Raw genomic sequence first — 118,924 nt, 5'->3', positions numbered from 1 at the left:
TCAGACACAGTCACATCTGAGAGCTCCTGAGCAGCTCAGCGGAGTAGCTGGGGTCAGCGGGTTCGCTCAGTGGTGGAAATCTTTCTTTCACCACGCAGATTTATTCAGGGTCTGGGGGATCAGACCAGTGAGCTTCCCCTCGCAGGCCTGCTTCCCCATCCTCTCTCGCCTTCAGGCCTTTGTTTTGAAGTGTTCAGGTGAATGCTCTCGTTATAGGTGGTGTGAATCATACCGGCTGTGTGTGTGTGTGTTTGTCAGAGGACAGTGAATCACATGACCGGATCCTCCATCAAATCTCCCTGACACAGAGTCATTGTTTGGTCAGCTGCTGTTCCCATTCATGAAAACTCAGCATCAGTCAGACTGTGTGGGTTCATTTCGGATCAATGAGTAAATCCACCTCTCCTTCATGAAAAACAACCACTGTTTATTGGATGTATGCAAAAACGCTTTATTTCCATTTTTTTTTCTTCCTTTTTCATACATTTCTTGTGTAATAAATAGACATGAGAAACAGGCTGATGCTTCAATCCTCTTCCCATGCCGATTCTGCACCTTTTTGTTTTTTTTTCTCCACACCGCAAACAACTTTTCATAGAATTTACAACAGAAAATAAAAAAACAAAGCTTGACACAAGCTGAATTTCCTGCTACCAGCTCATCGCTCGCCTCATATGTTACATAGACCTCTGAGCTGTGTTCATGTAGCAAATCCCAGGGAACAAAAATATATATATATTTATATAGTTATTCACAGTTACAGTATTTACATATTCTAGGATTACAAAGCAAATGGGCAGAAAATGAAGACGTTTCTACAAGAAACAATCTTTCAAAAAGGGAGGTGGAGACTTTTCCTGTACACAGTGGACCTTTCTTTAAATAAACAACCTCTGAAACCCTCAGATTCCTTTTACAGATCCCTGAAAATATCTTTAAATACTCAGTCTTTTGTTAAAAAAAAGAGAGAATTTCATCTTAAAAGTGTTACCCCTGTGAAGATAAAAAAGCTTTAGATCTTCTGTACAAGTAATCATATACAATATAAACATCACTGGTGAGAAAAAGAAAATCTCCACAATCAATCCAACTGAATGAAAAGCAATGACTGACTTGGTCTTGAGGGGGCAACTGATTGGCTAAGAGAGGGCGACCAGCTGAAGTGCAAGCCTCGAGTGCATTCTTTTTTTTTTTTTCTTTTTCTTTTTTATCTTAATGAATTTAGAAAGAAAGGGCGACCCCGGCGGACTCCAGTGAGGCCCGCCGGGGTCGCAAAAACACTTCTGTCTTGCAGGAAACACTGAACGCTGGTTGACAAATAACTGCTGCAGCTGAAGAGGAACCTGTGAGCACACAAACATGAGACGGTCACCCCTGGCACTGCTGAAGGAAGCCGAAACATCGCCATCAAACACCCACAGCGGTGACAAAAAAAAAAGAGAGAAAAAGGCAGCAGTTCTTTGCACATGCATGTGAACACAGCTCCAGGTGACAGCTCTCTGAAAAAACCAGATGTTTGCACCTGTCACCTGCCCGCTCAGGTAATAAACAGTTACACATTCATATGGCACTTAAAATGGGAAGTCAATATTTCTTCCAATGGTGGAAACTTTTCCAAACGCTGCCCAGCGGATGTAGTCAGGAATTTGTTACTTTTTCATTTGCTTTCTGCACGATCGGTCGGCCTTCTGCGCCGCGGCCTACAGGGGGCAGTGCACTCACGTTTACATACACTGAGATATGTTGATAAGTTCTCTCAATCAGAAGCCTGACACACACTCTCTCTCTCTCTCTCTCTCTCTCACACTCACACACTCACACACACACACACACACACACAAGTATAGTGTCTTTGAAGAAACAAGCAAGAGGAGATCTACCTAAACCAAACTGGAAAACACTGGAATATTAATACAAATTTTGCACGTCATCTTTAACTTTTTGCATAAACTAATAGGAAGCAGCATGATCCGTCATTGGCTGGTGAGAGCAGGTGTGATATCCAAATATTCCAGATTTTTTTTTTTTTTTTTTGAGGCAGGATTTAATCATTTTTGTTGCTTGAATTCTCTTTTTAATCAGTTTGATTGGTTTCCAAGAAAACTGGTGCAGAGGAGGTAGGAGCGAGAAAGCAGGGTTGCAGTCCGTGGCGGGCCGCGACACGCCGCCGCCGCTGCCGCCGTCCCGCCTGCTGCCGGATGGAAACAGCGCCGCCTGCCATCTGCTTAGGTGCCGACCACGACTTCCCCCACAGAGAGGCGTTTTCCTGGTGGGCTTGTGCGTCTCAACAGCGTTAGTAAGCAGCTGAACATGTGAGTCTGTGTTGATTTTTGTACCACGTGTGGTGTACGTAAAGCTTATGAGACTTAATGAGGGAAAAACTGTACAAAACCAGGACTGGACATAGGAGGGAACCGTGCTGAAATACTGTCCGACGTTGAGAGGAGGGGGAGAAAATGCTGCACCAGCAAGTCAAGTGTTGAGTAAATTCTGGGTCACTGGCATAAAAAACTATGCGTTTTTCATTTCAAGAGCACCATAAATCGTAAACGATCTAGAGTTAAACGTGTGAAGAGTGCCTTACAGGTAGCTGAACTCCATCCGGACGACTCGCAGGTTTCTGCTCCCAAACAAAACCTTCACTCTTCAGCTTCCTCCTCGTCCGGGGTCTCGACGTGCGCGCGTCTGGGGAAGTTTGAGGACAGCACTTGGCGAGGATGGACCTCGGATGGACGTTAATTGAGCGTTCCCCGACAGTTCTCTGCCCCACACAAACAGGGGATCTTCTCGTCCTCGATGGGGAACTTGTAGTCGTACGTGATCTCCTCGTTGACGTTAATGGGCTGCCTGGAGTAGATCACGATCTTCTTCTGGGACTCCACTGTGATGACCTTCGCATAACAGTTCGGCTGAAAGAAAACAATTAGAATATTAATATAATCAGAATGCTGTTGTTTTCCAGCTCTCTGTTTCATGCTTTTATAAAAAAAAAAAAAAAAAGGGACACCGTGCGGATGTTGTCTTACGTTGCAGCTGTGGTTGATGAAACGGGCGAAGTTGCCGCACTTCGTAGCATCTATGATGGTGTCGTGGTCGACACGGAACATGTAGCTGCTGCCGATGCCCTCCTCCTCGTAGCGCTTCTCCCGCATGTCCGCGATCACCTGCCAGTGGAAGATGGTCACTGCGTTACTCGTCGGTTCTGGCGCTTTCATAAACGATTCACATTCTGACCCTTGACCCCCATTAAGTGAGAAAAGTTTGTGACCTCGTTTAATTGGAGTGAAACCTGAGCGAAAGTTTAAGCTTTTTTTGTTGCAAACTGAAATGCATTTTGTAGCCCTCATGCACACAGTATAATCCATCATAAAGTGTGAATTATTCATATCAAATATTTCTTCATTATCAAATCCTGGAAAAGAAAATGTGAAACATATATCTATATTTTGGGTGAATAAGAAACTGTGACAGAAACTGTGTGTGTGTGTCAGATGAATGGAAGTCGACTGGTATGTAGTAATTGTTTCCATGGCTGCAGAAAACCTGCTTCAAACGAAGCAATCGACGGCCCCTCACCTGTCTGATGTTCTGCCCCACGTACTCGATCACCATTTCGTCCGCAGCAATGGGCTCCATAGCAAACAGACCCCAGTCGTGGATGTGCGACTTGCAGAATCTGATCTTTTTCTTACGGAACTGAGAAGAGAAAAGTGGAGCCAAGTGTCAGGAACGCTGTGGGCCAACTGTCTGCCTGTGCTGTGCCTGTCTGTCTGCTCACTGGACCAAAGTTCTGAGGGACTGTGTTTACCTTCAGCTGGTTGAACTTCAGCAGGTCACTGTCGCACGCGAACGAGGACAGCAAACGCCGCTGCTCCGACCGCCGCTCCGAGCCGGCTCTGGTGGAGGCGTGGACCTGTGCGGGAATACTCATACCCTGCAGAGGGAAGGTGGAGTCAGATGTGTTCGCTCACAGCACGTTCACATACATCTCATGTACAGACTGTTCTCTGCAGCCCACCTGTGTGTCGACCGGCGGCTCCTCTGACTGCAGCCTCGTGCTCTGGAGGTACTTGATCTTGTCCTTCTTGTCGATCTTGTAGTATCCCTCACTTCGCGCACAGCCGGTCATGTGATCCCTCATGCCGTCATCTCTCCTCTTTTTCTTCACCCAAGGGATGTTGGTAGGTGCAGGGGAGTCAAGGAAGACACTGAAAGGGCCTTGAACCGAAACACTTCTGAAGCTCAACAGATATTCAATACCAGCCAAAAAGTTCCTCACTTTCACCACCAGAGGGGGCTGCTATTTGATACACAGTACAAAACAACTATTCAAAAAAGAAGAGTGTTATTTCACTGGGCTGATCACCTAAAATGATTTGTGGAGCACTTTTTAACTTTGTTTTGGAAAGTGACACATACATTAATATTATTGATTGTGATTGCTGTATATCAGCCGATGTTAAGCAGTAAAGGATATGAGGATGGTTGACCCACAGTGTGTCGTTGAGCCAGTCGTTGCCGTTATCCTGCTGCAGCATCTTGTCATACGTGATCTGCAGAAGCCGCACGTCCTCCTCGTCTATACCTTCGTTCCAGATGTCATACAGGATGGTCATCTCCTCAAACTCAGTGCGCGGGGCGAAATATGGCCGGGGAGGCGAGGTGACGGGGGACAGGCTGTCCAGCAGCAGCTCCTCCCAGCCTCGCCGCGGCCTCCGTGCAGGCTTCACGACCACAGGCGCCTCTTCTTCGTAGGACTGGAAGCCGTCTTCCGCAGGCAAGACCGTCTGAGGCTCCACCTCTCGTTCCCGGAAGTCCAGGCTTGGGTGGTCGGGGGACTTAGCAGACATCCTTTGCATGGATAGATCGGCGAGATGTGCGTCGTGAGGCAGAGGGGTGGACTCAAATGAGAGCTCTGAAGACTCGTCAGCTGCAGAGGCAGCTGGGGTCTTCTTGCCTTTGGGACGTCCAGGTTTCCTCTTTGATGGGACAGTATCTGATGGCACAGGGATATCTACAGTGAGACCAGCAGGCAGATCTTCAGGGACACTGGCTGAATGCTCTGTCCCAGCCGACAGGGCCTGGTTAGGAAGGGCGCTGATGGGCGGCTCCTTAAAAACCGGTCTATCGTCCAGGCTCTCAGAGGATATTTTTCTATTAAGAGTCAGTGCTGTGGGGTCGGGGAAGACGGGGGTGAAGGTTAAGTCTCTTCCTGGAGTGCGGGGGACTCCGGCACTAAGGACAGGGGACTGCGCAGGGTAGGAAAAGGGGCTGCCAGGGATGTGAGGGGAGCTAAGCATCAGGCTGCTGCCCGTCAGCGGGGCATCGCTGCCGGGTGTGATGGGCACCGTGTCCGTGCTCTGGGACTTGCCCAGACTTCGGGCACGCTCCATCAGGTCCCTGCCCGGGGTGCGGGGGATATCCTCGTCTGTGGGGAGCCTGGCCCGCTGAGGGAGGTCAGGCAGGGGACCAGGGGGTGGATGAAGGAGGGAACGGCCTTCTACTGCCGGGTGAGGAGGGAGAGGGAGGTGCATTAAAGAAGCGGAGGCAGATTTGGGGACAGGCGTATTTGCATCTAGGTGGGATGGGGCTAGTGGACCGGGGGTGCAGGGAACTTCCTCAGGCTCTCTTTTACCTTTGGCTTTTGTCTCCTGGTAGCTGTCGGGCAGGGCGCCTGTGGGAGTGGGTGGCCGAATGTTTGCTACATGCTCCCGAGGTTCAGACTTCAGCACATGAACGCTGCCGTCCACGCTGATGTCTGGCTCTTTGACTACAAGACGAGAAAAAGGATTCATTTCATTCAAGCTGTGAAAACGATACTTCAAAATCATGAAGAGCTCTGGAGAAATTCTACACGTTTGACCTGAATAATACAGATTTAGGAGCAGACGCTCACCTGAGATGCCTTTAGGTGACGGCGGCTTCGAGTCCTTCATCACCTCCTCCTCGGGACTAGGAGGTCTGCGTTTGAGCTTGCTGCTTTGCACCTCCCTGCTCCTCTGGTCCTCCTTATCCTCCAGGACTGGTCCCGGAGAAGGGCTTTGTGCCATCATCTCTGCCTCCCTCTCCTCTTCATCAGAGGAGGAAGATGAAGAGGATGAAGAGGACGAGGAGGTCTTGGCCTCTTTGCCTTCAGCCTCCACATCGTGTGCCGTCGCCGCCTCTTGTTCCTCCTCATCCTCGTCCTCTTCTGAGCTTAACTCGTACTCAGAGGAGCTGTCTCCTGAGGAGTCTGAGCTGGTCTTGGAGGAACTTGAACTCTCGGCTTCTGCAGATACGAAGCAAAGAAAAGTTAAATTACACACAACAGACTCAAGAAAAACAAAAAAAACTGTCTGTTGCTGTCTGATATTTTAAATACCGTCATCCGACGAATCTGAGGAGGTGCTCTCACTGGATGAGTCTCCCTCGTCTTCATCATCACCCTCCTCATCGCCACTTTCCTAAGAGATGATTACAAATCATAAGATTTTGTTAAAAATGCACAAATATTCAATGCAGACTGTGACACACAGATACACAATTAACAGTCATTTCTGAGAGGACTTACATGGCCTAACAGCCTATCAGAAGCTTTCGCTTCATCGGGCTCCTCCTCCCTGTCAGATAATGACTCCTCCTCTTTCCCCGAGGTGTCCAGCTCCTCCTCTCCCTCACTGTCCAGTTCAAGTGGCCGCGAGTGCCGTCGCTTTGATGCCATACCGTCGGCGTCCATTTTGGAATCATCTGAGGGGAGCTCAGCCGGGTCTCGATCGCGGTCTGACAGATTAACCACGAGATACATGAGTTGTTAGCAAATTTCATAACAGCAGTAGAACTACGAGTGTAAACGTGTGGCCCAAAGAGAATTTGCTCTGTTGTATTGACAGCGGAGAGGTTACCTTCATCCTCCAGCTCGTCATCGACTGGCGTTGAAGGCCGGGCTCGTTTGCTGTCCCCTGCTGATGCAGCCTCAGGTGGGTCCTTTCTCTTCACCTGAACACAACACACAACCGTTGACCACTGACAGGAAACTCAACCGGTGGAAAACATAAGAGACTCCCTCTGTGTCCGTGTGCACCAGAAGACAAATTTCAATGCTCACCTTGAAGGAGGGCAAGCGGATGGCTCCTCGCAGACCGATTCCCAGGCCCATTCCCTCGTAGCCCAGTCCCTCGCCCTTGTTCCAGTTCTCCAGCAGACTTGAACCCATCGTCTCTTTGGGTTTTGGTCTTTCTTCTTCCTTCCCCTCTGTACCCTTCACTGGTGTCAAAGATGCCTGGGAGATAAAGAGCAGGATCCTTAATGCACTATACAACACTATAATAAACAATACAAACGTGCAAGAGTCAATTTTTGTGACTGGATTAAGTTGACAGATCAATTTTCATGAAGCACATGTTGCTCCCACTTGAGAATCTGGAACCGGTGTATATTTGCCATTTAACCTTGATAAGACAATTAAACAATCAATTGAGTCATCTTCTCACCCACTGTTTGCTTCACAGCAACAACCACAATCGAAACAACTGTCAGAATTACATAGAGAGGTTGTTTTAATTCCTCTTTAAATAATCTGCAACTCACCTTTGCAGAGCGTTCCTTCTTATCCCACCAGTCATCAAAGGCTCTAAAAGCCACCACCTCCACCATTTTGCGGTTGAGGTCCCTCTTCATGATGGCCTTCAGCTCTTTGACAATGACCAGGAGCACACCGTCAACAGTGGCCTTGTGGGGATCCTCCTTTTTGGTCTCATATCCAGGAGGAGGAACAGTAGGGTTGAACTTTGGTATACTCGGATGCTGCCACTGTTGTCCGGGTGCTCCTGCGCCACTAGCAGGTGTGGCGCCCATAGACAGAGGAGGGTATGGTCCCCCAAATGGCCCAGATGCACCACCGTCCATAAAATGTGGATAAGGATAGGGCCCTCTCGTCTGAGCCATGCGACTCAACATCTGCTGCTGCATCTGGAAGGACATGGGAACGGTGCTCCACTGTTCCCACCGCAAGCAGTTCATCAGCTCCATCTGCATCAGAGGCATCATGCTATGAGGGTAGGGGCCCATGTGTGGCAGCATGTGGGGAGGCACTCCGGGATGACCGGCCAGGTGAGCAGGATGCCCCGGGACGGCAGAGTGAGGGGCCAGGTGGTGGTGTGGGATCGGGAAGCCGGCCTGGTGTGGGAGAGGGGGGAAGCCGGGAGGAGGGATGGAGATGGTCTGCATCGGTGACACTGCTGAGTTTACAACAATGCCCTTTCCACAGTCTCCGCTGCTGATCGGAGTCCCTGGCATCTCATCGTCAGAGATTTCCATGTCTTCTCCTGACGACTGGTGACCCTGAGAGAAAAGGGGACAGCCTGTCAGGACTCCGCAAGGTCGACATCTCTTTTTCACAGGTTACACAAGTGCAATTATCTGCCCCTTTTTATCTCTATGATAACGGAGCAAACACCATCTACTTCTGAAGACCTTACGATAAGGTCAGAAAGCTCAGGAAAAGGCGAGCAATGTCTTCGTCTGCATTAACATGAATTCTGCGTCGAATTTGACATTTTTTCAATAAAAGGTCTGATACAATAGAGCTTTAGTAAAGATACAAAACAGTGATTGTCTTTGGATACCTTACTTTAAGAAAAAATAAACGTTTACTTAACAAAACAAGCAGAAGTTCTCAAATGTTTAATGTCCAGAAACAAGCAGCCATGAGTTAACTTTGCATGAGTGAAACTGGCAGATTTAAAAAATAAATAAATCAGGAAATATCTGATCAAAGAATAAATAAACAAGATTGCGAATCTGACCGGGCTGCAGCACTCAGTGCTGTAGGTCGGACAGTTTGGTCAATGCAAAAAAAAAAAAAAAAAAAAGCACTGAGGTCTGTGAGTTACTCAAAATAAGGGCACCAAATGATGAAAGGGCTGATGTGGGTTCAAAGTTTAGCATTCGTGCGAGCACAGTCAAACACACCTGCCCGTGTCGGTGGTCAGCATGTTTCCAAACAGAGTTGTTTGCTCAAGTTCACACTATTTATTCCTCAGACCAGACTGGATAATATGAATGCGACACTTGCACCATTAAACATATCAGCTCTGAATTCTCTTCCCAGCTGTTTGTTATTCTAAACGGATCTCTGTTACAAGTTCTGCAGAGACTATGTAGAGTAAACTCAGCATGGGAGTGGCGTCGTTACCCAAATGACCTGTTTGCAGTGCTCGCTTTGTGATAACTTGAAATGTGAGACACGAGACGCTGCGGCCAATCCTGACTGTCAGGCTCAGCAAAACCAGGAAGTGTGGTGCTGAATGGGGCCAACAGCCAAACTGTTGTCGTCCATGTGAGCGTGTGTTGGAGTGTTAGAAAGAGGAAACAAGAGTGTTCAATTCCCCAACAGCGCAACAGCTCTTATTTCTCCTTTCAAAGCGCAGCACAGAGTGTAGAAATACAACAACACAGGCCAGATGGTGTTACTGTGACTTCAAGCAGGGAGATCAGCTTCATATGAATGTGAAGGTATTTGTGAGGCTGCAAGTTATTCATTGAAAACTTTTCATTCAGAACTTTTTCCCACTGTTCTACCTGCTTTTACATGCATATTCAGAGACTACTGCGCTAACAAACACACCTTTTTAAAGGTATTTCTGAGACAAATGTCGTTTTAAAGACGTTGCTTCTGTTCACACACCAAACAGCATCAGTTAACTGAAACAGCAGACATCTTTTTCTGCGGTAGCTTCATACATGGATTGTTGTGAAACCGGAACTTCCTTTTCAAGGCAGAATGAAACAAAAGAGAAAGTTTACTACTACCAACGTGCACTGAAACGAGACCTCACTTCCTGTGTCCTCTGCGTAACTGTCATTCAACACTGTGAGTGCACAGCAGCACCATGCTGTTATCAACTCATAAAAACTATCAATGCCAGCTCATCTCAGCGACATGTTAAAGTGCCCTTTAATGTCACACGCAGTTACCTGTTTCATGCAAATGTGAGAAAACAGTCTTTGTCTTACCGTGTCCATTTTATCAGTGGGAGTGTGGCCTCGGAAATGTCCATCTTTGAGGTCACTGTTGCTCGTCTTCTCCTGGACAGGAGAGCTGACTCTCTTGAGCAGGGAGGCAGTTCCAGGAATCGGCTCTTCATCTTCCGAGTCTGGCAGTGGGGTCGGGCTGATGTCCTCCAAGCCTGTGCTCGAGGGACGGGAATTTTGCTGGCCCCCTTGGGAGCTGCTCGTGTAAGGGGGAATGGGGGATAGCTGAGAGGACGAGGAGGAAATAGGACTTCCCTCCATTCGCACCTCAGTGTCCGAGTCTCGCTCCTCCAGGAACGGCAATAGTTTTGTCCTTTTCTCCTTGAGGAGCATCTCGATGCGGGAGTCCAGGCTATTGCGCTCTGGATCCAGTGTGGGGGAGCCAGGTGAGGGGCAGTGCTCTGGCGTTTGTGGAGGAGGGGTGGTTGGATGGGGCACAGGCTCCGGTGGGGGCTCTGGGATCGGAGGAGTTTCTGGTCTCTCCTTGACGGGCAAAAAGTCAGTGGCGGCGGCCAGAGGTGGCTGCGGCGGTCGGAGGTACTCACCCTCCCTTTGGGCCGGGTGATGGAAAGCTGGCTCTGACGGGGGGAACGCAGGGGGCAAAGGAGCCTGGTAGGGCGAGAAGGCGGACTTGAAGTTGGGCGTAGCGGGGGGAGGCGCTGTGTAGGTGAAGGAGGGGGTGGAGGGTGGAGGTTCTGGTGGGGTGAGTTGGTGCTGTTTGAAGGGAGCCTGTTCGGACGTCGTACTTCGGTACATGTTGCTGCGATACTGAGGCCTCTCCGGTCTGCGGTTGTACGCATCCTGGAACTTGCTCTCATGTCTGCGAGACTTGTAACCTCCGGAGCTCTCGGGCCGGCTGGCCTGGTACGCAGGTGTGGACTGCCGACTGGAGTAATTGGAGTCTTGAGAAAAGGGCGTACCTGTCTGGCGTGGGGTATGAGGGGTTCCCTGGGACTGCGGCGTGTCCTGCCTTAGGCTGGAGTAGCCCGTCTCCAGGGACAGGGGAGTGGTGGAGCTGCTGGGTGGCAATGTTCCTCCAACAGCAGACATGCTGCTCTCTGACAACCTGCGGATGGGCTCGCAGGCCTGCGGGGAGACAAACAGGATGGGGATGAGTCGAGGTGTCACAGAAAAACATGCACACTGTTAAAATCACAGCTAAAAAAGTTAAACACTCCCGACACTTTCTTGAGAATGTTTTTAAGTTCTAACTTGTGCTGTCATGCTAAAGAGCTGGATGATTGCCTGGGCGATCTCATGCCACAAGGCCAAAGTGCAGGTTTCAATGGCATTTTTGATTTCAGTCCACAGGCAGGGGTCTGGATCACATTTCCTCTGCTCTACTCCACCACCTGCTGCGCTGATAAAATGGATCGTACATAAGGCTTAGATTGGCAAGTTGGTTTACTTCGATAAAGTAACGCTACAGTTCAGTAATCACATCTGCACGACAGAATGCAACTGCTCTCCAGGCTGACCTTGCAAAAACCAGCAGAGGCTGTACTAAATCATATCATTATCTAACTCCCACTGTCAGAGTTAAGGGAGTGATTTCACAAAAACAACAATCCTGCATAACAAATGAATAAAAAAATCTATTTTGCATATAGTTAGAAGACTCTTTACCAGTAAGGCTTCTGCCAGGCTGCGAGGGGAAACTTCCCTGGCCTCCTCTCCACCGACAGGCAGGGTCCGCGGAGTGTAGCTGCCATTCATCAGGAGCTGGAAGTACCTGAGGCGATTCTCACCTGCAGAATGGTAAACATGTGTGGGTCTGATGCCAAGTTTATGAAGCAGGCTAAATGCCAGGGAGCTTTATTGAAGCTCGTCTAACCCAAACCCAAAAGTAAACACTTGTCGGAACACAGTAGGAGCCTTACAAACTAATATTCTGCACTGTTTATAAATATTGTTAATATATCGTAATCCAAAACATGTGATGCACACAGCAGATGCAGTAATAACATGGCCTGATCATGCCTTCAAAGAATTAACATATCCTACACAATATGCAACACTTGCCAACTCCAATTCTTATTTAGATTCTTTAAAACAATAAATGCCAGTAAGAACTGCACAACACTGTAATTAAATCACACAGAAATGAGCACAGATGCCAAACTGTTGCCAGTCAAATAAGAAATACTCAACAATGCCCTGAGAGGAACTTAAGTTTCTGTTCTGCATCAGTAGTCGTGGAATAAAAACTAAGGGGAAAAAAAGGGAAAAAACGACTAAAATTCAAGCGTATTTCGTTTCAATGTGACTCAACAGGGACGATGTGAAGGGGAGAGGACTCTGACAGATCGCGTCTGTTTGTTTACAGGTCTGAAATTATGCACAGTGGGAGTACATGGCACCCTCAGCTCTGGGCTTGTGGGAGCAGGATAACATTCAATGAAATTCAATTATCCCACGTTACCAGGCAACGCACGTAAATTCACACACGTGACCCCTGTCCTCCGAATGATTCAAAAAAACAAGGCAACGTTTCCACGTACAGCATCGCTTCGCTCCTGCAGCGGAGTGCCGGCTGATCGTGCTTAAATGTAGGTTACTCGTCTTTTCCTCGAACAGCTGAATCTCTGTTTACCTTTCGGGTCCAGCTCCACGTGGATGATGTTTCCCATAACAGACGTGTCGTGGAGCGACTGCACGGCCACTTTGGCGGCTTTCACGCTCTCAAAAACAACTTTGGCAATCCCCAGGTGCTTCTTGTTCTTCGGATTGTACAAGATCTCCACCTCCTCGATTTCTCCAAATTTCTTGCACATGTCGGTAAGAAATCCTTCCCTGATGTTGTCGTTCAGCCTGGCGAACGTCACCTCCTTTGGAGGCACGGGGCCGATGTAACACTCATCGATCTGAAGGAGGAATGAGGAGAGTTAATGTCGTGAGTGCTTTGGGGTCAATGTTGCGCCATGTGGGGTCATTTCTGACAGCTGAGATAAGAACAGCAGTGCCAGAGAGGGAACGATGAACATGCAAATCCAATCAGCCCTCTGCACACATCAGATTGTGCTAATTTTGGATTTTACAGCCCTGCGACAATCATACTTTCACTCCACATCCCAAAGATGACTGAAGGGGGGTGTGTCTGCAACTTTTGACAGCCCCCGTTTTCCACATGGAAAAAGCGGGCATCGTGCTTTCTGTCAGAGTAGATACCTTAAACTTCGGCACCGGAAGGTCCGTCTCTTTGTACTTCGTCCAGAGACGACCGATCCTCGGGTCTCGGACGATGTCCACTGGTGAAATCCCGGGGTTCTGTGGGAGAGGAGGAGAGGGGGAGACACAATACTGTTATCCATCCCATTCAGAACTTCACACAGCTCGAACTTGTTGCAAAGTACTTTTGCGCAATCCGGACGCGACGTTTGATCAAAACGAGCGCCTCCGACACGCCGCTCGAGATGCTGGAACATGCCCGTGGCCGGCCACGGCAACACGGCCGCATTGTAACCTATCATGGAGGTCGGCTACTCGGTTACTATTGTAGCCGCGTCAAATGCGGTCCACTTACGGGCATGCTGAAAGTCTGCCCATCGTAGCGATACAGCTTGTGGGATCCCTTCTTCAGCGCCGGGTCGATGATCAACTTGTAACTTCTCCAGTGGTGACTCCGCTTCTCCGCCGAGCCGCAGACGGGATGACTGTCCATGCCGTTCGCCAAACCTGAAACGACAGGCAGCGACAGGGAGAGAGGAGCTACCGTGAGACAACGCTTACCACGGTCCCGTTAGCAGCCCCCAACACTTTGTAGCAGCCAAACGTTACAGATGGGTGACTTCGGTGGAAGGGGGTAGCCCAAGTGAGAGCGAAAACGGGATCTAGCGTATATCCCAGTTACGGAAAACAGGCATTAGGAGGGCTGGAGAAAGAGGAAAAAAAAGAACAAGCTTACTTGAACTCTGCTTTCTGCCATGGTCTTCGTTCAGTCTGTTTCTTTCGCCTGGCTTGGACATGGTTCGTCCGATCGAGTAATTTCTCTTTGATTGATGAAACGACGGAAATCGCTTTCCTTTCGCCGCTTACATTACATGATTTAGCTTGAAGAATACTGCCTCCTTTTCGGCGAGAGCCAACACATATTGTGTGCCTCTGGTCTCTAGCTTCTGTCTCTCCCACAATACACCGCTAGGCTTGCCCACCTCCGATGCTAGCCGCACATTCGCTACGAACTTATTTCTATTTCCACCGCTCGTTTAACGCTCATATCATCTCGTATAAAGTGCTTATATTTTTAAACCACGTTCGTGTGCATAAGTGAGTTTATTCCGGGACTGGCAAACAGTTTTGTGTCGCCAAACCTCGGAATTGTTTTTTTTGTGTCGAATCTGCCGGTTGCATTTACTCAAAATGGCAAACACAAGATAGACACAGGGGGCAATATCTTCTTAACTGCCACCACAGGCAATAAAAATGATTCGCTCGCAGGTGTTCTGTGTACAGACCAGCGGCCGTTCACAAATTCAAACATGTTAGGCCTTATTTGAAAACGCAGACAAGTCAATGGGGATCCCGCAGCTGTTGTTGTTGAGCAGGGAGATAGAATTTTAATACGAAACTCGGTTGGTAAGGAGTCGAATTTAACAGTCAAGCTAACGTTTGTAACCGTTGGAATGCGACGGTTTATTACGTCTTTCTGTCAGTTAATCCGGACCAACAAACTAACCGATGTGCGAGTCCTCGCTTTTACAAGTACAAAACAACTGTGGAGCTTTAATTTTTCTATAACCTCAAACCCGTGTGGATTTCTCGTGTTGAATTCTTTTTTTGGTGAACTGTTTGTGTCGAACAAACTGGATTTTGGTTGACATTGCCTGGTGTTTTGCAGTGCTCGGGCAATTGGCTGGTTAACAGCGGCAGCTCGGCGGGCCAATCAGAGCGCAGCAGCAGAGGAGCTGTCTGCTATTAGAAGCACGGCTCAGGAGTCCTTCAACAGAGAGCAGAGAGAGGGGGCCGCGCGCTCCCGGCAGCCATTTTCCTAAAACAGGACTCAATGGCCTATATGGGTTTCCTTTGTTCCAAAAGGGATCTTACACTTGATTTCCTCATCTCTCACGGACTATGATAATACTATGATTCCTCCTTTTAAAGGATTGAGAAGAAGGAAGAGAATGTACTGGATGTGATACCCTGTGACATTTTGAGCCTTTTTTCCTCTGCCTGGAATCCATCTTTGTCTTAACTAGGTCATGGCACACCCATTAAAATAGTATTTATATTTCTTAAGTGAAAAGAAACCAAATGTTGTGAATAAACAGCTTTATGATTTTGGAGATGTGGCATTAGAAAAAAAAAACACAGTTAAAGTGACAGTGTGATGGCTGATTGTTGGCATTGCACTTATGGCCTTACAGTATATGAGTAGCAATGAGTAAGTTAAAACTCTTTTCAAATAATTGAACCGTTTTTGGTAATTTAATACTGTAAAATGTGAGGCATGCAGCTACTGTTATTAAAAGTGTTTTCTGTCAGTTAAACTATAGATCATTAATTTTAATCACATAAATGGCAAATGTTGATTCAATATGTTCACTGGCATGCTGACATATAAATCTACAGCCTACAGTCCACGTTGTATACCACTGCTCCTCAGATGACAGAAAGCAGGCCACAGGTAACTAATGGCCTTTTGCTAAATAGCATTTTTGACTGTTGATTGATAACTCCTTTGCTTTGATGAATGACTTTAAAACACTTTCTTCTCACAGCAGCATCGCTAAACACCCTGGTGGCTTGTGTTGTGCACTTCCTACAACTGTGAAGACAACTGCAAGCACGATTAGGTTTGTGCTGTCCATTTGCCATTTAAGAGCCAAACGCGTCCAAAGTGTAAACGTCGGCTTGACCTTGCTTCAAGGGCGTATTTACATTTCTAAATAAGCCCAGCCAGGTAGTCGTTTTTTATTTTATTTTTTTTACAGTTTCTACAACGGTTAAAAAAATAGCCTGTCAAACCTAAGAGGAAACAGATGGAGGGAAAACTCTTATGGTGAAAATATTTACCTCAGCACTTTGGTGAAATGCAGTTAACAGGCCTAAACGCAGGGGCAGGAGGAATGCTTTCAGCTCCATCTTCGGATCCTCTAATAATGGCATTAATAAGGGGTGGGAAAGCGTCTCCTGAGAAGGAAGGAATCCATTAGCACGACAGAAAGATCTCTTTTGACAACTTTTTGATCAGTGGTAGGCATTGCCTCTCAGCCAGCGAATATGCATCTTCAAGCATCATCTGTGTGGGCAATATGCAAAACCATCTCCTCTCTCTCCTTGAAGACAGGATTGCAGTCAAGTATAACCTGCTTCCATTTCGACATTTCTAACAGAGCCACATCATATTAAACCACAAGGAAGTGTTGTTTTGAAAGGTAATGGATTTTGAGCTATTTCACTGAATTTGCCAGTTTATATGTTTAAGTGTTAATATGATAGAGGACAGACAACATGAACATTAACTGTGGTTAAAACGTTATCATCAAATATATTGACTTTTGTAAAATGTAAGCCATATTTTTGATGGATATTGCACACTTACAGTTAGTATTCAAAACATGTAATCCAAGTCTTAAACGAGCAAAGGAGTCTTATGGGGAGAAATCTCGTATATTTCACTGCTTCCCCTTGTCCAGAGACCCTGTGGTGAAATGTAGGCTACATTTGTTCAATGGTTTCTCTGCTGTCCTCTTGTCTCAAAATGGCTTCTTTACAGACAAAGGAGAGCACTGTGCTGTGAATTGTTGCTGCGCCATAACTGGGTGAGGCTCGTTCACACGGGGAAGAGTCAAGTTTTTCTCGGTGATTCAACAGGAAGTCTTTACAGCGCCCGACACATGGGTGATTTTACTCGAATGGGTGCACGTTTATGAAGAAATACGAAGAAAAATAGTCGACAGTGCGTGTAGAGAAGGAAACGTTAATAAGGCGGCGTGTGCAGGCAGCCGGTTGCTGGGCTGACTCGCCCTGGCAACGGCAGTAATCCGAGAGCTCTGGACGGTTGCCATGGGAGCTCGAGCGTGTTGCTGCACCCCCACACTGCCATATAAGGTCATCGGGAATCGTCTGCATTAGCCCTGCTGTTTTTGTATCTGGGTGAAAATAACACTGTGGCTGCTTCGGGCTTCCGCGCGTGCTCTCTGGCTCGAGACAAAGCCCGGCGAATCACCAGCATCGAGTGCTCGAAGCGCCGTAGATCAGATAGTATAAAATAACACGATGCGATTTTATCTGTTGTTCGGTAAAGGAGTTGAAAATAGAGGGAGGGTCTGTATTCGCGTGCAGTTAAGTGGTATGTAAGTGCGCCACTTTGGTAGTGTGAGACGCTCTCTTTTTTTGGTGTGTGTAGAGTGTATGAGGACACACAATTCGTAGTCGGTGTGTCAGCGGCCTGTTTTTCTTGTTATCCACTCCTATATCCGGCTGCCAAGTGCGCACGTACCACCATTTGCAGGTCACGAGGCTGTAAACGCCATTCCTGTCGATCCAACCCTGCTTTCTAGACTCCCCCACCCCCAGTGCAAAGGAGACAAAATAGTGAAGAAGGTTTTAAGTGTAACAAAGGTGAAAATTTTGCGTTCAAATCCGCCAGTGAGGTTATTTCTAGGCCTTTGTTTGGAAGGGAGAGAGAGAGAGGGGAAAAAAAAAAAAAAAAAAAACCTCCCCGGTGGGTTGCGCCATTCAGCCCCGCGCGCCGCTGACAGACTGGAATATTCCACACAGAGGACTGGCCTCTCTTCTGCTGGACAGCTGTCTCTGTGCTCGGCGAAAAACTCTTTTTGACAATTATTGCTCTTTGTTTATTAATTGATGAAAAGGGGCTGTACACGTATGGATATTTTGTACACCTACAGGACAATTTAACATCCTTCATAGGCTACGTTATTCATATGTTAGGCTGCCAGTTTCACCTTGTAAGTCAAACAAGCACTCTTTTTATTATTATTATTATTATTATTATTATTATTATTATGATACAGGCATTTTTCATAGATTGTGCTACACCATACTGTATTGTAGAAGGAAATGGGGCATATGAACGGTGTGTGGCTACTTGTGTGGAGTCAGAAAAAGCAGGCAGCCAGACAAACTGCTAGATGTCCTCTCTGTCTTTGTGTGTTCAGCCTTTTATTCTGACGGACTGTTCACTGAATTATTGTGAATCCAATCAGGTATCCTGCCGCTTTGTGTTTCTTCTTCTTTCTTTATTATTTGTAGATTCACTGCTTGGATTTTCCATGCAGATTGGTGCTACTGTGCTTACTTTAAACACTGGCTTTTCTTCTTTCTAGCTGTTAAGAATTTGCATGTCTTTTGTATTACTGGTGTAATATTCCACAGTTTGGTTTGTGATTTCATCTCTTTTACTTGGCAGTATTATCACTTTGTCTGTGTGTGTCAGATGTTTGAATAAATAGATCATACACTCATTTTTATGTTTTATTATTGTGGAATCTGAAGCAGATTGTTTTTTTTAATGCATTGCCATTTTTAACTTTAAATGATTTTTAGGCCCATGTTTAAAGCAGTTTTTTAAGCCTGCCATTACATATTAGACACAGTACACTAAAATACACAATGAACACAATTCATGCTGCAGGGTGACATGGCTGTAGGAGCATTTTAGATTTTTGTTTTTTAGCTGAAATTCCCTTTGAGTTATTGCAGGAAATGTCTGTGTTGAGGCGAAATGTTTTGTGAAAACGGCCAAAGTAAAGGGCAGTGTCAGCTCATCCTCTTAAAGGGACAGCTTGCTCAAATTTTCAGCACTGACTGCATATTTTCCAACCGGTGACCACTGAAATCTAACCTTTAGATTTGACTTGAAGCCCGATCTGAATTCAACTGCCTTTTTGACAGAGAAAATGTTCCAGACCAGACACTAAATGAATTTGAGGATTCTCAAATACATTTTTGTGTGTTCTGCCTCATTCTCTATGATCCACTGTACACCCCCTGTAACAGATCTAATTGCTGTCATTATTATCTATCATCGACATGGATGAAACATATTCCCAAACCTAATGTTAAAATATTGCATTGCATGCACATCCTGGTCATTTGACGTGAAAATGGAGTGAATTTATAAGACTACAGTGCATGTCCAATGTCTTTTGATACATCTGCCTCTCTAACTCTAATTTAAACACTACGAAGCTGTCCCTCATGCCCTAAAGCAGCCCGTCTGCCTCACACACACAGCCTCCCATATAAAACCAGCACATACATGTTTTCACCTTAAAGTAAGGTAACACGCTGTACCTCCAGATGTTATCTCCAAACCAATCGCTTTATTTTCCTCATTTAGTTAGTTTGTTGCTGAATAAGATGTCCGTACCCTGGGACAAGACAGAATAGTTTGTCCTGACGCCCAATCTGTGATGTCACTGCCATGTTCAGCCATACAGACTGCACATGGATGTATGACTGACATCTTACTTGTGAAAATATGGGTCCAAAATGCTCACATTAAAAGGGAAAATGCAAGAATAAACAATAGGCCACTATTTCTATCAAATGCATGTGTGACATGATTGGATCCAGCATACAGACTGACTGCTGAAGGTTAATTTAAAGACTTGAATTTATACAATCATAGATAAATGCATTAATCATCAATAAAATACATAAATATTAGTTTCTCATGAAATAGAGTGAGTATTTTTAGTCAGTTAATGGAATATTCCAGACTGATTCAAGCATCCATGCCTGATGATGAAGGGTGGACAACCCAAAATAAAACACACACAGTATATAACAGTATATTTAAAGAATCTGGGAAGAGTGGGGCATCTGGTTTATTACGAGTTATAATTTGTTTTTCATTGAAGGAAACAGGGTTGACCAGTGTGAGTTTGTGAGAGAGCAAGTTCACCAAAGCAAAAAGGTCTAATGAGGGTACAAGATTAAATGCACATTCAGCCCATTTGTTATCATCGGAGCGTCTCCTGGTCACGCGTTTATGACTTCACTGATAAGAATCCAGGAATCCTGTTGTGATAACTTCATTCATGGTGAACATTTTCAGTGTTTTCTCACACGCACAGTGCTGTCGATGGAGGCAGTGCTTCAGATTGAGTACCCACCCTGAAAATGCAATGGGCATGCACATGCAATAGAGGAAGTGGGAGCAGCCGGACGCAACTGCTGCACATGTGCAACTCAGCTGCGGCAGTGTTCTTACCCAGAGATGCTTTCAGTGAGCAGGCTGATAATAGGACAGGAGAGAAGTGTAGGGGGTCAATTGGAAACAGATTCAATGTGACAGGAACAGGAAGTGGTGAACAGAAAATGCTACCTGGTACAACATGCGCCGGCTCTGTTCCTCTCTCTCGACGCTGCCTGTAAATCATCTCAGCCTTTCCAAATATAGATCCATCAGACTTTGCCATGAACTCAGCTTAAATCTGGAGGAAGTATCATCGGCCCCATCCTGTCTGGCACCTGTTTGATTATTTGGAGGCGAAATGACGCAAAATCATGCTGGGACTGGTAATGGCACCGCAAAAAAAGGAGAAGAACTTAAGATTGTCATAGTGGGAGATGGAGGCTGCGGGAAAACATCACTTCTGATGGTTTACGCCAAAGGTGATTTTCCAGAGGTAAGAACATCTTTCATACAGACATGTTTTTCTGACCAGAACCAGTAACAAGTAATGTTGAAATGTCAACTTACCTCAGCCCTTTTCTGCATCCAAATTTAGTCAAATACATGTCAGCTGCATTTCCTAATATTATCACAAAACTGTTAAAACTTATAAAAAGGCAGAAATATGAAAGAATGTACGCTCACCAGCCACTTCACAAGGTAGGCTTGTACAATCTTATGTGATCCAATACAGCAGCTCTGCATTATTTCTGTCTTTACAGAGCTCATAATGTTCTGTTTTGAGAAAGGTATTGAGTTAACTACATGTTTATTTTTGAGGTTGTAGTTGCAGCGGTGTTGAACATAATATTGAGAGGCGTTTCTAATATTTTGTCTGCCACATTTACATCCATAAGAGGCGTAAGATATAATATAATGCACTTTAGTACAACATCACCGCCCACTTTGACCTCAACAATAACGATAAAGTAGAATTATTACATTTCACTGTCAATAAAAACTGAAATAAGCTTCGTAAAAGTAGAATTAATGGCATTGGGTTGGACCTTGAAGTGGCCGGCGAGTGTGTGAATACACAGTATAAGTCGTATCATAAAATCTTTCTCTTGTGTGTCAAAAACAGAAATATGCACCATCAGTGTTCGAAAAATACGTCACCACTATCTCTCTTGGAGGAAAAGAGATAAAGCTCAACCTGTATGACACAGCTGGTAAGACTCTCTCTGAAAAAATCCCTCCATGTTGAAACATCTATGATTAATTTTCTCATACCAGCAGAATACATTTCACATTATGTAGAAAGACGGTGGGCGTTTGGAGCATGCTGAGCTCACACAGTGACCATTGGATGGAATATAATAGACAAACAATCGTACATTAGTAGCGATTTAATTATTTTTTATCCTTTAAGATGTGTAAAGTTCAGACCTCCTCCCAATGTGTGTTCAGCCTGTATCTGCATGTTCTGACACTGACAGACACAGAGGAAGTGGTAAAGGTCGATGCTGACGTGGGAGCATCATCAGCCTAATCTTTCAGCTGTTTGCATGTTAGTAACGACTAACAAGCTGTTATTGAATCAGTTTAGGAGGCAAATTTAGTCCAAGAGACTGGCAGATGTATTGAAAGTAGTGTCCCAGTTAATGGGTCTCTTTCCTCATACAGGCGGATAATTATATTGATATTTGCTGAATGTTATTTAGATAGAAAATGAAAGATTTTTTAAGAAAAATGTTTATATTTTTCACATGAGGGCATTGAAAACTGTACCACTTTGTGTCAGTGGTACTTTAACTGAAGTATTGGTATGACATGGCATGTATTTCAGAAACTGCTGTGTTTCTGTGAGGCTTGACGCTCCAATGTGAACTATTTTAAAAAGTCATTTTTGGGAAAACTCCAGACAGACTGTACAGGCAGCTTATCTTCTGTAGAGCTGCAGCAGGGTGCCTTACATCAGCGGAAAGGGAAGCTGAAGCCAGGATGTGGTTTTATGCATCTGCCTTAACTTTGTACCATATATCATATCATGCTGCTCAGGCTGTTGCATCCAACGCAGACCAGTTTCTGTCTTGTCCTGCTGTTGCTTTACACAGTTATTTCTGGTTGTGTGCATACTTTTACATTATCAGCGAACATGTCTTGCATGCCTTCATTCTTTTAGGACAGGACGACTATGACAGACTACGGCCGCTCTCATACCAGGAAGCCAATCTGGTTTTAGTCTGCTTTGATGTGACCAACCCCACCAGCTTTGAGAACGTCCTGATAAAGGTAATAATTTATATTAACAACATGCTGCCTTACACAAGCAGGTACAATGAAAGAGGAACGTCAACCCTTAACTGGAGTTCATATACGGGCAGTAAATGATTGATGCTTTGTTGTGTTAGCTGCATTCTTTTGGCTATGATTCACTCATGCGACTGAGCCTGCATGTGGACATTGACCCCCCCATGCATGCAAATGGGACTCTGTGTTGTGCTGGGACTTTCTCTCCTCAGCCCTGTGCACAAATAGTCAAAGCGAGTGATGCTAAAAAGCACACGTCTGATGGTAAAAAGACCAAACATGCAATGACTGAGATCCTTAAATTCCTTAAATTTACCCAGTGGTTCCCAGAGGTGAGGCACTTCTGTCAGGACACTCCCATCATCCTGATTGGCTGCAAGACTGACCTCAGGAAGGACAAAGAGTGCGCAAGGAAGCTCAAGGCCATGAACCAGGCTCCCATCACTTACACACAGGTAAGGCACACAGGTGCAGACATCTAAGTATATGCACTCAATGCAATAACAAATGTCATCCAAATGTACATTTTTCTTTGATTATCACCTGGACAGCACAGCCAGACAGTCTAATTCTGAGTGTTGTGTTGGTTTGGGATGTAGGGTGAGGAGACCCGGCAGCAGATGAATGCAGAGCTCTACCTCGAGTGTTCGGCAAAGTATCAGGAGAACGTGGAAGACATTTTCAGAGAGGCCACCAAGAGAACTTTGGCCTTCAATCGAAAGCAAAGGAACTGTAAGAGGAGGAAGAAATGTGTTGTTTTGTGAAGAAACAGGACAAAGGTTCGAGGACAGCGACACTGGAGATGGCCTCAGTTTTTTTTAAAAGGAACCGCTCACTCACACAGAGAGTGGCCGGACATTCAGAGACCAAAGATGCAGCTTGAGCGCTCAGAAAGTTTGGGCCCCACTGAATCATCCTTTACTGTCACAAGAAAAGGCCTAATGATGTAACAGGAAAGACAATTTAGCAAGAAGCCGCAGCAGTTTGGAGATTTTCCAAAGTGGAAAACAACTTGAAATGCCTTCTTTTTTTTTACTGTAAGATTTTTTTTGGTTTGTTTTTCTGTATAAAATCTTTGTATGCTGTCAAACCAGTATATATATATATATATATTTTTTAATCTGAACATATATTGTACAGTTAGTTCTTTTATCATGTAACTTTTTTCTCCTGATCTGGTTTAAAAACTGCTGACAGGTAAGAAATTCTCAGACAAAATGGTTGTTGAGGTGCAGCATATCACAGTACTGTAGCTCTCAGTAATGAGGAACAAAGAACCTCAATGAACGCCCAATAATGTACCCGTTCATTTCCAGGAAAGCAAAAACACTGAACTAGAGTTTGTTTTGGAGCAGCTTCAACTGGAAGATCTCTTAGCTTTACCAACAGCGCCCACTAGTGTTGGAAAAACTGAACGTGTGCAATGGCTGCACAATTTAGGCATTATGGCCACAATTGCCACACAATGAATTAAAGGCACAAGATTGAAATATATTCTGTCTCACTGCACAAGAAACACAGAGATGGAGACAGTTTTAAATGAGGTGTTTAATTATTAATATATTTTCTTTTACAACTCTGTACACAGATTGAGAAACTGTCGACCGACTCTCGCTACTGATCACACTCAGGCACCAGTTACAGTCTTTTCATGAAGGATGAAGACATTATTTAACACCAGCTACATCATAAAAATGAGGGTTTAATCATTCTGGCAGCTCTCGCAGCAAATGTAACGTTTTTGGTCTGTGACGTCAATTTTTCCCATCAATAAAAAAAAGGTACATATAAACACTGTGATTGCTTTGTGGGAAATGACCAATGTCATGCTACCGTCTTGATTTTCAAAATAAATGGAGACTGACTTTTTTTTTTTTTTTTGTGGCGACAGGCCGGAGGGAGGATAAGGCATTAGGGACCTGACACTACTACAGCTGTTGGTTTGAGCCCATCTGAACCTTAGCTGAACAAACAAAAATACCCTCGTGTAACACTTTCAAACAAGCATGAAACATGAACCAGACAACACCGCAGAGAGCTAGAGCAGAAGCTCCAGGCTTGGCCGTAAGTGAATTCATACAAAGATTTTATTTAGTTTGTTGATTGGAATTAGAAAAACAATAATCCAGCACATTTCTAGTCATCCCTCTTTAGTCTTACAGTACCAGCGCTAATAGCAGCATTTGATCATAACACAGTTCAGCAACATCACATAATAAGATAGGACTGACAGCATGTTTTTTTTTTTTCCAATAATGATCAATTGAAACTACGAGGACTTCAAGTGTTAAATTGAACTGGAAGTTTAAAAAGCTTGAAACTAAATTTAGATCATTAGTGAAACATAATAAACCTACACATGTATTACAGTCTGTCAGCATTACATTAATGAGAACTGTGGGTGTTGACTGTGTGGAGGAGTTCACACGTTTTTCTGTGTTTGTTCTTGTAACTCAGCCACATCACCAGGTTTAGGCGTTATATCATACAAAAACAGTTATGGCTTTTGTAACCGCTGTCTGAAGGAAGAAACCGCGTTGTATTCCCTTGCAGTCCCTCGCACAACAACAACAAAAAAAAAAAACAGCTGCCACTGACTCCAGACAGACAAAACACACCTGAAGCAGATTCTTCTTTCTGAAAGCTGAGGGTCATTTTGGGCAGTCAAATATCAAGTTTACCCCCTTTTTTTTTTGGACAAAAACTAGTAAAATAAATACTGGTTAGCAGTGAAATAGCGCAGCAGGGAGTTGAGACCTACACATAAAAGGTGAAGCGCAGTGCCACGTTGAACAACTGTGTTCAAGCAGTTTGACCTTTACTACTTCACAGAAGTATGAAGCATGTACGTGACAGACGTTGGGTCTTCAAAGGCAAAACTATAAGTCGGGTCGGTTGATCGAGGCTACCCTCTTTTAGTTGCATATGATTTGAACAGAGGCTCTCTGACAGATTCATGCACTGACTGACACAAACACCCAAACACGACACATTCTTTCCACTCGCTGTTTTTCTATGTACAGGATAAAGCGACAAACGGTTGTTCTATCAGGCGAACGCCACTTTGTGTTGTGACCGACTGTGCGGCAACATCGACGACGAGTCACTGAAAAGCAGAAGCCTGTTGGCCAGGTGCTTTGGCTGGACGCTGCTGCTGCAGCCTGAGAGAAGCAGCGGTTTCAGCTTCGCCGTCTCCCGGCCTGATCGCACTGTGGTCAGTCTATCAAGCGATTGTGCGTGTTGCTTCAAAATTACTGGCCGCTGTAAGAATCTGAGGTGTCTGGCTGAGTTTCTGTCTCAGTTGGTCTTTTGCACCTTTTCCTGGTTTTTCTGAATCTTTTGGTGGACGACTTTTAACGTGGTGAGGAAGTTTCCCAGGAACAGGACGAGGAAGGTCAGCGCCAGCATAAATACCTGAAAGAAATATTGAAGGATTAGGACACATTAAGGAGGTAGGGATAAAATGAATTCACTGACGCTACACAAGACTTTATCACAGGTAACTTTGAGTGAAATCGAGGTAAACACATGTGCTGCATGAGTCCGATGCAGATGAACTTTCCCTGCACCTCCTTTGACTTAACCTCAGAAGCACTGAAGATAAAATGCACAAATGACTAAAAAAAAAAAAAAAAAAAAAAAGGATCAAACTTCTTCCTTCTGTCTAATCTGTCTCGACATGTCTTTTGACATTTAAGCCGATGCCAATGCGATCCTTACCTGCCACTCCTTACAGTCCTCATGTCCTGCCAAGCGAAACAGGGTCACTGAGTTGTACAGCTGCCAAAACTGTGAAGGAAGAGGACACATTATCTTTCACAACGCCATTGCACACTCTGTTGCACAAGCAGATTTCGCTTTGATCCACATCTTTCTCCACTGATCATCCAGTTTCTGAAAAATGCCCAAAAATATTGTGCAATTGCGTGCTCTTTTGATGCAGATCAAACAATGAACGCTGGTGTAAAATGGCCCCGTGAGCTTGCATGATCTTGTCCAACGTCCTGCTGACATTAAAGTATTTGGAAAAAAGCGTTAAAGCTGTAGTTTCACATTAAACAAAAGTATGTTTTTACTTACATGGCCAAAAAAGAGGAACGGCAAAAGAAAAGTGAGGCCTCTCCACATCCAGGACTGAAATCCCTCTGCAGAGACACAAAACTGTAACGGTGACCTTGGGACAACATGACACAGAATACCACACAGTTGTCGTCTCCGCACAACAATTCAACATTAGAGATGGTTCGGGAAGCAAATTCATCAAAGTCACACTGAAATTACTCCCAGACATCTGCGTGGTAGCATGCTGATGTTTACAACTGTCTCCATCTCTAACCTTTACCCTATTTTTTCCAGACATGGTGTTGCAGATGGCCCAAGAGTTCAAACGATTGAAATCACTACCACCAAAAATAGCTTACAACGCACCCACTGTGAGGTCCAGCTGATTTCTCTCCCCCAAAGCTCGCAGCCTGTATAAGCAGCCGCTCTGGTAGTAATACTGGAGGAACTGAACAAAGCCTGGAGGACAAACAGAAGGAAAAATGGCAGATTACAGCACAGTCAGCGATTAACAGATCAATTAGATTCATGAGGTATCTCAGGGCTGGAAAGGAAAACAGCTTTTGATGACTAGCATCAGCTTATCAGCAGCCCCCAACCCATTTAATGGAAAGGAAAAAAGTCAATAGCTGCGTGTGATGTGAAGCTTTATACACTGAAAAGAGGTCATTCTGTCCTAAAACAAAACCAAAATAAAGCTGTATTTCTTCGAGGCTTAAAAAAGACCTTTTGCCTGTTTAAACATTTGACTTATCACCCAAAAGCCCAACCACACAGCCCCATCACACCTCCATGTGCGATATACCAGTCAATGACTCTGACACCCATGTGTGAACTGACGTTGCCTCTCTATTCTGGTGAGAAGAAATGTTTACAGAGGAAGTGCTTTATCAGCAGGCGAGCAGTGAAGCATCCGCAGTCTAACATCTTTGACTGATAGAAGTCTGGTTCAATTCATGCTAAAATTCAACAGTTCCACACATGTTTACATTGTGTGTAATCACAGTGTGTCGCAGGTGATCCTGGGCATTGACCTGCTATGACTTTGGTCTACTATCATACGAGGCACAGCAGAACGACGGCATCTGAAACGGCAGACGATCTGTCTGCCTACCAACACGCTCATCTGGAGGATTTGTGTGGAAGCTGTTTCATCATCTTTTATTTGTTCTCTTATCTCCTCTTTTTTTTTTTTTTATATTAGCAAACAGCAACATGTTAGAACTGAAACGATAAGTCCTTTAATCAGTTATCAGCTAATCGAAAGAAAATTAATCAGTAACTATTTTGATTAAAAGTTAATCATTTCGGTCAGTTCTCCCAGCAAAAACACCAAACTTTCCATGGTTGCAGCTTTTGTTGCTCCTGTCACAACTTGTTTGAAATGTGTTGCTGGCAGCACATTCAGGATAAGCATACATTTGCAAAAATCAATGAAGTTAACGAGGCCATATATTGAATATGTTGTCTTTGCATCATTTCTGCTCATGACCCAAACGTTATCCTTTGACGTCTATCACTCAGAGAGCCCACAATATGCTGTGCATATACAACAATGTAATAAATACACATATTTTGTTCCAAGTCTAAACAGATGAAATTCTTACTCTGATATATGGAGAAAGCAAGGAACTGGCTCCTGAACATCTGATACATGGGGCCCTCTGGCCTGTGAAAAGACACAAGGTTAAAACTGTAGCCCGTCTCGCCTGAAACGTGTCACTTTGAAATCAGAGAGGAGAACTCACCAGGTGAGCATCACACCTGACAGGAAGGTCGATACGTAATGGTGAGACACCCACCAACCTTTGATCCTGAGAAGCACAAGAAGAGCACAGGAGGAGATGATGACTGTGTAACACAGTAGATCAGGAAGCACATTTTCAAAACACAAAGGAAAATGAGCGCACACCTGGAGCCGTTGCTCATGAGGATGCTTTCCCTTATGGTCAGTGTGCAGTAGTACCACACCAGCAAAAAGTTGAAGATTTCATCAGTGACTCTAAAGACAAAACAAAACAGTGAGCCGCCCTTTTAGGTTTTAATAAATCAACAATAACAATGGGGGGGGGGGGGGGGGGGGGGGGGGGGGTGTTCTCTCACCGACAGTTGAGAAAGAAGAGGCAGGTTATTGCTCCAAACATCAGGATTATTGTCATATAAAGCTTGAACTTCTCATACTCGTCTTTGTAGGCAAATCTATGGGAAGGAATGGAGGACGAGAAGATGAGCAGCTGACAACAAACACACACACACAAGTCAAGAGTCATTTCACAATGTCCCCCAGGCTGAATACTTGACATACTTTGCCTGGTTACTGAGAAGTGTTACGTTCACATTGCCCAGGACCAAATTCAGGTACAGCCTGAAAACAGACACACAAAGAACACATAAAGATCTAAAGCTCGCTGTCTGTAATGTCGAGTGAATTGCCAGCACGAACAAAAGGTGCCCACCCGTTTTTCTTTGGCAAATATGCTTCCATGTCAAAGAACACATTTTCTTTATCTTTGATTTGTGTCTTGATGTCCGTTATTAGTTCCAGTTCCTTCTCGCTGCATGTTTGTGCACACCTGTGAAGAAAAGAGCAAAAGATCATGAGTGGAGAAGAAGAGGAGGAGAGATATCTTAAAGCTCGCCATGATCTAAGACAGCATCTTTTCTGTCATGTCTCAGACTGATAGAGATAATCACTGAACCATTAAATCTGCCTCGACTACTTGTCATTTCCAGAAATTACTCATTTTGAGCAGCTGTTGACAGTTTCCTGTCTTTGCTGACTTGGCTGCACCATTTCCTTGAGTTCTGACAAAATACCAACTTTCATGTCTGCTCAGTTGCAGGGATGCTGCAAAATGTACCCATGAGTGAGTCAAACTGGCCAGTGAGCCAGACTGTGATGAACTACTGTACTGACTGCAGTGTAAGCAAACAATGTGTAAAATAAACATGCGGTCTCTCCTGATTGGAGAATACTTACTTGGCCAGGCTGTACCGCAGGTCTTTCAGACATTTTCTCTGTTTACTGATGGCGCTGCTGCATGTTGTCTGAAGGTTGGTGAGCTCCTCGAGTTTTTGTCTGTATATTTTGTGAGTTTCCTAGTGATCAAACAAACAGAAAAAGTGAGCGTGGAGAATGTGCAGGGGTGAAAAAAGTCTGCTGACTCCTGCCTTTCAGAGAAATTCAGTCACAAATATGAAAAGATGAAAAAAAAAAAGCACGGCTGATGGGCGTTTACAACCAATACAGAATGCACCGAAAGCACTTATTTGAAAGAGTGAAACTGGATCCTAATCTCAGCCAAATCTTTGTCCAAATCTCAGAGGACAATGCTGAAGAGCTCTGGGTGAACAGAGTCTCTATTCAGGAAGAGATGGAAATGCTTTACCCTGTGAAATCTTGTTTGACCCTTCTGTTTGTACACAAGCAACCCATGACACCCTGTTATGTGGTGAAATAAATATTCCAGTTTATATGCAATCTACACTGGCAGACCAGAGCACCCCCGCCCCCCATCAGCACTGATGTCTGGGGGTGAGACAGTCCTGTGGTTTCATGTTAGGGACTTCCCATCCACCCTAAATACAATTTGCAAATCCATGAGATTACCTCTTACATCTTTATTAGCACGTTATGTGGAATATACAGGATCAGGTAATGTCTCGCTGTTGAGGATCAAAGACCAAAAAAGGTCAATCCTAGTCCAAAGTTTCATTTCAACATAATAAAAGGAGAAGTGGCCCAAACAAAGGTGTTTTGTCAGCTGCCGTACCTTTCTTTTCATCGTAAGTCTGCTTGATAATGTGTTTAAATGTACACAAAGTACATCATCCAAACTGAGTTTAATGTGGCTTGACCCTGGGAAAATGTGATGGAGGCAATGAACTCAATACATGATCTATTGTTGTGTGCTTGTGCAATCGGTGCTTTCAGATACAGGACATCCTGAAAAGCAGTAAGAGATCGTGACCTTTCAGAGGAGATAAGCAAACAGACCGCTAATCACACTGCGTTTCCTATGTATGTAGCTCACATGACAGTTTTCTCAAATCAATGTCATATCAATAATATTGAGCCTGAAATGGCACAGATGTAAAAATACACGCTCTGGAAGGAAGCAGCTAAATATGAGAAGGTTGATTATTAAACAGAACATGTAAGCTTCATTTCAGAAAATCCCCGAACGTTTGACAGTCACCTTCATCTTCTTTCCCTACGGAGCAGCTCCAGATTTTATATTTTGATGGCATCACAGCTCCACGTCTCAGTTGGCTGATACCGGCATGAGGAGAAGGCTGGTCGTACCACGAGACCATAGACCACATGATGCTTTATTATACCTCAAAGTGATCGGTATTCTTTACTATTACCTATTTTACTACTACTTACATTGTTGTTTCAAGTTAGCCAGCTAGCGAACGTGAGCTAGCGTGGTAGTGATGTCTGATGATGCATTCAGTGACTCCTAAAGTATTCACTCAGGCAGAGCAGTGAGCGTAACAAACACGTGGAGTTGCCTTCTCGACCTCTATGTAACTTTTAGCAGCAATTATTACACATTAATTAATCACAAAAGAGTACAATGTGTGGTTAGCTAAGTAAATGAAACGTTAGCTGCTCATTAGCCGCACAACACGCTAGCAGCAAGACAAGCAACCTGCTGCTAACCTTAGCAGCTGTAACATACGGATGTTACAGAGAAGTCAAAGATGATGAACGTCCACTGAAACATATTCCATCCCTTAGGTATTGCTACCAGCAGCGTAGTTATTGGCTCAATGCTGCGTTTACGACTGGGCTGAGAATGAATGGCGAATAGGAAGCAGCTATCCAAACTAACGTAGCCACTGGAGTATCGGCTGTCAGTGCCATCCACGACAAGCTACAGCCAACAATCTAATATAGATAATGTGCTCGTTGTAATGTTTTCTGTCACCTGTAATTGTTGATATTCCTCGTCAATTTCCTCCCACTCCGTCTGAAACTTCGGTTTGGACATTATGGTACGGCAACTGATGTAGCAAAGAGGACGGCTCCGTTAGGTTCCACCCCGAACCTCTCCTCACACTGACTGTCCACTCAGACGCTTCTTTAACTGGGCTGCACGGAACATGCGCACATCGTACAGCACGAGTGGCTGTGGCTCAACCAAGCATGAAAGAGAATTCACAAGTAAATAAAAATTCTGACAAGTAAATAAAAATCACGCAGGCAGCATTTGGGCCCCCCAAACGCATTTAAATAAAAGTTATAAACGAGTTTTAATTTAATTTAAACCGCATTGACTACAGTGCACAGTTGTGTTGCTAGGATACCACGAATGCTGTTTTCTCTTGGCTGTGAACACAAGACAAGTAGACGGTTAAGTTTATACTGCTAGCTAGCTGTCTTAACGCATTAATTTATTCAGTAGCTAGATGGCCTGAGTTTATAAACGGATTGGGTTTAAGTGATCTGCTTGGACACATCGCTAAGGTACAAGTATTTTGCTTTGAATGTGTTTGGCATCCTACTGTGGCCGATATTAAGTGACTATAGTAATGTTAACTAGCTAGCATGGAATGGGTAGCATTTGATGGCTAACGTGGCTAATTTAAGCAAATATAACTTTATGCTCATTGTGGCTTCATGTGCTTTAGTTTGCACCGTATTTAAAGACATGCTCTATTGATATTTACAGACGAAAAACAGGTTATGAGATGTTTTGTCCAAAATATTTGGAATTTACTAAAACTTGTCATTGTGCACACATTCTTCTGCTCTGGTAGAATACAGAGTCTATGTATCTGAGTTTTTCTCCTTCTGAAATGGGATTGTTAATATAGGGGAAACCTGCACAGCTCCAAAGATATTCATATAACTTGTTATTTATGTTATAGGGTTTTCATTAAGCTATCCACAGCCATGCCATATATTAAAGCATCTCCAAAAAATCAGCCCTCCTCAACATTGTTGGATATTAAGTCACAGAAATGTGGACTGCGGTGCACAGTGTTTTCGGTCAGTGGAAATGAATACACCGGGGAGTGGCAGGACGACAAAAAACATGGTGAGATACAGTTCAGTGTGAGCTTCCACTAAACTGGTGAGAAATTTGTGAAGGCCTTGTTGTGATAGGCAACACACTTGAACTACATTATAACTTAAAGGTTTGCTTATTATTTTTCAAGGGAAGGGAACTCAGGTTTGGAAGAAATCCGGTGCCATTTATATTGGAGACTGGAAATTTGGAAAACGTGATGGATATGGTGCCTACAGTGTGCTCCTCCCAAAGACAAAGAAGTATGCAAGGAAGTACTGTGGTGGATGGAAAGATGGAAAGAAGCATGTATGTATTTGATATGTTGTTAAGTACCTGCACTCTATAACACATGTATGTGCACTCTACTAAATTTTGAGTCATTTTCGATCTCTTTAGGGCTATGGGACGTACTTCTACAATAGCTCAGCAGTTTATGAGGGAGAGTGGAGTGAGGACCAGCGGAGTGGCTGGGGAAGGATGTACTATGACAATGGAGATATCTATGAGGGAGAGTGGATGAAGGATAAGAATCATGGACAGGGCATCATTCGATTTGGTAAGAGAACTAAAAAAAAATCTGAAGTAGATCATAGTTTAGTGGGGTAAAATGCTAAATTTTTAAAATTTGACTTTGCACCTTGTGTCCAAGCTAATGGCAACTGGTATGAAGGCACCTGGCGAGATGGCAAGAAGAACGGTAGTGGAAAGCTCTACTATTCTGACAAAGGCCAGCTTTATGAAGGCTTTTGGGTGGATGGAGTCGCAAAGTGCGGGACCCTGTCGGATTTTGGAAGGGATGAAGCACCAACACCGACACAGCATCCAATTCCAGAGGTACAACATTTTGACCGTGGATCCTTCTACAGCCATGTATCTGAGTTTAGACGCGGTCACAATCAAATAATTATGCACACCAAAGTAATTTTGTGTAGTATTGTGGATTATAATATGCATGTATCTTTTTTCAAGGTACACCTTGTAGATATGCAGTTGGTTTTAAGGGAAGCCCAGGCAGCCTACCTTGAACAGTGTTGAAGAAAAACAAGAGGATCGACAGCAAGTTTCCATTCCACTAAATGGCACAGTGGCATTCAGCATGTTGAGTTTTGCTTTGAATTTTTACACCCACGTCAGTTGTTCTTGTCTGTGGAAAGTTCTGATGCTGTGTTTTTCATGATGCAACCATTAACAATTTAACTTATCATTCAGAAAAATACTAGCTCCCACAAGCCTGAAAGAAACGGAATGTCTGCACCTACATATGACAAGAACATCACCTATCGACACCCAGCTACCATAACTTTCACTTTTACATGCACCTCCAACCACATTTGGACTTCTACCTCCTCTAAAACACACTGCCAGACTGGTCAGGGTCTCTGCATTACTGAGAATAAAACTCAAGCTAAATTATGTTCGAATCGAACATCAGTTTGGTAGAAAAGTACTCATGCATATTCTGAAATTGAATTATGTAAGCAACATGCTAATTTCAGGACACTTAAGAGAAATGCTCAGGCATTACTTGCAAGTACTCCATAAAGGTCGCAATGTGCTTTTGCAGTATGTGTAATCAGTCAGAATCCACCATCAAGGAGTTGCTTGCTTGTATCAGCAATTGCAAGTAAGTTCCATAGCTAACATTACAGCAATGTTTTGAAATAGTAGACCCAAATTATCTTTGAAATTAGGAAAACTTTGAATGCCACTTTATTTTAACACCACAGCCTGTGCTACAGATGCCAGAAAATATTTTCTAATAATACTGTAGTCGGGCAGCTGTTGAGTCAGTCTATGCGAACACCAGGCTTTACAATTGCAAACGGTGAACATTACACAAAATCATGTACACAGTGAATAAAGGAGGGTTAAATACTTGTGGTTTACAAAACATAACAATGTAATATATATTAACAATGCTCATTGACAAATGGCTAACTCAATGCAGCAGGCCTAAGACAGGATTCCAAGTTATTGTTCACATGTCTGTGCCAAAATGTAAGAGAGAAGCTACTAGCACAGTTAAGACTTTCCAATTTCAAGTTACATGCATTGTGGCAGATTTGTGAGTTCACAGTTGATCAGACATGTTTACTAAAAAATACAAACTCATTTCACAAAAGTAAAATTTCACAACACAGAAGTGAGACATCATTCCTGTAAAAAAAGAAGCCAATCATGTAGCTTCTGGCTTGGACAAATCCCAAGGAGTCAAAGTTCCACCACCTTATCTATGGGAAATGTGAGCTTGGAGATTGCAAGATGGAAGACTCCCCTCTGTTGTCCAGCTCATTCTGTAGCCGGGTGAGATTGGAAAGCTCCTCCAGCTCCTGAAACTGTCTGTCAGTCTTGTGGCTGACCAAGGAGCGGTAGAAATGCACAGCAAAGACTATGAAGACTAAACCAAAGGGGACCATAATAGAGGTGGATGTAATAGCAGCAGCCACACCAGATGAAACTGTATTGTTGCTGGACTTGTTGGGCTTTACAGGCAAGAATTTGACCCAGCAGAGTAGAACTACCTCAGCTAGGAAGAGCAGAGTACCAATGACTGTAGAAAAAGCCCATGCCAGTTCAATGTGCCGGTGCATTCGCTCATGTGGAGACTCCTTCACAGAGTTGAGGTTGTGGACATTGCTGACAGCCTCTATATTGGGCAAAATGCAGGTACTGACCATCAGAGCAAACAGGTGAACAGCCACAAGCACAGTGGTGCAGGCACTGAAGGCAATGAGCAGAGCCGGTGGGTAAGGGTAGCTGTTGTCCAGCTGCACTTCCACCATAGCCACCTGGAAAACCGGATCAGAAAGAAAGTCAATAAAATCAAACTAGCAAGATCAGAGAAAGTGGTTGACTCGAAGACAACGTTACCATAGCGAATCCAGAAAGCAGCGCTGATGTCCGGCTGGAAGCCTTCAGCTTCGCTCGGCTCAGGTAGAGCTTCCTCCAAGACAGAGCTTGCAGTGAATGCTCGTTCAGACTCATGTTGCACTGGCGTAGCGGCGCGAACGCAGTTACCTCGTTACTCTAACGGAACACGACAGAAACGAGCCTTCAACATGCCAGCCACAGCCTGTAGTGTACACTTACAAAACATTTAGCCTCGCCAGCTGACGGTACTGCGGAAGCTATTTTTTCACCGCCGCTCTCCAGCGTGTTAAGCTGCCTGCACCTTACATTACCCAGAAGTCTGCGCGCCCTGAAGGGAACATCCGCTCGCTGTCGGTTGCGTTTGCTCACTTTCGTGCTTATTAATGAGCCCGGAGGTAACAGTGGTGTGAACTACCATGTTCAGTGTGTAGTACTTGTCAGAAAATGTAGATATTTGCCAACTTCAAGGTTTGAACGCCCTGTCACAACAGTCCACGCGACTCACGTCACGTCCAGCGTATAGAAACAGAATTATTACTAGAATGAATGAAAGTGGATAAAGAGCTGCTTTTTTGATATGGACAAACTGTTTTATTGCGCGTTTTTCTTTAACGGGGTGGGCTGAACCATTCGGTAATAATGGTTTGAAAATAGCGTTTTTTTAAAATCTAGCTGACCACAAACAACAGTGATTGATCCGATGGGATTAACGCGTCCTCTTTGTAAAAGCAGCTGGAAAGCAGTGAACTAACATGCCGTGACGTTGCCCAACAATGTTTTGGTTCCTGGCGATGACGTAATACACAAAAACATGGTTCCCTTGTTTTGAACCTGAAAAGCGTGCTAAGTGTTGTCTTTAACTTCGCCACGCATGAAGATGCTTTCCCGAAACTGAATGACTGGAGAACATTCAGAAGAAACGATGGCTCAGGCCGTGGAAACGTGTGCTGAATCCGGACGCAGGCTGGTGTGTAACGTTGCCATCTGCCGTGTTAACGTTAGCTTATGAAGCGAGATTGGCAGCGAGCTAATTAGTTAGCTAAGCTAACGCTCGCAGCTGTAAACGTTGGGATATTTGTCAAGTCACTTAAGCTGTTCGAGTCAGACGCCACGAGGAAAAACGATAAATCTCGCTTTGTGGATTTCATAACTTCTCCTATATTCGTTATAGTTCAGCGAGCGTACAGTAGTGAAAGCAAAATAAACCTGCACCTAACTTAGATCAGTGAATTCCTGCGAACATTTTCCATTTATCGTAATGGAGTAACGTTATAACAGCTGCCTTTTCCCTGGACAGGACAGTTTAACGGTTATTGTTCTTGACGTCACATTTAAGAAAAAAATACGCTACTTAAATAACGTACCGTCGAAACTGAATATGACCGTAGTACAGTTGTAAAGTTAGGACTGAAACAAATGTCGAATCACTTCTCATCAGCCACACGGGCTGTCTGCGGAGGGAGAGGGGCCGTTATGACAGAAAGAGTTTGCTTTCCTCGCATGTTGCAGTTTTGTCATGTAAATCATGTCGTCTTCAATGGCAGCGCTCCATCTGCCGGAGGATGTACGACGAGAACGAGGATCTGTCTGATGTGGAAGAAATTGCAAACATCAGAGGCTTCAGTGTGGAGGAAAAGCTTATCAGTGACAGTTACAGCGCACAGTTTGTGCACTTGCTGGAGGGAAAAGGTAAAGTAACACACAGCACATCCTGTTTCCTTTGGAGTAGTTGGTGGTTGATGCTGTTTTGGTGTTATATATTTGGATTTGTTTTTGATTGCAAGATGCATGCCTGCACCACAGTAAATGTGTTTTTCCCATAAATGCTTTTGCCAACTGTTTTGCAGACTTCTCTTATGAATATGTGCAAAGGGAGGCTCTCAGGATCCCACTCATTTTTAAAGAGAAGGATGGACTTGGCATCAGGTGAGAAGCCATTTCTGTGTTTTTTCCCAGTGTTCATGGTGACGATTGACCCCACGTTGTATTTGTTGCATATTTATGTTTTTAACCATTTGGCAACACATGTAATAGATTAACTGAGTAAATCCCCCTGTCTGTAATTTACACAGAATGCCTGATCCAGAATTTACAATTAGTGAAATTAAAGGCTTAGTTGGTAAGTACAATGCTACACGCACACACATGCACACAAATAAAACTAAAAGCATATGTGCATCCAGAGGGAGGGAAAGTATACCAGCTGCTAATTCAGAGAATAAAAGCTGGTGGAGTCAAAACTTGGAAAGTCAGTGAATTTCAGCTTTTGGGAAATTCTTAATAATGTGCCACAGTGATTGGAGCAACACTGCAGAGAAACAAACTCTCTCAGCTATGATGGATTCTGTAGTGTGGTTCAGATAGTGAGATCAGCAAAGTCTACTATCAGCTTGAAAAGGCCCAGTTTCGTCAGAAATTGTCAAGAACCACTCTTGTGGAATAAAGTTTAGAAATGAAAAATAATAGTTTTTGAAAAAGATTACACCCAGCAGAAGAAGGACCAAAACTGTTAAGTATTGCCTAAAATAATCAGGCAGATGGACAGAATTTACAAAGAGGTAAAAAGTAGTATTCACTGTATGTTCAAAATGACATAAATAATGTGTCTCACTCTTACAATGATGTTATTGTGTTTGGTTCATCTAGTTGTCTGCTTGTCATTTAATGTGTTTATATGTTTGATCGATGTTTATAGTTGAGTTTCTCATGCGATGAGGTAGCTAAATATGATTCCATCTGTTAGTCAGCACATTTATATCTATTATTGTTATGTCAAAACAATCAGATCAAACAATTTTACAGTTGCATTTTGTATTGCATTTAAAATACAATGGTGTCACTAAAGTGATTGTGAAAGAAACAGTGATTGGGGTGCAGTTGCTCCATCTAGTGGCGAAGATGGTGAATTAAAGGCATTAGTTGTGAGCTGCTTCAAATACCAACAATACACGTCTTCTCTCACATTAGCATGCAAGATTGTTTTTAGACCAGTTTACAGACAGATTGTGTTAACTGTTAATGACAGCGGAAGCACTCATGGGTGTAACTTCAACTTGTGTCCCGGTTGTGCCTTGCAGGCAGCCGTCGGTCTGTGGATGTTATGGATGTGAGCACTCAGAAAGGCACTGAAATGAGCATGGCTCAGTTTGTCCGTTATTATGAGACACCGGAGGCAGAGCGGGACAAACTCTTCAATGTCATCAGCTTAGAGTTCAGCCACACTAAGCTGGAGAACCTCATCAAACGGCCCACAGTGGTAATATCACATGACACTCTCTGTACGATGTTATGATTCTTGAAGGTCACAAATCTGCCACCATATGGAAAGAAAGTATGAGGAACAACACTGTGACTGGTGGCTAAATGAATAAAAAGCAGTTTTGGTCACAGGTGGATCAAGTGGACTGGGTGGACAACATGTGGCCTCCTGATCTGAAACACAGCCAAACAGAAGCCACTAATGTAATCTCAGAGATGAAGTACCCGAAGGTGCAAAGGTAGGACTTTACTGAACTGTGCTTCTGCTGTCGTAAGAAATCTCTCTTCAGCTGTATATCAGTGTAAGAGCAAAAACAAAAAAAAAAAGTCTAGCGCAAGATATGGAAAATATTTGGAGAAAATTGCTGCTTCCTTGGCAGTAAATACAATTTCTCCTCCCATCTGAATGTCTTGTGTGTGGCTCAGTCATTGCAGAGCGCTGCATACCATCGGTGTTATCCATCTCCTGTAAGTGCACTTGATTGTTGCTAGGCAGCAGAGTTTTCCACGGTGGAGGATGGTTTCATAACAGCTGTAGCCTGACTGCACAGACACCCCTCAGCCAATCAGCTGTCAGCATTTGTACATACCATAAGAGTCAAAACCAATTGTGGCTTTCCTTTCAACCTCAGTTGCCTGCTGACCCCACTTTCTACCCTTTTGTGTTTCTGTTGAGTTCTACTTATTAATTTAATTACATTTGATTGAAAGCCCCCTTTTTTCCATGAGCAGGTTGATCTTTGGTGGCTTTCCTGGAAATTTTCTACCTTTTTAAGCAAAAATGACAAATATTCTGTAGTTCCAGCTTCCCATGGTTGGCATTTTTTTCAATACTTTCTGAATAATTATGAAATATAAACAAATATATAATGTTCCAAACAGGTCTTAACCTTTGCTGGTAGACTTTGCACAGCTGGCTCACCTGCTCTCCATTTGTTTCATGGAACTGTCACATCATCTTACTGTGGGGGACACAACATAATACCATTCATTAATTTCATTTGTAGTGTGTTTTTTTTTCTCCTGTCTTACGGCTTGTTGGCTCCATATTTTCGGAAAAATAGAGCTGCTCCCATCTAACTAAATTACCGAACCATTTATGTCTAGGGGTGCTAATCACTCTTCAATTAATTTCCAGAGGAGAGATGTCCTATTGTGAGCAATTTTCTGCGCTGTAGTGCTCTTCTGAGTGATGTTGAGTGATATTGTCTATTGGTAGCTGTTGTTTTCGGTAAAACACAACAGAGATTACTGCTGTGTTCTCATCTGGTTGAGCTGTGTTTTTCCTTTTTACGTTGTTCTACGGATGCCACTCTGTTATACTTGAAAATCCTCACTATGTACAAAGCATGATTATTTGAATTATTTCGAATTATCCTGTCTGCTGTAGGTACTGTCTCATGAGCGTGAAGGGCTGCTACACAGACTTCCACATCGACTTCGGGGGAACTTCAGTTTGGTATCACGTATTCAAGGGACGGAAAGTGAGTTTTATCCTTGTCTTTTATAACATAACAGTTTCAGAGTTGATAATTCACGTACCCTTGCTTTGACCGTAAGGCACAACCTCTAAATAAAAAGTCTGTGCTTCTCCTCAGGTGTTTTGGCTCGTGCCTCCAACCCCTCATAACCTTGCCCTTTATGAGGACTGGGTCCTGTCAGGCAAGCAGAGTGATATCTTTCTGGGAGACCGAGCTGATGGATGCCAGAGAGTGGAGCTTAAGCAAGGATACACCTTCTTCATCCCATCTGGTGTGTTGGCATGGTTGTGTTAAACTAACCAGCAGGAAAAGATTAGCTGCCTCTTCAATGAACAGTAATGCTAAGCTTCATCTGACTATTATGCAGTACATTCAGGTCTGTGAGTTAGCGTGAATCCTCTTTATGTTCCCTTATCTCTTTATTTCTTTTGTGATTAAGGGTGGATCCACGCTGTCTACACTCCCGAGGACACGCTGGTGTTTGGAGGGAACATCCTGCACAGCTTCAACATTCCTATGCAGCTTACCATCCATGAGATAGAGAACAGGACTAAGGTATGTGTGGCTGACCTCTGACCTGCAGCACTATACACTAAACACTATCTGGGATTCATTGAAATCCCTATCATCTGCAAGAGACAGGACAATGAGAGATGTGGTGCAGGAGGATATAAGTTAAGGGAAATAGTCAAACGGCAAAATATTTGATACATAAATGTATGGTAATATAATATGACAGAAATGGGAATAGATATAATTGTCAAATCAAGAGCAGTACGTATTTGTGTGTTGAAAGATGTTTGCAGCTTGAGAAGGAAAGAAAACACCACCTTCACACTGACAAAGTCAATATCCCTTTATATGTAGACTCTGGATTTGATTTGTTTTCCTTCCCCTTTAAGACATCACTACTTTGTGGTACACTAAAGCCCGTATTAAAAATGCTCATATGTTCACTTCTCGCAAAAATACGACCTATTCATTCTAGCAGGCTTTCATGGATCATGTTTACGGTTGTATTTGTGTTCTACGTTCGCTTCTTCGTGGCTGTTTTTAAAGCAGCATTATTCCAAAAGAAGAAGAATCCCATCTTGAGGAAGTTAAGCCTGCCTGTCGAGAGTGCAGCCTGTTCCTGCAGAAGCCTGCGTGTTTGTTTGTGTGCATGGGAGCACAGTGTCTGGAGCGATAGAGCACAACATGTTGCTAGGAGTAATAATCTCCTAGCCTTGTCATCTCTTCACACTGCTGGTGCTGTCAGCGATACAAACACAGACAGAACTCTGGTTACGTGGGCAAGAAATCAGGCTTTGCTCACAGAACTCAAGCTGTGTTAACTCTCCGATAAAGAGAACTGGTGCATGTAAATATCAGGTGTTTTTCAAGCTTACACTGATGCTAATTTTGTCCCCGTTTCCAGGTTCACTCCAAGTTCCGTTTCCCTTTTTACTATGAGATATGCTGGTATGTCCTGGAGAGGTACCTGCACTGCCTGACCAAACGCTCCTACCTGTCCATCCGCAAAGAGCCCGTTGTAACGGGTGAGTGTAATTACGAAATGCAGCTGTTGTGTAATATCTCTTGTGTGTCCCTGGATGTTGTGGCACATCTTGAACTGCACTTGTAATGAGCTCTCTCAAGCTATTAAATCTCTTATTAAATGCATTAATCTTTTCTGCTCTTCGTCTGTCCTCGTGTATTCGAGCAGCCTCTGCAGCAACGCCTTACACACTCCTACTTATTCCTAAGACTGGCATGGTCTAATTCTGTTTGTGGACATTGTGAACATTGCTGTATTCCACTTGTGAAGTCCTTCAGATTAGATTTGAAGGGTTGGTGTGCACACCCTGCAGTCGTCTTTGCCCAGTTACAGTGTAGTATTTTAATCCAGCTACATACACCAAAAGGTGGCATGTAGATGTCCTGCTTTGTTTGCAAACATGTCATGCATGCTGTTTCAGTGCCATGCTCGATGATATGTTATTATTGTTACACTCTTATATGATTAGTCATTTTTTCTCATTTTGTCTCTACAGACAATGAGACAAAGACAAACACAGAGAGCCCCTCCTCTGACTCAAGGAGCCAGGACATGAACGAGGACTCCTGTGAGACTCAGGTCAGGGACGACCAGGGTGAAAAACCAGAGAGAGTCGCCCAGGATGGCCCCTGCTCTCCAGACAACCGGAGGGGCCAGCACCTCAAAGCCGTTTTGTCTGTTGACTCGGAGGACAGCTGTAATCCCGGATCCACCTCTCTGGATTTCCCCCACACACCGTCTGACTCTCCAGCCTCAGAGTCTCAGAGCAAATGGACGCATTTGACGGAGTTTGAGCTGAGCGGACTCAGGACTCTGGTGGAGAAGCTGGAGTCGCTCCCTGAAAATAAGAAATGTGTTCCAGAGGGAATAGAGAACCCGCAGGCCCTGCTGGAAGACATGAAGGTAAGACACAAAAAGACGAGACAGTCACGAGTGCACACACACAATATGCACCATTCAGTAGAGATCACAGAGTTCTCTTTTACATTTATTTCCTGTGGTTGTCCAGCTCGTCTTGAAAGAACATGCCGATGACGACCCCAGATTAGCCATCAGTGGAGTTCCTGTGGTGTGCTGGCCGAAGAAAACTATAAAGGTAAGAATACTTCAGCTGCAGTGCGAGACCTTCTTCTTGCTTTTGCAAACAAACATTGTTCTTTATCTTTGTTTGGTGCTTGTAAATTAAGTTGATGTGCACTTGATTCTGAGTTGATCACTTAATACAACAGAAAAAGCAGTGGAATTATAGAAAGTGAGCACAAGTGAACAAACTTTGATCCATCTGTCGCTTGACTTTGCTGTGCAAGTCCGCAACATAAATGGAGCCATTTTAAGGATTTTTACTTTTATGGATTACAATCCTTGTTCCCAAAAAAAGTTGTGACACTGTGTAAAACTTAAATAAGAAAGAGTGATAGTTTGCTAAACTTTTTTGACGAACACTCAGTTGAAACAGTGCAAAGACAATATATTTAAAGTTGAAGTTCACTTATTTTTGTAAATATATGCTTGTTCTGAATTTGATGCCAGTAACAAAAGACTGGGAAAGTTGTGGAGTGCTCCAAAAACACCTGTTTGGAACATTCCACAGGTAATCAGGCTCATTGGTAACAGGTGATCGTATCATGGTTGGGTATAAAAGGGGCATCCATGAAAGGCTCAGTTGCTCAAAAGCAAGGATGGAGGGAGGTTCACCGCTTTGTGAGCACATGATTGTATAAAGGACATTACTATATGGGCTCAGGAGCACTGTGTGAAACTTTTTTGGAATCAGGGTTGTATACTGAGAAGATGGCACTTGTCATCCAGTGTAAGAGAGCAGTTTATTTTTTGAGGGAATTACAATAAGTGAGTGGTGATGATACAGCAGCAAGCCACAAATGACTGTCGTTAGTGACAGCTGAAAACCAGTATTTTAATGACATTAGGTTCAGAGCTGTGTTATTCGTAACAGAGAAAGGACATTTTGTATTGGAAGTGTCGTTGACCCAGTTTATTTCTCACTGGTCCCTGAACACTTCCATGCTTGACGTGATTCCTCATTTACCTTTGAAGGGAGGAGCTTTTTCTAATCTTACTCTTACATTTTCCTCAGTCTCCTCTTGTCCTCTCGTCTCTTGCTCCAAACACTCACTACACTCCTTCCCCAGAGCAGTAGATGTACTTATTTACATAATTTGGACTTAACTAGCTGTAGTATTGCCTAATGAAGTAAATAATCATTTTTTTAAAAAACTTATTTTTGCTTCCCTCCATACACATAATTCTACACACTATATTTTGCTGTCATTAAAACACTTATTTCCTCACGCTGCAGATGACATAAAACACTGTTTACTATGAGCAGACACTATATGAATCATTTTTCAGGCTGGATTTCACACCTCACAGTTTCACCACTGACATGTTTGTTGTTACACTTCAGGCTTATCCGGGGCTCAGATTGGTATCAAAGTTTGCACAAACTGGTCCGAATATGTGCAGAAATGTCCACTCACTGTGTTTATGGATGGCACGTTTTCTCCTCAGTCAGTGTTGATACTCAAGTCTGATGTTCTGCTCATGCATGTGCCTGTTTTGCATCAGTATGCCTTACAAAATACCTCCTTAGACAAAGTCCATGGGAAATTGTGATATTTTAAGAGAATGCCTTTCGTGTCTGTGGGAGTGTGTGTCATGTCTATGGCTGTCATTTATCGTTTCATTTCATCATGTCTTGAGCTGAGCAGGAGGCCATTAGAAGGTGAAAATCAAGGCTTTTACATTCATCGGCTACATGTAAAGAGAAACACAATTAGCTCACCTAATATCCCTAAATTATTTGATCCTTATGAAAGGGTCAATATATATGTTAATGGAATGATGCACAAATATACAGTGTTCATTTTCAAATGCTCTTTTACCTGCATTGCATTGTAATATAAAAATAAGGAGAATTAAATATATTGTGGTGAAAAATAGGGTGTATGTTCAGGCAAAATTTACTAAAAAGTACATTTTTATCAGTATATTGTGTTTGCATGTGTCCCATGAATGACTCAGTTTAAATTAACTGATTATGTGGTTTAGATGTTATATATTGCACATGCTTTTTCATTTTGATTAATTATTGATTGTCAAAACAAATGTCTGACGTGTGTAACAGGCGGAGAAGCGTCAACAGGAGGTGGGAGGATGGGATGTGTCCTATATGAATGTATGGAAGTGTTTTCTGTTGGCTTCGTGGACCCTGTGGATCACCCCCACCCGTCCCTCCAAAAGGCCAGCTGCTGGTTGTGGGGCCTCTTTGTGTTTGCCTTTTGTAATGAGATGCCATCTGGCTCTATTGGCTGTGTGGAGCCTGCTCTCCTCTCCCTGTGACACACATCATGAATATGACAGCACTGTTTCTGCATATTCTCTCCTCATTGGATAGAGGCAGACACCCCCCAGTACATATTTTGATGCACAGCCGCCTCCCATTGGCCAAGTGCCTCCCAACACCCCTCCTCCTCTTCGGGGGGTCGATCCATATTAATGAGGCAGGCTTGTCTGTGTTTCTTACATCTGCTTGTGGTATTGTGGAGCTTTGGAGTAGGAGGGGAGGGCTGTAGGCCAGACAGTGGTAGCAGGAGTAGAAGGAGGAGGAGACTGCAGCCATGTCAGTTTGCCGTGAGCTGGACGGTGTGTGAAAAACCAGCCATGGCCATGTCGCTGAGCGCTGATGATGAGGACTACGACTCAGACTCTGAGCAGGTTAGCGCACCAAACCCCTGCAGGCGGGCATAGTGAGGCCACCAGAGGAATGCTTGTATCAGACAGAGCAGTGTGCAGCATCACAGGGCAGCGAGGAAATGGAGCTACCTTGAGAGAAATCCAATTCAGATTCAGTCTACCTTGTGCTTGGTCTTTGATTTCTGCCCTTTCTTTCTTTTTTTATTTTTTTTATTTCCAGATTTGCTGTTTGTGTGTGCGTGTGTGTGAATCTGTGTGCATGCTTGTGTGTTTTCGTCAGGTAAAACCAGCTATTGGAGAAGGCTGTGTTTATAAAGCTCAGAGCCTCAGGGCTGCTATTGGTTGTTTCAAAGCAGAGATGCGGAGGAATGGGAATTCACGTAGGTGCAGGAGATGAATCTGACATGTTTTGATTGTAAAAGCGTCAGATATGCATTTTAGAATATGGGTGACAGTCACACAGAAAACGTTCTTGTGCCAGTATGCGTTAACGAGAAAGCAGTCATTACGAAAGAATATTTAATATTGTTGAGTGGAAGTGGCTGCGAGATCGGAGATGAGACTTGCTTACACAGCAAGAAATGTGTGTTCTGTTCATTTAAATATTTCTTCTAATTAGCTCTGAGCCACACCTCCTTACATTAGATCTGTGGCTGCATATGGAGTCGACTGAGTCTATTTCGCTCTTTTGAGGAACATCAGAGGGCATGTTTACTTCTGGTTCTTCCAGTCATGTACTGTTCTTGGTGTCCCAGTTCAACTATTTGAACATCAGAGAAATCTGCCAGTATCAAGGTTAATATGCAACATTTGTTCAAGGACACGCAGTTTGTCCACGGCAGGCAAAGTAACTTGCAAGGTTTCAGGTATTGTGGCCGAAAAGTCAAATATTTCCAAGCCGAACATTTCAGCGTGAACGTAATTTAGCTGCCAGAATGCCCGCTCGTACAGTAGATTCTCCAAAGCATGCTGTGCAAACTCTGGAAGGAGTTTTCTTTGATGCTGTTCAGCCCTCACCTTCTGAGCAACGATACACTCCAGAGGTTTTATTAGAGCTGGTGTGTAACACTTGTTCCACTTCCTGTTTGCCATGTAAAATCTGGGGCAAACAGCACATATTGTGCGCTCGAGCGGTCACAGGTGTTTAGCTTTACAGCACACCATCTCGAAAACTTAGCCCTCCAGGGGCCAAGTCAGTGCTTTCATATGTTCCTCGACAAGACAAACAGAAATCCCGAGTTTTGGTCAATAACTGCATATAAATGGGTTTATGTCAGTGTAGACTTTGGACACCGCCGTGTTGTGTGTATTGCTGTGGCAACCAGCTGTTTGATTTTGATAAAACAATATGTGCTGTTGTTTCTGCAGCCTGTGCTCGTTATGCGCTGTCTTCAGTGTGTGTTTAAGGCGATGTTAAGTATATCCACAGTAATTGATTTCCACTGTTCTCCACAGTAGCTCAAGAGGCTCCTCAGCTGTGTCAATGAAGTCTGCTTCTTATAACACTCCCAACTGAATGAGCTTTGAAGAAATTACTAGTCAGTGACTTGTACAAAGAGCACACATGCATGTGCTGTGTGCTGCAAAGAGGTGTGTGTGTGCAGCAGCCACTACTGCTAAGAGCTGCTGGCAGTGACATATTTTCTGATCAAGATATCTTAGATATTGTTGCAAAAAAACAAAACAAAACAAAACCAAAAAAACCAAAAAAAACACTTATGCCTGAGGCTGAGAGCAGCTACTAAGACTGAGAGGCAGCTGATTTCTTCGGCGGTGTTGTTGTCAACCTCTCCTGTCATTTAATTCTGAGCATCAGAGGGAGATCTGCTTTAGAGATCACTCACTGAGCAGACAGAGGGAGGTTTAGAGCGGATTTAGGGGACAATATGGACAGCTTTGGGAGCTATCTTTTCATTTACCTTCTATGCTTGCAGTTTAAATTACAGGTGTAATCAGACCGTAATAAAGACACTGCAGGGTCTGGCCTCATGTTATTCAATGTGATCTGTCATTAGCAGATTGATCTGAACTGACCTGTTGTCACATGTAGAAACTGGCAAAAGCTGGGTTACAGATCCCAGCACTGTGTCTTTTTCTGGGATATTTGGTCTCATTTCAGTGTTCCTCTGGAGCAGACCTCCTGTCTGTAATCCCCATGAATACCCCCAGAACAGTCCAGCCCCCCCCTCCCCGATATCTCACTGTAATCCTGTCTGGTAACCACACATCTGACTGCCTGTGTCAGTCTATTTCATTGCGTTTGTTTGAATACATTATTGTAATATGCCTAAGATTGAGCCTGCTTTCATTTTCTGTTAGAGAGTCTCATTACAGTTCTTATTGGTTACAAGTCTGTGTGTCATAGACTGTTCTGTTAGGGAATGGGACGTGGCTGTTGCTATGCTGACGCTTGGAAAAATCTGCACTGCCGATGTAACTAAAGAAATCCGATCTTCATTTCCAAGAGCTGCAGTCTTTTGCATTCCTTGTTCTTGTGTGTTTCTTCTCGGGCATTGCCACATATTTTTTTTCACGCGGCACGTTTGGCACTATTCTGACATGTGGTTTTCATGTTGAAAGTACATTGTTGTGGTTGGGTTCTGAGCCTGAGAAGGAGCAGAATATATAAATCAAAAACAATAATGATGGGGATCAAAGGCATCTCATCTCCATTACCCAGTCCTATTAAATAGAGCACATTTAATGTGGACTGTTATAAATCAGTCTGCCTGCCCCCGAACACAGAATAATGGGTCCTAGTGATCCATGTGTGAAATGTAGCCATAAGTGCAGTTTCTCTTTGAAGTAGAAGCATGAGAGCAAGTGAAGTGCTAAATTTGGAGGATGCCTCCAGGGACATTCTTGATGTGTTTGTATTCTCCTGGATGCTGTGCTTTAACAGCCATGAAAAATGTGTGTTTATACACAGAGTGTTTTGATCAGATTTGTGTTGGTGGATGTGTATTATATGTGTATGGATAAGGATGCAGGTGCTGCCGTCCTCTTAGCATGTGTCTGTGTTTGGAACTATTGACCCAGAGTTACAAAGAGCATAGAAAGGACCAGGCAGCTCCACCTACACCCTCCATAACACTGACCCCTGCTGAGTAGGATAGAATATTTAGAATTTTTTCTTATTATCTAACATGATTGTAAGTGCTCATTATTGAGCCATAGCACCGTTATTAAATGAAATGCAACATAATTCAGAACATTAGATCGAGGTGCACTTCTGAGTGTAAAGCCTTCTATGTACTGAAATCAGACATTTTGGTAAAAAACCACAGAGTTGTCACATTGATAATAGTGAGATAATGATTCTAAAGCATCTGCAGGTTTAAAAGCCTTCTTGTTAAAGCTAATAATGTAAACTTGCTGCCTTAGACTCCATATTTACTACAAATTTGCTTCACAGACTTAACAATACTACATATTAATACATTTGCCATATTCAACTGTTTTATTATAAGTAGCATAACATTGCTAAATATTTGATTAAAAAAACCCCTCATATTTCCTTTTTCAACAAACTAATAAAAGACTTTTGATATTATTATATCAAATCAAATATCAAATGTCATGTTAGGTACTTGACACTGTATCTTCTTCATCCTTTTAGCCCCGGCCACCCAACCGGCCGAAACCTAAGATGGCAGCTTCTCCTGCATCAGCAGTCAAGCTGTCCGCCAGTCGGGGAACATCTGGTGCCAGGAGGAGAAGGACGCGCTGTCGGAAGTGCGAGGCATGCCTGCGGACAGAGTGTGGAGAGTGCCACTTCTGTAAAGACATGAAGAAGTTTGGTGGGCCGGGCCGTATGAAGCAGTCGTGCATCATGAGGCAGTGCATCGCAGTCAGTTCATTCTTCATAACGCTCCCAGTCTTCTGATATGCACGTGGTGTTAAAGGAGTGGTTTTTGGGAAATGCGCTTATTTGCTTTTTTTACAGAGTTAAATTAGAGCAATGCAAAAACCATTTTCATGTCTGTGTGCTAAGTACAAAGCTAGTGCCAGCAGGCGGTTAGCTGAGGGAAACAGCTAGCATGGCTGTGTTTAAAGGTAAAAAAGTCTGCCTATCAGCACCTCTAAAGTTCACTGATTAACATGTCATATCTTGAAATGATTTCCAGGTGACTTCCTGGTGTTTTGTCATCACCATGAGGTTGTGAGGCAACTAACAAAGACTAAAGGAGGTCACTGCACTTGGCCAAAAAATGGTTCCAGCATGTTTCCCTGTGTTGATTTTGCATTTCGTTTTTTGTACGCCATGCTAGCTGTTTCCCCCTGCTTCCAGTATTTGTGCTCAGCTAAGCTAACTGCTTTCTGGCTCTACATTTCATATTTAGTGTACAGACATTAGACTGCTGTCAGTTTTCCAAGCACATTTCTCAAAGTCTCAAACCATTCCTTTCATGATTGCTTGATGGTTGTGGCTTATAATAACGGCTGCAGCAGCTGTCACAGAGGAGAGAGTGACTGTTTGAGTGTTTCAGCACCACGGACAGAGACATGTAGTCCAGGAGTGAGTTTGAATCTTTCTGCATCGTGTACTGTGTAGACAGTGAGAACGACTCAGTTTGACTGATTAGCCGCTCTAAACTAGAGAATGAGAGAGACTTGACATCTGTCCCAATACCCCACACTTATGGTCTTAAGCTGTTTAGCAACTATGTCCCAGTTTTTAGGTATGCCAATATGCTTAACTCACTCTTGATGTTCACTTACTGTAATGCAGCTTCAGAGCGGTACTCAGAGCTAAGTACATGCCACAGTAATCACGGCCTACTGTGCCACATTAGTCCATTTGTTGGTAATGCAACTTATTTGCTAACCGACAGCAATCAACCAACAAATTGGAAGTTGTTAAGTTCATCACGTATTGGATTCAGTGAGTATAATCAAATGCAAATCATATAACAAATTCAATATAAATGATGGTGATGGTGGCAAACTATGAAATACAACAATTTCAGTGATTTTGAAAGGGCAGCTGTGATTTAAGCAATTAAAGCAAACAACACCAACAAAATATATCTCATTCTACTCTATGAACTGCCTCTTACATTGATCTTAAATACGGGACTAGAATTAAGCGAAGGCTCCTCACTCGCAGGAGCCATCATCAGAATTACATCACTCAGCTTGGAGTTTTTTGTTTTCAGGTTTCTTAGTTGAGTCATTTGAGTAGGCGATAACAAGCCAGCGAGCAGGGAAATGTTCTGAATCCTTGAAAAATCTGTTTTGCTTCACATTTCAGCAACAGTAGGGTCAACATACTGTTTAATCCACAGGTAGCATGAGCACAAAACAACGCAGACAGCTAACACACTTGAGTGCAGCGTTGTAACTGAACCTTAAATGAGTGGAAGCATTGTGAATGAGCTGTGGGTTAGCTAGTCCGTCAATCACAGTTGTGGCCGAGAGGAATTGAAGAGGATATTGATTTGAAACGCAGCCTTAGCCTCACGTCTCTCTGTGTTTCTTTTCTCCAGCCCGTCCTGCCGCACACAGCGGTGTGTCTCATCTGTGGAGAGGCAGGGAAAGAGGACACGGTGGAGGATGAGGAAGAGAAGTTTAACCTTATGCTCATGGAGTGCTCCATCTGCAATGAGATTGTCCACCCGAACTGTCTTAAGGTAAATTACTCCGTATCAATGCGTATTGAATGGTGTCACCATAAACCATGTTGTTGGAGTGATTGAGCTGTTTAATAGTCTCTGGGCCAGATTTACTAAGAGATTGGCATTGTGCAAATGCACGCAGTTTTCATTGAGTTTACAGCTGCAATCTGTGTGTTTTCAGAATCTGATTTACTAAGACAGCAGCTCATTATGCAGCTAGCTCTTGGACTGAACCTCCAGACACACTCTACAAGTGCAGGAGAGCTCATGAGCACAGTTCAGAGGCTGGATATGAGATCACTGAGCTCAGAACAGAAATGATCATTTAGATTACAGAATATTCACTTGGGCCAGCTTCACCTGAGAAAAGCTGTTACTATTACTCAAAATGTGGAGTGTGAAGCAATGAACACGTTCATGGTAAACAAAGGAGATGAAGTATAAGACAAATCAAAAACACACAAAGTTCACATGACACTGCAAACAACACTACAACTGTTCTCATGGCTGTTATTAATCCCCTCTGTGTTTCTGAGACAAAAACTAGTGGAATACATCAACCTCTGTGAACATGTCACCTTTTATTTGCATGACTTACCCTTAAATGCCTATGAAGTGTGCCACATCTGAGCCTGAACCATCTGAAACAGGTGTAGGAAGCGCTGTAACACTGTCCCTCTGTGTGCTCGCTTTGTTCAGGTAAAAGACTCAAATGGAGTGGTCAATGATGAGCTGCCAAACTGCTGGGAGTGTCCAAAGTGCAACCACGCTGGAAAGACAGGGAAAGTAAGTATGGACTTCAATCTGTATGTGTCTGAATCATCAAACGATTTAACAGCAGACTGTGTCTCAGAATCTTAGGACTAGAGAAATAAAGTTGTGGTCTCTTTTTTCTAACCTTTTGGCCTCAAAGCAAAAAAGGGGGCCAGGATTTAAGTACGCGTCAAACCTCCCAGGCTCGCTACTGAAAGAACCACGCTTAAACCGGGACTCCAAAGAGGAGCCTGACCCGCCGATGATCACTACAGCAACTGTTACTGCTTTGACTGCAACATCTGCTGTGAAGAGGAAGGCAGAGCGGGAAGAATGCCCGAAGAGGAAAGAGGAAGAGCCTCCAAAGAAACGTCCGCCCCTGTTGTCTCTCGATGGTACACCCCGACCAAGGCTTGAGGACAACCCACTAAGGAAAAAGAGGAAACTCTTTGACACCAATGATGAACCTGTCCTTGTGAAAAAGAAGGTAAGACCCTGTAATTTAACAGTTACACTGAAGAAAATGGAGCTTTACCATCAGATTAATGGAATCACTGATACAGCTACACAAATTAATTTAAGATTTAAAAACCAGAAATATCTGGTTGAATCAAAACTAATGTTGAGGTTTTTAACATTTTTATTTGCCTTCATTGTAAAGCTGTTAAAATGAATCACATTCTTGGCTGTTTATTTGGCATTAAGCTAGTGTTCCAGTTTTGGCCTCATTAAGGAGAAGAAACTGGTCAAAATAAAAGATTAATTTCACAACATTTAGTAGCTGTTCAATACCTTTTCAATCATCTTAGAAATGCACTGTAGACAAGTTTCTCAGCCTTTGGGTCAAGTGAACAAAAACTTAGATAAGTGTAGATATAGATAGAGAGATAATTAAATTCCTTCTACTCTTTCTTAGAAGAAGCTTTCAAAACCGGAGGATCCCTTGGCTCCCAAGCTCTTAGGGCAAATCAAGACAGAGAACGATCACGGTGAGGAAGAAGACGACCAGGATGATCATGAAGAAGATGGTTTGTCCTTGGACAGGATTCATGTAAAGGAGAAGTGTGAGTATGATGAGGAGGACCAAGAAGAAGATGAGGAGGGAGAGGAAGAGGAGATGGTGAAAAAGGAGAGAGACAGTAGTGCAGAGGACAAAGCCAAGGTTCTGTTAAGTCCACTGCTGAGAACATCCGCAGCCAGAGAAAGTGACCAGTCGTCCTCCAACTCTCCCAGAGCCGGACCAAGCAGCGAATCAGGAGACGCTCAGGAGAGGAGCTCTGCTCTGCTAAAGGCACGCCATCAACGCCGACGCCTGCCCAACAAAGAGCTCAGCAAAGAGTTCAACCAGGAGATTCCCAAGACAGAGGACTGCCTATCCAACCAGAACCACGCGTCAGTGAAGACAGAGGACGGCCCAGCCAATCACAACCGAAGACCACTGAAGAATGAGGACTCCGTGGCCAATCAGAACCGCAAACCACTAAAAACAGAGGACTCAACCACTAATCAGAGCCGCAGGACCCTCAAGATGGAGGAAGGTCTGGCCAATCAAAACAGACGGCCACTGAAAACGGAGGACAGCCTGGCCAATCAAAACCACAGGCCTGTAAAATCAGAGCCTGAGAACGATGTGGATGACCAAAAGCCGAGGTGGCCTCTGAACAATGGCAGCAGCGACCTGGGCGACTGGCTGCGACACAGGGGGCGGGAGGTGAACGAGACGCCGCGTGGTTTCTCGCCCCTCAGCTGGAACAGAGGCACGCAAATCACATCGATATGCCCCCGTCCACTCCCCTGCCGGTCGCCGCCAAAATGTATCCAAATGGAACGTCACGTGATCCGGCCCCCTCCCATCAGCCCCCCGCCCGACCGACTACCACTGAACGACGGCGAAGCGCACGTGATGCGACGAGAGATGTGGATGACGGTTTTCAGTCACCTGACTCACAGAGATCTTTGTGTCTGCATGCGTGTGTGCAGGACCTGGAACAGATGGTGAGTACAAGATGAAAACCACGTCTTCACACACCCTTCATCGCACAGCGGCCATCTGCAAATATCTGCCGTGTGTCTCACCAGGTGCTGCGACAAGAGGCTTTGGAAGCACATCAATCTGAACCGCTGCAAGTCCATCACGCCTCTCATGCTGAGCGGCATCATCCGGAGACAGCCAGCAGCGCTGGACCTCAGCTGGACCAACATCTCCAAGAAACAGCTCAGCTGGCTCATCAACAGACTGCCAGGTAGATGCGTTCACCCAGCAAAAGGCTGCACTGTGCTTTTTTTTTATGAAGGCCAATAAATGAGATAAAGTACATTTTTTGGAGGGAAATGAGCACTCACTACATGATTTCAATAACTTTGATTGAAGGGATAAGCTGTTATGAGAAATAGAAATGTTCATCTGAAAAAAACCTTATTTGACATGTTAATTGTAGAGATATGGTGACACCTTGACGCAACCTTACAGTGGTATCCATTCGCACATGCAGTCATTTATCCATACATTTAACCATATTATGTAAAATAAATGTAAGTTCTCCAAACTGAATAAATGTCTTTGTACTTGCCCAGATGAAGACTGCTAACGTGCATGCACTAGATTACTCTTTCAGGTATTGATAGAAAGTGTGTTTATGTAACGTGCAGTTTTTAATAGGTTTGAGTTTCTATATGTTCCCATATGGCTCCTCCATCTGGATAATTGTATCCCCAGAGGCTCCTGCATTGAGAGGGTTTACTTTCTTTGTTACTTATAAATGTCTTTGCTGGATCGCTCAGCTAATTAGATAAGATTACTCTCTGTTTCTGTGTTGGTTTAGTTTGTAACCGCAGATTAACTAAAACTCCAGAGACGGAAAAACTGAAAAATAGGGCACATCTTGTCAACAGACAGAATGTGAGTCTGCAGTATATTTAGCTTGCTGTGTCGATGCTTGTGGGCCACACAGAAGATCGGTGTTTTGAAGCTTCACTTAAAACAGGAGGTTCTGGATGTCCTTGTCGTCCGCTGCAGGTCTGCGCGTGCTGCTGTTGTCAGGGTGCTCCTGGGTGGCGGTCTCTGCTCTTTGCACCTCCAGCTGTCCTCTGCTGCGAACTCTGGATGTTCAGTGGGTCGAGGGACTGAAAGATGCCCAGATGCGGGACCTTCTGTCGCCTCCTACAGATAACAGGCCAGGTACCAACCTGACACACACACACACACTCTGTCTAAACAGCTTGAGGCTTAAGTGGCTGAATGACTGAGCATGACCGTGGAGTAAAAGGAAATTAGTGAGAGGAGTGCTTTGCTTTGTGGTTCTTCACCTTAACTGTTGTCAAATCTAAATGCATTTTAAGCGACTGGATTGTTCCACAGTGGTTATATATCGACTCTGAGCTGCCAACTCATCAGCTGATGAGCACATAAACTTAAAGAAAGGCTCTCTATTTTTCTAATTGTTGACAAGTCCCATGGAAAGACCAAAACCATCAAAGCAGTCCCAAACCCAAAGGTTCCCACTGAAGAGACAAATCTTTAAGAATGGCTCTCAGATTCATAGTTTCATGCTTAAAAACAGCTAAAGAATTTCCTAAAACAGTTTTGAGCAAAAGTTACTCAACCAGGAGTCAATAGTGTATTTGTTTGGGGTTATTTTCAGCCACAGATTTATACACAATTAGTCCTCAAGTGATTATTTTCAGCAGCAGAACGGTGTATGTGGGATTAACTCAGAATAAACTACAGTGCCCATGTCTATCATAATGAGGGAACATGTGAACAGTGCAGCAGTGTGGCTCATTAATGTGTTTTTCAACAGTGGAGCTCCACGGCACTGAGAAATAAGCTCTGGATACCCAGCATTGCTTTACATGGGATTTGTTGATTTCACCTTTCATTTCAAATATAGTGAAATAAACAGAAAACAGCACCTCTCCCACGAGGCTAATTCACATGTTCAGACATACTTGATACGCATCCTCCCTCCATGCCTCTGTTAATCTTCTTCCCCTTTCGTAGGTCAGCTAGACAACAGGAGCAAGCTGCGTAATGTGGAGGACCTGCGTCTGGCGGGCTTGGACATCACCGACACATCTCTGCGCCTCATCATTCGTTACATGCCCTCGTTGTCCAAGCTGGACCTCAGCTACTGCAACCACGTCACAGACCAGTCCGTCAACATCCTGACCGCTGCCGGGACGACCACCAGAGACTCGCTCACTGACATCAACTTGTCAGGTAGGAGCCTGTCTTTGTTGGCTGTAAGTCTGCCTGCATTTGACTGGCTCCCCCTAATGGTTCAATTTTGAATTTATTAGACACGCTGAATTATTAGATCTGTCCAAGCTGGATTATACTTAATACTAATTTTTACACAATAGATGTAAATAAAATATGAAGTTGAGTTAAAGGACCATACTGGTGTTTTTGCATGTTTAACCTCATTAACTGCAATTAACATATACTCCTACAGAACATTCTTCAAAATACATGCTTATTTTCATTGATTTCCTACCTTACAGTCAGTGATTGGTTTTAGTTCACAGATCTGCATTACAGCACAGTTTAGCCTTTGTCATAAACTGGCAGCGGGGAATGTTTACTAAAATGCCCCTGAAGCCAAAGTTTGCCTGGAAGTCACTGTAAAGAATACTATAAATCTAAAACACCTCCATTAGTATGTGGGGAAAATACACTCGTTAATGGGGCACAGCTTGGTTAAACTACTGTTGTCTTATACAACAAACACACGAGCGCTTTAACACTGTTTTTGTGCAAACTGTTTGAGAGTGGCTGCAGATTGTGGTGCTGTTTCTTCCTCTATCAGAGGCATGAAATGATATAGGAATTGTGAGATCAATTTTTCTAGAATTTCATGCCATTTCTTGCAAAGTGCACAAATGTAATCTTATCTTCATCTTACACTCGTCTCTCTGGAATACCATTATACGCCACAAGCAGCAGATCAATGGGCCGTTATGGAAAAACAGCTGGGAGGCAAATGCAGTTTGGCTTTCTGTCAGAGTCGACACATTTATCCTGAAAACACTGCTTGCCGTAAATGAGGCCTTTTGGATTTCACATCCTAGAATATCCTAAGGGGTTGATTAATCCATGTGTGTCATGGCTTATGTCAGTGCAGGTGACCTGTTATACGTCGTTTGTTCTTTTTCTCCTAACCTCATTTCTCCCTGCAGTCTGTAACAGGGTCACGGACCAGTCGCTGACCTATTTCAAGCGCTGTGGAAGCATATGTCACATCGACCTGCGATACTGCAAACAGGTGACCAAGGAGGGATGCGACCAATTCATCGCGGAGATGTCCGTCAGCGTGCAGTTTGAACTGATAGAAGAGAAACTGCTGCAAAAGATCAGTTAGGCAGAGGAACGTGGGAAAGACTGTGTGACTTTCACAAGTGGTAAAACTACTGTCCACATGGAGGCAGCAGACGACTGCGAGCTCGAGGGGAACGGCGCTGCGTTTCATGGCGGCTGTGTCCGTGAGGCGGATGGAAAGGGAAGCTGTGCTGCTCAGCCAGAATGTAAAAATGGAAATCTTATCCCGTGAAGGCAATATTGCAAAAATGTTTTTTGTTGTTGTTTGCACCTCTTTATAAGTTATTTATTTCTTTATATTGATCGTTTGTGTACTGTATCATGATTATCTTTTGGTGTTTATAGACTATTTTTTGTTCCAATGCAAAGTTTATTGCATTATAGAGTAATATTTTTGTATCAGAAAGTGTTTCATACATTTATGTGCAGTATTGATTGCACCACTGTACGGTATCATACCATTGAAACTGATAATCAATTACTGTTAAGCTCTGTATTGTTGAGAGGCAAAAGTCTAATGATTTGTTGCCAAACTGTAGGATGGTAGCTTGTGTTTGTGAGGGTGTTTTTTATATTTTATTATATGTCAGTGCCCTTTTTCTGATGAGAGGTACTGTGCATTTTGTGGTAACACGTTATATTAATGTTCACATATTCACCATTAACTAGGTGCTTATTAGCATGCAAATTAGGAGCATGTTGGCTCTTTATCAGTTATTACAAAGCACTTATTTATGCCTTGTTCTGCATGACCATATCCTACATCTACTAGGGCATTAACAAAGAGTTTTCCCTCAATAATCTCCTAATTACTTCTTATTGTTAGTAAGTAAGGAAGATGCTGTACATTACTTAGTAACAAACCGTAATCCCCTAGCCCCCAGAATAAGGCATTAAGTAGTGCTTTAAAATGAGTAATAAAGAGCCAATATGCAACTAATGTGCATGCTAATAAGCAACTAGGTGATGAGACATATGTGCACCTTAATATGAAGAGAGCTCCATTTTGTTTTCCATATGATACCACGTCTCTTTGGATGAGATATGTAGAGGAAAAGCTTAAAGTTATTTGCACTGATACAGTAAATATGAATACATGGATGTATTCACACATACACTATACAGTGTACAGTGTATAAAGCATATTTTTTCAACACTAAAAATGTTCTGCTAATTCTACTAACAGCTTCTCGTGAAGCGGGTCGTGTGAAGACATACCCGCGTACCAGCGTCTTTGCCGGTCTTCATCACTCCTAAGTATTTTCAGTGCTTTGTGAAAGGAAGCGTTTCAGCTCTGCATGCAGCAAAGAAACATGTTTACACCGCAGTCAGTAGATTTAGTAACCGTTACACAGAATAACATCTGACTGTCATCAGCCGAACTCCATATGATTACAAATAATAAGCCTCAGTGCTGAATCGTGCAAGAAACAAAGAATCAGCAACGTCCAGGAATGGGATGCTACATTTGCATAAATATTTCAGGGGAGACAGTTTTCTCGGATACGATAGAAGTAACAAGTGTAACTCAGGTGGAACGTGGAATGAAAAATGAAAAAAAGACAAAAGCTTTGTATTTCCACATTCTCATGACCCCAGATACGTGAGTATAGCATAGAGATGTATTCTGTTTTATTTAATATATAATAAGCCAATATCAGTAAATCAGCCCAGTCGATCCACGTCCATCTCCAGACATGAGCCTCAAATGTTATGTATGAGATAGGATCATGAGCTGTATGTGTACATGTCATACAGCCTGATGAAGCTGCAAACAACACACTTATCCTGAAAGATTTGTGCAAATGTAAACATGAAAATGGACTTTGTTTGTTCTTTTGTCCACAGACGTTCATTAACACTGGTTGTTTTCTTTGAAATTATTCCTTAAAAGTTTAATTTTTTATGTCTTTTGAGGTTAAACATTTCAAGATAAAGCACAATGCGACCTACGGCATCAGTCAGTAGCATTTTGTGTTGTTCTGCCGCATTTATTCATCATCATAGTGTTTAAAGTTATATAAAAATTGCAAATGTTTCTATCAGAAGTTGCCTAAAAATGTTCAGACCCGACAGTTTAATGGTTTCCTAGGTTTCCGTTTTTTTCTTGAAAACTAAACTTTTTTAGAAATAAAGTCTTCAAAGGTTTTTGTGTAACTTTTAAATAGCACTTGATATGGTTCAGTGGATGGTTTACATTTAATTCTTATTTTTTTTAATAATCAACCATGTTTCCATTTAAAATTTTTAGTACGTCACTGTAAATGTTCAGTCTGTACATAATGTACATGTAAAGCCTCTAGGAAAAATTAAGTCAACCTTTGAGATATTAAATTCATTTTAAATACTGAGCTGTGTGTGCATTTGGTCCACTGGATTTTGCATAAATAAGAAACATGATTTTATATTCATCCTGGAATATTGCTGTTATTAGATTTGTGTAATTTGTGAGTGAAAATCCACCATAATCCAACCATTAAATTGGCCGTAAGTGAAGAAAATCGAGCTTAATGTATGACTGATTACAAAATGAAGAGCAGGGTTTTACCTTCTGGTTTGTAGTACTGCATTTTATTGAATCTAATAAATCATCTTCTCTTGTTTACCAAAATAAAAAGGTTCAAAATTCCAAAATATAAAGATCCAGGATTATGAGTGCTCATGATATCCTCCTACTCTGATAATACTGTAGCTGCCCATGAATGACATCTTTGAGAAACAGCAGCATCCACAAACAGACTTACAGGGTTTGTTACAGTGCACGGTGTCAGTGTCGGTTTTGGATCTGAAGCAGACGACGACAAAAAGTGCTGGAGAGCGAGACCATGACTGACGCAGCTTTAATGGTGAGAGGGGGACACGGTCAGAGGACTGAGGGACTCGTCTGAGCAAAACCAGCAGAAATACATTCTGAAAAAACGGTTTATTTCATTTTTAAACCTCCGCAATAAGTAGAATTTTAAATCATGTCGTCTCCCAAGTAAATGGAAAAATATACATTTAACGACTTATCAGTAAACAACAATATAAGCTATCTATGCAATTCAATTAACAGCAATTCAGCTTCTTTTTTCTTAAACATACCACAGGCATACTGTACACACATATTTTAGTGACATCTGAGTTAACTGGATCTCATGACAAGAAAACAAAGTGTTTCGTTTGCATAACAGGTTAAAGTAAACCAGGCCTCCTCTCCCTCTCACTGTGTGGTGGACATGTGGAAGGACGCCTCGACAACATGACAGAAAAGGTACGTTGATGTTACACTCAGAAACGAGGAAGTAGCACCTGTTACCTACCTAAGACACATTAACGGACAACACAATCAAAGAAAGACACTTGGTAGACTTGGAAACTAAATGGTATTGCTTGGTGGAAGTTGTTTTAAAGTAAAGAGGAACGAGTCTTTAAAACGTTGATTAAAAAAAAGCACAAAAAAAAATCCAAACTCAAGGTCCACTTGAGCTTTCTCTGGCGTGTTCAGCTTGGTCTTCCTAAAGAGAAGGACGAGGTCATTCACGTGATCAATGTAGCTAAAGTGATGACCCGTCTCAATGACAACTGAGCACCTGCTGATGAAGCCTGTGAAATAGGGCTGAAAGCTCAGGAAAAATCTTGCGAGTGGGCCTCGAGTTCGGATTTTTCTTTTCTTCTTTAGTCAAGCTGCTGTCTCAAAGGTGATGAACGAACCTTCACGCTCCGTAAGAGAAATGTAGTGCAGCACGTGGCGCGACCACGCGGCGGTTTTCACTCTTCGTGTCCTCAGCAGAAATCACTCCATTTTACACGAGAGACACAGCAAGTGTTCAGATGTTTACTTGCACACGCTTTGTTTCCTAAAAGTTCATTTGAGAGAACTGAAAGAGGAGTAAACTATCACACCAAGCTTGCTGGTTATGGGATGCATATACTGTGAAATCTTTAACCAAATACCGATCGAAGGCATGACGTTTGGCACCTTACACCCTCCTGCGCGTGTGACGAGATGACTCGGTGCACGTGGTGTTCGGATCATCGAATAAACATTTTCTAAAAACACACGTAAGTCTCTGTTTTTTTCTCATATTGCACATCCTAAAGAACACTGAGGGAGATGACACGCTGTCGTGTGGCATGACTGTGTAAACCATATTGACTCTAACCCTGGGATCTTATATTTTTCATCCAACGGCTTCTCTCCACTACACAGAACAACCCCATCCACTTCAAGGACCCGTGGGACCAGCTCCTCTCCTCTCCTGTGAGTAAAATCTAAACAGAGAATAGAGAGTAGAAAGTGATGACAGGGAGTTTCTGCTGTGTGTTTAACAGACCAAAGAGAGAAAGAGTGAGCGTCCCGGTGCAGCTGATGACGGTCCACCAGGAGGAGAAGAGGGACTGGAACATAAGTTAGTAAAGGAGAGGGAGGAGGGGCAAATGGTGGTAGGCAAGAGGCAACAGTCTGGTTTCAAAGACCGGGGAGTTGCTCGCGCCTGCTGCAGCATTAAGCCCTGCGAGACGTCATGCACGGCAGCTCATCCTCAGTGATAAATTCAGGGCTCGGGCCTCGTGCACGCCTGAGGGCCGCTCCGACGCGCACACGCAGAGTTTTAAGACTTGAAGACGTGCACGGCCCGCACTACGTACTGCCTGCAGATGGGGCACTCGCTCATCCTCTTGCCACATTTGGTGCAGGTTACCATGTGACCACATTCCAGCAGCACGCAGTCGATGATGGCGTCCATGCAGATGCGACACAAGTTTTCATCAGCCGCCAGCTGAGCTTTGACACCATCTGTGGATGGAAATATGAAAAGTTATTTTTCAGTTGCGATGGTTCTCTTGCAGGTTCATTAAACTGCATGGAGCGCAACCAACATCACCACATCAACCCAGATGCTCCAGAAAAGTTGGGATGCTGCGTAAAACATAAATAAAAACAGAATGCAGTCATCTGCAAATGAACGGTTTTACAAAGCCTTGCGAGGATGCCCTTCTCATATCCAATCATGATACTGTCACCTGCTACCATTGAACCTGTTTACCTGTGAAATGTTCCAAACAGGTTTTATTTATGTTTTACACAGTGTCCAGACTTTTTTGGACTCGGGGTCGTAATGCCACTACGCTCCAGCAGGTTTGACTTACATCAGTATCACAGTCTAGTCTGTCCAAAAGTGGCGATCAGTTAGCAGTAACGCAGGTAGTTTCATTGAAAACTAGTTTATCTGATCGCCACTGACAACTGAAATCAAGCCCAAGGTAAGTGCAGAAGGCCCATTGTGGGACTGTGGTAGTTTAACAATAATATGTTTATGTTTATGTATGTTCACTTACTCAATTACTTGAGATTCAGTTTTAGTTTAGTTAGATCTTTTTTAAAGAAAGCACTGACTGTAACACAGAATTAACATATTTGTCCTTCAGTTACATGGAAAGGAAACATTTGCAACCATGTTAAATGTTTACAATAACCGATCTGTTGCTTTTATTGGAATTTGGAGCGACCCAATAAACCAAATAAACCAATCCCAAATGATGCCAGTGCTCAGGCTCAAACGTCTGATTGCTGACTGATAGCTCTCAGACCTCAATCTGGCTCCTGCTGCTCACAACAGGGAAAAAGTCAATCCGTCTGCAGCCTCTCTGCCGCCCCTACATGTCTGACTATTTAGTGGGCTAATACGATCTTCAAGCCCTTTATGTCCACAATGAGCCTCTAGGAAGCCTGACAGTGTAATTACACCTGATGGAGACATACTGCCACTGAAGTAATATGATGGCTCATCATGAGGTAAAAGCAGAGAGAGTGCATTAATGACAGCTGCCCTTCAGAATGAAACGAGATGATGCACACTGGAAATGAAACGGGAGCGACAGAAGGCGGAGACACTGAATCAGGCGGGAGATAATGACTCAAGTGACCATAATATGATAATATGAAGGATGACATAAAAGATCAAGTGGGTAAAAACGCTGCAGCATGCCTTTACTGTTCATTGCTATCAGAGGATTGGTGCAATGTACATTATGAGCTCATGGAGGAGATGGAAAGGGTGCCGTGAAGTGGCATTTTATGCAAACATCTTACCTCCAACTCCACTGTTGCAGAGAGGTGGAGGATATGCAACCACTTGTATCGATAAGAACAGGCAGTAATAAAGAAAATCTATTAGTTTTGAAAACAGGGAATTTAATGAATTTAGCATGCGACTGTTTTCAGCACTGAAATCACATAACAGGCGGGAGCTACTTGAATTTGCATGTAGATTTTTTTTTTTGTTAATATTAGTGCTCATATTAAAAGGCAACATCATATTTTAAATCGGGGAAATATGCAAATCAAACAGTAATAATTACCTGCAGTTATGCTCACATTTTCCACTAAAAGAAAAGGAGAAAAAAGGACATTTTTGTCATCATGCAGAACACTGGAAATCTAAATTTGGATGCAAAAATGAAAAAAAAAAGGCAAAGTCAGGAATTCTTACTGGACTTTCTGTTCTGCTGATCTTCTCTGTAGAGTCGGTGCACTCGCTCCAGCAGCTCCCACTTCTCGCAGCAGCCAGAGTAATTGACAAAGTTCCTGGCGAGAATCTCTTTCAGCTGGCGGACGGAGAGGTTTTCAATCGCCTCTTCATTGTCCAGATCAGACAGCGAGGCCCTGATCCTCCTCTGTGTCGCTGGACTGACCTACAATCCGCAGAGGACACACAGAGCTGTGGTCACCGCGTTCCCTGAAAGCCTCGTCAGTCCACAATCATCTCTGTTCCTCCGGTAAAAACACCTTTTAGTGTCATAAATATGCGAAACAAACCGGTGTTTTACCTCTATCATGTTTTCAGTGGGCTCCAGGTTCAAGAGAGACGCTGTAGGAGTGTCCTCATGCTCCTGTTTGAGTACAAACACACAGAATTTCATTGAAATGAGTTTAAATTCTCATGACAGCATTTCACTCACCCAGCAGTCATTGATTTTACCGTTTCATCACCAAATATCCGCCACTTAAAGCATGCGCTGTTTGAACCATACGCACGCAGCAGGAGCGTTTAAAAGAACCGTCAGCAAACCTCCTGACTGCAGATTTGAGGCAGCAGAACTGACAAAAAAACACTAAGTGATCCACGTTTGTTGCACATGAGCAGAAACACGTGAGTTTTCATCTTTGATTCTCTATTTTCATCCTTTTTTAATCTCATTTTTATTATTATAATCATCTTTATTGTTTTTACTCTCCATCTCATTTTACATTCATTTTCTGCCAATTTTTATGTTCATTCTATCTTTTTTATGTGAAGCACTTGCATGTGGTTTCTTTGTTGTAAAACACTTTGAGCTAATATCCTTGTATGAAAGGTGTTATAAATAAATATTATCATTGTTTGTCTCATTAACAGGATGTTTGGTGTTGATCACATCTCCTACACTCCTCAACACTATCCCAAAACATGCCGATTACAACTTAGAATTTCCTCTACCTCCATTTAACTATCAAAAGAAAAAAAAAAATGAATTCACAACTCTCTGTGATCTCATTCTTTAAATTGCAGCTGTTCAGATCTCTAATGAAAGTCAGAGATGTTTAAATACTGACTCGACTACTCCTAACTCAGCGGTTAATTATTCTCTTTGAAGGCGGAGGTCAGGCGTTTGCTGGATGAAAGGAGAATAAATGGAGCCACAGAATAGCGCAGACACAGCTTGGTGTGAGTGCACCGCTCTGTATTATCTCAGCCATTTATGCGCCTTGAAGAGAAGATATCGTCTCTTTATTCTTTTATCTGCTTGACAAAAGAGAGCTTGTGAAGGGCTGAAATGAGCTCCGACTGTGTGATATCACGCTGTCTGTTTCCGTACTGTAAAAAGTAAAAACCTCTCTGCTTCGGCACATTCCAGCAGACCACCATCTTCCTCCACCGGAGATGTGTTAATAATGTATCCTTGGTGCGAGATGCCCGCTCTCGCCCAGACATCATGCTTTTGCTCGGGCTAGACTCCTCAGAGACCAAAACAGGAGCAGCAGCCCCGACACACACGAAGCGCCGAACCTCTCCGGAGCACAAACTTTCTTTGACTCAACGTTGAATTTCATTCAGCCATTTCAAACATGGGAAAGTATTAGAAAGCACTCAGAGAGGCTGCACAAGCTGTTAAATCTACTTCAATAATAGAAAATGTTTCATCTGCATCAAATTACCCACAGAGACACACAGTCATGGGCTACACGTGGCAGATTTCTTTCCATGTGGTCCAGCAGGTCATCTGTAGTGTCTTCATCGGCCAATAGAATGACTTCACACCAAATATCATTAAAATCTGTTGCCACATGTTTGAGAGATCCAGCTGGGAAAAAGAAACGGTATAATGAACAGTGCTATAAATGTTTCAGGGTTTTATGAATCATAGAAGAGACAAAAAGTTAATTACACCTGCCGGAGTTTGTATTAAAATGTTTCCTACACACCGTTCAATAAGGTAATAATACCCTGTTTCAGGAAGATTATACGTTTTTTTTTTTTCCTATCCAATAATCTTGTTAATCAGCATTTGCAAAGTAAAAGATTAAACAAGGTTTCAAGGTAACTGATCCGAATCCAAAATCCTAATTAGCTGCATATTTTGGCTAGATATCTATTTTTCATCTGGAGCTGACGAGAGACGTGGTTGCCACAGCAGTTTCCCAAACACTTGTTCAGATTCCACCAAACCATGTTCAACAGAGACAACGCTGAATGTCTTTGTTTAGTTGAATCTACTTAAGAAAATGCATACGTGTATATAAGTAAAGCTGTAAACATAAATAACCACAAAGCATTTTAAAGCCCACGTGTGCCACAAACTACGAGGAGAAAAAAGAGATTATCTGTGGTGGGGTGGTGAGAGGAGGGATGTACTGTCGTGTCTCTGTTGTTTGGCTGCAGCTGTGACGCTGTGGGGAGCTCTCAACCTGTGTGCTTGTTACATAACAGACTCCAACAGACTCAGCCTATGTAACCGACCTAAAAAAGGCAAAGGGCTTAAGCTGCGTCGCTGGCTGGTCTGAGGGCTGCACACACACACACACACACACACACAAACACGCAGCTAACACAGCTGTTTCCAGCTGTCACGTGCACATCCTGCTGAACACTGGACCGGCCTGTTAATCTGAGCTTTTTCAGTATCAATGGAGGGGAAAAAAAATCCCCTGAAATGTAGTAGATTTTCAGGGAGAAATGAAGAACCACGAGGCCACAAACGCAGCACAAAGGGAAGAGTGAAGCACGACACACAAAGAAGAAAATAATCTAAAGATATGCACGAGAGGGTGTGTGTTTGCCGGGGAGTTGAAAGGAAGAACTCTTCTCCTGACTTACAACATCCACACCGACACTTGTAAATAAGCTGATTTCACCTTTGAAATTAATTATCGTGGATAGAATGAGGACAGATGTGAAAGAAATATGGCGTATGTAAATGAGCGAATGGATGTTTGTTTGTGTGTGTGTGTGTGTGTGTGTGTGTGTGTGGCTGCACAGTACACAGCGTCAGCTCTGCGTGCAGACACACACCAAGCGTCAGCTGTGTGTTTTCCTGCGTGCACGCACAAACCTGGCTGGTGGTCCCTGAGCTGTCACTTGGGCTGAGCACGTCTCCCTGAGAGGCGGAGAGGACCGACTGTTCAGAGGTGGAGCGCGTGGCGGAGGGGGGCGAGGCGGCACGTGAGTGGGGGAGCGAGTGCAGACTGTCTGTGTCATCTCCCCCTTCATCTTCTTCTTCCTCCTCCTCCTCTTCCTCGTGTGTGTCCTCTTCTTCTTCTTCTTCTTCTTCCTCCTCCTCCTCATCCTCCTCCAGCACTGGTCTCTGGGTTTCCCTCGTCCCCTGATGACAGAGCACCAGGTCCACCAGGTCCTCTTTCTCCCTGCATGTGTCGGTGGGGATGTTGCGCAGCAGCAGGTACTGGCGCAGGTCTTTCACTCGGAGCTGCATGAGCCGCGGCCTCTGGAAGGCTGTGCCGCGCAGCAGGTGGCAGGTCGTGCAGCAGCGCAGGTTCTCCTGCAGCACCGAGCACAGGGCGCAAAAACTCTTCTTACAATCACAGCAGATGTGCTGTTGGAGAGAGGAGAGATTCAAAGACAGACGGGAGGTGATCAGCTATTCCGTTTCTTCTGACTGAAGAAACCAAACATTTTCAATGGCGTCGTTTAAGAAACTCTATTTTTCATCATTTCTAAACAGGCCCTGAAGTCTGATTGCTGTTTGCATATTAAACATTTATCCCGCTTGTCACTTTTGATGAATAAATTAACCATCGACTGAAAAAAAAATTAAAAAAAAAAAAAAAGCTTAACGATGGAACTGAAGTCACTGAAGCTGCTGTTTGTACCAATGAGTCACGTTGTTTTCATTTGCATGAGAATAATCCATAAACACCTGATTACACTTGCAGTATATTATTAAGTAGGGCAGTAATTCATATTGTGATAACATCACTGTATTTTGTCAGCAATTTGCAAAATTATTTTACTTAGCCGAGTAGCTTTTCACACACAAGGAATCTGTTGGTTTTTAACAAAGGAAGAGAAAATAAAGTAGTAATTAAGAGAAAGTAAAATATAAAAACATGTACATTCTAAGTTTTTATAAAAATGAAGTTGGAGCTGTACTGTTCTGTGCAGGAATGTGTAAAATATTGACCAGAGACAGCGATTTAAAAATTAAGAATAAGATGAATAAATAAGTCCAGTCAATAAGATGTGCAAGGAATTTATGAGGCAAAAGAGCCAAACATCTGCATGCCTCTGAAATGTGAGGACTTGCTGCTAGTTGCTGTTTGAAATCAGTGAAAATGTAATATTTGGGTTGGTTGGTTTGGTTTGGTTTTGGAGTGTAAGTTAAATACAACAAGCAATCTGAAGGTGTCACCTTGGAAAATTATGATGGGAATTTCAACTGGATCCCAAACAGCCATATTGTTAATGATGTTTTTCTTGGAGTCAGCTTTCTTGAAGCGTATCCCCACGACAGAGAGAAACCACATAAACAAAGCTCCACCTGAAACAGTGGCTCACACGCTGAGAAAGAGTAAAGAAAAGAGAAATAAACTCAGTGTAGCTCCTGGTGATGTTTGACATTTTACTGGCTGAACACTGTCTCCGGATACAGAGCCGCTGAGTAGATTGACACTTCAAATGTGCAGAAAAGCAGGTCGGCCATGGCTGTAAACATTTTCTTATCACTTGTGCACAAATGTGCTCTGGTCTACCAGAAGCACATTTCCACTGCAACGATTCTTTCCCTCTATCATTTGTTGTTAATCCCCCGGCGTGTCTTTTTTCATCCTATGAAAATATCACGCTGACACACAAATGTGTGTGTCCAGGGAGTCAGAGAGGCAACTGGTGTGTGCGGACGACGATAGAGCGACGTGAAGTGGCGAGCGGAGAGGACGCCGGGCACTGCAGCGTTTTCATCAGCGTTTGACTGCCAGACAGATACACTCTGCCATTAAACTCTGACATGTTCAGCTGTGCACAGACCCTGGAAATGCCAGCATGAATACGTATGGTGGATGTTCTTAAAGGGACATGCCGGTCAGTTTGCATTAGCAGGTTGTGTCTAATCTACAAGGCTGGCAACCAACTTTTTAAGTCAACTTACAACTTCAGGCAGAGGTGGAGCTTGTTTTAACTGCTTTATATACAGTCGGGTGGTTTACTTCAGTGGTAACATTCAGGCCCCCTTCACACAAATTTCCAATATATACACTATTGTTCAAAAGTTTGGAACTGCCCGTCACACAAGCTTGATTCGCTGCGGTCAGATGGCTGAAAGGACTACTCTGTGCTTCTGAATGGTCTTTCATGCTTTTAGGTTGTAAAAAATCCTCTGTTTTGTGCATGAAGGACAAAACGCTGTGCAATGGTTCAACCAGACTGACAACTGAAAGGGTAGAAGGAGACACAGATACCTCAGGGTAACAGTTAAAAAAGGAAATAAGAAACCACCTGTCATTGGTGAAAGAAATTGAAAGCTAAGCATCAAAATCTGCGCAGATTTAAATAGAAAAAGTCAGTGTCAAGTGCACAATATGCCTGTAACAAGCTGGAATTAACAGCCGCATTGCTTAAAAAAAACTATTCTTAAAACTCCCAAACAGAAACAGAAGGTTAGTGTAGATTTAGCAGAGTATCAGCTGACCATACTACAGACTGGCACAGTTTAAACCCGTTCAATCTAACCACTGAGTAGACTGCAGACGCCCAGTCGTGGCTCAACATTGAGCATTTAATTATTCATGTTTTGGGGCCAAATGTATTTCAAATGTAAATAATACATTTAGCATCTGAATTATATGGTTTTTATCTCTGTTAAAATCACCATTATTGCAGGAAAGAAGAAAAACATCAATATAAAAGATGATTCCAAACTGTGTGTATGTATGTATGCATGTACTGCTGGTTTGGCTTCAATACAGAGTAATTCACAAGCTTACCATACATTTTTCTTAAGCAAAATCTTCTGAAAGGTAGCAGTTGACAACTACCGTTGACAGATAATGTAATGCAGAGGAGGTGTAAACTAACATAAACTGGAAATAGTAAAGTACAAGTACCTCAAAATTGTACTTTATCACAGCACTTCAGTAAACTTACTTTCTACTACTGAGTTCAGGACGTGTCAGTTTCCATTCAGTGCAGCATGAAAATCAGCTTTAAATTTGCTTCAAATTAGTTTTCCATCACAGTGAACAACATGGCGTCTTAACATTTGCTACATGATATAAATATAATCATCTTCTACCAGCCTGTGGTGACTTAATTGAGCCTGTTTACTGCCTGTTATTCTGTTCTGTTAATGTCTGTCAGTTCTGGTTATTTTATTTCTGTTGACAGGGCATTGCTGTAAAATAACATAGCGCATGCTCACTGACCTACTCTACATAAATAAAGACAAAACTAAATGATGTAAAACATTATATACTATTAAATGAAATCATACTCCTTGTATTTCAGTGTGAAACGAATCAATATTGTTTTGGAGGTTTTTGCTTTTGTTCAGTAAGTGACTCAGTAATTATGGATGTCAGTGTTTCCTTGAATGCACCACAGAGTCCCGGCTCACAAGTGCACGCGATGATTACATAATTCAGACATTACAAAAAAAAAAAAAAGCTGACTGAATGTTGACTGTGAAGGATTACTCAGTCAAGTCTACAGTCTCTGCAAGATGATTTTTACATAGAGCCGACATGAAGCGAAACCAGGCCGTCGGTCATGAGTCATGTCATGAACAGTGAGTAAGATTTCCGTTTAAAAGGCAAAAACATGCAAAACTTTTGATATAAATTTCTCTTACTGCCTCCGACCACCATCACATCAAACCAGTTTTCCAGCACCAAACTCATCACCACCACTAACTGCTGTCATCACTGCCTCCGCTCTTGTTCACCTTGCGTCTGAAGACGGAGAAGGCCAGTCCGCAGGCCTTGCACAGCTGTCCGGCGCTCCCTGAGCTGGTGGGGGGGTAGGTGGAGTACCCAGCGCTGGGGGCGAAGCGAAAGGGCCCCGCCCCTGCTCCGAACCCCGGCTGCTGCGCCCGCACCGTGCCCGTGCCCATCACCTCGTTCAGCAGCCCACAGCATGACGCCCACATGGACGATGCCCCCGCCTGCGGAGCGCACACACAGAAACACACACGCACAATTGTTAGAGACACCAAACACAGACGGTAAATCGTCTCACTTGTCTTGTGCATAATTTTATACACATTTTCGTAAAATTCAGCCTCTTTGAAGACGGTGGGATATCCACTAGAATTTGAAATAAAGTAATAAATAAGCAACTGTGGAGGAAGTATTCAGATCTTGAAGTAAAAGTACTAATACCACACTGAAAACACTACACTACAAGTAAAAGTCATGCATTCAAAGCTTACTTCAGTAAAAGTGTGTATTATCAGCAAAATGTACTTGAAGTATCAAAAGCAAATGCATGATGCAGAAAAATGGTACCTGTCAGTGTTTTAATATTATAAAGTTCAGATAATTTGAACTACGTTCTGCACTCTTGGCTAGTTTAATCTACAGCAATGCATCATATTCTGCATAGATCATCGTATGTTTGTCTCTAAAAAGTCAACTTTTCATTCAAATGTGGCCTCACAGCTCACTGCAAGTGGATCTTTTTGATGGCTTTATGTAGTTTCCATACATTTGAAGTATTTTGATACGCAGATGAGGGACAAACTGAAAGAAAAGTCATCATAAAGTGTCTTAATAAGGTGTTGGGCCACATCATTTCCATATGGCTCAAACCATTCAGCGACTCCTTGTGCACTGCATCTTAGCGAAGCATCTTATTCAAGCTGAACTGGTCACTCGTCTGTATATCAAGAAAACATCAGAAAGAAAATGAATGAGAGAGAGAGAGAGAGAGAGAGAGAGAGAGAGAGAGAGAGAGAGAGAGAGAGAGAGAGGAGGGGGAGGCGCTGGGCAGCACATTACTGAGAGTGCTCTCTAAGAGTCTTTGAGGTTAGAGATAATTAGACAGAAGTAGACTCTAAAAAGCTCCTATTAATGACAATCTCCAAAGAGAGCTCCGGGTTAAATTTCTCTGTCGCTGCATTATTTTGTACAACTTGATAAACAAACGAGCCTCACAGAACCCGAGGATGTGTTAGAGATGTGTTAGGAGTCTCAGCCACACAGCAAATATCTTGTGAGGGTCAAGTAGGAGGAGGAGGTGCATGTAATGTAGCCTCTGTATGTCCCGAAGAAACCTGCAAACTAGCTTTACTCAAGCCGTTAAAGTTAAAGCGAGCGCCCACACCAGTCAGCCGGATGTGCTGACCACGAGACAGGCCGGGGACAGGGGAGCAAAGATGGTGCGATGGGAGCCGCGGCTCCTTGGAGCATACTGATGAGGCAAGGAGGGAGGGGGGGAGGACAGCGAGCAGAGAATATGTCTTCTGTTGTTCCCCGGCCTACAGAATCAATAGCTGACATGAGCATAATGTAAGCCCTCTGTGGTTCCCGGCTGCATGCGGAAAACAATGGAATTCACAGGGTCCCGCCACGTCTCTTCTTAAGGCAGCGCTCTGCTCTGACTTGTCACAAACACCCAGTGATCTGACCTCACCCATCTGCTTAGGGACTCGTTATGTAATCTGAGGAGCAAGGAGGTACTGTATGTGGAGTCACGGCGAGAAGGAGGGAAGGTCCGCTGCACCGAGGCAGCCAGGACGGGTTTTTAAAGGTTAAATCTCACCGCTGAACTGGACATTGGTGGATGGTTTCTCGGCTGGATCATCACCTTTCTACCCAGAGCCCAAAGTGACAGCTTCAAACAGCTTCTTTAGTCTGACCAACAGTCCAAAAATGTTCAATTGACAGTGACATAAAAACAGAGAAAATCAGCAAATGCTCGAATTTGACGAGCTGGAAGCGGCGAGTGTCTGGCATCACTGCTTCATAAATGACTTAAATGTTTAATCAGTCACTTCCTGTCAACTGTCTGAATGTTTTGGCACTTATATTTGGCCTGTTTATGCGTCTTCTCCTCAGCTACATCCACCGCAAGCAGCTTCATCATGATATACTTTACGTGCACAATAAAACCATGATGCATAACAACTTGAATTACTCGCCCGTGGCACAAACTTGACCTGATGTTCAGCTGCTAAAAAAGTCTCCCTGGTTACATGCAGCCTCCCTCACATGGGAATAAAAGGAATATTTACTGCATTCTTCAGGAGGAGGAGCCGCTGCAGTCTGGCCACGAAATCAGTCTTATCTGGCTTTGAGCCAGCAGCGCGACTTCCCTCTGTCACTTCAATTAGCGCACTGTAAGCTCTGCAGGCAGGGAGTCCCGAACAAACAAGTGACAAGAGCAAACATCACATGTAGTACTTTGTTTTTTTACTTGTATCGTCTGGATTTCCTCCTGCAGCTTCGTTGTTTTAGCTGCACCTCCGGGAACACGATACCTCCATCGTGTGTTTCTGTCATTGCGGTCACCTTCAGGAACTTTGAGCGTCAGGCCTGGACCAAGTCATTGAGATATTTCTCATACAGCTGCTGGATCGTCAACATCAAACAGGGTCAGCAGCAAACAGCCGAGCCCAGCGTGCACACAAACAAACACCGAGCAGGGGGGAAGCAGCAGAGGAGTAAGGGAGGCACAGATTTAAATAGAAAAGCCCAAAAGGGAGGACAAACCCGAGATGTCCAGGCCTTGTGTGGACCGATGGTGATCTGACCTCATAAAATCAGTTTTTGAGGATCAAATCTCAAAAATTGCAGCGACACAAACAACCATACGGGAGCCTAGATGGAGCCTAAATGGGTCATGCGGAGACGTGTTTAACTAGAACTGGAGTGACGCGAGGAGAGAAGAATGTTTACCTTCCTTTGCACAGCATCACCTGACGTCTGCCGGTGTATCTACTGCTGAGGGGTTTGCTGTTCATTGATCGAACGACAGCAGTAAACAAAACGATTCGAAACATATCCGGATAAAATCCACTGATGTGATTGATGCGTTCATGTCGTTTGAAATTCAAAGGGGGACTCCACTCCCTGACCTTAAGTTCAGCCTGCCTCCTCATCATGAGGAGTACCACACAGCCAGTGAGAACACACTATAATGTACTTTGGCTGTGAAGGAGTCTGAAAAAAATAACCCTGATGATCTCATTAGGGTTATTTTAGCTAATGATGTCATTTCCGCTTCGGTGTGCAGCTTAAGATTTTCGATGGAGAGCCTGCAGTACAAACTGGAGATGATAGGCTTTTAGGAGGCACAACTACAACTATTAATGCAACTTTAAGTTGCATTATGGGAAATGTAGGATCTATAGTAGGGACAAAAAGTCAGGATATCTCGGCCTCTGCTGCGTTGATTTTTATGATTTTTTTTTTATAGGACTGTCCCGAACACTTGGAAGCTTCATTCATGACGCTGACATTTGAATTCTAAATCAACATTTTTTTTAATTTTTTTTTTTGCATGTCTATTCACTCTGTTTAAATCCAGTATGTTGGCACAGCAGCAGATGAAGATTAGGCTACACTAATATCATTAGTATTTTACTAATCGGTGGAGGCTTCATAGACAACACTACGAGTTATATTCATTAAAGAAAGCTGATTTAATAAAAAAAAGGACTAAATCATTTAATCCTAATGACACTTTATTTAATTGAGGATCTCATCAAGGATTTTTCTTAAGGTTCTGACTTTATAAAATATGACGACAGACATTCGAAGCTACGTTCGAAAACCTCAACAGAAGCTTCACGTGAAAAAACAACGACAGCCCTCCTCCTTTAAATCTGTCTCTCTCTTGTCAATCAGCGTAATGAAAGCTCAGCACTACATTTCTGGTGCACCCCTTTAAGCATTAGTCTTTGCTCGGGGTGGATGATACGGACATAACCTCGATCGGGGTGAATGTAAATTCATACATAGCATATCTTGATACATTTTTATGGAAATTTCATAGAGAAACAGTTTATAGATGGGAATGGTTTTGATTAACTCTGTCATCGAGCAGGCCCGCTCACTGATGTGCAACACTGTCCTCTGTGTTCTATCAGAGATAATCAGTGCACATCTGAATGAATGGTATGACATAAATCTCTGATCATCTCATGGCCATATTGCCCGTCCTGAGTCTATGCACTTGTAAGCATGTTATAGTCATCTACTGTATGTACAGATATGCACCAAACAGACATATTATCATGGCTTCAAATGTAAACTATCATAAGCTTTATAGTCATCGTTCACTATCTTTCCATCATCCACTGTCTCTCTCGTGTGTTTCATTTCCTCTTTCTCTGCCCCTTTTTCTCCAGCATCACCTGGAAATGTCACTCAGACTGTGAGAAGTGAGACCACTGAGACCCGCGAGTCATGTTTTTGTCTAAAAATGACGAGAATAAATGTAATATTGCATCGAAATCAGCCACACAGATGTCAGCGATGTCTGCTGGAGCCTGCAGACGCCGCAACCAGTGAGGTCTGGACAGATATGCACATAAAACTCAAGCTACTATCAGCTAAGTTTGGATTTGTGTCTGCAAAATAACAGATTTACACAGTTTACTCCAAAGGCGGAGGAGGACTCAGGGAGGATTTAGCCTGGAGAGGACTTTGGGTGCAGCAGTACAAAGAGATATGGACTGCTGTGGAGATCGTCCTGCAAGATCAAAACATGACCAGACTATTTTACCACCACCATCACAAATCTGCTGTGTCCCTTGACTCTTCATTGCTTTAGACTTCTTCAGCTACTTTAGAAGACAGCCCTAAGTGTGTTCAGCCTCATCTGGACTGACTATGATCCACAATGCTACGTCAATGCTACATCTTCATTTCATCAGAGCATTTGCTGCATTATGTGCTGTGAAAATGAAAGGGTGAGAAGATGTTGAATGGGCAGCGTGTAAAAATCAAACTTCACTGGTCTTTCCCTGATTTAAATAGCGTCAATGACACGTACAGTGCAGCAGTCTTTCCCGTTTTGAGATGCGCCCTTACACACTTCAGCTAACGGCATCCGTTCCACAGGGGCAGAAAAGCTGCTTTTCAATTTAAACCCGATTAGTCAATAAAACATCACGTCCATTTTGTTTCCCTGGGACACAGTGAGTGACGATGCGCCCCTTTGTCTTCCATAATATTGTGGCAAACAGTATTCAAATGCTTGCCCTACTGCATGCAAACTTTGGCATGAGGTTATTTGCAGAAAATGCACTTAAGGATCAGTTGTGAAGAAGGTTACATTATTGTTGCACTGCATGTGATCGAAGAGTTGGAACGGCAACAAATCATTGCAGCCTTCACGTACAAACACTGTAGTGACTGCAAATGCTTCATACACCTCTGGTTGCTTCTCACACTGCATCATATTTTATGGGCTCCTTGCAGGTTTTGCATGTAAAACCCTGTTAGCTTAAAGCAACCAGAAATGGCAGCTGTAGAAATATCTTAATTTAATGAAGTGTAATGGAGGGAGTTTGGCAAATATTTTGAGTAGTCAGCCAGATTGGATGAAGCAATCAGCTGAGGGATGATTTTCTAATATGCACACCTTAAATATGTGTTTCTGAAAGCAAGAAGAATTAATATCAGATATTTTTTCCTCCTGAAATACCCAGTGCTGAATTAAAACCTACACAGGGGGCTTTACTCTAATGCATATAGTGCACATTTGAAAAGGGCAAATAAAATACTACTACTACTACTAATTATAAATCACCTTCATAGGCCTACAAACTGTCTCCTCTCTTAACTCCAGACATTTTGTGATGCTTAGATATAAATATACCTGACCAGACAGTAGCTGCCTATTCAGCTTGCAGCTGCTGCTTCGGGGAAACCCTCCGTCCTGGCACACATATCACAGGACTTCACTGTGAAATGCGGAGTGGAGTTAAAGGTATCACCGAATAAATACTCAAGTACAGGTACGTCAAAACACTTCAAGGAAGTAAATGTGCTTAGTTATTGTGCAACTGTTATTTTTTAATTTGCAGAATGAGGACTTCCACCTTTTTAAGCCCTCATGGATGCATGGAGTCAGCTTTAAATGAGATGCAGCCCGTCAGCTACAGTGTAACTACAATAACAAGTGAACTGTCAGCCGCCTCAAACATTCTTCATATTGTGTGCACACAGTGCTAATGATGGTGATGATGATGGTGATGATGGTGGTGATGATGGTGGCTGTAGTGGCGCTCCAGCCTCCACCTCACCTTTCACCGCGACTGCCACCACAAACCTGCCACCACCAGAGCACCAATGACATCATCGCCATCATCCTCATCATTATCAGTCCTGAGCTCGAGCTGGCAGGGAGCATCATCACCTTTCCTCTCCTGTATCTGCTGCTACAGTACACACACACATACACACAGAGACGCGCGTACACACACTGCACAGAGCGGAAGAAGACTCCTGACACAGCTTGGACCTGAGAGGTGAATCCCTCTCTCTGAACACCGAGACGTCCCCCAAACATCCCCGCACTCAGTCACTCGCGGACCGCAGTCTCTATCTCATTAGAGCGGATTAGAGCCTGACGATGAATGGACGTCGCTCCAGCGGCTTTAGTCCACTGAACTATCACACTGAGGTCAAAGCAGGCTCATTAGAAGGCTACACACTGTACCTACTGTTTGTCAGGTCGACTGGACATGCAGGAAAGCTTTCCCTGGCTTCCAAGATCGCAATGAAAATTAAAAAAAATATCAAGACTGACAGAGCCGGGAGGGCAGCGGTGAGGAAATATGTGATGACAAGTTAAAATGAAACAGTTGCATTTGAACGCAAGCCTGTTGATGTAATTACATCTAAGTGCACGCAAACACATTTAATTGACATTAGGATGGAGGTATCCCCTGCCTCTCGGTGCAGCATCGTGCGTAAATCCCAAGAAATCTGCATCGTAAGCGAATCCAGATCACAAATGAAACGGCAGGTCGATCACCTACCTTCATTGCGCCTCTCGTTTGAGGAATCTGCCGAGTAATGTCAGGACGACGATCATTGCAAGTGCACAGGGAATCAAACCATTACGTCTTCCCTCTCTCCGGCTGCCTGTGTGTGTGGAGTAAGCATAACGTAATGGTCAAGAGAGCCGCAGCCAACCACAGAGCGCACACGGGCGCTGGTATCTTTAGCAGCCAATCCGCCTGAACACAGCGCCGGAGTGGGCGTTCAGAACCGTGCGTAAAGACGCATGTGTGCGCCTGACAGACAGACGCATCATGCTATTTTCACAGCTTCTGTTTATTCTAGCGAATTAGCTTTTTTTCCAGTTTCAGACAGTTGTGTCTTATTAGAAGTGTGGCAGGTTAGATTATCAGCTGCATCACACTTAAATCAAATTTGAATTTGTCTTCGGTTGATTTTCTAACACTAAAATATTTTGCACTATCGATTCAGTTGCGAAGTCAAAACAAAATGTGTTTTTTTATCAACTTGATTATTTCTTTTTTTTCACGGTCTTACTTCAATGAGGGGAGGTAAAACCAAGATTATCCTCAGCACCAACACACGCGGTGTTATTTCTGTTTGTATGGTACCAAAACTAAATGCGTCCACAATCTTATTTACCGCCATATTTAGCCTGTGCGTGTGTGCCTGTGTGCATGCATGTGACCGTGCGTGTGTGAGTGCACACAAGGCTGCTGTCTGCAGTAAAGCGATTAGAGGGGTTTTCTTCCATTGCATCGCCAGTACCGATGCAAGCCCGCAGGGGGCAGCAGATAGCGCTGCCACATCAATATTATCACTCAGACATAACTGAGCCTCAGGGGAGGAAGGCTGCTCATGCTGCTCATTATGTTCTTATTGTATAATGCAGCTGAAATCATACAGAACTTATAATAGCAGTGCAGGAGACAAAAAATTCAGCTGAGGTGCTGAGGAATCACAATGATGCAACTCATGCCGCTGCCTGGGTCTCTTTAAATTCTCTGCCATTTGCAGTACATCAAACAGTGACCCTACTATGTTGATTTTATTTCACACAAGCACATTAAAATATCTGCGGAGGCCTCCGGGCCACCAGTGACACACTTCTGAGCTTTAGATTTGGCCTGAATATTCTTCCACAGTGTTCAAACATCAAAGTTGTACTTGGGGGATGGAAGTGGGCAAACTCTTTCTCACATTTGAAAAATGCGGTCAAAGTACAAGTGGGGCAAATGTAGCTGTGACTTAACCTTAAAGCGCTAGTTCGGCCAAATTACAACCTCTCCTCTCACCTACTTTTAAGTGGTGCCGAGCATTGCTGATGCTTTTATTTGCTCTGCTTTTGACGTGTCCATCTCTGAGGTTTCTGCCGCCACTGCCAATACAATGAAAGGAATTGTGTCTGTGGTGCTAACAGCATTTCTGAAAATCAACCCTTTTTTATGGGAGCAGTGTCCCCATTTTTCTGGATAATCCACAGAGCTCACTGCCAACAGTTTTCAGGGACTATTTCTTCTGCAGAAAGTAGAACCAAAGAAAACTGTCAGCGGATTATCTGTAGTAAACTGGGACACTGGATTTTGTTTAATGTAATTTTTGATGCCGTGAGCACCACATGAAATTTAACTTGACCCTTTCCTCCATTTAATCAAGCTTAGAGTCTGACCCTATATGACACTGAATATCTATAGAAACCTTATACCTAATTATGCCAAATATAGACCTTATGGAGAAACACGATCGTCTAGATGATAGATAGGAAATGGTCAATATTGGACTTTTTTTTGGGACTAATACAAAATGAAATTGTACTGTGTGTGCTGTGGAGAGGTGTGGGTCTTCCTGCGTGTCCTTTTTTGGCAGAGGCTGGGCGTGGTTCTCCAGGTGGCTTGGGAGCTCAGCTGGAAGTCATCACAATCAAGAACAGCATAAAGACTGTGGACTGCAGAGGACTCATTGTTTCTGCTTTTAAGTGGTGTTGTTGGCTGTTTACTAGCGCTACCTGCAAGTAGACATTTCTATTTAGTTTTGTTTCCCTCATGTCGATTACCAGTGCTTGTCTTTTTCTTTATGCTCAGTGAGTTCTCCTGCACTGATGTCCAGCTCCAGCATCTCTGCCACCACGCTGCCCAGCCTCGTGCCTCCACCTGCCTGAAGCCTCTAGTCCACAACCATCACCACCTAGTTTCATCTGTGCCTCTACCACCATGTGCCCTCACACCACCTGAGCCCTCGCACCACCTGAGCTCTGTGCACTCCAGCGTATCTCTGAACTGCTCTCCACCTCAGTGCCTCGTGCCTCACCTGCTATTCCCAGGACTTCCCAGCTGGAGTCTCCCTTCATTATCCATTCAATAAATTCCTGTTTAACCCTTACACCCTGTCTGCGTGCCTGTTACTGGGCCCAAATCCTGCTGAAACACAACAGGTTAAGTGCATTCTAACTACTTAATCACAGCAATACCTCATAATCTATAAAGTCATCATATAGTTGTAGTGTGAGAACCATGTATCTCTAAAAAGTCAACTTTTCATGAGCTCAGAAGAACAGCCTGTTTTCAGTTTTGTGACGACGCAATTTCCAGCTAATCCAAGAGGGATTTTAAACAGTTTACTTATCTTAAGTATCTTAAGTGGAATTTTCTCAGCCCAAAAAGAAACACTTAATGCTTCAGCTTATTAGAAACATTAAAATTCCAAACTGCTGAATTTGGGGTTTTCATTGGTCTTAAGGGTATAAAAGATTGTAATCTGAAGGATAGTAAAAAGCATATTTGCCTCCGGGATGTCGTGGAGTATTAGCATAAAGATGCATGAAATGGAAAAACTCAACGCACAAGTGAAACATCTGATGAAAATGTTTGAAGACCTTCTATCATTTCAATCTCTCCATCTTCTGAAGTCTGAGAATCAGCGTCAGTTTCCTCAGAACTGCCAGAAGATGATGTGGCAGACTTTGAATGTGGTGCGCTTGTTGGTTCCAGATGAGGCGTTTAGGGTTTATATACAGTGGAGCAACAATCTTATCAGTGGGCGTGACTAGAAGGGAACTGTCAGACTGGTGATGCAGAGACATAGCAGACCTGAAATGAGCAGAAAAGGTAGAAAAGCCAGTGGGAAAACAGGGGAAATAAGCGCCTGTCTGACTGAAGAGAAATAACATCACTGCTCCCGTCAAAGAAACAGTCATGAAGCTTTTCATTGAAATAAAGGTTTGATAAGTCACGGTCTATCGCTGGATGGGGTAACGCAGTGGTGATGACCTACTGAAGTATTGCAGTATTATATATTTGCAGTGTTATGAGCTGTTAATATTTCTGGAAAAGGTGTTGTATTAAGTTACTGCTAGTGAAAACCGAACATTTCCTCCTGCTGCAGCTTCACATTAAAAGCACTGGTGAAGCACAAGTCGACTTTTATTCTGAAGCAGTCCCAGCAAATGCGATGTGTTTGTCAGTAAGCTTTGCACTTACTGCTATTCTTCATCAAAAATGTGACTACTAAACAAGAGACAGTCATTTTGGACACGTTTTGACAGCAGATCAGTTTGAAGTATTCCAGGGAGTAAAGGGAGGGAGAAGGAGCCACAGTGAGCTGTAGGATGAGGAGCTGCAGGCGACAGGCTGCGCACCTCCAACTTCTCTACAAGGTAACCAACAGCTGTCTGCAGAATCATGCCGTGTGCAGCATAAAATCAGATCATGGTTGCTGCAGAATGATGGAAAAAAAGTAAATCACTGCCTGATTGTTTAGCTTTGTAGTTTGTTTAGCTGGCCCCAGACTTCTGTGACCTCTCACATTAAACCTCATTTGTTGTCACCACCGGCATCTAAAGATGTTGCCAAATCAAACAAAACTGAAAGGTTACAACTTCAGTGTCTCTTCCCAGCAGTCTCCCGTATTCTGTTTATTGTCCAGTTCACCACTCAGTGGGGGTTTTGTTTCGGTCAACACTTGGTCTTCAACACTTTCTTTTCTTTTCTTTTTTTTGTTTATTTTCTTTTCTGCACATTTAGTTGCTTTTTTATTCAGCCGTGCAGAGTTTCAGTTTCCTCCCTGGCTTGGCAGAAAATGAAACCGCTTTCAGCATCACTGAAACTTTAACAACACAACTGCTCTTTAAATGAATGGATTAAAGATCCCCCACAGACACGTTGTACCTGTTTTATAACACATAACAGTTTTTCTCACAGAAAAAGTTTCACCTTGTTAAAAAGTCTTTTAATTACACCTCCTCCTGCTTCCTCACTGGAAAATCCCAACTCTCTTCATGCACACACACTGGCGGCTTCACCGAAAAGTCAATTCTTAGTGTTTGTTTGTGCCTCAAGTTTCCACGACAAACCTGTTGTGCTATCACACAGTCAGCACATAGATACACGTCTTAGACTCAGATTTAAGATGAACATACAGAAATTCTCCCATTTCAGAGGATGAATTTGAAATCAGCTGGCTAGAGTTGACAGACCATTTTTGAGTGTGGATGGAAATCTCCATTCAACAAAATACTCCAAAATAATCACTTTACCATCATATAAAAACACTGAAAAGCAGCAAATCTTCACATTTGAGAAACTGGAACCAGTGAATCACAATCGCTTATTCAAACTATTAATGACCAGAACTGTTACTGATTCATTTTCTGATGGACTGACAACGTTTCTGCTCCACGTAAAGCTGAGATTTCTTGCCACACTGATTCCCGTTACGGTCTGTGCCTTGTTCCCACAGCTGCCTCCCATATTCACCCTGTTGCACAACTCAACTCACTCCATCGTGCTGCTTCTACTTATGCACTTTATGACCACGTCACGGAAACTACACTGAAAATATTTACTGGAAAACATGATTTCCTGGGGGAATTTTGCTCTGTTTTATCCTGCAACATGCGGGAAAGCAAAACCAAGACATAACACCTTCTAGGGGGTGTTTTTGGATCCCTCGCACTTCTGGGGGTGGCATATGGTCACATTATAAACTAACTTTGGATGAGAACAAGCAGCTCTCAAGTTCAAACTCGGCAACTGGATCAAGGATTTCAAACTCTGGGATGGAGTCCAACACCCATCTGTCTTCAGGATTGTGAAACATGAGGAGAAACAGAAAGAGACCAAATGATGACCCCCACTCATGTCAAAGCCAACCCCCTTTCTTGACACACACATTTCTCATTACTGCAATGTTCTTCATGGGAAGTCTCCGCAGTCTGTGTTCACTTTTATGCTGGACAGCACGTTAAATGCAGCATGCAGCTCAATGATTCTCATGTTTCCAGCAAACACGCTTGTTTAACTTCCTTGTTATTGTTCTGCTCTCCTGCCAAGGCCAGGTATCTAGTCGGTGCAGGTGTACTGACTGTTTTACAAAAACATTCAGGTGCTTCTTGTACTAACAAGCCCCACTCGACGCTGATGCCTGCAGCTTTTCTGTGCTGCCAACAAGTGCCACTAGATGGAGCATGTATGCTTTCAAAAAGAGGACAGGCTGCTGCTGGAACTGTGTGTTTGACTGAACGATTTGTCATCACTGGAAAATCTGCAACATGCCAAGTATATCATAAAATACAGGCAATGATATTAAGAATAAAAAATGGAGAAATTAATTATCATTCATGGAAGAGGTTTTCAGATATTTTACAAAAGTAAAAAAAGTACCGGAGTGTAGAAATTCTCAGTTTTAGGTAAGAGTCCTGCATTCAGTATTGCAGCTGGTAAAAGCAGGCCTAATTTTCATGACTTTATATACTGCTGGGTAGTTTGTGAGGGATCACAAAGTCTGGTCCACTACATTACATACAGTTACATACAATTTATTTGACAGCTTTAGTAAGAAGAAGAAGAAGAAGAAGGAGAGGAAGAAGCAGCGTCTTGGGGCCCCTTGTCACATTTCAGAAGTGTTTGTGTCACTGAGGAGAGATTTCCTGTTGATGCTTCTCAGATGGTTTCATTTGAAGGTTGAGGCCCAAAGAAGTCAAACAATCACATTTTTCACAGGGAGCAAACTGATTTATGTAGCAGAACGCTGTTTTTTCTACTGTTCCTCCTCCATTAATCTCATGACCCCTCACTTTTAACTTGTGACCCTTTAGCGGGGCCCGACCCCCGACTTAAAATACCTAATTATTAAATATAAGGTAGTTAAAATTATCTCCACCTCAACAAGCTGCAACTGTAAAATGCTGTTCACACATTGATGCATCAGAATAAACTATCTAATAATCTCATATGTATGATAATGTCTCATCATTGTTAAGAAAATAACTTTTACCTTTGATTTACTTGATAACACTGATGCATTTTTGCTAGAATTTAAAAAGACTTTTGCTTGTAATGCAGAATAATTAATGAATTTAACATGGAAAATTAGCACTTTTACTTACACTAAGTAAAGGATCTGAGTACCTCCTCCACTGCTACATGCTCCACAAGCATGATAAGCCAGCACAGACTGTAACCAAGCTCCAATCTTTTAAGGGAAGATGTTGGGAGAGAGTTTGTATTGGGGTCAAACCACAGGAAGAATGAAACAGGAGGGTGAATAAATGAAAACATCCCCTCTGCCTCCTACATCACTGAGGCACAGTTTGTGATAACCTGTGGCCCGTCGCTGCACACATCGCACGTCTAAGAATAACCACCTCAATAAAATAACAACTTGGCTGGACTGTTGGATAAGTGAACAAGGAGTGTAATCTTTTTTAAAAAAAAATCTGTGCAAAAACTTTGATTTCCAATGGAAACTGGCCAATGAAACTCTTTATTAGTGTCACAATAACGTACTACAGTGCAAGTAGGAGTGGTGCATTCAAAATCTCAGTTTCAAAGGTTTAATGATTATTGATGGACTAAGCTTTGAGAAGTCTGAAATGTGGAAAATATGTTATGTCAAGCTACATCAGCACGACACATATTCACCATTAACTAGCTGCTTATGAGCATGCATATTAATAGCATTCTGGCTCTTTATTAGTCATCACGAAACACTTATTAATGCCTTATTGTGCATAATGCTGTGAAATGAAAGTGTGTTTTTCACAATACCTCAAAGCTGTACTTCACTTGCAATGACATTATAGTCGTAAATATGCTTTGTTCCTCCCCACTGCTGTACAAGAGACATTGTTTGTATCAGATAAGCTGCACAGACATGAAGGGCTTGAACTGCTAAATGTCTGCAGGCTGTTTCAGCGTCGGCTTCAAACCAGAACAGGATCCTGTGTTATCTGACACTCCTCTGTTTCTTTTAGCGGGACGAATAGGGATCGAAGATGGATGGCCCCGGGCTCTCCCCCTGTGAACATGAAAATGCCTCGCTTGCAGAGCAGCTACAAGTCAGCAGGATGTTGATATTATTCTATCCCTGACAGGTCCATACAGGGCACCGCTCTCATCCACACACAGTATTAAAATGCTGACATGGAAACCAGCTGCTGAAAAACCCCAGAGTCAGACTTTCTCTAATGTGTTCCTGAAGTTTGAGAGCGATTATTAACTTCCAGGGTTTTTATATACAGTAAGTGTGATGAATGTATGGAGAACCAAAGCTTCTTAGGCAATACAGAATGTAAGATTTCTTTCTTTGTCTAAATAACATTAGATATAATAGAATATGAACATGTTATATATGTATTGATAAAGTAGATTTCAGTCATGGAGGTTATTTTCATAAAGAACATCCTGCTGTAATAAACATAATGGCGATTGCCTCATGACCCTTAATACTTTTGATTAAAGCTGCACACTGTGCAGAATTAAACAAAGCTGTGCAATCCATGCAGACTTTATTTATAAAGCTGCAACAATTAACATTTTCAAATTCAAGTGGAAACAGACAACTTTGTGGTATTATTACTGGCGCAACAACGGCAGGATTGCTCTCCAAGCTTTCCAGCTCTTTCAGGTCATTGCTTTAGTTTTTCTGGCCTGTTTAAGTTGTGAAAAAGCTCTAAAAACCCACTGTACCCTACCTGCCCAGCACCAAACATGAGCTTATGAGTAACTTGTGAATGTAGTGGAGCATGTAACACCTTAGAAGTCAGATATTTCCCTCAGGAGTTGGTGGAGAACAAAAAGGAGGTAAAAGGAGAGTAAAAATTGGACTCACATTCATCAGATGAGCAGAAACATCATTATGAATGAACGCTCTGTATCTACTGTCACCTTTAATATGTCAGTGTTGTGCTGCCCCCGAGTGGCCAAACGTTTAATTTAATGCAGGTTTAACAGGTCACATTATCCGAAGCTCATCAGTTCATCTCAGGATAACATCTTTAATAAATCAAAATTCAAGTGAGCGCTGCTTTTTCATCAGCTTTGACCTTATATCCACTCATATATCTTTTTAGAGTTTTATTACATGCAGCAGTGAAATTACATGATACAAAAATGATGATTTCTCCTAATTAAACACACTTCTATCTGCTGTCTACCGCTGCTTTACTTCTCTGTCATTCATAGTATAATAAAATAATGGTGTTTTCAAATTTTGAGCAAAATGATTCATTACTTCAACTCCAAAAAGTCCACAAAAGGCAAATGCTATTCAAATCATCTTTATTTTTGAAGCAACAGCAGGCAAACATCACTTTTACTTCAAAAGTGAGCCACGATTCAATGAGCCCACATCGAAAAGAAACACATTTACGAATGATTTTATCCTGGCATTGTGTGACACTTGTATGAAGGTTGATGGTTCATCTATCAAATCGAAGGAGCTGAGATAAAATAGTTATTTTAGGATGTGGGCGACTCCGTGGGTTGTTTTTATGTCAACAACAACCCATAAAAACAACACTTGTGCATTCAGGGACGGACTCGTCCTTAAAGTGCAAATGAGTAAACATTTCATTTCGACGATCAAAGGTAGTAATTTACTCTGCACGTCCACAACACACTCATGCACACAGGCACACACTCTAATTATGCTCTCATAGACACACACACACACACACACACACACAAACCAAGCATCCTGTTCATTAATATCCCTGTAGACACAAATAAACAGATTTTCCTGAATAATAGCATGGAAAGAGAACAGACCACATTAACATCTGTAGGCAGGACTACGTGTGGGCTCGTACAGTCGTGTTCACATGCGGCAAACTTCATCAAATACCCCCAAAAACAATCTCAAAGTAGTTAGAATATTAATGTACATGTAAACATGCTCTCTGTGGGATCTGATGTTGGGCTACAGTAAACAGTCATGCCCATTTCTTTAAAAAAACAAAATACAAAAGAATGACAATTACAGCACACATCTAAAAAAAAAGATAAAGTTGAAAAGAAAGCGTTGCAGTTTATTCATGCCACAACAAAGATTTATGTGCACGCTGTAGCACCACAGAGGAGAAGATAAAAGTAGAGCTGTTTGTTATGTTTTCAATGTCATTTCAGTGTGTGCCTTTAAAAACAGAGGGGACATCTCTCTCGTTGCTTATGAGCTGATTCGTAAATAGAATCATTCATAAACCACCAGTGGACCAAATTATCTGGGGCTAGTCCTATTTGCTGAGAAAAAATAGATCCCCCTGCTCACCATCTGTGCCTGAAGGGGCCTAACGAGGCCTGATAGAGGCAGTAATAAGTTCATCAGCAGCTCAAACCCTGTGTGTGTCGTCTGTATCAGGCGGAGGCTTTTCTCCATACAGCTGCAGCATCAGTACTGTATGTCACCACCTACTGAAGCATCACCACTGGAAATTTAAATTAAAAATGATTCAGTATGCTTGATTTACTTACCATAATTCACAATTTCTTTCAAAATAATTGCTGAATAAATGTCCCAACAGAAGAAACTGGAAGCATATTTTATGAGGAAATTATCTCACTGCAGCTGAGCTCTGATGAGCTGAGATAACAGAGCCGAAATGTCAGCTGAAATTAAACTGATCTATTTTCAAAGTAGGCTATTTAGTAACTTTGACTTCCTCAGACTTTTCACAGAAATGGGGCAGCAAGGATGAAGTTGTCAGGGAGGCCAATCCAGCTGATTTAGTAATGGTCCCCCGTTCCTCAGCCACTACTACTGACGTGCCCTTGTGCAAGGCACTTAACCCCCAGTTGCTCCAGTGGACAGAATGGTGAATAATAGGAAGTTTCAAGGTGTGACAGCATAAAACTTCAGGAACACAAAGCACTGGAAAACAGTAAACATGTTCAGTTCACCTTCTCCTGGATAAATGAAGGTTGAATCAATCCATAAATAAATTCTTACTGTCTGTGCCAGTCTGCCTGCATCACACTGCTGAGTTTCAGTAGTCAGAGAATCCAGAGGGACACACAACACAGTTACTTATTTCAAAGTTATTTTCAGAAACATGTGGGTCACTGCAAGCATCTGCCACAATGACACCTGCTAACACAGGAGGCTAAACTTAGGGCGAGGCGATACTGATGGATATAAGGGGCGGCCAGTCGAACAGAAAGTAGCTCTGGGCGATCACCTCCCACAGAAGTGCACTGGCACATTTTTTGACATGTTTTCTCCTCCAAAGCCCCAGGCTCGAAGCTCCAGCCTGTCCTCCTCCTCCTCTCTATCATCCTCCTCTCCATCTCCCTCCTCATACAGACTGGGCTCCTCCACAGAGGTCTCCATGTTTGGGTTGTAGCCACCGAATGCCTGCGCCTCTCTGTACTCATAAATGGTGGGGAGGCTGCTGCGTAAGCCAAAGCGGCGCCGCAGGGCCACAAGCAGCGGCTGCGGCACGGTGAAGATATCCACGTTGTTGCCCAGGTCGACCCAGGCCAGGCTGGGGAACTTCTTAGGATCCTTCACTGCGTCTGTCAGGTCTTTCAGGATCGCCACTGTCAGGCGGTTGCCGTTGACGGCGAGTATGGACAGTTTCGGCAGGCAGCTGAGGTAGGGCAGCAGCAGCCGCAAGCTCTCGTCCTGCAGCTCGGTGAAGCTCAGGTCCACGGCCGACACCGCGTCACTGCCGCTCTGAAGGTAGAAGGCCACGCGGTGGACGTCTCGGCCAGACAGCGGGATGCCTGACAGGTTGACCACATCACCGGACAATTTCTTCTTCAGGGTGGTCTTCAGACTGTTTGAAAGAGGAGACAAAACAGATGCCTATCACTTTGTTTACAAGTTGGATGACTAAATGGCCATCTGTTGCAGGCAGTATCAAAGCTGTGCTTATTCTTCGCCTCTGGCAGTTGGTTTTCCAACAGTGTGTAAAGACAAACGATCTTTGCTTAATGATACTGAGGTTATTGATTCAAAAAGCTCTGTAATGGGGTGCCACACTGTCCCACCAGTCCAGGGGAACTGCAAAGTACGCAAAAAAGAAACAGCTCTACACTCTACCAGAGTGTACGGAGTGTAGCAATCAATAATGTAAAGAAGAGAATTTGCATTTAAATGTGTCTCAGTCTGAGTCCCTAAAGCAGCAAATTCTGTCTCCTGGGCTGAATGTCACCCACTGAACGGCCCCTGCTGTTTTCAGCTTCGGGTGTCACTTCTTTCCTGTAAAGCCATCTCTAAGACAGCTCGCTAAGTACCAAACAACCATCAAAGACAGTAAATAAATAAATTAATGATTGGAAAGCAGACTGAACAAGGCCAAAAAACGAAAATGTTGCCCCTCCGTCTGGGCCAATTAGTAACAGATATGGTTGGTCTGAGCTGGGGTTGCAGTCTCAACTGTGGGACAAGCATAACTGAAAACTGGCATTTCAGGAGGGAGATGCGTCTTTTTTCTTTAGATTTTTAAAAACCAGGTCACGTGTCCGAAGTGTTGAGAGTGACACATGAGCTGATCAGCAAATTTGAAAAACACGAGAACTCACTGGTGTGATCCCCACCTCTCAAGCTGTGGCCAATCAGTATCAATTAAAAACAGGCAAAACGTAGCAATGACATGCATCGTTCCCACAGGCTTCATGATAATCTGGCCAGTGAATGTGAAGACAGTGAAAATCTGTAGCGACAGCAAGTTTGAAAATACTGAAATGAAGTGATGGCACCTTAAAGATATAGTTTGGCATTGTGGGAAATTCACTTTCTTGCTGAGGGTTTGATGACAAGCCCTGCCTAGCATTGCTCCCCTGTTGCATTGTGGGACTCATGACGGAAAAAAGGACCACAATTGATGCAGCAGAACAAGAGAAATCATCCTTTTGTGTTAAACGCCTTCTTCTTTCTCATCAAAACTGTCTACATTAGCCAGAATTCAACTCCATCACCGACAGTTCTGTGGAGATCTGGGTGTGTTATTCTAGTAGCGGCTAATGTAGCGTCACTGGCCTCAAGCAGAAATGAGGAGCAGGCTCTAGTAGTTTGTGTATCTCCCACCTGAGCCACAAAAGACTTTTCCCTTTTTCACATAATACTCTGCAAGAAACAGAGTTCTCCTTTAAACACCAAGCTACTGCCAACAGTCTTAGCTTCAATACCGGAAGGAAACTATTCTGGCTCTGTCCAAAGTAACAAAATCCACCTACCAGCACCTCTAACGCTCACTAATTGGCACTTTGAATCTAGGGATTAATAATCCCGTGGAGTCTCTGCTGGTTGCCTGGCAACTGGTCTTTGCAAAGAAATAGTTCGACACATAATCTGCAAATTCTTCTTTATAAACTTCGGTTTTTGTACGGATAAAATATGATATAACATGTTGGCATTATATTACTGAGCTTTAGAGGTGCTGGTAGCTGGATTATGTTACCTTTCGACAAAGCTAGGTTAGCTGTATCCCCCTGCTTTCAGTATTTATGCAAAGCTACCCCTCTGCTGGAGATAGCTTTATATCTATCAGACAAACAAGAGTTGTATCTACCTTCTCATCTCACTAACTCTCAGCAAAAAAAGCAAAGTGTCCCAAAAAATGTCGAACTTGTCCGTTAAGTTTTGTCAGAACTTGATTAATGTCTTCTGAGATATTGCGCGGAACAGAAAGGAGAGCAAAAGCGTGGATGATGGGCGGGCGAACACCATGAAGGGACAAAAATGGGCAAGAAACAAGGGTGATGAAGGCTAAAAGTAAAGTAAAAGTGATAATCTATTTCCGTCCAAATGTCTTTAGACAACGGGTGTGAGGTGAATCCATCTTGAAGGAAAACTACTACAATAAGTACCACGCCTGTCAGGTTGGATCACTGTACCCCTCACTGCCTCTGAAACAAAATGTTCTCTCTATACCAGACTGTGGTTAAATATGCATAGGAGAGCTATAGGGAAGCTGCATGCAGGCATGTAGAACTGGAGAGTAAGACAGAGCCTGCTGCAGCGCATTAGGCTCGCTTTGTTTTCACTGGCATGGAGACTTGGAAGAAGTCAGGGGGAAGACATCTGCCAAACAAATGATAATGAGGTGGAAGCGTGGGAGACTTTGTTTAAAAAATCCGACAAACGGGAGAAAAATGTTCTGTTTAACTGGCCTAAGGTTTATCTTCTCTTCGTCTTAGTCTTGTTTGCCTTTACTCGTCCATCTGCCTCCTCAGGCACAGCGAGGATTATACCCGCATCCCTCTCTGCTCTCTGGTCTGTCTGCGAGCCTTATAAATCGGCTGGCTGTACTCTTTACATCTGTCACCCTTTCTGCTCGGTTAAGGGAAAGAAAAAGATCTGTAGCACACCATGGCTGTGATTATTGATTCCAGGAGCAGGCTATAATTCATCTCCCCCTCCTTCATTTCCTCACTCTTGCTCACTGCCTCTCACTTTCTTGCTCTCTCTATTACTTCACCTCTTTTCATTTTTCTCTTATAATCTGTCTTTCTTGGTCTGAATTTGATCTGCTGAAGCACCTGTATCCCCGCTTTCATTTTTCCTTTTGCAATGGCTTTCCGTATTTGTAAATTTATTAAAATTCTTGTCAAGCCACCAGAGTTTCTATTGATTCTTTACAGATTAAAATGCCAATATTATTTTTCATGTGAAAATGCTGCCTATATGGGCTCCCCTCAACTATTCGTTAAACACTGTAAGGCTGTAAATAACTACTGTTTTCGTTATCAGTTCATCTGCTTACTCCTGCTACGCCTACTCATGGATTTAATTGTTTATTCTGATGGTTTCTAACCTAGGGAGCCCTAAGGTATTGCATCTGAGAGGTTGTGAGATTAACAGGATAGAAAAGCCTTAGACTTATTTTGACTGCACATAATTATGTTTATTCTTGTGTCCTTTCTCTTGTCTTTTTTATTTTATCTCTTCAGGCCCCTTGAAAATGTTCAAGTAAAACAGTCTGAGACACAAAAGAAATCAGTGGTTGAGCTGCAACATGTATGGAGCTTTTTCTAAGGGGGCTGCAACCGTGCTAGCAGCTCTGTGAGGCTTTAAGGAGGCACACTGGTGCTTTGTGCTAAATGCTAACATCAGCATGCTCACAACATACAATGATTACGCTTGGATGATGTTTAGCAGGTATAACGTCTACCGCGTTCACTGTCTCTGTTCGGAGTGTTAGCATGCTGATATTTTCCTCATTAGCACTGAACAAAAGTAAAGCTGAGGCTAATGAATGTCATTAGTTTTGCAGGTATTCAGTAATTAAAATTTGGACATGATGATGCACTCAGGGACTAAGGTATCCCCAAAGTTATTACAATTCATCCTGAGGGAAAGAAAGCCTGTACCAAGTGTCATGGAAATCCATTGAGCAGATGCTAAAAAATGTACAGGACAAGTGAAAACTTTGACTTGCTGGTGGCGCTAAAGTCACTGTGATTCATTCTCTCACCACCATGAATGCCTGGACAACATTTCATATCAATCCATCCCATAGTTTTTGGAGATATTTCAGTCTGGAACAAAGTGTTGTACTGACAAGCCAACATCCCCATGATAACCCCCATGGCCATAAATAAAAGGACTCAGGGCCACAGATCTAATCCTTCAAAGTCAGAAAATAATAAAAAAATGTCAATCAGCCAAAGGTTTTGTCAAAACTGCAAATATATCACATTTACAATGATATAAGCAGTAAATCCTCATACCTGCAAGTATAAACCAGTATATGATTAAAAGTACAATATGTAACATTTCCGCATTAAAATGTCCAAAAATGACGAGCGAAGATGAATGAATGAATGAACTTTAATACATGAACTAATCTGAAAACATTTCTGCCCGAGTCACTTCAAATGGATTTTCATGAGCAATGGTGATTGTTTAAGAGTGAAGAACTCCTATGATCCCATGCCACTTCACAACATCGTAAAACTTAGTCTTTTGTTTTCATTGTTTTGATTGAGAGACCCCTAGTAGCAGAAACAAAAATTATGAATAAATACGAATTAGTTTCTATTAATAATCAAATAATTGACTAATTGACTGCAGCTTGGACGATGTCAGGAAAGTCTGAGTGCAGCTGCAGCTTCGCGACCGCTCCTGTGACTTCAGAAGGTTTACTGTACCACTGTGCAGCTTCTGCACTTCACTGTAATGAACGTGATTATGAGCATTGACTTTTGTTCTTCTGGACTTATTTATAGGTGGGTTTTCTAACCTCTGCTGGAGCCCTCCTCTCTCACCTGTGTGCCTATGGTTGTGTAAGAGGAGCTCTTCCATGAGACGCAGACAGGCAGGGAAAGGTACTGTAGCTGAGTGGGCTGTGCAGGGAGAGGGTGGGCTAATATGTTTTTAATGAGACAGAGTAAAGACGACTTCATGCTTCCTTCCAAATCTGCTGTCTCCGGGCTCCATGGGCACAGTTCCACCCACAGGCTGCTCGGCTGGCCACAGGCGCAGGAGCACAGTTAGCATTTCTAAAACCACAGTGTACAGTATAGTCCATCACCATGAAATGATAACAACATAAACAACAAAACGTCTCATCTCTCTCCCTCTGATGTGGCTGCCATGCTCGTAGGCAGTGGTGCATATCCTCTTGGACCAGTTGAGACAGAAACAACTTCAAAGGATGGTGTACCCGCATAAACACGAAGCGAAACAAGAGCGTCCCCTGCATCGGGACTCATTTAAAAGCAAACAACTGAGGGAGATCCATTTATTGACATCCTCAGGAGCAACTGATACAACAGTGCAGGAATCTAATAAGAGCTGACTCTCATGTGTCAAACTATTGGCTGCTTAAATGTGGGTTCAGGCAGACTGTCTAATTGCTTTTCGTAGCATGTCTTTCCTCAGGGATGTTGTTAACTTTTACACACTGTACAAGAGTCCTTGCTGCTCTACTGTTATGTAAACCCCAGAGGTAGGAACTAAAACATCTGGGGTTTGTGATGTTGAAATGGAGTGCAGGCAAAAGAGACCGGGCTTACAGAAAAGGTCAGAGCAAAACAAGATTTCTTTTAACTCTTCGTTTTAGAAACGGTGTTCTGAGAGATACACTTTCGAAGAATCTGCGATTCAATCTGAACCTAAACTGCAGTGGATAAGAAGCCTACAGTGGTTTGATCTGTCTCAGAGGCTGCCAGTGTTGACATTTACTTAGACAGCCTCAGCTGCCCAGCGACTACTGTAACACCTCCACACAAAACTGTGGCTCTTTGCACTATTGTTTCCCCCAGTATGTACCATCTAAACATACACAGTTGTATACTGTAGAGAGAATACTGTACAGACAAACTTCCACTTCTGTCAAAGAACTTCTGTTCCGTGTACAAACACATTAACTGCTCACATGAGTCAACATCATATCTTTGAACAGTGTTAAGGAAGTACCCAGTTCCTTTACTGAAGTAAAAGTACCAATACCACACACTAACAATACTGTTACAAGTTAAAGCCCTTGATTGAATATATTACTTAAGTAGAAGCATATACATATAATCAGGAAAGCTTACTTAAAATATATTAAAAAAAGTACTGACTGTTATACAATTGATGTAAAAGCAAAGTCATCTACTGCCCCTCTGAACCGCGGTGTACCTCAAGGCTCTGTCCTAGGTCCTCTTCTATTTGTAGCCACATCCTCTTAGTGGAATAATACATAACCGTAACATTTCTTTTCTTTGCTATGCTGATGACAGGCTTCTCTATGTTTCTGTAAAATGACTGACATGTTCCAACTCAAGGAAGAAACATCAGAAATAATCATTTTTGGGTCATTAAACCCATCTGGATTTAATAATAAATCTGGCAACCTGGCACCCTCCCTTAATATAAGGTGTCAGACATTTGGGATTTATTTTTGACTTTAATCGAACTGATCATCATGATAAGTAGTACGTAACCTCCATTTTTACCTTTTACCATCTTTATATTGTTTCTAAAATTGGATTGTTTTTATCATTCGATGACAAGCTTTCATCCTTTTCAGAATGGATCTGTTTATCTGCCTTATACACAACGCTTCAGCCTGACTCTTAATGGGAGCAGACAAAAGACATCAGATTACTGCAATTTTAGCCTATTTGCATTGGCTCCCAGTTGATTTTAAGGTTTCCCTTATTACTTTTAACCTGCATTTAACCTCAAATCCTACAATAAAACTCTGCTAGCAGTCACCGATCTAAAACAAAAGGAAATTCTTCCTATCTCTAAATCTCTGCTAAAACTTCTTATAACCATTTCTGAATTAATTGGTCTTTCTTCCTTTTCTGTCATACTCTTTGTAACTGAGGTGATAACAAATGAAGGTATATTATTATTATTATTATTATTATTATTATTATTATTATTATTATTATTATTATTATTATTACATTGTTCCATCGTAATCCTTTTGTGCTATACATCTTCAGACAAGATGGAAGCCTCTCCATTAAAGGTCATGGCACGTCCATTGATTTCTATATTCACTCTTTTTCTAACCCATGTCTGGTGCCACTCACTGTCAAGTTAGTCTCCACTCAGTGAGAGTTAAGTGCTCATCATCAGAGCTAGTCTGCAGCTTCCCTGCTTTGCCATTCTGCTAATAAATTTCCACTTGAATGCAACCAAACACTCCTCCTACTCCCAACCTGAGAGAGATGGAGGGCTGGAGAGGTGAACATTTTAAAAACGTCTGACAGGGTCGAGCCAGCATGTGCGTTCCTGTAGGTTAAAACATACTGACATTTTGACAAGGAGAACCATACAATCCTTATTCTGCCACCAGGGTGAAAGTTAAAGCAAATGGCAGGAGAAACGTGTAATCTGTCCTCCCACACAGAATACATGTTTCCCCTCATTTACTCTCATAAATCAGTAATACATCAAGAGACAAGGGGAGTGTTAGAGGTTATACTTTTTTTTTTCTCGTGTTCATTTACTGTGGGATTTAATTTAACAATGGGTGTTATAATTCCATCTGGTTTGGTAAAATAGACATATTTAACTGTTTGACCTCTTTTTTATTGCATGAGCACTCACAATCGTTTTCAGCACTGTGGTATAATCACTTAATCACAGACTTCACTGGAACTACTGAAGTCGCAGTTAGATGATTTGGTAATAAGACACACTTTATAAAGGGTTTGCAAGCTGTTACTAATAGCTGTATTAGCACTTATAAATTGCGTGTTAATACTTTATACATCAGTAACAAACCAACTAACAACCACATGAAATACAAAGCAAGTTTAAGGTTAGTTGTGCATTTTGGGAATTTCTCTTCGTTTTTTTGCCAAGAGTTAAATGAGAAGATCAAGGTGCTGTTTGGTGGATTTTGTTACCTTTGGACACAACCAGGCTAGCTGTTTCCCCCTGTTTCCAGTTCCGCACTCTAAAAAGTTTCTCAATAAGTTTCCCAAAATATTCCTTCAGTGTTTTATAGATGAGTGAGGCAGCTAGCTAGAAAGACAAAGCAAGTTAAAGTTAAGAAATGTAATGCTAGAGGAGGATGTACATCAACCTGGCAAGCCATAAGTCAGCCCTGTTCTTGGCTTGGGATACTGATATTTAAAAGACTGCTTTATTAACCACGAATAAAATATTTACAACTTCCAAATTATTGTTTAATTAAGCCTTACTCGAAAGTGATGCCAGTGATAGTCATGGGTGAGAAAATATTTCTTTCTTGCTGGTCTGGTTGTGGAATATATGGCCCATATTGCATATGAAATATATTCAACAGTATCTCAGCTGGGAGGACAAACTCTGTAATACAAATTAAAATATCTTTCCTGATAAGCAGCAGAGACACTTGACTCATTTCAGAGGAACAAAATAAAAGCACTTGAGAAACACTGGATGCGGATGCTGTTTCACAGACCCGTGGGATTGGTCAGATCAATGTCTGCTTCATCAACGCTTTGGTCTTGACCTGTTTATTCCTCAGATCGATCTAAGCTGTTTTGCCTCCAGGCATCTGTACAATACATGCGTGGTAGTCTAGCTCAGCCGTGGGAGAGCCCACGAGGGTCTAATGTACAAACTCCTCCTTGAAAAGTGAGCAGCTGGTGAAAGACTGCATCTTTATTTCTGCTTTTTCGTCGTTTATCTGAATGTGCCTTCAGGCCTGTGACTGCGGTCTACAGCGATGAACATTTCCTGAACCAGTTTGTTCAACTCAGTTTTAGCATCAAATATGTGACTCTTCTGCTTTGGAACAGTTTAGCCCATGTTAATGAGAATCCTTTCGAGTCACTCTGAGCAAAAAATGTAGTTAAATTTGCCTCAATGCAACTGTCACACTGATACCACGCTTCTGCAGAAAATGTAGTGGGAAACATGAAAGCGGTGATTGCGTGCACCATCCAGTGTCCTCCAGTTTCATGAGGATAATGGCACATTTTCTGGGAAGGAAAAAATAGCCCCAAAGCTCATTTAGATTTGGATTAAATTTCAGTGAAACATTTAGCGAATGGGCTGATTAAGGCTTCCTCTATTGTACGTCATCAATGGAACAGCTCCGGGCCGTGCAACGTTTTGACACCTCTGATCAGTCACTTGGTTCTTGGAAATTTTGCAGTCCAAGTTTAGGGGAAAGTAGTAATGCTGATGTCAGTGCAGAGTAAACTGAAAGCAGCATTGGGAACAGCATATGTGCTCTTAAAAAGAAAAGAAAATAATGGGAATCTGCCACAGAAAGACACAAATCATTATAGAAATGAGCCAGATCCCACAAATGCTTTAACGTGCAAACAGCTAAGTCAAACCCTTTAAGATACAGCACCATGATTCTCATCAGTCTTGTGTACAGTTGTGAAGCAGCAGTTATTTAGCACAGAGAAAGGCTTACACGGCCAAGTGCAGTAAATCTTTCTCAGCTATGAGACTCTCCATCATACAGGTCTCATGGGCTCTTTGAACACGAATGCTGGAAAACACGTCAAACAGCATGAACACAGGAGTGACGTTTTCCAATGCAACATGCAAAAAAGTGAGATGGGGAGCAAAGCAGGAGCGCATATATGATATACTGTACACTGCAAAAAGAAAGAGGAAAGGAAATGTCCTCATGTCTTTTATAAAGATCAGTTTCCACCAGAAATAACACAGCCCAGCATGGATGTGACATGGATTACTTCAGATAATATGTGACCTCCCACCAAAAATAAAAACATGTTTCTGCTGTGCCAATGATTATAAAACCTCTTGGTACAGAATGTACCATAATGCAACTGTGCAGCGTGTAAAATGCAAAATGTACTCTATGGGTGAGCTATAAATTCACCCATGATTTGATTCGATGTGACAAACTAGACGCTTAGAAGAAAAGGATACTGCGACAGAACACATAGAAAACAGTTTACATTACATAACTGTATATCATGGAGGAGTACGCCTGTGTCTGCCATACTATGTCAAGGCACAGTTATGAAATCAGCATTGAAATGCAGGGCTCCAAACACAGACCGAGGGGGCTTGATCATGGGGAGCGATCTGTATCAGCCTGAAAGGAATGAGACCCACAGATCATCAGAAGCACAACAATCTTGTTTCTGTTATTCTCAAGCAGCAGCAGCAGCAGCCTTATCTCAGATTTACAGTTAAAATCCAATCAATGAGAGGTTAACAGAGGTTCAATCCCTGGATAAAAACCAACGAAGCCTTGCAATGATGCTACTTAAAGAAGCTTGGCTCAAGTTTTTCAATATCTGTTAGATTAAATACACCTCTAGCCCTGTGTTTATTGCTCAACATGTAATCTTTCTAATTATTTCATTATGGCCCTGTGGCCTGAAGATTGGAGCGATAGATACTGAGCATCTCTTCCTCCTCCCCCTCATCCTCCAGGATCTCCGTCTGTACCGCGGGAAGCCCTCAATTATTCATGCAAAGGGTTGGTGGCTGGATCTTTAAGTCTCTATTAAAAGTGGAGGTCAAACAGCAAACAGATTGAGCACACTGAGTGCAGCGTGCAGTCAAGTGGGATACTCCATCTTTGAATGGAAATATAAGCAGAGAAAGCAAAGACACTTCAAAAAGCAGACATCTGTGATTGTGCTGTGAAAAACACAAATTCATATTTTTCACATATTCCTTCCCCGGGTTGTCAGATTGTTGCACTCGCCTTAGGACTCGACCTTGTGGGTTAGTCAAAGGTCAGGCCTGCTGAGTCAGAGCCTGTTCGGCCTTCCAGTGCACACCTCAGGGGGGTGACTCGACTCCAGAAATAGGTCATACACTTGTTAAAGGCAGATGACACATGGCTCAGTGTACGGATGCCACAGGTACAGTAAATACATTAAGGAAGATTTATCTACTTCATTTTTTCCAACATGGCACAGCAGCAGCGTGACAGAGAGCAGGTGTAATCAGATTATAGGTGACAACTTTTTATTATTACTATTGGGGCATCACCTCAAGACAAGAACATACTGAACTGCAGGAAATACCATGAGCCAGTGGTACACAGTAAAAATCACTTATTCAAAAGTTGATCCAGTGTGACGCATTAATGGTTTAACTTAACATGGTGCCCATGGGTAGAAAACCACCCAAACAAGGAGTTATTTTGATCCCATAAGCCCACTGTAATAATAACAGAACACTATCAGCAGGCAAAAACAACTCTTCTGGATAAAGTTAATCCAGAATTGTGCCTGCGCTATATTGACTCAAACCAGCTCAAAAAAGGTTAATGTAATGTCAGCGTATAAAGATCCAACAACATGCAGAAGTGAACTGTTTAAAATGACCACTTGCAGGCCTCTCATGTGGTGGGTTGGGAAACTCTAGTATGTTCTGGTATACTGTGGAGAGGTGTGGTGCTTTGGTTCCTGTGTGTCCTTTTTCGGCAGAGGCTGGGCGTGGTTCTCCAGGTGGCTTGGGAGCTCAGCTGGGACTCGTCACAATCAAGCACAGCATAAAGACTGTGCACTCGGTGCTAGATTGTTTCCACTGCTTAGCGGTAGATTTGGCCACTTTATTAGTGCTGCCAACGAGTATAAGTTTATGTTTAGTTTTTGTTTCTCTTGTGTCGATTACCAGTGCTTGATCTCTTTTTCTTCATGCTCAGTGAGTTCTCCTGCATCGATCTCCAGCTCCAGCATCTCTGCCACCACGCTGCCGCTCTAGTCCTCAACCATCACCACCTAGTTTCATTTGTGCCTCTCCCACCACGTGCCCTCAACACTGTACTCACGCCACCTGAGCTCTGTGCACTCCAGCGTATCTCTGAACTGCTCTCCACCTCAGTGCCTCGTGCCTCACCTGCTATTCCCAGGACGTTCCAGCTATGAGTTTCCTGTGTACCTGGAGTCTCCCTTCATTATCCATTCAATAAATACCTATTTAACCATTACACCCTGTCTGCGTGTCTGCTATTGGCTCCAAATCCTGCTGAAACCTAACATCTTACCTAATATTTCACTGCACTAGATGTGAATGTTAAATATGTGTTGTTGTTTTTTTTGTTATTGATTTTGTCTCTGTTAGACAAGATAATGTATTTCAAGAGACTTCCTGGTTAAATAAACACTGAACAAGACTCAGTCTACAGAGATAGTCTGCAGCCATGCAAAAAGCTATGCTTAGGCACAGCAGTGCAGCTAAATGCTAACTTCAGCATGCTGGCATGTTGTTTCGTGGGTATAATGTTTATTGTGTTGAACATCTTAGTTCAGCAAGTTAGCCTGTTAACACTCACTAATTAGCGCTAAACACAAAGCACAGCTAAGGTTGACAGGAATAGTTTGCAGATATTTGAGACGGGGTAGGGAACGGCTGGCCATGATCTGGCCCGCAAGAAAATTCATAAATACAAAAACAGCGATTATCTTTTATTCTGCAATAAAAGAAAATAACATGAAGTAGTAAATAGTTTTGCCCATAGGCATTGTTCCCAAGTCTGTGGGGATGAGCTCACAGTGATGAAGAAGGCTAACCTCCTGCATCATTACAGCTCTAAAGCATGCTAAACTAGATGAGCTGCAAGGACAAACACTCTTAGATGAAGTTAACGCTCTTCGGTGGAGTTTAAATGCCAAACAAGCAGCTTTCACAAGACCACATTCTCACCTGTTATTCAGGCACGTTTTATGGTGACTGAGCTAATAGCTAAGGAGCTGAAGCTTCATTCAGAAGGAGTATTTGTGAAGAAGAGTCTTGTTGCTGCTAACATCACTGATTTGGCCTTCATGGTGGACATTACCAAGTACCTCTCAGAGCTGAACTTCAAGTTCCAGCAGCTTCTCAGCTCTCTGCTGTCAAATGAGAAATCATTTGAAGTCCAATTAAAGCTGTGACAAGTGAAACGGGAAGGAGGTAACACTGTTCATTTTCATTTTCCTTCAGGCAGTTGGTGAGAGGTTTAAGGACAAGAAAAGTAAACAAAAGGAACTGAACATATTTGCTATTCATTGTGAAGTCAGCTGATGCCTGACAACCTGCAACACAAAATCGTTGAGCTGCAAAGCAATGCAATGACGAGCTCACAGCTACAGCAGGTACAACAACCTCCCTCTGCTCGAGTTCTATAAACCGTATGTCTTCCAGAGGATTTCCCCATTCTGAGGAGACACGCTCTGAAGTTTCCATCTCTGCCTGGGACAACCTCCTGCGGCAAGCAGCTCTTTTCAAAACTGTCTCTTACAAAAAAAAAAGTTCCACAAGGCTGATTGACCCAGACCTGAAAAACCAGCTTCAGCAGGACCGTCAGTACTGTCCTTTGACAGATGCCTCACCAAAGAAAGCCAGTTCCAGCCATCAATTCAGAGGTTAGTGCAATATATGTGTTCAATAATTTAGTACAGCTCTTTAAGGATGCTTAAAAAAAATTGGAGTGACCCTTGACAGGAAAAAGGTTCCCCATCCTTTAAGTAGATGACAACCTCATGGTGGCAGTAGGTGGTGAAGTCAGAGAATCACACCTGTGTAATACATGATGTGAGAACCATGAATGACTGTACACAATTTCATGGCAATGCATTCAGCAGTTGTTGAGATATTTTAGTCTAGACCAACCAAGAGGCCGACCCTGCCACACATACCTGTAAATCTCTCCCACACCATTTTTGTCTTTCGGCTCACGGCTATTTCTGAAGTTTTGCTGGTTTGTTGTGCAAGTCAGAAATCTTGAGAATATTATGTAATCGAAAATAACAGTTTCACCGCCTCCCATCAAAATTGGATCCTTAATGTTTATGTACGTATGAAATATCAATCGAAAGTCAAACAAGCATCAAAGGGATCAGTTTTAGGGATAGATTTTAAATTACATCATTGAAGACATGACCTTAAATGATCGGGCAGTAATTCATATATCAACAACACATACAATAGTGAGGATTGCGAAGGCAGAAGGTGTAGTGCCTTTACAATATTGCTGTGGCCCTGGAGGGATCTTGTAAGGGAGAAGGGCTCAAAATAACAACGAGGAAGAGAGGTAGAGGGGATTTCTTTAAAGATTAGAGCAAATTAGTCTGAGCAGAGCAGAGAGAAGCTGGAGAGAGAATCCCACTGTGCACTTCTTTGGTGATTAGCTGGTGAAAAGCCGTCGAGGAATCTGGACTAGAAATACAGTCGATGAAATTCAGTTGAAAAAGTGGTCATAAGCATCCAGACTATTACACAGATGTCTAAAAACTTATACAGCTCCACCAAATATAGTTCCAGCCTAGATGCCTAGACGGCTTTTCACTGGCTAATGCTTTCCAGGGTATGATTCAGAAGTGAGAGGATGATGTGAGGTGCCACTTGAGGAAATGAGTTTTTTAGCATGTGAGTAAAGGGGATTATCTTGTTGAAGTGGGAAGGACATTCCAACACTGGTGATAAAGGAGAAGAGACAAATTCATAAGCATCATGATGTGGGTCACAGGTGGTTGTGGAGGGTGGGCAATGGCCTGTAGGTGTTTAGCTATTGCTACTCTAGCAGCCTCGTACTGCTCGCCAGCATCATGGAATTTGAAAATGTGAGCAAGCACAAGGCAAATATTTGCTTTCCTTTGTGTTGGAGCAAGATTATTAGACGGTGTGACTCCAAACTTGAATGATGAAGAAGAGCAGAATCTCGAGCGAAGTCAGAATCTGATACATATTGAGTGCAAACCTGCATGTTTGGGCAACAGCTGAAACACAGACCTTGGGAAACACTGTCTAGTGTCACATTTGGATTCTTGAAGCCTCAGTAAACTAGTTCATACATAGTGTTGGCAAACGCTTTAATACTTGGACACAAAAAAGCCTGCTGTCGAAGAGAGTGTGAAACATTCATGGCATTGCGTTCAGCTATGCACATGACTCGGTGGAAATATTTGTATGAAGAATGTAAAGAGCTTGAGAGATGTCGTCCATCTGACTGGATGGAAAGCCGGACGCAGGGTTGAACACCAAGAATGGGTTGACACGGGAAGCAGTGTACTTGTAAAGGAATAGGTCTTCCATTGACATATACAATATGTAGTCTATTTTTTCCAGTATTTTACATATTGATCTTATTGTAATCTTGAGGTTAAGGTCAGTTCCTCCATGCCGTTTATTCCATTGGGGTCCAGTCGTCCTTTGCTGAAAGGTTTGGCTGCAGCCGTTTCCGTGCAATGGTGTTCTGGCTAGCAGCCATGTGATATAATGATGTTGTTTGACAATCGCACAAGCACGTTTGAGTACTCATGCCTTCAGCAGTGGGAGGAAAGGTCACTGAGGCTCGGTCACTGTTGTTTGAAAGGAGAAGTAGAAGGCAGGAGGTGAGGTCTGATGAGACTGCGAGCAGCTATGCTAAGTTGGCGGCTAGTCCTGGGTGGCGCTGAGCTTCACGGATGACAGATTGCAGTTCGCTCTTTGACGCAATCGTTCTCATAAACCTAGTTTTATAACAGTTTGTTGATCATTCAAATTGCTGTTGCATAATGAAACTGATAAAGACGTGGTCAAATTGTTATGTTAAAATTTCAAGAGGCTTCATTTTCTTTGAGAATATTGCTGTTGCATGATGTATTTTCAAACATGCTCATGATGTTAAATGCTACCAGATGTTGTTTTTGACAGTGGGATGAGCAGAGCAGTGACCTTTTTAAGATTGTGTTGGCAGGTGAACATGTGGAAATCTCACCAGAGAAACAAGCTGCAAACACACTGTTTGTGAGTACTTCAATAACCTTGTGTTTATTAACTATTAAGTTTTATATGAGGATAGATAAAAGCAATGATATGACTTTTGGACAGCCTTTGCATTGAGGGCTGTGGGAGGAAAAGGCACTTTAGTCTGAACAGTGTGAGGTCTGGGTCAAATGCTCACCCACAGCTGATTACACCTGCCAAAACAGCTGTCATAGCCACTATTCCTCTCACTTATCATCAGTCAGCATGACCTGCACGCCTGAATATTAGCACTTATATTAATCCTTTAATTAATTCTGTTGAACAGTGTATTCTATGCTGACTCAAGCAAAAGAAAAGGCAAAAAAAAAAAAGAAAATGCATGATGCACATAGATTTCTTGTACACATGGAGTGTATAATAGTGTCTACAAACACTGAAAACAAGAATTCAATCGTCTTCCTGAACCTTGAGCAGTCATTTCTTTAACTGTACCAATGATGTCTGTAATAGCTGCTGTAAGAGCCTTACATCAATTACTTCTTTGGAGCAAAGACAAGCAATGAAATAGATTCTGCAATCGGAGCCCAATCTCTTCAGAATGTGCTGGAAGGGCAATTTTAGCGTAATAAAAAATATGAGCTTGATTAATCTGAAATTCAATACCAATTACAATGACATTAAGAACTCCGGGGGATACTGTACTTCTCAGAAACCTGGCACATGCAGCTGCAGAGAAAAAGTGAAATTGCCTTGATAATATATTAAGAGTGACAGACTTGTTTTGCAGTTACAGTGTTATAAAAGCAAAGCAGATTGGAGTAACAAAGCTTGAATCATGACTTATGTGTCATCTCTGCAAGATTTGCAGACAATCGCATATAATTCATTTTAGAACAATTCAATTTCAGCAATGACTGCAGCACAATTCTAGATTGATCAAAAAGACTTTTCAATATGACTCGGAGAAAATAAGAATGCACTGATGCAATATTGGTTATGTGATAGCTAATGCTTTTTCATTCCTAAATATGAAGAGATAAAATTCACAATCAATTCGAAGCGAGGCGGGAAGAAAGAGGGAAATACACGACTTCAACCTTGCAGTAATTCCGCCTCCCCCTTTTTTCCCTGTGTCTGACAGAGCGTTTCCCCAGAGCCTCAGCTCAAACTGCAGAACCGTTCTGTGTGGCAACTGTTGAACAAAATGGACTCTCACAAGGAGGAGACAAAAATCCCACAGGAAAAAACGGGAGGATGAAAATCAATGCAAGGGAGGGATTTTAAAATAGGAAGAAATCGAGGGGCTGGGAAGAAAAAAAAGGGAAAAGGGAGAGCAGGAAGGTGAGGAAGGAGGAGACAGGCTGAGAGGAAAGAGGGAAATAGAGAAACAGAGTATTGAGCTAATGAAAAGATCAATAACGGAAAGGCTTTTGAAACCATGTAAATTGTATCCTAATGCCTCATTTGATCCAAAGACATTCATTTCTGCCGGTGAATGTCGTTTGCACGGAGAAAAGAGACTGGTTTGAGCCCCACAGTAAGTGCTGCTGTCTGGGTGGTTGCAGTGGAGGCTGGGAGAGAGACTGAGCTTGCTAATGAGCACACTGGGAGAGTCTGCCTCGTTGTTCTGTTGGGTGGTATTTCGAAAATATTGCAACCAAGAGACTGGGGCGGGAAGTTAACTCAAGCTGTCAAAAAATCTTTCAATCTGGGTTAATTGCTCAGGGAAAGGGAGCCTTGTGATTATCATCAGAGATGTTTTTTTTTCTGCCTAATAGCATCTCCACAAATGTACCTGCTACTTAATTTGAGTTGGAGAGCATGTTTATGTGTTTACACAGCGTTTTTACAGTTGCTGAAATCAGTCTTTCTGCTGCTCTTTCATTATTTCACTAAAGTCTGGCTGATCAGTGTGTGACCTCTGTTGGAAGGCAGTTTGGTGGGCTCACACTGTTCAGTCATGCTACTCATCTTTCTTATTTGGTTCTTGTCATCCAAATCATTCTCAGAGAACAGATTACCTCTGGTGGTCAATGTAGAAAAACCTCCTGGGTTGGTAAAACTAAGGTTGATAATGGAGAAACCTCATCATATCACATGTGCTGAAGCACAGATCACAGATCATTGATGCTTCCACGCAACTGTCTTATACATAGTCCAACCTGAAATGTGTAGATCAAACAACATGCGACTTTATTAAACATGCATGCCTGCAATCCAAATTAGAGCTGCAGAGCTGATTGCAGAGCGGCATTCAACAGGTGGCACATCGAAGGCATATGATTGTGCTAACGCTGCTGCAATCCATGAACAATCCTCTTGTTCCTCCACTGAAATAGCTCCGAAATGCCTCCATGTAATGGATATTGCACCTCTCTGTGCCACTGCCGCAGTAATAACCTCAGTTTAGCAGATAAAGATGGTCAGACTCTCCATTATCTCCAAACTGATGCTATGCTGTAAAACAGAGGATCAAATATTCTGCAGGGTTGTTTTCCACCTCAAAGATACTGCGTTAGAGAGGGATTGTGTTTCTTAAAAATACCACCACAAAATCTAGGCAAAATGTCAATAGACTGCATTCTGTTATCATTTAATTATCCAAACTTACCAAACCCTGCAAAAAGACATATAATCCCAGAATGTAATCATTTTAACCTTCAACCCTAATTAACACACTATCACAGACGTAATCTTGAAATACTTCCTCAGAACTGGCAGCATAGTAGTATTTCAGAGAGGCTCCAGGAGCTCTATGAGCCGCACTGATGCTTGCAGTGAGGATGTGTTTGCTGTAAGAGACTGTCCATCTTCAGACGGTATCTGGCACAGCAGAGAGGACACACTCACCAGGCCTGAGACTTCCTCCTGGGCACGCTCTGTCTCGTCCACTTGGAGTGAGGGGTCAGGTGGTAAATCAGCTGGCGGCAGATCTTGCTGGTGGACTTGAAGGAGTCGGTCTCCTGCGACACACACAAAAGACGAATGATGGACAACAAATATAGATTCAGCTCATGCGATAAAAACAAACGGCTGTTCAAGAATGAATGCAGGTGAACCATCACACGTTTGAGGGGTCGTTGGGAACAAAACAAGCGAATAAACAGCATACTTTCAAGATGAGAATGTAGAATATGGGCTGTTTTCAAAAGGTTTCATTTATCAATGCTGGATGCGTGATCTCTCTTTCTTTCTTGCTGCAAACTACAGATGTACTGATTTTCACACAGTCACAAAGTCCTCCTTTTCCTTTGAATACAGCTGCTTCAAACATTAATTCATTCTGCCTTCCTCTTACTCCGTGTCTCTCCCTCCCCCTCCTCTTTGCCTTCTCTTTTCTCTCTTCCTCCTCCGTCACAGACTTTAAATGGAATGGGTTGTGCTGAGGAGGGTAAATCTAATTAATGGAACAACACGACAACAAGAAAGAGGCAATGTGGCGAGAGAGAAAAAAGACAGGGGCAATTTACCTTAAGGCGATTAACCGTTCCTGCTGCCACTTCTTTTCTTGGGCAACACACAAACATGCCTCATGCTTCAAAACATTCAGTGCTGCTGTTTCAGCCACTCGAATGACTGAACACGATGTTGAGGCTGCGCATACTGATATGTCATGTGAAAGTATTATTAGAAAATGTGAATCCGCGGCCTGGAAGAATCAACAAAGTGTGCAGTGCCATAAGTCCATAAGCCCTGTGAGACATTAATCACAGGTCTGAGCGCAGGTTGAGTGCATCAAAACAAAAGGCGCTTTAAATTAACGGCCTGAGACTGATGACCATGAGCTTCAAAACATTCACAAATTACACGTGTTTTAGCTTTCAACATGTCCTTGAATGCGTAATGTAAATAAATCTCTGGGTGGTGGAACATTCTGGCCACAGAGGCAGCTCCCAGGCCTTAAATCCAGCACACTGCCTCTCTACATCCTCGTCACGTCTGACACAGTATCCTGCCACGGGTCGCCAGCCAGTCAGGAGCACATATCTGCCAGCTCCTCACTTTCCCTCCCACCCTCCTGGGCTTTCCTCGCCAAAGCAAACCCCGATAAGATTAGAGTTTCTTATAGGTGATTATCGTCCGGACTCTGTAAGTCAAAACTAGACCACAGCGACTTTATCTTAAGGCAAGCCATCTCTTCCTAAAACAGATAACTGCAGACTTTAGATAACCGTAATAGCTGCTGGGTCTGTGTTTTACAGCCACTCTGTGCTGCTTCTGTAGTGTCTTCACCCTCATACCCGAGTTTCAGATGGAAATTGAATTTTAATGTCTCTGATTTGTATGCCATGCTACAAGTGGATGAGCTGACACCCAGTCTGGATAAATCATGAATTACATCTTAAAGGAGCAGCCCTTTATTTTATTGACCATATAACTCTGAACTAATTGATATGCATAATTGAAGAGGTTGTCTTAATGAGGGAAAAATCAACATGTTGTGCCGTCAGTTCATCAGCTGAAAATGAAAAAAGGCCTGCTATACTGCTGTGCTTACAAATATGAAGAAACCTTTTACAGCATCAAAACCTGTTAATAATTTACGTTCAGTTGTCTAACATTAGTCCTTTACCTGTCAGTCAACATGAGAGTGATAGCAGATTAGAATCATAGGGTGGTTTCTTTGAAGCCTCCTCTTTACTTAGAAACATCCCAAAACATGTCGAAAAACAAGTCCACCAAATTAAATGACAAATACGTTCTTTGCTTGTGTTGCCTTTTGAAACTGTTACAATGACAAATTAATCTGGTTTATGATGTGACGATGCTAACGTGAAGGTTTGGTTAGATTTAGGTACAGAAACTACTTGGTTAGCTTTAGGAAACGATCATGTTTGGGTTAAAATTATAACTTCAATATGGCATTATTACTGCGGCCGCTCGAGGGCTTTGTCACTTCCATGTAAACGTGTTGTTTTGGGTCATTTGCTGAAACGACTGATGCTGTCGTTCATTTTGAGAAGGCAGTCTGTCAAAATAGTATGTGTAAGTTTTACAACTTGGTACAAATGGAAGCTGTCTTTCTGATTATTATTGATATAACTAGCCTTGCTTTCAAATATTGTTAGCAAGGAAGTCTGAAATAAGATATAACGATTAAGATTACAACATCATCCACCTTTTCTCCACCCTCTTCCCCGCTTGGCAATTTTCATACATTCCCTCACAAACAGTGAGAGGTGTCTGTAGCCTGGATCACAACAGACTTCACAGAGTGCTGTGGACTCCAGCAGCACCAGCTTCTCCAGTTTGATCCCACCACCACCTGTCAGAGCCCTGAAAGTGCTCTCATTGTTGCTGCCAAAGCCACGCTCCCCCACGAGCCTCGGCGCCACTGACCGTGGCAGCCGGCCCCGTTGACCTCAGCATGATGACCACCGGGCACCTGCCCACGCTTTGCAGTATCATACACCTGCAGGTCCTGGAGCACAGTCAGCCTGAAAGAGCACAGGAGCAGCGGGGAAGATAGACCACATGGTGCCAGTGCAGAGACCCCGACCCAACGCCTCCCTTTGGCTTGACCATTCATCCCTGACCTCTTTACCCACACAGCAACATGCAGGAGTCTTTCTGACTGTCCCCCAAACTGTGCTTTTCCACACAGTCCACATCACAGGAGACACTTCCAGAATGTGCACTTATCACTTATCTCAGTTCAAAGCCTTGTTGCGAGTCCATCACAATTTTCTGCTGCTGCTGATGTAAACAGATATTTTTTTAAATACATTTTTAATATACAAAATATACAGATTGGTCTCTTACCGAGGTTTAGTTTTTAATACTTCGGTCTATGTACGATTAAACGTGATAGTCAGTGAGCTTTAGAGGTGCTAGTAGGTGGATTTTGTTACTTTTGGACAAAGCCAGGCTAACTGTTCCCCTCTTTGTGGTGGTCTTTGTGGTGAGCTAAGCTAACTGGCTGATAGCAGAAGGTTTATTTTCATCGTACAGACATGACAATACTGCTAACCTACTCATCAAGCTCAGCAAAAGACCGTATTTCCAAGAAAGTATCAAACTGTTCCTTTAATTAGTGCCTAGTTACCATTGCATTTCTACAAGACAAGATGAATGTTAAATATTGTGCTGTGCCAGTCCCCTTTACCCTCACAGACATGATCCAGCCACTTGTGCTGAACCTTTGAATACCATGCAGGATATCTACCTAATTAAAGTTAATATGTCAGCTATTATTATAATGGATAAACACTCGCAATATAATTTTCCATGGTTCCTTGCTTCTGTATTGGCTACAACAGAAGCTGACAGCTCATTGTTGCCACAATAGCGTGACAACAAATATGACACATGCACTTAGGCATGGCTAATAAATGCAGACATGTTGCAGCTTGCTTCTCTAGTTCTTGTTGATTAATGTGAACTGTGTTGTTTTTTTGTACAAAAAGCTGCTTTTTCAGAATGCATGAACATTACAGTTAAAACAAACAGGACCATTTTGGACTTCATACCCTTTTCGGACACTGCAGGTCCCGGGCGAGGCTAAGCAGCAGCTCGTGAGAGATGGGATCCACCAGGTTGAGAAAGGCCGCGTTCTTGTACAAAATGTCATTGAGCGACGTTCCCTGGAGTCCCAAATCCTGCGAGAAGAGACAAAAGAGAGAGATTCGGTTAAGAAGTGAATTTTAATCAAAACAGCCATATGTTAGCCACGCTTAATTTAATACCGAGGTGACATTTCATGGATAGTTTGATGAAAATAGATTGTCAGTGTTTAGAAGCTTCGTTCATCGTTCCATTTCATCTTGCCCTCTTATCATGCTGCGAGCTGGTACGGTTTTGCAATCACGGTCGTGTGTTAACACCCAGCACAGCTGATTAGGGCAGGCAATGGTGCATATATATGTGTGTGTGTGTGTGTGTGTGTGTGTGTGTATGTGTGGGCATATGTAAGTGTGTGTGAGGGGTTTTGGAAGCAAAGTTTAAGCAAGCTTAGATAAAAGTGGAGTGGTCTTTTTTCAGAAATACAGTTGCAATCTGGAGTGAAGAGAAAAAGACTGCTTCTGGTTCCTCTTATCTCATTTGCAGGTTTCCGTTGTAGTTCTGCCCGCGGGACTTTCTATCATTTTCACAAAACACAACTCTAAACCATCTGAGGGAAATATTTTTTGATTCCACTTCAATGCACTTCTACTATTTTGCTTCTAATCTTCAGACCTCCTGAGTAAAAGATTGTACGCAGAACAGTTTCATAAAAGCAGGAACACATGCTCTGATATTTGCACCGTCTTCAGGCCGTTTCTATTTGCAGTGACAATGTAAATATAGTGAAGCTGCATCTTCAGGTAATGCTTCGAGCGCTGACGTGTCATTCGCAGCCGCTGTTTGAGACGTAACGTTTTCAGGCACATCAAATAGTCTCACCAGCGTGCGGCATCCTCAGCCTTTTCAGGGAAGATGCCAACACACACAAGAAAATGAGAAACAACAAGCAGCGGGGAAGACACGGAGCTGAGTAGATGAAACGCGGTGATGAAAGGTTGGGAGTAAGCGGAAAGAAAGTCAAAGAAAATCTCTTCTTTTTAGGCATAAAGCTACATCCTAACCCACAACAACTGAGAGATATTTTCCTCTCCTGCTCATACATGGTTACATCGATGAACGTAGCTGCTGCATTAAAACAACACAACAAACATATGTTGGACCAGCATCCTCTTGTTTACAGCGATGAGTGTTTTATATCATGTGGACCTGTGCAACCAAAAACTGTGGAGCTGAGGAGTAAATACTGTCAGCACTATATGCACTGAGAAGCGTTTGAAATAGCAGGCTGGAGGTTGAAGCTGTGTAAAACATGCTCTATATGCTCTGACAGCTCACAGTGGAGGCAAAGAGGGAAAACTCCCATCAGCATTTTCTCCTCCTCCAGCTTTTAGGTTGATTTATTACAGCGGCGCTCTGTGGGATTCCCTGACACTGGACTATCCTCCAGGCCAGCTCCCCCTTCAATAAACCTCATTTAGCGCAGGGTGCCACATGTGTCCATAAATGGAAGCACAGAGATTATATTATAATGATGGTGATGACGACGCGTTAAGCAGCTGCAGCATCAGATGTGACTGCTTTTGAGCAGCTTTGTGGGGGATTCACGGCTGAAAGGAAACCACATTTTTTCAAGAGATCTGATCCTGTGGATTAATTTGACTGATTTCTGATCATAAAAGCATGAAATGTTTTCCCATTTGTCACTGACAGGATGCCTGTGTGCCTTCAGATCCCTCTACAAGCGTCCTCGTGAAAGCTGCGTATCTAATCTGACGTCTGCCTCGTCACAAAAAGTCTGAATAAAGCGATGAGCTCCGAATCGCAGAACATCATCCCACACATGCGGTTCATTACAATCCAATTAAATATACTGCAAACTGTGACAAATCCAGTCCCACAGTTTTCTGCTTCAGTGTGAGAAACATGTCACAGCCGTCAGGTGGTGGACCTTCCAACTCAAGTTTTGTTGACTTACTTTTATTTCCTTGGACTGAAGGATTAAATGTTCTTTACTGGACAGACAACCTGTTGTGACCTTTTATGCAGTTGTGGTTGCCTTGTGAAAAAGTACTAAAAGCTGTTTTCCTGAGGAATCAAAAGCTCAAATGCTTGGCCACCAGCATCAATGCTTTGGAAAGCAGGATGAGGTCAATATGTCAGCTTAGTCATATGTGACAGAACAGGAATAGTTTCTTCTTGCACATCTCTGTTAATACTGCTGCATGTGTCGTGTTAGCAATCTGCCCCTAAAGTAAAACTTCTACAAATTGTACTTTCATCTAATTGTCCAATCTAAATACAGAAACGTTTTATTCAAATATAATTTACTATCTACAAAGTGACTCCCCAGTGTTCAGTCATTGGGTAACAAATGGACATTCAGCTTCACTACATGAATTTTCATCAGATTTTTCTGATATCTTAGCTCTACTGTAGCTACAGGCCAGATGAACCAAGCGCCAAACACTTGACCTTTTGAATACGTTCTCAAATTTCCAAATGATCTCAGTTTGACAGAAGTATCCCTGAAGCTCATCTTGTTTAACGAAACAGTTCGACATTTTGGGAAATATGCTTTTTGCTTTCCTGCTGAGCGTTAGATGAGAAGATTGATGCCACTCTCATGTCATTAGGTATGAAGGTACAGGCAGGAGAGGCTTAGCTTCCTGGCTAGCCTGGCTCTGTCCAAAGGTAACGAAATTAACCTCCCGGCACCTCGAAAGATCACTAAATAACATGTTCTCATTTGTCCCAACTGTTAAAAGACCAACCTGGAAACAGCAACTGTCTGGTGTCTTAAAACCAGCAGAGCTCATTGCATCCGGCCCAGAAATATATAATAGTCCAGCAAATGACTCCCAAGTAGAACCACAACTTATCATTTACAAACTGGTTTTTGTATGGATTACACAAACAATAAATAACATGTTAATTGGTGAGCTTTAAAGATGCTGGTAGATGGATTATAATCTTTCAAACACAGCCAGGCTAGCTGTTTGCCCTGTTTTGAGTCTTGATGCTAAGCTAAGCCAACTGGCTGTTTGCCGTGGCTTCATATTAACCGTGCAGATCTCAATCATATCAGCTAACTCTTAAAATGTGGAACTACTCCATTAATGTGTGTCATTTATTTATGTATTTTGGGGGCTTTTGTCTTTAGTTGAGAGAGAAAGACTGTGAGGACATATAACTATTGACCTAACATCCTATATACATATTTCTGTCCTAATTATGCTATTGAATGAGTTATAATATGATCACAAAGGCACCGAAATCTGCGGCAGTTTTGAATCGAGCCATTTAAAGTTGAAGAAAATAACAAGTAAGTGTGCTGTGACAGCTAACCTTAGACTTCAAAACTGTTTTCATACACTGCAGAAAACACCTTAATTAGTGTCTTCTCCATCGCTGCACATTGGTAACTCAGTGTGCATGTTTGCAGAGCGTAACTGATATGAGTATTTGCTGATTCTTTGTTTACTAATGAATATCTAGAAGATCCCAAACTAATTAACGTAATGGCCCAGAAGGCAGATCTGCGATGGAGATACGGCGCGGGGGCCGGTGTTATTGGTTCCTCTTTGTAATGACTTCCTCAACGTGAAATAAACATGTTCCAGCGTCCATCATCTCGAGGTGATTATCTCCAAATCCATCCGTCTCCAAGAGGAAAAGCTGCTTTGCTGCCGGAGAGCAACAACAGGAGATCAGCCAGTATTTTTTCCTATGCTGAAGTATTGTTAGTCAGACACTTGGCTTCAGCCCCAACAACTACAACAGTAGCAGTGCTCTGGCTTCACCTCAGTGAGAGATGGAGAGAGTATTCCTGCTTCGTGAGCAGTTTAGATGCCGAGCTATGGAGGAAGATATTGCTCACGACCAACAAATGTACATGTTGATCTTTAAACCCTATTTCTTAGAAGATGTGACTGACTGCTTTAATAAACAGGGACAGGGACATTAAACGAAGCCCTGCATGAGTCATATCCCTCCTGAAGCTTTACAATGAAGTTTAAATTCTTTTATATCCTCATTGAATGGAGTCTACGCGGAGCAGAAGAGATACCAGCAAATCCGTCTTCAGTTCAGACACCCGCAGATTCTCCCCAGCATTGTTTCCTGCTTTAATGTGCACACATCAGTTTAATTTATTCAGGAACACCGTACAGATGGGCAGGGAGTTTTCCTGACAGGGGGCCCCTCTTGATCAGAAATGCTTTTGTCTGAACTTCAAAACTGTTCTCCTTTGATCAAACCGCAGCAAGCAGAGGGCAGCGGGAAGCTCAAGCTGAGCACTAAAAACTATTTCTCATTTCTGTTCTGTAGTTTGAATGAATCTTCAGAAAGTGAGGGTAAGATCAGGGAAGGCGTTACACAGGAAAGTGTAACAGATAAAGCTGCCTTTGAGTTGAGAGCTACGAAGCTGACAGTAAAGAAGCGTTTGCACGACGCTGCAGAGGGGACAGATTAGAGCTATTGAACAAAACCACACTGAGTTGGTAGAAAGTGCATCTGCTTATGTGGATCTGTATATTTAGCATTCTCTCATGTATATTTCAAACCTCCTTCATACAAAAGGCAGTGAACAATGGAAAGAGAGCAGACACAGCTTGCCATTCATTTACATGGATTAGATTTTTCTTTTGTATAACATAACACCTTCTTATCAAGAGTCTATATGTCATTTGTTATAACAAACCCATCTGTCCTTCACTTAAGATCACCAAGTTTGTCACATAAAAAAAAAAAAAAAAAAAAAAAAGAAAGCAACATGAATTCATCGGACCAAATCTTCCTGAACTGGTTTTAGTGTATTTCAAAGGGCTGACATATAATACACTCAGTGTCATGAGTCGTTTGGAGCTGATTGTGTATTCACAACATGAACTAGCTGGCTTCCCCATCCCCTTTCAGCCAAAACAGGTGGTTGATTCAGACTAGCGTCTCACCCAATGAGGCGTCAACCTCATTATAAATGCTTCTTCTCCCTTTTTTTTTTTTCTCTCCTCTTAGGAACATTAAAAGAGTGCAATGTCCTGTGCTTTATGTCAGCCGGGCAACCCGAACGTGAAACATTTATGACAAGTTGCGAAAAGTTGATGATTAAATGATTCAGCTTTTTTTTTTTTTTTTTTTTTTTTAAAACGACTAACACGCTGACACCTGCTGATACACGTGCTCTATGAAAAGTGGGATTTTCCTCAAGTGGGTGTCATCAGTATCAATCATTCAGTGAATGCTCTGTGACCAGTACCTGCGTGCATAACAGCCAAGACATCCATTTACATGCATTTACAAAAACAGGTGGATAAACTGCTATTTTCAAGCATCTAATTAGATTAACACAAAAAATGTTGTTTTTCAGCAAATATAAAATCTGTATGTGCCTTTTTCACTCATTAATGACAGAAAACTTTTTCCCCCACGTGCTTATAAACAAACCCCATAATTAAACGTCGGTCCATCCTTGTCCAAAGTGCAGACTGACAAACTAAGCGCATTCACGACCCCAAAATAATGTCACCCATTACCTTCCTCAGCAGTTTGAGCACTTCGGCTGCCTGCTCTGTCTTCTGCTCCCGCAGAAGCCTCTGGATCTCCCGGATCCACGCCACCCGCCTGACATACGGGCAGTGGTTGGTTTTCCGCAGCATCCCTGGGAGCTTGTCGGACTTGAGCATCAAGGACGTAAACAAGAAGTCTCCGCCGCCTCTGCCTCCGCCACTTCTCTCGCTTTCTCCCGGGGTGTCATTCCTCTGGCGTCTCCTCTTGGACAATTTGCTTTCGAAATCGAGACTTCTCTGTCTGGTCAACTTAGAGCCCATCACTCCTGAGAGGATGTGTCGGTGGTGCTGAGAGGGATTTTGACAACATACAGCCCAAACATCACACTTAACTTGCAGCGAGATGTACGGAAATACTTAAGCCCTCAGTCAAATAGTGTTTCAAAGTTTCAAGGCTACTCTGAACTGCAAAGCATCATCATTAACAACGTGTGCCCGGGCTCGCCGTCGTCCCCTGCTTGCATCCGTCCATGCACTGCCTGAGCACTCTGGCATCCTTTGCTTTACTCAGAGCTGGTGCGCTCCTCAGCCAATCAGATCGTGATTCTTCGCACAGCCCGAGAGTGAGAGTCGTGTGGGAAACTGTTGGCAGCTTAGATTTCTTACTCGACCTCACATCATAACGCACAGGTTGTTTATGTGACATTGAGTCAATCAGAGAAAGTAGACCTGCTTAATCCTGTGTTATTATAGGGCCTTATATAACAATTTCATCATCTAGCAATATGAAAATGTGGCAGACTGTTAGATAGATAGATAGATAGATAGATAGATAGATGGATAGATAGATAGAGCTTCTATCTTGCCTATGGACAATTAAATATAAGCACCTACATTACAAACACCTCTCTGACACTCTCAGCAACATTTGGACACAATAGCAATCTCGGTTTTACGACAGCGGTATTTATTGCACTGGTGTTGCATTGGATTTCATTACATTTTAAAGATGTTCATATTGATTTGTCCACCCCCTGAGGGTCTTAGGTTCCCAGGCTTTGACTGAATATGCAGCCTGTGATCCATTAACACTTGGTGCTGGTGGAGGATCAGTTGGTGGATGTGAAGAGTGTGCATGACTGAGATATTAAAGAACTTGGAGAAATTGGTGCAAATTGTCTGGGGTTTTAGAGGGACAGTGGAGAGTACATTCATGGCAGGTAAGTAGATGGAGGATCGGCAGTTTGCTGATGCTGAGGATTTACACTAAAACTCCCCTGTTTATCCATCAGCTATGCAGACTGCATAAGCTCAGGGTTTGGTTTGTCCATTAAATCAGGAACAGTATTGATCACACTCAGGCAGATGGGCTGGTAGACAGATACAGAAATAAATAAATAAAACACTGCGTGAAGACTGAAAAACATGACCTGTAACTCTGAGTGGTAGCTTTAACAACAAATGGATTCAGAGCGATGCATCTGTTAAGAGCAACAACACAGCAACTGACCTCAGGTGGTTTAACTGCTCGGCCTTGATGCAGTGATGTGCAGGTGTGCTTCAGGGCGTGTCACTGCCGCGTGTGTTACAGGTACAACAGACTTAAAACCTCAACCAGACAGGGCATAAAACACTGCTTTTCAGACCCTTTTGAAGACCAAGTGAAATCACACCTAGTCATCCCTTTTTGCAGTCAAAAATAATGTTTGATTCTCCTTTTTCTTTCAGTGGGTGGAGGGGCCTGTCAGGTGTTGGTGTTTGACTATTGCGAAACCAAAAAATATAAGTGCAAATGCATGACATGTGACTTAAAGAGCACATTGATACGTTGAAGCACGTGAAGAAACACGTTGCTTTTCCTGACCTCCTGTAGTTTACCTTGTTGCAGTGATGTGTAAGTTGACTCCGCAGTGTGTGTGTCAGCACACAGTGACATCAGGTGAAACACTGTTTTTCCAATCGTGTTATTAAGTCACTCTTTAAGTCTATAACTCCTGTTGCCTCTGACGCACTGCCATGACCTGGATGACTGAGACTTGATTTGAGCATTCATTCAAAAAAAACAACAGAAATTGAAAAAAAAGGAAAAGCTCTGTGAGAATTTGCTGCAGGCACAGGAAGGTTGCAATCAAGGAGGCTAAAGTGAGACATGCTTCTATTGCTACGTACTTCAAGCTCTCAACTGCATTCGCTGTCATTGACACAGATGCGTCTTGATGACCAGCTAAAAGCATGGGGTGAGTCTCTCTGGGCAATGAGGATGTGAGATGAGTCCGTGCCTGAGCTTTCAAAACCTAATCCACTGTTGGCCCTATAACAGCCCTCTTATAACACCAAACAGCCCCCGGTGTGATTGAGCATAATAAGTCCTATCAGCTCCCTGTCAGCAATTCTCCGTCACCTTCTCAGTATTTGGTTTCTGCCTTCATGCCTGTTCGCAAACTTTCCTGTCATTTCGCATCCCACCTCTCCCTCCAGCCTGGCCATTACTCCCCTCAGATCACATGAGCTGATAACATGTGCTGAAGGGTTGTTCTGGAGCTCAGTTTAAAACAATGCATTATGTTTTAGAGATGTGAGAGACACACATCAAGCATGTGACACACGAGAGGATGTCTGAGACCGTTAAAGCTGTGAGCTGCCACCATTTACTGTACGCCTGACCTTGTCTGCAGACAGATGCAGTGGAGGTTTTTGGTGCAGGAGTTGACAGCCAGAAGGACACTCCGGGAGCTGATGTGCAGCGAGTTTCATGACAGTTAGTGTCATCTCCTGGGCTGCTCGTTCTCCCCCCTGTTCTGCTTCTCGGTGCATGAGGGACACCTGTGTCACTCTGTGGTTTACGAGATTGCAAACCTTTTTAATTCAGTGTGAATCATGGGGCCTACAGTGAGAATATCTGACTTTGTCTCTCAGCCTTCAAGGTGGTGGGGATTTGCAGTGAGGAGGTCCTCCAGCGTACCGTATCAAGCTTGATATTAGACTCATACTTCTTTGTTGAGGTGTTCTAGTGATCCAGCTTACATGCCTCCAGCATGGGAACTGAATCACAGACTGTCGTAGGTGTGTTGTGTATTATCAGACTCTGACATGCATCAGTTAT

General features: G+C 42.9%; 8 protein-coding genes and 1 long non-coding RNA gene across 14 annotated transcripts; 4 read left to right on the top strand and 5 right to left on the bottom strand.

Moving 5' to 3' along the window:
- Nucleotides 1-2,016: 2,016 nt before the first annotated feature.
- On the bottom strand, nt 2,017-14,132 carry setd1ba (SET domain containing 1B, histone lysine methyltransferase a). The gene is made up of 18 exons (XM_076758086.1): nt 13,916-14,132; nt 13,535-13,686; nt 13,180-13,278; nt 12,605-12,875; nt 11,638-11,759; nt 9,994-11,097; nt 7,567-8,319; nt 7,085-7,258; nt 6,882-6,975; nt 6,551-6,759; nt 6,362-6,443; nt 5,897-6,268; nt 4,478-5,770; nt 4,019-4,185; nt 3,809-3,934; nt 3,577-3,696; nt 3,027-3,164; nt 2,017-2,909 (listed from the first exon to the last, which is right to left on the bottom strand). Exons 1-18 carry the CDS (start codon nt 13,974-13,976, stop codon nt 2,736-2,738), a joined length of 5,511 nt encoding a protein of 1,836 aa, XP_076614201.1. The 5' UTR covers nt 13,977-14,132; the 3' UTR covers nt 2,017-2,735.
- A 1,372-nt stretch (nt 14,133-15,504) lies between these two features.
- Nucleotides 15,505-16,863, top strand: LOC143337763 (uncharacterized). Its single transcript, XR_013079200.1, has 4 exons — nt 15,505-15,634; nt 15,729-15,803; nt 16,294-16,385; nt 16,727-16,863. It is a non-coding gene; the product is annotated as an uncharacterized LOC143337763 (long non-coding RNA).
- A 3,256-nt stretch (nt 16,864-20,119) lies between these two features.
- Nucleotides 20,120-24,210, top strand: rhof (ras homolog family member F). The gene is made up of 5 exons (XM_076757598.1): nt 20,120-20,612; nt 21,243-21,330; nt 22,284-22,393; nt 22,732-22,866; nt 23,011-24,210. Exons 1-5 carry the CDS (start codon nt 20,478-20,480, stop codon nt 23,173-23,175), a joined length of 633 nt encoding a protein of 210 aa, XP_076613713.1. The 5' UTR covers nt 20,120-20,477; the 3' UTR covers nt 23,176-24,210.
- Nucleotides 23,942-31,567, bottom strand: tmem120b (transmembrane protein 120B). Its single transcript, XM_076757596.1, has 12 exons — nt 31,411-31,567; nt 29,454-29,572; nt 28,930-29,046; nt 28,779-28,838; nt 28,577-28,672; nt 28,386-28,475; nt 28,222-28,287; nt 28,081-28,142; nt 26,840-26,932; nt 26,492-26,556; nt 26,132-26,200; nt 23,942-25,825 (listed from the first exon to the last, which is right to left on the bottom strand). The coding sequence occupies exons 1-12, from the start codon at nt 31,471-31,473 to the stop codon at nt 25,709-25,711; spliced, it is 1,017 nt and encodes a 338-aa protein (XP_076613711.1). The 5' UTR covers nt 31,474-31,567; the 3' UTR covers nt 23,942-25,708.
- A 48-nt stretch (nt 31,568-31,615) lies between these two features.
- morn3 (MORN repeat containing 3) lies at nt 31,616-33,604 on the top strand. The gene is made up of 6 exons (XM_076758509.1): nt 31,616-31,949; nt 32,354-32,523; nt 32,645-32,802; nt 32,893-33,052; nt 33,146-33,330; nt 33,466-33,604. The coding sequence occupies exons 2-6, from the start codon at nt 32,379-32,381 to the stop codon at nt 33,529-33,531; spliced, it is 714 nt and encodes a 237-aa protein (XP_076614624.1). The 5' UTR covers nt 31,616-31,949; nt 32,354-32,378; the 3' UTR covers nt 33,532-33,604.
- Nucleotides 33,605-34,189: 585 nt separating this feature from the next.
- On the bottom strand, nt 34,190-35,709 carry orai1b (ORAI calcium release-activated calcium modulator 1b). The gene is made up of 2 exons (XM_076758510.1): nt 35,368-35,709; nt 34,190-35,285 (listed from the first exon to the last, which is right to left on the bottom strand). Exons 1-2 carry the CDS (start codon nt 35,479-35,481, stop codon nt 34,728-34,730), a joined length of 672 nt encoding a protein of 223 aa, XP_076614625.1. The 5' UTR covers nt 35,482-35,709; the 3' UTR covers nt 34,190-34,727.
- A 439-nt stretch (nt 35,710-36,148) lies between these two features.
- kdm2bb (lysine (K)-specific demethylase 2Bb) lies at nt 36,149-59,394 on the top strand. Of its 5 annotated transcripts, none has more exons than XM_076758493.1 (21): nt 36,149-36,334; nt 36,912-37,056; nt 37,215-37,293; nt 37,440-37,486; nt 38,445-38,623; nt 38,758-38,864; nt 40,016-40,109; nt 40,224-40,377; nt 40,546-40,661; nt 41,524-41,644; nt 42,140-42,546; nt 42,653-42,739; nt 48,977-49,207; nt 50,847-50,990; nt 51,675-51,761; nt 51,889-52,215; nt 52,645-53,723; nt 53,808-53,971; nt 54,745-54,906; nt 55,729-55,947; nt 56,907-59,394. In XM_076758493.1, exons 1-21 carry the CDS (start codon nt 36,263-36,265, stop codon nt 57,086-57,088), a joined length of 4,203 nt encoding a protein of 1,400 aa, XP_076614608.1. In that variant the 5' UTR covers nt 36,149-36,262; the 3' UTR covers nt 57,089-59,394. The 5 variants fall into 5 exon arrangements, with proteins under 5 accessions (XP_076614608.1, XP_076614607.1, XP_076614606.1 ...); XM_076758492.1 differs by having other exon boundaries at nt 51,675-51,762; nt 51,881-52,215; nt 52,648-53,723; XM_076758491.1 differs by having other exon boundaries at nt 51,675-51,762; nt 51,881-52,215.
- Nucleotides 59,395-59,953: 559 nt separating this feature from the next.
- rnf34b (ring finger protein 34b) lies at nt 59,954-77,637 on the bottom strand. 2 transcript variants are annotated; one of them, XM_076758503.1, is made up of 8 exons: nt 77,506-77,637; nt 70,459-70,677; nt 66,619-67,116; nt 63,856-63,918; nt 63,519-63,720; nt 63,388-63,411; nt 63,119-63,160; nt 59,954-61,822 (listed from the first exon to the last, which is right to left on the bottom strand). In XM_076758503.1, the coding sequence occupies exons 1-8, from the start codon at nt 77,509-77,511 to the stop codon at nt 61,638-61,640; spliced, it is 1,239 nt and encodes a 412-aa protein (XP_076614618.1). In that variant the 5' UTR covers nt 77,512-77,637; the 3' UTR covers nt 59,954-61,637. The 2 variants fall into 2 exon arrangements, with proteins under 2 accessions (XP_076614618.1, XP_076614619.1); XM_076758504.1 differs by lacking the exon at nt 63,119-63,160 and having other exon boundaries at nt 77,506-77,631.
- An 8,390-nt stretch (nt 77,638-86,027) lies between these two features.
- On the bottom strand, nt 86,028-116,358 carry lrrc75bb (leucine rich repeat containing 75Bb). Its single transcript, XM_076757302.1, has 4 exons — nt 115,849-116,358; nt 110,284-110,412; nt 106,664-106,776; nt 86,028-88,538 (listed from the first exon to the last, which is right to left on the bottom strand). Exons 1-4 carry the CDS (start codon nt 116,140-116,142, stop codon nt 87,935-87,937), a joined length of 1,140 nt encoding a protein of 379 aa, XP_076613417.1. The 5' UTR covers nt 116,143-116,358; the 3' UTR covers nt 86,028-87,934.
- Nucleotides 116,359-118,924: the final 2,566 nt, after the last annotated feature.

The sequence above is a fragment of the Chaetodon auriga genome, chromosome 19 (assembly GCF_051107435.1).
Source record: "Chaetodon auriga isolate fChaAug3 chromosome 19, fChaAug3.hap1, whole genome shotgun sequence".
Classification (NCBI taxonomy): Eukaryota; Metazoa; Chordata; class Actinopteri; order Chaetodontiformes; family Chaetodontidae; genus Chaetodon; species Chaetodon auriga.
The sequence above is the reverse complement of the archived record's forward strand: the minus strand, read 5'-3'. Positions and strand labels throughout refer to the sequence as shown.

Coding starts and splice junctions, on each gene's coding strand:
- lrrc75bb (XM_076757302.1), bottom strand. CDS start 116,142: ATGGGCTCTAAGTTGACCAGACAGAGAAGTCTCGATTTCGAAAGCAAA. Junction 110,413..115,848: donor TGCTCAAACTGCTGAGGAAG/GTAATGGGTGAC, acceptor CTCTTCTCGCAG/GATTTGGGACTCCAGGGAAC. Junction 88,539..106,663: donor AGGAGGAAGTCTCAGGCCTG/GTGAGTGTGTCC, acceptor TCTTTCAAACAG/TCTGAAGACCACCCTGAAGA.
- tmem120b (XM_076757596.1), bottom strand. CDS start 31,473: ATGTCCAAACCGAAGTTTCAGACGGAGTGGGAGGAAATTGACGAGGAA. Junction 28,288..28,385: donor CTCATGAGCAACGGCTCCAG/GTGTGCGCTCAT, acceptor TGTGCTTCTCAG/GATCAAAGGTTGGTGGGTGT. Junction 25,826..26,131: donor AGGACTGTAAGGAGTGGCAG/GTAAGGATCGCA, acceptor TATTTCTTTCAG/GTATTTATGCTGGCGCTGAC.
- rhof (XM_076757598.1), top strand. CDS start 20,478: ATGACGCAAAATCATGCTGGGACTGGTAATGGCACCGCAAAAAAAGGA. Junction 20,613..21,242: donor CCAAAGGTGATTTTCCAGAG/GTAAGAACATCT, acceptor TGTCAAAAACAG/AAATATGCACCATCAGTGTT. Junction 22,394..22,731: donor TTGAGAACGTCCTGATAAAG/GTAATAATTTAT, acceptor AAATTTACCCAG/TGGTTCCCAGAGGTGAGGCA.
- rnf34b (XM_076758503.1), bottom strand. Junction 63,919..66,618: donor GCTCAGGGACCACCAGCCAG/GTTTGTGCGTGC, acceptor GTACTCAAACAG/GAGCATGAGGACACTCCTAC. Junction 61,823..63,118: donor CTGCAACAGTGGAGTTGGAG/GTAAGATGTTTG, acceptor TTCCATCCACAG/ATGGTGTCAAAGCTCAGCTG.
- morn3 (XM_076758509.1), top strand. CDS start 32,379: ATGCCATATATTAAAGCATCTCCAAAAAATCAGCCCTCCTCAACATTG. Junction 32,524..32,644: donor GCAGGACGACAAAAAACATG/GTGAGATACAGT, acceptor TTATTTTTCAAG/GGAAGGGAACTCAGGTTTGG. Junction 32,803..32,892: donor GGAAAGATGGAAAGAAGCAT/GTATGTATTTGA, acceptor CGATCTCTTTAG/GGCTATGGGACGTACTTCTA.
- setd1ba (XM_076758086.1), bottom strand. CDS start 13,976: ATGTCCAAGCCAGGCGAAAGAAACAGACTGAACGAAGACCATGGCAGA. Junction 12,876..13,179: donor TTCCGGTGCCGAAGTTTAAG/GTATCTACTCTG, acceptor TTCCTCCTTCAG/ATCGATGAGTGTTACATCGG. Junction 3,165..3,576: donor TGGGGCAGAACATCAGACAG/GTGAGGGGCCGT, acceptor TTCCACTGGCAG/GTGATCGCGGACATGCGGGA.
- kdm2bb (XM_076758491.1), top strand. CDS start 36,263: ATGACTGGAGAACATTCAGAAGAAACGATGGCTCAGGCCGTGGAAACG. Junction 37,487..38,444: donor TGAAATTAAAGGCTTAGTTG/GTAAGTACAATG, acceptor TGTGCCTTGCAG/GCAGCCGTCGGTCTGTGGAT. Junction 40,662..41,523: donor AGATAGAGAACAGGACTAAG/GTATGTGTGGCT, acceptor CCCCGTTTCCAG/GTTCACTCCAAGTTCCGTTT.
- orai1b (XM_076758510.1), bottom strand. CDS start 35,481: ATGAGTCTGAACGAGCATTCACTGCAAGCTCTGTCTTGGAGGAAGCTC. Junction 35,286..35,367: donor TGCTTTCTGGATTCGCTATG/GTAACGTTGTCT, acceptor CCGGTTTTCCAG/GTGGCTATGGTGGAAGTGCA.